Source organism: Dermacentor variabilis, chromosome 11 (assembly GCF_050947875.1).
Source record: "Dermacentor variabilis isolate Ectoservices chromosome 11, ASM5094787v1, whole genome shotgun sequence".
Taxonomy (NCBI): Eukaryota; Metazoa; Arthropoda; class Arachnida; order Ixodida; family Ixodidae; genus Dermacentor; species Dermacentor variabilis.
Window position 1 is genome coordinate 30,049,787 of NC_134578.1, and position 144,179 is coordinate 30,193,965.

The window sequence follows — 144,179 nt, forward strand, 5'->3', positions numbered from 1 at the left end:
TGCCGAAGAAAACTGAAATTTTCTCTGAATAGCCGCAGGCTGCGCTCGTTCCGAATGGAAGATGGCTGCCGCCGATCGCTCAGGCACTTGCTACTCGCACCTGCCGGAGAGCATGGGTTTATTTGCGTACAATAAAACTTTTTACGTGGCTGTGTAACGTTTTCGAGCACAAAACTGTAATATAAAGGTTTGAAATAGCTTTACGTTATAGCGCCTCAACTATCATAGTGTTTGATAGTGACTGCGTTGACATGTTTGCCTCATACCCCTGCGCGTGCCGGATATGTTCAAATTAGATGTCGGGCTATGTGGCGGCACAGCATTTGGCAGTCAGGACACTTTGAAGTTGACTGCACTTCATCATCTGCAATCGCTGTGACTTTTGAGGTGGTTGTATAGTCATTTGTGGCTGCTGTTTTTTTTTCTTTTCTTACTGGTGTAGCACCTCTATGGTTCCATATCGCCTGCCGTAAAGGCGCAGCCCGAGTGAAGACGGCAGACCAAGACTCGCCCTTGCCATCTCTTGGAAACGCGGGGGTTAATCGGAGTTCATTGTGTTTTAGTCGTGAACGCAAATGCAACTTCAGTTTTGAAGCGGGTATAATTCTGTTATAGGTATCCATCATTCACCATACTTCTATTTGTACTAGTAGCCATATTGGTGAGGCAAATTTACCTCACCTTGTTATAAGTGAGGAAAAGCGGGGATTTAAAAAGAAATCACTTTTGTTTCATGTACCGACTGACGGCGACTGACACTGACAGTGTCGGTCGTCGCCAGCCATGACTTCCTTCCCGCCTTAATCTCCCGTCTCATCCCGACTTCGTGTACTCGAGAGTTGAGAACTGTATACATGGTGGACATCACCTTGATCTTTTCGCCGCGAATGTTTTCGCCGGAAATGTTTCGCCGGAAAAACAGTCAACCACGAGGTAAATATAAAGAGCCCATATTACGTAGGCGCTGGAATGACGCTTCTGGCGGTATTAACTTCAAATCTTTCGGAACAGCGCCAACTCCAAGACAAAAAGTTTGTTCACCATCTTGTTGTCACATTTAAGGCAGGCCTTCATGGTTTGACTTCATAGTTATGCATGCTCCTTTATAAATAGCTTGTCCGTCGGCATGTGCTGTGTATCTGTACGAGGTAGCTGTACAAAAAATCTCTCTGGCGAAAAGCAGAAAGGTTGTAATGAACATTCGGTATATTTACTTCTACTGCCAGAAACTTGCCAGTTTTCAGCCGCACTTCGCCCTAGCGTGCTCCGAAAATCGCCTCCTATTGGTTGGGACCCTTGAAATCATCCAAGATACAATTTAGAGAATTTTCTTAACACGAAACCTCTTAACAAATCTTTCCTGCAAGCTCCGTTCCGATTTTTATATGAGATAGTTTCTTTGTACTGCAGTCCTAATTAATATAACCTGCATATTAGTATCTGCAGTTTCCCAGCACAAGAAGTATAGGTATAAAAATAGACTATAATAATATAATTTTGCTTCATTGTTGCTGCAAATCCTACGAGACACATAAATGGGAGAGTCCCGTTTTCAATGAGCGTCGGTACTTGCCTAGGCCTGCTCTTAGAAGGATGAAAATGTTCAGAAAATGTTCGAATGGGCTATTGTGAACACAACGCTGTCAACGATGCCATTCTGGCACTGTTCTAACTTAGGACCATGGCAAGGTTGTCGGGCGCTTAAGTCTCCCATCCGGCTTCCCAGCCGCATGGCATGTGATGCCAAACTGCTTCGCAACAGTTTTGCATCACAGCAGGGGAAATTTCGACCATGCCTGACCCGCCACCTACATCCTGCTTGAATGATTTACACCCACCCACCCACCCACACACACACACACACACACACACACACACACACACACACACACACACACACACACATATATATATATATATATATATATATATATATATATATATATATATATATATATATATATATATATACGTAGTCAACCAATTTCTCGTCGATTACTTAGTTTCTATTTATTGAGGAATCCTATTGCTTTATATGCCTCCCGTGCATTCTATGCCTCACCATTCACTCGCCAAATTTTGTGTATGACGTGTACTGGTCATACACATTCAAAACAGCAGTTGTGAAATTTCGCAAACTAAGAACTGTAAAAAGAGTATGGCCGTTTATCCTTTCAAGCCCTGTGAAAAAGGCAACACAAAATTGTCAAAGTTTATTGTTTCAATGCAATTTAACACTCCTCAACGATCCACTCGCACCGACAAGGCAGGGGAACAGCGTGTCATTCGACACCTCCCCCGACCTGGCCATGGTCGGAGCGGACGTTGAGGCTACTTGGCACAACACGAGAGAGAACCTGGGCAGTGACCACAGAATCATAGAGATCGTTGTCCAAAACGGAGTAAACATCAAACGGGAGAGAAAAATCCTAAAATCTATCAACTGGCAGTCCTTCCGAACCAATGGAGCGGATTGTGGGGCGATCACCGACATAGTTGAATGGACCAATGGCATCAAGCGGGCGTGCAAAGAGGCTGAGGAGGAAGTAGAATTAGATGAGGACCAAAACTGGGTTGATAGCCACATGAGACAGCTGTGGCAGAAGAAAAACGAAGCAGAAACCGAGCTAGCCCAAAAAAGGGGCAACCGTAACCTGAGAAGAAGAATAGCAGCTCTCAACAAGGAAATTGAGAGCCATGCCCAAACCCTAAATAGACAACACTGGAACGACATCTGCGATAGACTAGACGGTCAATTAAGCTCCGTCACCACCTGGAAACTATTGAGACACCTCTTAGACCCAGACAACACCAAAGCTGAGACCAGGAGACAAATGCAACGACTAACCCACAATTTCCAGGGGTCGGAGGAGGATATGATAAACCAGATTAAAGACAGGTACATAGGAGAAACAAACACCGAAACATTGCCCGACTACAGTGGCGAAAACAACGAAGAGCTGGACCAACCAATCACCTTAAGAGAGGTCCAAGCTGCCTTAAACAGGCTCAGCGGAAAAACCGCGGCTGGCCCAGATGGGGTCACCAATAAGATGCTTCGAAACCTCGATGACCACTCCCTCCAGCAACTGACAGCATTCTTTCAAAAGTGTTGGGAACGGGGGGAGATACCCGGGGAGTGGAAGACAGCAAATCTAGTCCTCATCCCCAAATCAGGAAAGGAACTCAAACTTGAGAACCTTAGGCCAATCTCGTTAACCTCCTGTGTAGCCAAGCTCATGGAACACGTCATACAGACTAGGCTCAACGATTACTTGGAAAGTAAGGAACTCTACCCAGACAGCATGATTGGTTTCAGACAACAACTGTCCACAACTGACGTCATGCTACAACTCAAAGAACAAGTATTGGAACGGAAGACTAGCGACTCGAGAGTCATAGTCGGACTGGACGTCAGCAAAGCATTTGACAACGTCAAACACAGCGCGATCCTGTCACACCTCAGTCACCTAAATGTTGGAAGCAAGCTATACAACTATATCAAAAGCTTCCTCACGGACCGAACGGTGAACATAGAAATCGGGGGCACAATAAGAAAAAACATTAAGCTAGGCAACAAGGGAACACCGCAGGGATCAGTGCTCTCCCCTACCCTGTTCAATATTGCAATGATCGGGCTGCCAGAACGACTCAGAAAGATAGAAGGCCTCTGCCACACACTCTATGCTGACGACCTCACCCTTTGGGTCGACAGAGGGGGGAGCGATGGCCAAATAGAAGGCACCCTACAAAGGGCAATATGGGAAACGGAATGCTATCTGAGACCCATAGGGCTAAAATGCTCGCCGGAAAAATCGGAGATGCTCATCATGGGCAAGCAGCAGGTCAATATCCAGCTCCTGGTCAACAACACCCCGGTACCAAGGGTGGACAAGATCAGGATACTGGGTATGTGGATACAACAAAATGGGAGAAACACCGAAACAATTAACCGACTAGACGCCACGACCAACCAAACATGCAGGCTTCTCAGGAGGATAGCAAACAAAAACGCGGGGATGAAAGAGGCAAACCTACTTAGGCTCGTTCATTCTTTCATCATTAGCAGAATCACCTACGCTATCCCGTACTTAAAAACAACTAAAGCAGAGAGAGACAAGGTAGACATTCTCATCAGGAAAGGTGTCAAAACAGCACTAGGTTTACCAGCATGCACATCAACCGAGATGATTCTGAACCTAGGAGTGTCGAACACCCTAGAGGAAATGTGCGAGGCGAAACTCACGGCACAATATATCAGACTAACTGGCAGCAAAACGGGCCGATCCATCCTCAGAAACCTGGGCTATCAAAACCCAGAATCACGTGATAGGATAACCGTCATCCCCAAAGAAATTGCTAACAAGTTAAGAATAACCCCTATCCCAAGAAACATGCACCCCATACACAACAAGGAACGCAGGAGAAGCAGGGTCCAAAGACTCCAAGGCTCCCTCCTCCAAACACAAGGGGTAGTGTACACCGATGCGGCAGAATACCCAGAAGGGCATTATGCTGCAGTAGTAGTGAGCGACAAAGGCGAGCTAGTCTCTAGCTGTAGCGTACGACACTCTTCACCAGATGAGGCAGAGATGGCGGCGATTGCCCTGGCAATCACACACCCATCAACTAGAATAGTCATCACCGATTCTAAAACTGCAATCAAAGCCTATGACAAAGGTAAGGTTTCCAAAGAGGCCGGCAAAATTCTGCAAGCAGGCAAGGAGAACGTACCTAACGACCTAATTAGGATAATATGGGCACCCGCTCATAGTGGACTCACAGGGAACGAGATCGCCAATGAGGTCGCCCGAGGACTCACACACCGGGCCCCAGCGCAGGCAGATTACTTCCTGTCCAAAAAGCGAGAGTTAACCACATACAGAGAAATTCTAGAACACTACAGAATGGGGAGGAGAACTCTGCCTCCCCCCCATAGATCTCTCACAAAGCAGGAAGAGGTAATATGGCGAAAACTGCAGACAGGTACCTTCCCAAACCCGTATATTCTGCACAAATGGCATCCTGAGGTGCACTCTCCAAAATGTAAAAACTGTGAAGGCACAGCAACGCTAAATCACATGCTTTGGGCTTGCCCAGCACTAAACGGCCTACATGGAAACAGAGAGTCATGGGAATCCTCCCTCCATAGCCAGGAAGAGCAAGCCCAAAAACAGGCCATCCGTCAAGCCCAGGCCGCCGCCGGAAGCCAACTGATTCCGGCCGACGTCTAGGGGGGAGGTAGACGGTGATAGGGAGAGCTGCGTCTCACCCGATCACCCATACTCTCTGACGGGTGTAAATAAAGTGCTATCTCTCTCTCTCTCTTTGCTGAGAGCGTTCAGTCAGGTTAAATTTTGACGCATCTAACGAAAACTTGTGAATTTCGTTCTGGAAAGTATATCAATTCTAGTTGGCCGCCCACATGAGATACTTGTTTAGTTTGTCATGGCGATCTCGTATAGATCACTGGTCTTAATTAACAATAGTGTTCGGAATTGCTATAGGATTTACAGATTTTCTATACCCACTACGGGATCTTCAAACGGGTTCAATAGAAACAGTGCGCCTGCGTAACTGAAGATATTAGTAGTGGGTAACCACAAACGTGATGTCCCTGAAATATTCTCTGTCAGAGAGGAAAAAAAAACTTCAAGCCGCAAAATGAACTCTACGACTTAGGCATTGATAAGATTAAAGGAGCAGAATTTATGTAATTGCAAACAAAATTCTACAAAATCTTCATTTAGCTGCCCGAAAAATAATGGGAATCTGCGAAAGTTTGCATAAAGAGATAAAACAGACATCCTTAAGGCATGGGGTACATTATGACAATAGGCATTGTTATGAACTGTGGAAACCTTAACAAGTATAACGAGGCTTGAAAGAAAGAAGCAAACTCATATCAATTTCTCGGGGCTGCTTTTTATACGTGTTTCATAACCTAATTGTGCAAACAGCTTCGAAGGAATGTAAAATATATGAAAGTATTGTAGCTGTTATCAGAGTGCTCTAACCTAAATATTGTAGCTTCAAAATCAATATCTAGCTTCCAAAACTTCGTAAAAATTTTAATGGTGTCTAGAAGAAACATTCTGAATTTAAACTATACCGACCCTTTTCAACCCGGTTTTTTACAAGTGTTAATTTGCGTGGTGCTAAGTAACCTAAAATCATTGCATTTACTTTTTCTTTTTTTTTAAATCAACAATTATTCAGCAACACTGCTGCATCATTCAGCAACATCGTAAAATGCCAGCAATACATATAGAGAACATTACAGCGCAATAGAATACAACTGCTGTCTCGCAATTGGTGCTAAGGCTGTCACATTTTATTGAATCAGGCGAACAGGCTGTAGATGGTTTCTTCGTAGCTCCAGATTACGCTGAAGCTGCTGAAGAAGGGTGAGCTGTGGCAATCTTCACAGTATATTGAAGCCTGAAATGAGAATGAAGGTTATTTAGCGGTCAGTGTCACTTTATGAAGATGTGAGGCAACTCGTCACTCGCATGACTGTGTTGGCATTTGCTTCTTTGTCCTTTTAGTGTTAGAGCTAAATAATTAATCATCGTCGTCTTATCAACTTTTTTATCTCAATAATTTTGTATGAAATCGGAAAAGCGCGTTCCGTTGAATAACTTTACTTTCTAGCCGCCAAAATACAGATGAGCCCACGATAGCACATTTCTGTCACGGACTATGTTACGTAGGCCATCGTATGGTAAGAATACACTATCCAATATTTTCGGTTGTAACACTGGCACTTTCCATCGTGCGCACACCGCTTCTTCAGGCATCCTGGGACTCGTAATCAGTAAGATACATGAACTATAGGCCAAATGATTATTTTTTTCTTGCCTCCTTATCGTACCTATTTAACACAGAGACACCAAATATGGGTCTAGAAAAAATTCATTTCATACATTTATTGTGCCTAAAACTGTAGATTTCAATGTGGGTCCCTATATTAGATTTTCAGAGCATAAAATGTCTTTCTTTCATGCTTTGCTCTAGCTTTGGTTTGTTTATAGCTTTACCAACGGCTGGGGAAGGTGAGCGAAGGCGGCCAATTATTACCACAAACTTGTGCAACAACTATTACTGACAGCTTTGCGCTAGACCAGATCATCACAGTCAGAAGAGCTCAGACTGCGCTACGCGACGATAGACTTGAAGGTGACCTGGCGTTCTTGTGTGTTCGCTTTATGTTTTTAGCCGACATAATCGGGAAACTTGAATGCTCGGCCGCAACTGTAACCCTGAATGTTTGGTGTATGTTGCACCTTTCACAAAAGAATAAACACCACCCGGAATGGAATTGTGGCTGATAGCGTTAGTGCAAGGCTTCAGTCTGTCTGGAACAAAAAATCCCGGATGTTCTGTGTTGAAAGAATTGTCAGCGGCTTCCAAACAGCGAATGTTCTGGAGTTCCAGAGTGCGTTGAGTCATCAAACGTTCTGAAGTACACATTCGTCCCGGTAACTTGAGTGGAGGTTCAGCCTTCTTTTCCTGCTTACGAACCAATACTCAATTAAAAAGGCGCAACGAGAAATCCGAAAGTGTTATAGTGGCGTTTGTCTTTTACCGATTTTACAGCTTTTCTCATGATGTCTATTTAGATAAAATTTCAGATAACTCTTGTAACGTGCGCTGCTTGCCTCCTTTCTTATGAAGAAAATACTTTGATTTTTCACAAAGCAGAGGGTTATAGGGCGATGTTCCTATAAAACACAATAAGGTAGCCACAAATGCACAGCGGAAGTTCCTATTAATTAAGCCAATACATGTCTAAATGTATGTATTTGGTGCCGAGATATGCCTTAAATGGCAGTTTTAGTGCCCCACTAAAAGCGCCTAAAACGGCATTTTCTAGTACCTAAACATCTGTTCTACTATTCAGTCACAAGCGATTCAGTTTCTGGGTGCTGTGATTACGGGAAGCTGTCAATAATTCTTTCACACGAACTGAGAGCGTCCGTCAAGTTACAAATAGCGCTGACACCGTACGACTCACTCGTCCTCAGCGGTAAGGAAACTTGTTTCCCACCTGGCGCATGTGTCGAAGTCAACGGTGCCCTGATCCATCGCGCTTTCACGCATTTCGTAAGCAACTAGCGCTGGTCAAGCGTGCATTCTGGGAAACTGCAGTCTGACAGCCTCGCTCAACCCTGAAGCCACACATCGAGTATAAGGTTACGCTGGCGTTTGCATTTCTAGCTCATGCAAACGTTAGAGAGAGAGATAATAATCTTTGATAGAGTGTATTTTAACCAGTATCATTATGGCTTGAGCTGCCGTGATATCACTAAACCTCAAAATTTTGCAGCTAAAGCAGATAATATGGACATAGTCATGAGCAGAAATGGCTGCAAGCGTGACCGACCCATACTGAAATCATCAAGTACCTGTTTTCATGAGAACTAAATGAGTTGCGGCTTGTAAACAAACAAAAATTGGCGATGTGAACTACGGGATGGCTCCGCTGGACTCGCTTGTCCCAACTGACGTTGTGCACGTGTCCCAGCCCAAGCCTTACTTTGCCGTGAGTTCACCTCCCTTATAGTTAGCGCCAAGACGGCGCTTTTACAGGCAGGGGTTATGCTACGGAGCAATCCAGAGTGGCGCCAGTCAAAAGAACACCATTTGACGTGAAGAGGCGGAATCGGTCTCGACAATCATTCTGATTACGCGTCGTTGTCTCCCTTCTAAGTATTGTAAATACATTTATATATCTGGCTTCTGCAACGTAACAATATGTACTAAAAAATTATGCGGTCTTGAGCATACAAGAAACCTCAGGTATAGCGTTCAGACAGAACCGAGAATTTCGTAGCTGGATATTGCTCGTAATGAGAACGTAAAAGGATTGCAGTTTGGCTGAGCAGATCACAAATTGTCACCCACCTCCCTTACCATTCCCGGCCGTGCCAGCACTAGGAGAGCCGAAAGCGCCACCTGCCGCCTGCTTTATGAGCCTGTCCATAAATCCGCCACCTAGGGGTCGGTAAGGAAAAGCACACAAAATAATAGCGCTTAATGATTGACAACCCAAAAACACACTTCGTTTATGACTTCGACACCACTTAAGGCAAAGAGCTTTATATAAGGTTTAGGTTGTGTGCTGAATGATTCATACCAAATATATGGTTTGAGTTACTTAGTCCGGTCCCAGAGCAAAACATTTGCTAAGGCAAAGCATTGGAAGCATGACGATTATATTCTTACACTGAAGTATTTGTGTTGCAAAGAACTAATGGCATTAGGATATTCCCTTCAAAGATGAATTCCATCAAAACTTCTTGAATTATACCTCCGTTTAGGCATTACATATTCTTAGTAAATTCACCAAATTCATCATATGGTGTTCTCTTTCGCGAATAATCTTCTTCAAACGTTTTACATAAGCTAAGAATGCCACAACTCTCTAAGTACTATAAATCAATTTTTAGGGCATGAAAATTGATTGCCTGCTTAACGCAGAGTCCCCCCCATTTCCAGACTTCATAGAACCATTCGCTATGTTTCCAGCAGTTCAACATGCATAATATTGGCATTCTTATGTGGTGTTTATATAATGAAGTTCTTGATTCGGAGGTTCATAAGTTCGCTTCGGTCACGAAACATGTTTATAGCTTTTCTATTTGAGGTCCAGTAGTTTAAGTGAAAGGTTGCCGTTTTCATTAGAAGAGAGTCGTCACCAACATTCAAGCATACTCACCTTGAGAATTAGAGCTGGAGGAGCCAAGGCCTGAACCCACACTTCGGATAATGTTGTTGAGGAATCCATTTCCTGGATCACGGTGGTCATAACAGCATCAAAATAAAATGTAATTCAGCCATTCAGGGGTGGCAGTATCAGTATGCCTTGGTGGAAGCCCCGGCTCTAACTCAGCTTGAATTTCACTGTTTAATGTTTACGAAACGTTAAAATATCTGATACTGTATCCATTATATAGAGCGCAAAGAATTCTTTTTGCAATTAAAGGAAATCCCAAAGCTGGACAGCATAGTTTTTAATAATGGTATGAGGTGCTTTAGGTATAATAATAAAAACTACATGGTAAAATAAAAAAAATTTAATTCATTCATTATTATTCTCTATTATTATTAAACACTTTTGCATGGATCCCATAAATCAAGAATTCTTTAAATAAAGCTCCAGATTAACTATGGAGCGTTAAAGCTGTCATGGCATCGCGACATAAAATTCGAGACTGAAGGAAATCACAAACCTCCAATAGTTCCACCAGTAGAACTGGAGCTGGAGGAGGTTGGCCCTGCGCTTGGACCCCTCAAGAATGGATCAATGATGCCGCCGCCTAGTGGAGGTAGTACAGATAAAAAGCACAATGTTTGCGAAAGAAGAACGCTCCACCTTTTAAAGAAACACTAATGTTTTGTGTTTTAATCAACTATCTTTTTGGCGTTAGTATCACTCTATAACATCGCTATTTTAAGCCGAATAAATGTATTGTTAGGGATTTCCTAACAAGGATTTCTAGGTGGCGGGAGGAGCGAAAAGGCAGAAGACATGGGACGATCGGAAGCATCCGATGATCGAAAACCTCGCGCCGCTCCTTTTTCCATTTCTACGCTCCTTTGGCCCCGTGTTACTATATGGAGTAGAATGCGACAGAACTGACGTTTCCGTATTCATCAAAGGCAAAAGTAATTCTCATATACCCAGCGTGTTACAACTGTTCTTACTGTTGTTAGAACAGGTTGCAGTCTTTACAAAGCAAAAGCAACCTCCCCTTCCACACACACGTGTGTGTGTGTGTGTGTATGTGTGTGTGTGTATGTGTGTGTGTGTAAAGGTACAATGGGTGCAACTTCATACACCTGTTCTTTAACAGAACCCAAACATAACATTCACAATATCTCCATGATGTGTGTCATTGTTTCGCAATAAAGTATAGAATACAAAAGTTACACTGGAAATGGTAACGCACTCATCACATTTTGCTCATCTGTTTTGTGACCACAGTGAGAAATCACTGCACGGTATCACCAAGAGTCACAAGAAATGTCAGGCTAACTAATGTGTTCACTGCATGTAAATGATTCAGGAAACATTACTTGAAACTATTCCCTTTCTTTCAAAAAACTGAACTATTTCAATAATTCCACTTTATAGTTTATCCTTTCCTTTCCATAACTGGTTCGTCGCTCTGTACTTTGAGCGAGAAAATAATAAAATTACTAGAAGAACCTCATGTGAACACTAATATTTCCCAAACACTCAGTGGTGTTTCGTGCTGTTTGCGTAGCGCCTTCGATAAAAAAAAGAGCGTTAGGAGAATTCAATGCTACTCTTACCCGAGGAACTAGAACCGGGTCTGGCAATGCTTCCACCAACTCCTCGGAGAATATTGTTGAGAACTCCTCCACCTGGCAGTTAGTGTCCATCAATGCGTAAAAAAATACATTATGGCATGCCTTCAATTATAAAGAAAGAGCATTAGGTGCCTTCAAACTGCTCTTACCCGAGGAACCGGAACCGAGTCCCGCAATGTTTCCACCACCTCCTCTGAGAATATTGTTGAGGATTCCACCACCTGGCCGTCAGCATCCATCAATGTGTAAAAAAATACGTTCAGCCATGACTAAACACTCAACGACTTATTTTGTTAATAGAAACTTTGTCCTGTGCTCGATTGCGAGGTTTCGTAACTGGTACAGAAGACCGCAATATCTGATCCTGTATAACCTCGAAAGTTATTTGCAATACATTTTCTTCATTTCAAATAACATGTTGAAACTAATATAACTGCGAAGCATGTGGACTTTAGGTGAACAAGCACTGTCTTAATAAGCAGTCTACGCCGATTTCTGTGTATTTGCGGTACAAAAACAGATATTGAAGAATGTTGGAGTACATGCTTTATTCTTAATATTACTGCAGCCTCTATGGTTTCAGCAAATAGTCAGCTTAAACTTCAAGTTACCTCCACATGAAACCAACAGACAAAGAACCTAGTGAACGTATTGGGAAAATTACCTGTTTCTCTTTAATTTGATATATAGAAATATTGAGGAAAGCGCACGTCGAATCGTATCGTTTTTATTTATTGTATACCTCTTGTTTTTCATTTTTTATGTGTGTGTCTAGTATATGCTTTCTTGACTAGTATTAACGCACCTTCAAACTCATTATGGATGATGTGATCTTGTTTTATTTACATTTATTACTCTAGCGCCTACGGTACTTGATCCATGGGGCCTCGTACTGTATCCATACACCACCTATGATATCTCCAGAAAATTTTGAGAACAATATATCTTAAAAGATACTTAGAGTTTTAGAGTATGCAATATGTGGACAAAAAAAATAGAAGACAACATCCCACGTGAAATCGAAGCCCACACTTTCCCATTACGCTTGTGGTGCTTTACTGATTATTTGCCTCAGCATGTGTCCGCCCATTAACTTTCTCGGCTTTTCGTCTATGCGTGCGATATCAGCTGTGGAAGTGTAAGGCATAGCCACAACGCATGTACAATGCGACAGATTTCGGTTATGTTCTCGCATGCAGCAAATTGCATATTCTCGCCATTTCATTCCCATTTCTGGTAATTTTCGTGGCTCTCAAATTAAGATAGACCAGTTATTTTCCGCAGTGCTTTCCATGAGAACATTGACAATTTCATTCATATTTATGAGGCTAACGAAAATTCACCACATCGGCATGCTTGCCTTATTCTAGCTTCGTAAAATTCAAGGAATCCTTGAACCTTGTACTAAAGACTGCGCTTTCTTTTTTTCCAATCTTCATAAATGCTTAACAGGTGCATTTGTCGTGCACTCTAACGGGTTCAATAATAGAGATTTGTGAGAATGGCATGTTGTCATATTTCACTCGCATCCCGTACTGTAGTCTTTTCTAGGACTGCATCAATGTTAATATTTAAAACACTTATGTGAAAAACATTGAACTTTTGGACTGCTTGAGGTAAGCATCAGCGCAATCGGCGACAACAGTCCGCTGTAATCACTCCTGGGCTGGTCTTTTGAACACGCAGTTGATCTCTGCTATGTGAACACATTTGATACTGGTATACAGACACTCCAAATACCCGCTAATTGACATTGCTTCTCCGGTACGAAGGAATATTAAAACGGCTCCTTTCAAAAATTTTGCATCATCTTCAGTAGATCTTACGCAACTAGGCAACGGTTTCTTCCAGGAAGCTTTCCTTGTGTATATGTCACCAAAAAGAAAGTCATTACTAACTTCCAGGAACTCCACCAGTAGAGCCAGTACCGGGAGCACCCAAGCTTCTGCTCACGCCACTCAACACCGTATTGAGAAATCCACCACCTGGAAAACAGCGGTCGCAATAACAGCAACAGAAAATTATTTGTGATCTTGAGGCAGGAATCGACATTTATAAAGCTTCTCCTGTCAGTCGATATAATTTCTTTAATTAGTTTACTAGACTGGAAGCCTAGCAGCTGTGCGCAGTATATTGCCCCAGATTAAGATTTTGAGACTACCTAACAACAGAGATCTCCGAGGAAATCTAGATATTGGTAACATCTGGCCTGGTCACGCGGAATATTGTCAATTGGAAAAGTGACTCCTACCATATGAAAGAAGGCAAAGAATCTTCGCGTCCTCCAATGGAGAATTGTTCCCTGTGAAACGACTAAAAATATACGCGAGTATAATCATGCATACAAGACGGCGCAAGCACCGAGCATAATTGAAATAAGAATTACTATCGTACTGGTAAATACGTAAGTGTTGCCTAGAGTACCCAATGTGTGGATGAAGGTGCACTAGGGTTGTGAATTAGGCGAGTTAGTGATACTTGACTTAGGGCCAAACAGAACTTAGAAAAGCGTACTGAGAGACGCAGTTACAATTTCTTGACGCAGCTACAGAAATAGCGCTCGCGGAACATTGCGCTTTCACATACCACAATATTAACGGGGGTGGCGTAAACGTCATAGCCACCGAGGGAAATCTAATCATTCGTCTTTGCCTTGAATATTCAATGCAAATGCTTCCAAGCTCTTACGGAACGATGTAAATCGTTTACTCTATTAACACATGGTAACAGGAACATCGCTTTAAAGTGCCACACACCATGCCACATAGCAAATTTTGGTTATACGCTAGAAGTTGTGACGTACCCCATAATGACTTTTCTAACACTATAATTTTTCAAGTTAGTTTCTTCATAGCAGAAGTTCGAAGGGTCATGTACCCATGATTTCAGGATGCGTGTGTCACCGATGATTTAGAAACTCTCTCCCCTTCCCCCTTCTAGCTTGCGCAAGCGGAATTCCTTCCTTGTGTCCAGCCTTACCGTAGCCGGAGGATCGCGTGACAAATTTTTCACGGGCCCGACCTTTCTTCTCTCTCGCGCGCGCGTTTTCGCTGAGTGACGCACTTCCGTTCACGGTCTTGTGCGTGACCGGCTGCGTTTGTCCCGTTTCGTGCAGCGGATGATTTTGTGCGCTCTGGACGAGAACACCTGATTAGAGCTATAAGTGAGTGCCACGATTAGGAGCACTTAAGCTCGAGAGGATGAGCGAGGCTCACAGCGCTGGAACACGGTAGAAAAACGACATAGTGTCGGGCTCAACCCAGGCAGCTGCCCGACGTGGGAAAAAGCAAACGAAATGGAAGTACAAACGACTGATTCTTAAACAGTGCCGTGCGAGCCTTGACTGGCCAGCCAGCCAGCGCCTTTTAACTGCGTGAAGTGACGAGATCAGCAAGCTCATGCGCACCGAGTTTACTCGAAGCGCAAGGCGCAAATAATTCGGCGCAAACTTCCCGGCTCATTGAAGAAAGCAGGAGTGTGCGCTTCTGGCTTGTGTCCGTTTTTTTTCTTTTGTTAGCGTGTGCTGCTGTTCTGCGCATGCACAGGAAAACAATTAACAAAACCTGAAAAGTTGCATTACGACTGTATCATATCTTTCTTGTGCGCTTTGTTATGTACCTACGGTACATGTTCACTACAGCGGGATATGCTATAAAAAATACGCGTGCATGTTAACGCGCACATACTGTCTCCGATAAGCAGGGAAGCTTCCACTGAGTTAATGGCAATACGGGCGGTGTCAGGCCTGTGGAAAACGCCTGCACACTCTAAAAAGAGTTTACTCCCTTTGTGGCGTGTATTCGTCCCACAACAATAATCATCTGTGTTGCCCGCATTTCCTTTCTTGAAAACGCTGCGCTCATTACTTTCCTGACAGAATGCTCTGTCACGCTGATAACGCGCATGCCGTTGGTGACATGGAAGTACTTTGCTCGCGGCGTTAAAGAAAAGAAATGCGGGCAAGACAGATGACGATTACCGTTGTGTGGCAAGATACAACCCAAAGGATGCAATTTTGCTTAAGGTGTACACTAAAAAATGTTTACACCCTTTGGGGTGTATATCTGCCGCACAACAATAATCGTTATCTGCCTTGCTTGCGTTTCCTTTCTTGAGAACACCGCGCCTGCTACTTTCCAGTCAGGAATGCTATGTCATGCTGATAATGCGCATGCCGTTCGCTACTGGGAAATTCCGGGCTCGCAGCACTAAAGAAAAGAAATGCGGACAAGACAGATGACGTTCATTGTTGTGTGGCAAGAGACGACTGAAAGGGTGTAAACTTTTATTAGAGTGTAGCAGACTAAACTTGCGGCCACGTGTGAACTTTGTGCGCATGCGCTACTCTTCCTGATCTCGTCGCTTTGCGCCATTTGAAGGCGCTAACTGGCCTTCCTGTCGACTCTCCCACGGTACAGCTAAAGAGTCGGTTGACGGTGCATCTTTGTTGGTGTGGTGCGAAGAAAAACAAAAACACGCCAACATTCAGTTTCTTTGTTTTATTATTTCTCTAAACCTTAATTCTTCAATTTAAGCAACAGATTAAGGAAATAATCGTGTTGCCTTGAATAATTATTGAAGTGACGTGTCACTGTCACTAACCTCAAAGCACTACCATGTTCGTAGGCATACTTGCGTGATCAACGTAGACTCGCCAGCTGGGAGCGTGGCGCCCACGAGGAGTAGGGCAAACAGCGATTGGTTCGAAATTTCAGCTCTTTTCACGGAGCGTAGGAATGCAATCCTTAGCAGAGACGATTGCTAACGCGTCTCAGGCACTGCATTTGTCAGCTCAACATGGCCGGACCTGGTGAGGGCCCTTTAATCACGCTCAATCCCCAGCTCATATTTGAATAGAAGCACGCAGTGCTCAGGCAAATAATCCAAAACGTCCAAGGCGCAACCCGAGTGGAGACTTGCCCATCTCTTGGAAATGCCTGGGGAGACAGGTGTTTATTGCCTGATAGCGATGAACATAAATGCGACTTCATTTTTGCCGTGGTTATAGTTATCAAGATTGGAAGCCATATTGGTCAGGCGAATTTACTGTTGTAAGGTAGGACCCGCCGGAATAAAAAAAAATCAACTTTGTTGCACGTACCGACTGGCGGCTCCTGCTACTGACAGGGTCGGTCGCCGCCGGCCACCGCCCCACTGCCCACCTTAATCCGCCCTGTTTTCCCGAATTTGTCCACTCGAGAGTTCGCAGCGCTATTTATGAATGATGTGTGCTAATATTCAACCACGAGCGAAGTATGAAGAGGCCAAATTACGTAGATGCTGAAATGACGCTTCTGACGTTATTATCTTCTTGAAAACTCTTCTTGAAAAGCGCCAACGCCAAGACAAAAACTTCCTCGCCATCTGACTGTTGCGTTTATGAAAGGCCTTAGTAATTTCCCTTTATATTGATGCGGACTCCTTTATAAGGACCTCAACCGCCGGCAGGCGCTGTACAACTGTACGAGGTAGCTGTACAAGAACTTTGCTGGCGAAAGGCAGTGAGGCTGTAGTAAACATTAGGCATATTTACCTGCAGTGCCAGATCCAGGTGGGCCGAAGTTTCCAGCCCCATTTTGTGCCGGCGTGCTGAGAAAATTGCCTCCTGTTGGTTGGGGTCCTTGAAACAGATACAGTTTAAGCAATTTACTGGAAAGCTTATAAAAGTTTCCTCCAAGCTCTGCTCCTATTTTTATGTGAGATAATTTCTTCGTACTGCAGTCCTAATTGAATAGCCTGAACATTAATACCTGTAGTTCTTTAGGACAAAAAGTATCGTCATTATGAAAACCTAGATTGTGTTAATATTATTTCGCCTAATTATTGCCGTAAAGCCTCCGACACATACAAATGGGACAGTCACGTTTTCAGTGTGCATCGGTACCTGCCTAGGCCTGCTCTTAGAAGGATTCAGAAATGTTCGAATTGGCTATACTGTAAAGAACGCTGTTGTCAGAAAGTTTAGAGCACAAAATTACGACAGGAAAGTGCCCAAGTACTTTTGAACTTCAAGGACCTGTAAAACAAATCCGCGTTATTCATCCGCCTACCGTTTGCAATTTAAGGTCACTTCGCTGTCCTAATACAACCTAGACAAATTATTCTTCACACGCACCTATCATAATTCATAAATCTTGTACCGATCGTCGTATCTTCCTGTAAAGAAACACGGAAGATGGCGATAAATTTATTGGAAGGCCATACTGGACATCCAAAGTTTTACCTCCAGTTCCAGCTTGCGACGTGCCGGAGGTTCCAGTCACTCTTCTCATGATGTTTCCAATGAGTTCAGTGCCTATATGCCGGTTTCGAAGACATAGTAGAATATTTTCACTCCATTAAGCGTATGTTGAGTGCTCGCGTCACAAAATCACAAAACGCCCAATCGCTCTATCTAAATAAGCCAAATGGGAAAAAAAACTTCAGGTGCCATCAGTTCAAAGACAAATTCATTAAGTGCATATAAGGAGCTTGCAACGAAACAGGGAACCTGCCTCGCGTTAGTACATGGTGGCAAGACAGAGCAGAAAAGTGTGAGGTAAACAATACTCGTGTTGGAAAGTTTTTTATAAAACATACAAATAAATGCTGCAGTCGCGTTGATTTACGTCGTCGATCGATAGTGTAGCCACCACACTGTTCCCCTTTCAGAGTGAGCCTGCTCTTGCGTGTACATTTAGTTAAAACTCGATCTTTCATTTGAGCGGTTAGGCCGTGATAGGCCTAATTGATAGGCCTAAGCCTTAGGCCTAAGCCGTTGAGCCTCAAGTTGTTATAGGCCTAAGCGTTAGGGCGAAGCGTAGAATAATTATCGATGTTTCAGTTTTCCCTTCCTACGTGTCTCTAGTTTTTGACACTGAGAAATAATACATGTTTGTAAGCAAAAGTTAAGTATCTCAATTGATTGGATGGGTCCACGTACTGAATATAAGAGCCTCTAAATCTTGGGCACCTATATTTACCCTTGCGTAAAAGCTACGCCCGGTTTAATGCCGACACTATGTACTGTGCGTCTCGGAAGCACTGTGGTCTATACGTCCTTTAATGGCCCGTTTCAATGTTGCCCCCATTTGTACCAACTGTTGTGCTTCCTACCTGTCGCAATTTAGCGTTCCCGTATCTTGCCTATGCCAGCACTGATGCCCCTACCGCTGAGATTCATCATGACTATATCACATGCATCTACTTCTGGCCTTAAAAACCGAATAATGTGATTTTAGGGCAATGGATGCTACGCGTATACGCAAGAAAGTCAGCGCACCAGGTTGTATATGTTGCCCAATTTTCGTGCGTGGAAACCACTTTCAGCATTTAAGGCCTCTGCTGCGTCTACATGGTGTACTCATCGATTGTAAGCTGAACAGCTGCGATCACGCGCCGGACAATGCATAGCTTCTGAAGGCAGCAAAGGCATGGCCTATGGGGTCGGCGCCCGATACCGCGCAACGTAGTGCCGCGGTTGCCGTTGGGGGACGCTGACGCGGCGCGACCCTTCTAGCGCGGCTTTTATAAAATATTGCGGTAAGTAAAAAATAATTGTAACAGGGTCTATTCGATCTTGTTTTTGTTACCACAAGGAACACCGAAAGGATAGTAGTCTACTTATTAAATACTTTAGCCGAGAAATATAAGAATTTTATCCTATATCGTGAGCAAGCGTATTGTCCACATGATCACGCCACCCCCGAATCAAACCTTTCAATAGTAATGCCCTAGATAAAGAATATGACGCCTAAAAAATGTTTAAAGGTACCTTGCAGCTTCGAAACGACAAAATACAACTGGAGATTCGCGAAAGTGTTCTAAATATAGTATTCGCAAAATTTAGGTTGTTGAAATCGCTGCAACAGTACGAAAGATTTTAAGTTTTGCTCTTTTTCAACTTGTGAGAATTGCATGCCAAACTATACATGCTACAATAACTTAAAATTCGCGCGTTTCTTTTACCACATGGCTGATCACGGAACCACGAGCTACCTACAGATTGCTGTTGGCGCTATCTCATCCAACTTGCAGACGGAGGGTAAATGCCGAGTTGTTTCCCACAGCGGAACTCGGGTAGTCAAACAAAGGGAATTTGGCCTAGAATGCTTTTTTATTTCCCGCAAGAACGACTGTCCTTCCATCAAAATGAAAATTTTTCGGGAAGTTAGCAGCCATCGAAACCAACCGCGAGCTTCAGCTTGGCAAAATTTTGGTTGTGGCGCCAAAACAAAAGAACATATCATTAAAGATATATAAGATCATACAAAAAGAAACATAAAAATACGTAACGTAAACATAATACCTAGCGAAGAAAAATCATTAGACAAGCAGACACTTTTAACATATGGCCTTTGAGATATGGCCCCTCCAGTGGCTTCAGGGTACGGTATGCCAAATCTTAGAGGTCATGTACAACCAGTACAGGCTATCGTAAGTCCTAAAGCGCTAATAATTTATAATTATTTCAGAAACAGCATCAAATGAACCTGAACACAGCGTTGTCGAAATGTCATGAAGGAAATCTAAATACAAGTGTCAATTGGGAACTGACGTGCCAAACAGTGCCACGTGGCGACTTGATAGATTCGAACCGGATGGTATTGACTTCGCCACTGCTGTCATGTCCAATATTTTTCTCGCTTTGTCATCAGCTCGCGTCCTCCCTCCTGTAGACGCTTTTCGCAGCCGGACGGGTTGTGTAATCATCAGTTGTCCGCAGAGCCATCAGTCGTGCGGGTACGCGAATACTGCGGGATTTTGGTTGCTTTGTTTTATGAGTCAGTTTGAAATTTTAGTTCTTCTTTCGATTTTCAGAAAGGCAGTTTTAAGTTCGCATTATCCTACGCGTGCAGTGTTCTGGACAATTTTTTAATATTGAGATGACACAAACGCGCTGATCAATGATGCCCGGCTTATCATTAGCACCAAAACGGCAAGTTGGGCCAGTTGGTTGGGATTCATAGTAAGGTACGTTACAGCACCACACAATGCAAGGACAAAAGCAGATATAAAACGACGACACAGCGCGACACAAGATATTTTTGCCAGGCTCAGTCCCAATCTCTAAAATGTAGAAGTGAGTTAAAAGGAGTTATTCCTCCGTCGCAGGCGCAATCATCAAGACCATTACCTGCTTGTCGTAGAGCTGCATTGCCGATTGCTTTCGTTATCTGGTCTTGGCTTGGGAGATTGAATGCTGCAAGGAATTGCAGGTGGTAAAATGAGAAACGTAAAAACTGGGGGTTGCACAGCGGACGAGGGTGGCGAGAGGTTGGGGGGGGGGTGGCAGGGAGGCGCCTGCAATGGGTGTTCCTCACGTGAAGAGTACTCTTGCAAAGCTCAAGCCCACTAATGAGCCCGCGTTTGCGACGCTCTTGTTGTACCTGCGGGCATTCTTTACTAATTCTAACTTTTGTGAGAGGTGGTTTGCGGGGTCACTATTGCAGGCAGAGCATACGGGCTCAACTAGCTATGCTTTATGGCATTGAAAATGGAGTCGGTCTGTAGTCCTGAAACCATGCCCAAGAGACAAGCCCACATGGGTGCGCAGCTATCAGTTTGCCTTCGATTTAGCTATGATCAGGGCCGTCTTAATTTGAGCAAAAGTTTCTTCTTTGCCCTAATGGTCCTCACTAATTAATTTTCATGAACTTGAATCTCATATTTAGATATTTACTTAACCTGCAATGCGCACTTTGTTGCTGAAATATGTCTTCCTAGGAATTATGTTATGACGACAATTTCTCTGAAATTAGATTTTATATACAACTTAAGCTTCCAATATAAGGAGTTCCTATTGTCTTCCAGAAAAGGGCACAGTCCAGCACACTGCATTTTATGGCACTGACTTTTACATAAGCCGTGATAACGTTACTGCAACTGTTCTGTTTGACTTCGGAATAGAATTTATATTTAAGGAGCATAAGGCTTTGGATATATATATATTTTTCCGCATACACATCATAGGATTGACATTTAGACTATATCTCTAAAAAACTTTCGAAAATAACAAGACTGCTATCAGGTGAAAACATTAGAATATGAGATATGCTTTATCGTTCCTTTTCAGCACTTTCTTGGACGTATAAAATATTGTCAAATTAATACGTGGTCCTACCATGTGTAACACTCAGAAGCAAAGTAGGCTACAAATAATAGTTATTTTGTCATTTTTGGTAAAATATTGTGCTACAGCAGCTACTTAGCCTTCTGTTACGGGTGGAGCACATACTTAACTGCCGTTGGTGCTAATCGTGGATATGGAATTCAAAAGGCAACAGAAATCAAGTCATAAAACTGAAACTTGATCGACTAGTTCAAAACCTTCGTGCAAGTTACAGCACGCGTAAAGTAGATTACGGTCAAGTAGGCGCTTATCAACCGACCGTGCCGCCGCCCTCTACCCCCCTCCCCCACGCCCCGAACAATAATTTAAATGCCGAACTGTCACCTTTTTAGAGCGTAAATGAAAAGAATACATATAATAAAGCATAAGTGCTAGAGCACTGCAGAAATTGTTTCAGGGGTTATTTCTTTAATATCGGAATCCGAAAGCTAATGTCCTAGGTGTACATATTGACACTATTTTATGTTTCTTTTTCGATGAATATGTGTATCAGAAGAATTTATATGCACCCAATTGCTCAATGCGGAGGAAATACAAGGTATTCCTTTGTCCGATGATGTTTTTTCGTCAATTATTTTTAACCACTCACATGATGTGGTCACTGAATTGAATGTTTAAAGTTCTCGCTTTAACTTTGCGAGTTTGCACAATATCTCTCACTGAGCCACAAGCTTGATCTCAAATGAAGGAGGGCACCGGCCAAGCTGTCTTTAGAACTATTCTTCTCTTTCACCTCCTTTCACGTTGACTTATCTACAGACTCATTTACTTTCCTACACACCAAAATTAATATATTTTGTTCTGAATGACGCTTTTCAAATTTATTATTGCGATAAGAATTTGTATCAACAATCAGGCGCATTTCTGCCATCGGCATCGGAGTTGCCGTGATGCTCCATAAAAAGTCCAAGTGCGGTAACACCATGCATGTGCGCAGTTTGCTATAGGTGCAAGCGAAATCTTGATAGGGTGTGCCGAGGAAGGTGGTTTGAACCCGCTTGCGCAGAGACAGAAGCACGCCGTCTTCCACCGCGCACCAAGGCACCAAGAATTGAAGGAGGGGGAGGGGCGTTCTACTGCGGTGGCGGATGCGTATGACGCGGCTGAGGGCCTATTGCGAGCTTTGAAGGCGATGTGCCATTACCACAGAGATGCGCCGAGGGCTCAGCTTTTTGTGGGCTGTGTTCTCGAAGCTTAGTTCGCGTTGAAGCGAGGGGCAACGCCAAAGTCAATTTTCCAGCTGATGCTGCCGCTCTTCCTCATGGAACCGTTTTGACAGCGAGTGTCCATGTTAATTGAGTGAGATGTGCTTCTGTTTGCCGGTGTGCGCGTGACACAGTGTTTGTTAATTCAGTTGGTAAGCGAATGTTTGCGAATTTATACGGTCGATAAAACTACTAGCCTTACTTCTATAGCTGTCTACTAATTTGTTATCACACTCGATGCTTCGCCTTTCGGTCGAAAATGTGATGTTTTGTGTCATACTTAAACATTTTGTTTACTGATGCTTTCGGGTAGCATCATGATCTACTGTGTAACTACTTATGGACGCTTTTGCTAGGTGCATTCCTCTGTACCCATGATTAATGTTATTTTTCTTGCTATGTCCCAGCTCGTCCATATAATGCTGCAAAGCCTTGATTGTATAACGAGAAGCGTATTTTCGCTTTAATGGCGAAGCGCTCATAAAGATAGCAAAGCATTAGACAACTGCATGATGTGAGGTTCGTTATTCTGTCACCTGTATTCTATCACCTGTCAGAACGCTGCAGTAATGAAGAACGCTAGCTTGAAAGGGCGAATGCGTTGTGCAGCCTCTCACTTTAACGCGTTTCCAAAACCTGAGTTAAAGAGACCTACAACACTGGGCACGCGGGCAAGTAGCGTACGTACAGTCACTATGCCAGCTCGGCTCGCCCAAACTTTGCAACTGCCGCAGATTGCCTCCAAGATAATGCGCGCGGGCCCATAGGCGCTCAGTCACGCTGACAACACTGCGCAGCCACGGCTGCGCTAGGGGATCAAAGGAGCGCTCCGTTGCCCAAACCCTTCTTCCTGCCCGCTCTAGGGCGCGCTTGATCACGTTGCCTCGCGTTTTTTAAATGACAACTAGTAGAGTAGTAGAGATAAAATAACAAATAGTATTACTACAGCAAGACGACTCCAACCTTGTAGGCCGGACAGCGTGCCAGTGCTAAATAATTTCTGCCAAAAACTTCTTAAGAACTATATTTAATATTCTCATGGACACAGCATGCAGCCAAAAACAATATTCATGTCGTTTACTCAGAAAGATAGTCCATCCGCTGGAAACTTTCTTTCAATGAAGCATTGAACCTTGCCCTCGCTGCACAATATGGAAAATCTATGTGAAAATCGGACCTTGGGGTTAATGTGTAAGGTTTAAATTGATTTCTTGGAGCAAAAAGTAATTTTATGAAAACTATTTTATTTTATTTCCAAGGTGCACCGAGCAGGAAAAACGAATTTAAAAGAAAACATTCTGATAGCGGCAGCACCACACAATGAGCACGAAGCAGATAAACAGGCAACACGTGTTTTTAATGTTAAATAATTGAAAAAAGCAAGTAAAACAAGAAATCAAGAATGGAAGTCTTTGCAACTCAGTCAATTTTTAACGTATTTTAGTGTCCGTACCAAGCAGCCAAAATTTCTGTGCTAGTCAGAATCTAGACTGAATAACCGGAAGCGCAAGAGCTCTCGAATAGGTGTCGCGTAGACATGCTGACGTTTTGGCTAAGCATAATACGTTTATTTTCCTGTGCTACCGTGGCTCACTGGAACACTTAAGCAAAACGCCGACCTGAATAACCTCATATAATGATTCTGTGATGACCTCCGCGTTCCTTCGGTACATAAAGGTGTCGTATTTTTTTCAAAAAAGAAGATTGCTTGCTATTCTTTGTAATTTCCCCACTTGCTTCCCAGTAGCCAGACTCGCTTGTCATCCCTGAAAATCAGTTGCCAGACATTCGTGCAGTGAATAGGCGAACACAATAAACTGAAATCAAACTACCTCAAAAAGGACGTTTTGACTCCTTATGTTCAGCCCTGTCCAATTTACACTGCAGCTTTTTTTTTTCTCAAGCCGCTTTCGATACACTTAATTATATCACGGGCTTACGTAAATAACGTATAGGGCAGCGTGCGTTGTTACGAGCGCATTAGGAGCTCCCCTCAAGCGAGGAAAGTGTTAAGTCCAACGTTGGGCCATTTAGCGTCACTCACGGCACAAGCGGCGATCACGACACCCGTACGCAACACTTACCGTGGTTAGCCTTCGCGAGTGCCAGAAATATTAGGAATGTTTTAAACACAACAGTCCCGTTCATCCTTCGTGGTTCTTTCCTATGAGCCGTCGAACCCGACGCTCAGCTGGTTTGCCTATCAGACAAAAAGCTTTCTTTTTTTAGAAGCTAGCTCGTCAAACTGCTTCAGAGTCCTCGGAAGCCATGTTCACGTATCTTACACAAGCCACTGCTGTGTTTTGTCATTGTCATAGCGGTAGCAGACAAGTCGAGGACACAAACAATGCCTGCACGTCAGCTACAGGGGCATAACAGGCAGTGGCCAGTTGCTACGTGGCTAGATTTTGAAAAAACTCGCAATCTTAATCACATCTAAGAAAAATAGAACGACGATGTGTGGACAGAAACGAAAAACACACTAAACTGTCATCCTTAATTACATTGCACCATGGTGTTCTTTGTTAAAGTAGCCTGCCATCTGCAAAAAAAAAAGTAATCAAAGCTCTACACCTTTATCAGCCAAACGTAGCAGGCTTAAAAACACTTTCGTCGTGCTTTCTAACAAACCGAAATTAACTCGCCGCAAATGCACAATAAACTAAAATGTAATATTCTGCACGATGCGACGCGGAGGAGCTCCTTTCTTTTAAAATCCACCCCCAAATAGAACCACAGGCAGATATAATATGAGTTCTACCATAAATTTTTTGATGGGTTATTTTACAAGGGCAGAGAAAAATTTTAAAGAAATGACAGCTCCAGTGCATTGCCCATTCGAACGTGAAAAGCTTAAATATGTTTTTTTTCTACAACGCTTAAAAGAAAAGACACCTGAGCGCTTCGCATATGCACTCGATACTGAAGCGAAACCTTGGAGATCATTCGGCCATATTGAACTTGTTCTACATTTTTGAGGGGTAGAGCAGGAAGACAAAGACAGAATGCAGGAAAGACAGAGGACAGCGCTGAACTCGCAACCAAGTTTATTGGAAAGCATACACATGCCTAAGTACTACAACCTATACCCCCGTGCTCTCCCATCGATGGCGTCATTTTCAGTGCACAGACAAACAGCGAAACATTGTTATCTAATGCTGTACTATGAAACAGTTTAAAATGTAAAATAAAGAGGATGTTTATTGTGTAACCGCTGTGACAGGACGTGAATGCCCTACTTTTATCAAAGGAAAACAGGGGGAAGGCAAGAAATGGACATTCAAGACGATGAGAAAAACGAGAACAAGGTGAAATCAGGAGTCAACGTTTCGACAAGTGGACTTGTCTTATCAAGGACTTGAAGAATAGAAGTTCACTTGTCGAAACGTTTGCTCCTGCTTTCACTTTGTTCTCGTTTTGCTCATCTAGTTTAATCAAAGAGTTTTATTGCAGTAGCACCACATGTGCAAACTAAATGCACTCTTAAGCTGAAGGAAAAAAAAAACCCGCGTGCTCGGCACGAGGAATCAAAGCGTCTTATTACTTAAATTACGGCACTGTCATGCTGTCGGTGCCAGTTATCATACGTTTGTACATACGCATATGGGCTTACTAGGCAATGTGAACAGTTGAACACACCATTCATACGAGGGGCTTGTTAGTCTAGGTGGTACACGTTTATGCTGAGAGAATTCAAGCAAACTTGAAAATGAGAAAGAAATCAAGAGGCAGACTTAGGCAAAACTACAGGAAAGTGGCTGGACTAACAACGTCCCCATATTTACACTGAATTAACATGCGCAAGGCACAGCATATCACATACACCGTAATCACCTATTCTATGCACGGCAACACTTTTCATGTATTGAAGATTTTTCTTGGTTAGAAACACCCATGGCGCGCTTACAGACTTTTCGGGGCCAAGTTTATAGATCTGATAGGCTTCAATCAACTCTTGCTCAATTGTTAGTCCAGCCATCTTCCTCTGGCTTTGTAAATGCCTACCTCTTGATATTTTTTTTTTCTATTTTCAAGTTTGTTGGCATTCCCTTAGCACAAAGAGTCTATTGTTTAGATGTTTTCGCAGATATGAGATAGGTAGAGACGCAGTGTCTGTTGAAAAGACTCTCTGCAATATTGATGTAAGGCGCACTGTGTTTGAATAGTAAGATAAAATATTTATTGTACCATCCAACGAGTGTCTAAGTACATTAATTCTTTTAAATCGAAAAGCATCAAACGTGTGCAACATGAATAGTCCCAAAAATAGCGCACATTTATCATTATTGAACGAGAACGGAAACAGACGGGCCCGGTTTGTTTTTAATCGCGACCATATAAAGTCAACAGGCAATGGAGCCAAGGAAAGAACAGGAGTAATTAACTGATTTTAAATATACATGTAGAAATTATTGAGTAAATTGGAAAATCAATGTGGACTAAAAGGTATTTTCTCGCCGTTGGGAAACAAACGAACAACCTCGGCATTACGCGTGCGTTGCACTACAGATTTCACGACTGCGATGACCATCAATTACGTCGGCTACCTTGCGTATTTATGTTCATTATATCTAGCCCTATAGGAGAGCTGGCCAGCGCCACTCAAGGCCACGCCTTTACCCAAATCGTTGTTGGACTTCTGTTGAGTTTCTGTTGAGCTTTTATTGAACTCGGTAGACTCTCTGTTGAGGTGTAATTCAATGTCGTGTAGTATTTTTGTAAAGGCGGTGGGCGCCTGTGCAACATTCTTTTTTTGCCCGGTGGCGGGACGCCAAGCGTGAACTTAGAAGAGCAGGCTCGTGGATTTGGAGTTGTAGTATTCCGCCTAATTCAACCAAGGCTGCCAGGTTCCAAACACTCACTGTGCATGAATGAGGAGAAGGGAAAGAGAGGTAGTAAGGATCAAGTCCTTCCTCTCTGTCGAAGGTAGATGTATTATTTCTCCACTTCGGCGTCAGAGACGCACCACCGGAGAGGGTCTACGCAAGTGAAGCTTACTGCCGCTAAGGATAGCGGTGACAGGTTCACTGGAGGCTTCAGATGGATAGAAGCAGATACAGATGAAGTTTGACAATTTGTATTTACAACTTTTAAAAGAAATTACACATAGAAGCAAGGTGGAACTGCAACACATAGGGGGGCCCTGTATAGGCAAAGCCAAGTGTGCATAGAACCTCAAGTTATGTCCAGAACACTTGGTCGGTACAACGGGGCCACGTTTTTTATTCCTTGGTGCTGCGTCCCAAACATTTAAAGCCCAATCCCCACCAAATTGTTCCTAGTATGGTCCACCGGCACGACAATCATCAATCCTTTGCGAGCATCGTCGTGTGTTGGGTCCGCCGGCTATTCAAGCATTGGGCTTCGTCTGTGTCCTATTTCTGTGCCTCAGTACAAAGTGTTTGCACCTCTCCCTAAAAACAACATACAAAAAGGAACGCAAGAAGGGAGAGGGTCGCAAATGTATATAGCAATGGTATTCCACCCAAAGCCGCAGATCCCAATGCAATGGACAAAACAAAATAATCTTGAACAGGCAGCATCTGCAAAATAACATGATAGGGTGATTGAGTTATGTAGTGTCGCTCCGTCCCCCGCTCGTACCTGCGTGCATCCTTTTCAAAAACCGATTGTATAGTAGCTTAGCAATTGAGCGCTATGAGTCTACGAAAGCTGTCAACACGACACATTAAGCTCGTGTACATTTACGACAAAACACATGATCAGAAAACGTTTCCACCACAGACAGTTGGCCAGGTCTTTAAAAGAGGCTCCCGCCGTGGTTACAATGGGCACGGTGCGCGCAGTGCGTGATGACAACGGTGTTTACGTGTTCTGTGCCGTCGCCGTGATAGTCACCCGCCGCTGACAACCAATTACCGCATTGTACTTCGCTCATCAAGCAAGTGTCATCGGCTAGATACCGCTAGCCATCTCTTTCCCGCTTCTTTGCAGCCGCTCCCCCTTACGGGACCAAAACGAACGATAATGCCAATTTTCCGCTTCCTGAGCTAACACTAAATAATTAACTCACACTTTTCCAGCAGCGGGCTTAAAGAAGAGTCAGTTATTTGCTATTCACAATCATATAAAGCGACCAGTTCAAAGTATCACAACTACATCTCATGCTTAAACAAGATTAAGTATGGCATCCTGTGCCTATTCTAACAGTATTCCTGCACTGGTTGAAGAACGGTGACGAAGAGGATGACATGCGCCCAAGAAGGCGAAGGCTCAGCAAAATATAATTGGTTTAGATCCAGAATGCGCAAATCATATCAACGAAAGGGGAACCCAACTTTGGGAGCCACATTGTCCTGATCTTATTGTAAAAATGTTCATTTCTCTTGGGTATATTCTTGCGTTCTCCAGAGCAGCGTATCCCACCGCTGCCGACAGTTGTTGCGACGCCTGTTTCTCGCATCTCGACCGGCGTCACTATTGGGTAGTTTGGTGTTGTGGGCGGACTGCAGGCGTCCGGTGGACCATGACGATCAAGCAGGGACGAGACGACTTCTATTGCCAAACTTGCATGGTTTATTCAATGGTTGGTGAAAGGTAAGAAGACAATGAAGTGAAAAAGTACATTGCGGGGCCTTTTAACTGGGCCCACTAAAATTATAGGTGGCATCTTGCTCACGTCAACGTCACGTGACATCCACTGAGTCCAATGGTGCTTGGCGGTAGCCCCCATTTTCCCAGGACGACGTTTTCCCGAGCTTGCCTCCGCTGGTGGCAACCCGCGGGTCCTGGGGATCGTAGGCAGCTGATCCGTTCTCTTTCGCACGGACGAAAAGCCGTTCCAACTTAAGTTTTATTCATTCATTCATTCTTTCGCGCGTCTTTCGTTCGCGGAAAAGGCGTCTGGTTTTGGATGGGTGGCTGATCTATTCTCCCAGTTGACGTCTTCATGAGCGTGCCTCTGCTGGCGGCAGCCCGCGGAACCTGGGGAACGTAGGCAGCTGATCCCTTCCCTTTCGCGAGTCATTGGTTCGCGGAAAGGACGTCATGCAAACACACAGAGGGGCCTGTGAACACTGCGGCGCGTCCGCCAAACGGGCATCCACTCGAGACAACCATAGCAAATTAGGAATACATTCTTCGTTCCGCTTAGGCAGGCACACACACGAAGGGGCCTCTAAGTACTGCGGTGAACCTGTCAGACCGGTAACCACTCGAGACAACCTCAGCAAATTAGGAATCCACCCTTCGTTTCGGTGAGGCATGGTGGTTGAGCATCCTTTTTACCTGGGGTGTTGCACGCCAACCGTAACAATATGTAATCCAGCGTGCACGTTTTGAGCAATAGCAATGGTTGCCGTCAGTAGCACGTCTTGTAGGGTCACGCCAGTCACAGGAAGGAGTTGGCAGTTATTTTTCCAAGTTGTCACACATCGTTTCATTCTATTCTTCCTTTTTTGTGCTTGACACCATCAACGGTTCAATGCGTTGATTGCACTTGTCCAGAGTGTGGTCGTTATCCTCGTTGTACGGTCATGCACTGATTGCTGTGCCAGCAGACCCGTAGATTCCTGAATTTGTCCTTGGTGCACTAAATATCCCTGTGCAGGTCGTGTGTTCCGCAGCCCTTGTTTAGCTCGGTGAACCTACGAACAGATTGCCAGCTGTCTTGTTCTCATATTGTTTTGCCTACTTAGCTTTTTGACATATATATTTCAACAGATTATTTCTGTTTCTGACACTTATGAATACGAATTTTTTGTACCCTCATGTCTTACCGAATGTTTTGACCTAGCGTATGCTCCATGCCATCTATTTAGGTGCATAAAAAGTCCGCCGCGATAGTTAGCTATAAGAAAGAAAAAAGCAGCATGAAATGCATCATGCATCTGCGCACAGCCTTCTTCAGTCTGTCGCTTTAGTGACCTGCAGCAAATCTCTTCAACGAGATACCTTCTAGTCTAACTCCAAATCGATTCAAGCAATAAAAGCGGAATACTTTCGATCTCCCATAAAGAATGGACTCACATTAGCATATACTTTATTCAAGATCAATCCGTTGCACTTTTATTACATGATGTTTCACGGCCACTGAAGCTTGCTTGAAGATTCGATGCCCTATGGCGTCACAAACTGTAGGAGGTGTTTATTTTCCTTTAGGCGAGGAGGAGGAGCTTCCAAGAAGTAGTGTTGGTGAGGCTGCAAAACAAAGTAGTTTTAATCAATAGGAATATTTCTATTTCATTTATGTAGACACGTATAACAATATCGCTGCATAATTTCCTAGTTATCCTTTGTGACAGTGGCGGCACCCCACATTTAGATGAATGGAACTATGAACTGACACTCAGAAGTTATTTTTGAACAGCTAGAAGTCGTATTCAACCGTCTAACAAGTGAACGCCTACAATATCTTCTTCAGCAGATGCCTTATTACAGTTGCACTATCAATGGTGAAACGTTAAATGCTTGTTAGGTTTGTTCCTCGTGCTTTCCTTCGAGGAAATCAGAAGTAATAATACACGAATGCGTATCATACAGCGCTGAAAAATACTTAAAAAGATGTTCTTGAATAACACTTCAATGAACAACATTTGTCTTTGCATCAGCGCTATCGTCACACAGGCTGAGGCATAATTTTCACAAGCCGTATGCTCGTGCAAGACTGTCGTATGCATGAACCTGACGCCCTGCAGTCTTTAAAGAAATTACACCAATAATAGCTCCAATCAAAAGCAGCTCTCAAAAACGCAAATTCTGAATGGTAGGAATGAAATAATGCGGAGCCTTGTGGCAAGATCCGAAATAAATGTGAGTCGATTACTCAGCCATTGCTGCTGTTTCTATAGGATGGTAATTATGGCCTACCCGCTAGCGTTAACATGATAGTAGGACGCAGCTTAGGAAGATGACTCAATGAGCTTGGATCAAGCATATGTGTGCTTTGACTATTGCGTGGGCGTCTCTAGAGATCCTTCTGTTTGGTGGCTATCTACAATGCATAACAATTCTCAGGAATGCAGAGTATTCGAACTTACAAGATAACTATTTTCATAGATGCGTAGCTGTGATATCACGCTCTGATACAGTATGCTTGAATCTGACAAATGCTAAATGCTCGGCTTGTGTTCTTGCAAACGCTCTCGAGGCCAAGATGATTGCTATTCAGGTCGGTCTAAGGTGATCCGTCAGCACGGGTCCGTTTAAGATAACCCGCAGAGCACGGGCCCATGGGAAAGCGCATTCCAATGCCGTAGTTCTGGCCGTTCGTGCGTAACCTGAAATCATGACAGGAAGTTGCGTTCACACGTTCTGTTCGTGCGGCTGGAAACGATGCCATGTAAAGACCTTCAGGTCAGAATGTATTACACTTTTGGCTCGATCCTTTCGCAACATAAACGTCAAAACAAACTTTCTTGCTTCGTAGGGTCTGAGTCTGCACGCATTTTCGTCCATGACTTCATGTCATGTCCAATACGTTTTTCTCAACGACGGTGGCCTAACGAAGCGGCAATCTGCTGCATAGGAAATGCAGGAGCATCCAGCTTTGTAGAATTGTTCATAGCAGCTGAGGTAACACTCCAGTTTCACTCGAGGTTGACTGAACCTTCTCAGGGTGTCGGCCATAGACTTCACCTATAAGTGATGATACACTTTCGCAAGTAGTACGTTCCAGTCGCCCAACGTGTCCTCTGTGTCCACTCTGCAAGGGCGGAGGCGAACAGGCTTCAGATATTGTAAAATCGATAATATTCGTGAAAGGGCCGCCGCAGTACAAGCAACCCTTAGAAAAGATAGCATCCTGTATCTTTCTCCTAAGTGGTCGTTTCTGCGGCGACTGTTCTAGAGTTCACTTAAATATTGATAAAATGCCGCAACGATGAAGTAACGCAATAGCTGAGCGGGAAGAAAAGGGCTACCTTAGTTGCTTTTTTACATCATTTCAGCATTTACATGTGCCTAAAGATTTGATAGTGTTTTTGCATAAGCGGCATCTGAGAGTGTCTTTCTATAAGCAATAATTGAAGTTGAATTCACTAAGCTCTATCCGAGGACTCAAAGTGCGCGACTGTCTCTATTAATACCTTACAAATGGTCCAGAATACGTACTAGGTTTTGAGTATGAGCGAGAAAGAGAGGCCTCAGGCAGGGAGGTATGATCTCTCCAATGCTATCCACAGCGTGTTTACAGGAGGTATTCAGAGACCTGGCTTGGGAAGAATTGGGGAAAATAGTTAATGGAGAATACCTTAGTAACTTGCGATTCGCTGATGACATTGCCTTCGTTAGTAACTCAGGGGACCAATTGCAGTGCATGCTCACTGACCTTGATAGACAAAGCAGAAGGGTGGGTCTAAAAATTAATCTGTAGAAAACTAAAGTAATGTTTAACAGTTTCGGAAGAGAACAGCAGTTTACGATAGGTTGCGAGGCACTGGAAGTGGTAAGGGAATACATCTACTTAGGGCCGATAGTGACCGCGGATCCGGATCATGAGACTGAAATAATCAGAAGAATGAGAATGGGCTGGAGTGCGTTTGGCAGGCATTCTCAGATCATAAACAGCAGGTTGCCATTATTCCTCAAGATAACAGTGTATAACAGCTGTCTCAGCAGTACTCACGTACGGGGCTGAAACCTGGAGGCTTACGAAAAGGGTTCTACTTAAATTGAGAACGACGCAACGAGCTATTGAAAGAATAACGATGCGTGTAACGTTAACGGATAAGAAAATAGCAGATTGGGTGAGGGAACAAACGCGAGTAAATGACATCTTTGTTCAAATCAAGAAAAAGAAACGGGCAGGGGCAGGACATGTAAGGAGGAGGGAAGATAACCGATGGTCATTAAGGGTTACGAAGTGGTTTCCAAGGGAAGGGAAGCGTAGCAGGGGTGGCAGAAAGATAGGTGGGCGGATGATATTAAGAAGTTTGCAGGGACAAGATGGCCATAATAAGTACATCGCCGTGGTGGTTGGAGTAGTATAGAAGAGGCCTTTGCCCTGCAGTGGGCTTAACCAGGCTAATGATGATGATGATGGTGATGATGATGTTGAGAGAGTTTTTGTGAATGCTTGACATCGATAACTTGACCATAATCGCGTAGTTCAACTTAAGCAGGAAAAATGAAGACATACGACAATACATGGGTGTTAACCGAAATTTCTTTCGAGGTGTTTTATTGCCTTCCATGATTAGATTCAGTATGTGATCAAAGGCAGATAGAGAAAAGATTCAGGTCGCCGACCCAATCTGCTTGAACAGCTTCTTTCCCTGTGGATTCGGTGAAAATAGGATCTTCCACGATGTTGGAAAGCTGACGATTCCACTTTGGTATTGTAATAACTTAAATCTATGACAAAGTCATCGGGTGGTTACTAGTATGTTTCGTGCGACCTTAGGATGAGAACATTACCAACCTGTGTTTAGATCGCAGCAGGGACAGTTTTGGAGTTGACGGGCACGGCATTTTCAAAATGCGGGCGTGTCTTGGTCTGTCTGCTATCTAGGGGCAGCAGCCAGAACATGTGGAAAAAAGAAAAAAGAAAATACATTCAGGCACTTTTTTGTCAATTACTTTGTTGTGTTCATTGAGGAATCCTTGGTACTTCAGTGCATTTTCCTGGTGTTATACGCCTAACATACATGATATGCTTGACCTTTCATTAGCCAAAATTTTTGCACGACGTGTGCTGCATATAAATATTCAAAAAATGCACTTGTGAAATTTCATATACGGACAACTGTAAAAAGAGGATGGCCATTTTTCATCAAGCCCCGAGGAAACGCAGCACAAGAAGTGTCAATCTTTATCGTTTGTGTGCTTAGAACCTTCAGCCAGGGGGAAATTTAGACACATACAACGAACTCTCGTAACTTTTTTCTGAAATTCGGACTAATATAAGTTGGGTGCCCGCATTACATGTGGGAATTTGAGCACATCATTAAAAAACGGTACTTGATGTTCTCTGTTTCAGCCATCACATATCTTTCTGCTCTTTGTAAAGCGCATTTACTACCTGCAAGCTACGCTATCTACTCTTTTGTACTTATTACGAGTGCAATGTTTGTTCCTCTTCGGTAGCCGCCGAAGAAAAACAAAGTATACTTCAGCGTCAAAGTATCCAGGACGAAATGCCCCCTTCTGCCTCAAAACTTAAACCCAGTTGTGAGTTCTGTGAAGAAAAGACAGACATCCTTGTTAGTATCATTTTCTCTCTGCTTCTCTTTCATTTTCTTTTTTTTTGTGCTTTCATAAATTTTAGATAGCCCTGAGCGTTAAAAGGAAACGTAGCCTAAAACGAAAACAAACTGAGTGAAGTGCTTATGCTCGCGAACAACTTTTTGTGGCAATGAAGGGAACGCTACGGAGGGAAAGCGCGCACAAGAGAGAGCGCTTGTGAAAAGCATCCCGTGTTTACACCCACGTTAGTTTAAGATGGGGAAGAGAAAAATTAAAACCGTATTAATATCAGTTAAATAAGACAAACACATCACTGAATGTAAATGTTTACTTATTTTGTGGCTTTTCCCTTGCGCGTCTGGGCAAACGCGAAACCGTCGCACGTGGAAGCTGCGTCGATTCAGCGTCTTTTCTGAGCAACCAAAAGCAGTGTCATACGCTGGCGGACTACTTGGCGCTGTAACACATGCGCAGAAGCTCCGCTCCCATAGCTTTCCCTTCATTTCCTCAGGAAGTTGTCCGCAAGTGTAGGTTCTATTATTTTATCAAACAGGCATCAAATAAATTCCTGCAGATGCCATCTCGACATGAGTGTCGACGTTAATGCGATTCGCATTAAATCAATATAGTGAATCAATATAGTGAATTAATTTAGTGACACACCGTATTGCTGTCGCCGAAACGCGACATGTATGAGGCATGTATGCAGCCGGGGATCCCTGTTTCGCAATCCTCTGGACACACTGCGCCATCTAGCAGCGCTGCCGCGAAGTCTCCGCGTTGCGTCGGTCTGATTGTATATTGTGACATGAGAGAGAGAGCAAAGAGAAGAAAGGCAGAGAGGTCAACCAGACGAGCGTACGGTTTGCTACGCTGCACCGGGAGAAGAAGGGAAAGAGGGAACAGAAAGAGGAACAGAGGGAACACTGTGTGCTCACGCAGCAAAGCGCCTGGAAATAAGTCCAAGCCAGTGCTCCGCCGATACTTTAGGTTGTCGTCATTCTGCGATCTGAAGCTAACCTTAGCGCTTCGCCATAGCTGGTGATGCTCGTTGAAGTCACCCGTCAACTACAAGGAGCCGGTGGTCGTCAGCAGTACGTTGCAGCGCGTGGTAGTATATTGTGACAATGTTGTCTGACTCTGTGACGTAGGTTTGATCCTTCCCAGCACCGGCGAAATCTTAAAGTAGCTCTTATGTTTTTGATCGATGCCACTAACGAATGGCGTGTACGCAGTGGCAACTACCCATTGACCCAAGTTAGCGCGTGTGAGAGAGAGAGAGAGAGAGGTAACATATTTATTTCAGCCATCGAGGTCGTAGTGAACCATCGAGGTGAAGCAAGTTCACGGAGGAGTGGCACACACTCAGTGACCCAACATGGTCCAACAGTTAGCTTCCAAGATGGATCACGCAGCCCAGCAGCCGAATCTTCCGCCCATTGGGCAATAAGCTACCCAGTTGTCCGATTTAGTCGGAAAATGGTTGAAACACAGAAAAAACCGTACAAGAAAGTGGGTGAAGTGTCCTAATCGGCATTTAAATACGGGCGTAAGAGAAACGCCGTTCCAATTCTCCTTTCTGTCTCCCTTAGGTTGGTGCTTTCCACTCTATGAAGGGTCGTATGTATTCAGTGTGAACGTGAAACAGGAAAACAGCCTGCATGACTCTCCTCTTTCGATTTTGTACAGTCATAAGTGTTGTTGATTGAACTGCGCGAGGTTCCTTCATCTGTTGTTGTGAAGATTGGGCTAACAGAAGAAGCCTCAGACACGCATGGCATTTCGGCAGGGAGACTTGTAGTCACCAGGACCCACATGTAGACATACTTTCAATGCAGTTGGCTCCAGACCGAGAATTCAATTGGTCGCTCACTGTTCGCAACTTGAGGTCTCGACCTTTCTGTGATGTCCTTGCCTTATCCTATTGTTTATTATCTCGAAATATTGAAAACAAGTTCGTTTACTAAAAATTAAATTATGGGGTTTTCCGTGCCAAAACCACTTTCTTATCATGAGGCACGCCGTAGTGGAGGACTCTGGAAATTTCGACCACCTAAGCTTCTTTAACGTGCACCTAAATCTAAGTTCACGGGTGTTTTCGCCCCCATCGAAATGCGGCCGCAGGGGCCGGGATTCGATCCCGGGACCTTGTGCTCAGGAGCCCAACACCATAGCCACTGAGCAATCACGGCGGGCAGAGTTCATTTACTGCCATAGATATTGGGCTGTACACTCTAAATACTCTACCTTGCACTTTCAGCAGTTAAGTATAGTTCATCGTTCAAGGCAGTAGAAGGAAGGCCGTTACGTACCTCTAGAAGTTTCATGCGGAGTGTGATGACGTGATTCTTCCATCTTCTTATGCATGCCTTTCATGAATGCGCTGAAGAGTCGCATTACTGCAGGTCGAAAAACAAACCAGTGAAAACAATGCAGAAAAAACATAATGTTCTGAAATTAACGCTTGAATAGATATTATTGGTATGTTCAAGGAAGCTGTATATCTGACCAACTGTTATTTCAGTACAAATGAGCAGAACGTGGAACACAGCGTTGCTTTAATTTTAGTAACAATGAAAAAGTATTCCTGAAATACGCTGGATTACCAACTGCAACAGGCGTCCATTACCAGGTTACAAAACTTAATGTGGATACATCGGAGCGAATCCTTTAGGGACAAAAGCCAGCACCAACAGAGCAGGAAAAGTTGTAAACGTGTTGCACGTTTGTTTAACGACAACCTAATATAATTCACACATACAGTTTATAAAGAAGCGCTGACTAGCAACTCGCTTTTTATCAGAAAAAGAATGTATGTGGGTGTGTGTGTGTGCGCGCGCGCGTGCGTGCGTGCGAACGACAACAAAGCGCACGGAGGGGCCCGATTTTTTATTAATGATATCATAAGAAACAAACAAACAAAGACACCAGGACAGCCGAGGGGAAATTACTTGCTCTTATCTTACTAAGTTAAAGAGAGTGATAAATTATTCGAAATTAAAGCTATTGAAGAAACAATTGGCCGCAGGTAGGATACGAACTCACGTCTTCGCATAACACGTGCGCGGGACTTACTAATTCAGCTACCGCGGCGGCATTTTCCCATCCACCTTCTAAAGTACTTGTGTGTTACTACTACAGATAACCTTGGGAGTGTTAGCCAGCGCTCACAAACCACTCACAAACCGTGAGTGGTGGCGCCCTTTCAGCCATGACGCCTGCGGCAGAAAGAGTGTTCCACATCCGCTAAAGCTTTTTTTAAAGCCTGTTTCATGTTTACAATTCTAAAGCTTATTTCTTCTACAGCGGGCTCTTTTCTATCAAGCCTCCCACCAAACGAAAACAATAAGAGTGCCTTTTCTGTCCACGTCTCCTTCTTCCACAACGCTACTGAGCTCCCCTTTGCAAAAGTAAAGTTCCGCATCCACCGCCGTGATTTGTGCGTTGTGGCGCTAGATAAAACTCTCAGGGTTAGTTCTAGTTATAACGCATAGGTATCGAAAACAGTGGATGGCAAAATGCCGCCGCGGCAGCTAAATTGATGAGAGCTTCGCACGCGTTATGCGAAGAAGTGAGATCGTTCCCCGTCGGCGCAGTTTTTTTTTTCATCCATTTTCATTGCCATTCATTTATCATTTCTTTAATACAATTATTAAGTACAAGTAATGTCCCCTATGTTGTACTTGGTGTCGTTTGCTGGCCGCTTATATTATATATATATATATATATATATATATATATATACATATATATATATATATATATATAAATATATATATATATATATATATATATATATATATATATATATATATATATATATATATATATATATATATATATATATATATATACACACGAGCTGGCTAATACATTACACAGATGGCAAAACTGGTGCTAGGGCTAGCATGTCTGTTAGGTTTATATATATATATATATATATATATATATATATATATATATATATATATATATATATATATATACGTTTAACTTCTGCAATTTTCGGCAAGTTGATAAATTAAAGAACTATTACTGCAGCTTTAAAATATCTACGTGACCATTCGAATCTGTCGTCCACGTGATTTGGAATCTTGCAAAAGTAATGTGCACATGAACAACTGCGTTATATTTACTTATAGGCGATTCGTTCCAACTGAACAAGAGAAACCTTACACCCGAGCGGCAACCCTTGCAACGAAACCCAAATATCGTGAGAAAAATATAAATGCCGTGCGATAACATACACGCGCACGCGGAGTCGGTTGTTGAGAATCCGCGTGATTGCTCTTTTGAAGGAACATTGGTTGCTGCTTTACAGACGGCGTATGACGTGAATCCGAATACATGTGATTGCTTCTCTTACACAAAAGAAAAGCGGCTCGGCGGACTCCTTCGCGAAGAGAGCAAACAATTGCCGTGCATAATATTTTATGAACATACGGCATGTGCAAAGTGATCTGCGTCTTCAGTTTGTCCAGGAGCAGTAAATTAGAAGTTGTCGTCTTTGTTTATGAGGTACTTGCAGAGATGTTGAGGAGGGTGCCAGTGTGGTGCATAAGCCAATATACGCGGAGCGCAACGTGTTCTCCCTCATACCGCGTCACCGACGCCCTCCCGGAGGATGGCGCCACAGTGTGTCCTCATTCCCAATATTTGTAATGCCGTCCGAGGAGTTTGAACGCAACGCTAAACATTTTTTTTGCTTTCAAAGCTTCGCGCGTGAAACTGCTAAATATTTTACGGTTTATTGGAAGGTAACCTACGCTCCTTTCGTGCACTTTCCAATTTCCCAAGGAAACTTTGGCGGTTACCTTGGCAGCCTTGTTTGCATCACCAAACAAAACGCTCTCTTCGTTTATAGGTGATCACTTTTCGTTGTTCTGAATGCGAGTGTGAACGTTAACATTGACATATATTTTTTTTAACGCGAAGCTTATCTTTTCAAACGTTACCGGGGTTCGTGACCGTGGCCGCAGCAGCCTGGTTGTTGCCTTGCCGAATACGCCAACAAATCACAGCGTAGCACGATCTCGGCGCACGCTGCTAAGTTCCTTCCAGTACCACCATATGGCGCTCGCTTCCACCTATCTGCGCCAGCGGCGAGCGTGCGGGGGAATTAAAAGAAAAACGGCGAAGGATATTTGCCTTTACGCATCCGCGGCTGCACGGTAATGAGGAAGTAAACGTTTCTTGCAGATAGCATAGGTTCGAATTGCACTACATACGGATGCGCATGCTGCTTCTGAAACCATGATGCGAATGAAACAAAACGCTCAGTATCATTTGTGTGAGCCCGCACTTATATTTGTGTGTGTGCGGGGCGGGGGGGGGGGATCGTGTTTCAATTCTCTATGCACTTACACAAAGCTTCACTAGATTCCTACTGTAGGATCGTAGGATTTGCGTTAAATCTAACTGACGTACAAGAGGTTAGGCGCGCTCAGAAGTGAAGAGGGTTTTGGTGGGGACGACCTACCGCAGTGAGAATGGAGAATCAGATGAGGAGCTCGGTGCCAGAGCCTGCGATTGACTCCTTCTCGTTGCTTAGCTAGCGGTGGCTGGCGAAAAATACGGCTCAAGTTTAAGAATGCGGCTAAAACGGATTCTCAGGGAAGAGGAGCTGGCTGGGTGATCTCGTATACATGTCTAAAGGGCTCTCCATTCTTATACTGCGGCGCAACAAATTTTCTTATAAGCTAAGAGATCCTTTTTCCCGTGATCTCCAAGTAGACAGTGCCAGAGCGATTGGGTGGGCAGCCATTTTCTATTCCTTTCGGCACGGGCCTGTCTACAGCTAATAATAAAAAGATTCTTCGGCCCACTACTCTTTAGTGTGTACACGTCACTTTGATGGTGAGATTTCGGTGTTTTGTGACGCCGCGTGACAGGCAGCTCTGAATATTTTGACGAAGAGCGGAGTCTAATGGTGAAAAAGGCGTAGAATTGTAAATAATATTTGTTTTTCTTGTCCGGCGTATTCATACATACATGTCATTAGGCACGTCATATCCGTTTTCGCCATTTTCGTAACGTCGTGTAACACACTGGCGAACATGAGTGGCCCCAGCCATTTTTTACCAATTGCGAAAGGCTAGTGCCAGAAATAGAATAGAAACAGATTGTAATAGCTTTACGTTATAGCTCCCTGCGCCTCTAGCTTTCCACCAAGCGCTGAAAGGGAACATGACAAAGGAGCGTGACTAAATAAATGATATCATTTTGTTTTCGTAACTTCTTCGCTATGTAAAGAAAAGAACAACAAAAAATGCACAGGCAAATGGCAATATATAATGTATGATTTTTCAGACATTGTAATTAGCGATCCTCCTTACGTGCAACAGCCAACTGATCTTCAGCTAGTGACCTGCTCCATCGGAAATATATAGGTACTCATACATAGACATCTTCAATTCTCAGTCATCATGATTACCTGTATGTCCAGCGCTTGCTGCTAGGCCTCCCGCTTTTTCCATAACATCCTCTGCTGTACTCGCTTCAGCTTCAAAATAGTATGAAAAAAAGGCAGCGTAAAAGAAGGAGAGTATTATAATAATTTATCGTAAGCCTTCAGCTTCTCTCTACGTGCTCCTAAATATATTCTAGATCAACAGCAGGAGCTTTTTTTAGTATTCCTTTGCGTAAATTCTGGAGTCCCGCACTATCATGACGTATAAGAATAAGGCGCACAGCTGACATTGGTACAAGACAAGGGCGTCAAATAGTCGGGGCCTATACAGAGAAAAAAACTGCGGACTTGTGCAACCTTGCGGATTCACAGCCAAATTTTGGAGCAGTTGCAATAAACATTTATTTCACGTGTAAAAAAATGACATACCTTAAACTGTTGCCTTATATGACTGGTTCGTGTAAAAAAAATTGCTAGCATCCAACGCTTTGGAGCACTTCATAAGCGATTTTCACAAAGCGCAGTAATTCAGTTCAACAACACGATTACACGACTTCATGATTACATTGCGCATAATGTCGTTAAATTTGTTATCGGTTGCGTTCAGAGTTCTCCCAGGGTGGCGGGATTGGAGATAGCTTACGTGCTGTTCGTTAAACACTTATATAATGCTCCATTAATTTTTGTTTACGTTAGCTAATACTAAGGCCGTAAGCAGTACACACACTTTGAAATTTAATTAAGTTTTGCCCCTTAGCCTTCATTCCCCTAATTTTAAAGAAAATGAACAGAGTTTTTGGTTTACTTCTCAGAGGAAACACGGCAAAAGTACTACAAGCCTTGCATAATGCGCAATCACAAGAATAAAAATTACCGACGATTACGTTACTTCCTAATGCGAAATTTGAGCGCAGCAAATAAGCTGTTTCACCTTTTCGATAGATTGAGGCAAAGAAATCGAGCAACACATGTATGCGCTATCACAGAATTTTTTTTTATTTTTCACACTTATTCCTTTAACAAAGACTCCACTAACAGTTCTTGACAGTCATGAAGGAAGCTTTGTGGTCGGAGAAATAGACTGATATATGTTCGACTTGGTACACCAATGCTTGATTCTCAAAGACGAGATCTATACAAGTGCCTCGCGAGGTTGTCACAGCCGTGGGACGCGTTACGAGCGAGAGGAACGGGATGTTCTCCCGCATAAGTGTTAGGAAATTGCTGTTTGTCTTTGTGTCAAGCCGCCACCGATCTGGCTCTCTGATTGCCACCGCACAGGGCGAACGGCAGCGGCAATTTCGGCTCGGGCGGTGCACATATACAGATCCGCCGCCACCGATCTGGCTCTCTGATTGCCACCGCACAGGGGTTGCATTGGAGGAGGAGCGAAGAAAGGAATTAAGTTCGAGCCGGCGCTTTGACAACCGGAGACTCGCAGGAAGAGGGGGGAGGGGGGCGGCGTGTACACCCAGCGGCAAACGATGGGGGCAGAAGCGCGCGCAGCAAGCGGACAACACGATAAAGGGAGGAGGGAAGAGATAGCAGCGACTGACTGATGCCGCTGACGCCGATAGTGAGTCAACCCCAGCTGCGGAGTTGGTTTCAGGGACAACGCCGCCGATGCCGACACAAACAATATGATACCCTCGCTTCCGCAGCGCTAAGAACCAGGTCTAGCCGTGGGAAGGTGGTCACGTATTCGTCGACGTGCCGGGGCCTACGTGAAATAACCGGCGCGTCGGCAACTGAAGAGCACCCTATCCGCCACACAAGAACAGGGGGGGGGTCCCTTTCCTCCTCTTTCTGCATGGCGGCGACGGTGTTCTATGCAGTCACGTTATCTTGACTCTCTAGCGGCGTCAGCGGCATCCAGCGGTATCAGTCGGTCGCTGCTAGCGCTGGGGGGATGAAAGGGGGGCGGAGCTGGTTACGAGGCAGACGACAACGCCGACGACGACGCGAAACCCAGGAACGGACGCCAAAGAGCTGCGCTCTAAAAAATTGACGCAGAAACCACTCTGGGAGTTGTCTAAGTATGCAGTGTTGCACTTGCTGATCTCCATGCAGCGTGTTGTCATTCTCAATGTTATGAAACTCGATTCGACCAGCATTAACCCTTCTCAACCTTCATCGGTTGTTATCAGTCTTATCGAACATTATGTGACCCTTATCAACTTTTCTCGGTCTTTATCAACCTGTATGTCCAGTCAAACTCATGAAAAACCGCCACTTGCTGATAGGGTATGCCATGATTTATTGATAGTTCGGATGCGTTTTTGAGCTTGTCCGTTATTGAAGCGCATGCTCTTCTGTATGTGGTATGGGTGACTTCAATGAATATATGCTCTATTCGCTTCACTTTCCTTTTTTTATTGCCGGAACTTTCACCTAGCAAACACAAAGGATATCATCTTAATAAGTGAAGTAAGTGATACATAAATATACACAAACACATTTTCAAGTTTTTGCGCATGCATATTGTGCCGTCACTCAAATTGTGGCTGGCCATGTCACGTTTAAAATTTCTTTAATGTAGCGAAGGGCTCAATCCTCGCCAGCCAAGCCGAAGGACATTCTTGATCTTTAATCACATCAATGAACTTGGAAATAGCTTCCCGGAAGAGCAGCCGCGCAGGCCGGCTGTCAGGCTCACACAAAAAAAAAACGGCCATTCGAGCCCGCCGGAAACAGCGGAGGCCCATTATCATAATTAAGTCCAAAGGCATCCCGTTCTCATTTTCTACCGGCAAATATCTAATACCTAATGGACTTAAAGGCAATTCTTTCTGTAGTGTTCTTTGAAGAACTTCCCCCCCAAAAAAAACCCTACCCAACAATGCAAAAAAAAACATCGTCAACTGTTTAGAGTTGTTTACATATAAGGCAGTTTGCTCCACAAGGTAAATAAAAACCCCTCTCTTGTAAACAGGCCCGTACCGGCAAAGTTCCGGTATGTAACTTAAAGAAAAAGGATTTAGCGCTTGGCTGCACCTACATTTTCTTAACACGCTTTAACACATCGTTTCCCTGTCCTCCACTGTTTATGGCTCTGTACATAGGAACCGGCATAATCATGTCAACTACACCCCTGTACAATTTCTTCCACGACAGCGAAAAGAGATAATCATTGGAAAAACGTACGGACAGAAAATGGACACTGTCAACGACTTCCCTTAGGTACCCCCGAAGAGCACCAGGCATACCTAAATTGCACACCACGCACATCGGCAGATGCTTGCTCAGTCGTAACTGGCACATTGTGCGCAGAAAGGAGTCCCGCACGTCTCGAAAGAAAGTAAACCGGTTGACTAGCTGTTTCACAAAAAGATGGGACATGCCTAGGCCCCCGTCATCGACTCTCATAAACAAGTTCGTACGGCTGCACCTCTCCCATTCTGATGCCCAAATGAAAACAGCAAAAACTCTGTGGATCCTCCGCACATTTTAACGAGAGCAAAATAAAACTTGCATGACGTACCATATTTTGCTTATTAAAAACAAGTTTTTATTTTCAAATATAGCTACATATAGTTAATATATAAGTTACATACAGTGGCTCTCGCAAACATTGAGAGATGAGCACCTTTCCAATTTGTTGTTTTTTCTTTGAGTCGTTTGGCCTCTTCGAGCCAGTAGTCCTCATTCCGTCGGTAATGTTCGAGCGGAACGGCCAAGTATTTAGCAGGCGATTTAATTCATCTAATGTTGGCGAACGTTTGTGGTGTTGATTGCCATTCACGATGCCTAAAACCGAGACACTCTAATTTGCAACGCTCCCTGTTATGTTTCGAAAATGTTTAACAAAGGTTCTTACTTCTGTAATGCTTTCTTTAGTTGTACAGCACACCGCTACATCGTCTGCATATGCTAGGACTTTCACTTCGGCTTCCATGAGTTCGAAGCCCTTTATGCTACTGTTTTGAATTATTGCCAAACAAAAGCTTTCTAGATAGATGGCAAACAAAAGCGGGTTGAGAGGACACCCCTGGCGCACGGAACGCTCTATTTTAATCGGGGCCCCCAGTGTCTTATTAATAATCGGCCGTGTTGAGCAGTTCCGGTACGCCAGACCTACCCCATCAGCGATGATTGATCCTACATTCACGTGCTCAAGAACTAATAACAAAATTTCATGTGGGACAAAATCAAAGGCTTTTTCTAAATCCACCTGCAGAATGGCAACGGCATATTGAAAATCGTCACAGCGTTCCAAGACGCCCCTCATCGTATGTACATTCGTTGCGATAGTGCGTCCCTTTTTGCCGTAAGTCTGGTGTGGTCCTGCAAGATCCTTAATGATTGACTGTAATCGGCTTGCAAGAACTTTCATTAAGACCTTGTAATCCGTGTTGGTCAGTGAAATGGGTCTGTATGCCGGAACTAGTCTCAACATTGCTTTTTGATTCGTCTTAGGAATAAGAACAGTACAGGCTTCAGAGGATCACGGTGGCAATGTGTTGGTAGCAAAAACATGGTCAAACAGCGCTTTCAACAAAAGCACCGGCTCGTTCTTGAACGCTTTATAAAAGGCCGCGCCAAGACCATCCAGACCGGGCGACTTATAAGGGCTCAGGTTATCTATAGCACTTTCTATTTCAGCATGCGTAATGGGTGCTTCTAGAAGTATCTTCCTTTCACCTGATAGTTGCGGCATACGAGAAAGATAGTTTGCTCTGTACGCTTCGATATCGACCAGCTGGTATGCAAAGAGCCGTTCGTAATGCCGGCGAAAAGCACGTGCGATTCTCTCCCAGTCATTCAGTTCTTGACCATTTTCTTCAATCGCTTCTATTCCGTTTCGCTCACCCGCCGTGGTTGCTCAGTGGCTATGGTGTTGGGCTGCTGAGCACGAGGTCGCGGGATCGAATCCCGGCCGCGGCGGCCGCGTTTCGATGGGGGCGAAATGCGAAAACACCCGTGTGCTTAGATTTAGGTGCACGTTAAAGAACCCCAGGTGGTCAAAATTTCCGGAGTCCTCCACTACGGCGTGCCTCATAATCAGAGAGTGGTTTTGGCACGTAAAACCCCAAATATTATTATTCCGTTTCGCCGAGCATGCGTCTTCTCGATACCTAGCGCCCATTTCATGGGCGTTTCCCCCCCGGCCCATGCTTCTGCTCTGGCTCGAACGAGCGCCCCGCAATAGCGGTTCTCCTCGAATTGCTCTAGCTGTTGCTTTATCTTAAGTAGGTCTTCTTTAAAAAGACCTGGCGTTTTGCTTACCAGCGCAGTTACTTTCAGCAATGTTTCTTTCAGTCTGTTCTCTCTCATCTTTTCTCGGTATTTTAAGACTCTGCTTCTTTCGATTGCCTTTATTTTAAACCTTTGTTTTAGCAGTTACCAATCTACACCTATCTGCTTATTACCGTCCAGTTTAATATCGTTTATTGCTTCTGACACAAATTGGATAAAGTGCTCGTCACGTCTTAGCGTTGTGTTAAGTTTCCACAGGTCCCAGTTAAAACTATTACATTTTTTTCACCCACATTGCATTTCACTAAGCAATGGTCCGAGAAAGAAACGGGTAGTACAGTGTAAATGTTACATGCAAGTATGATTTGAAGGGACACATAAATCCTGTCTAGCCGAACGTGGCTAGAGCCCTGAAAATGCGTGTACTGCACCTCGCGTTCCCCTTGTAGACATCCGGCAACGTCGTCAATATAACGCTCGTCTATCAGTTTTTTCAACAATTCGGTGCTGTTGTCGTTCGCTTCACTTTGCTGATCACTTGTACCTTCGGCCTTGCTTACGGGTGTATGAGCATTCGTTTGGGATGGTATGAGCGATTGTATTCGTCTTACGTGACGGACGGACAAATTTCTCGTAGGGTAGACAAAAAATTTTACGCATTTAAATTTACGGTTCGATATATTTCTAACATTTCTAATTAAGCCAGGAACGGCAAGGTTTAGCCGCATATTGCAGTTTAGATTATTCCGATGTCCACAAATTATAAACTTGAAGAGAATCACGGTTACTGACCAAGTCTGATGAAATATCCGACGCTTCGGAACTGCGTACGGGTTCCATGTTGCTGGGTTCCGTGTAGTTGTACAGGAAATTGTCGTCACTTATCTAGCCAGAATGTGGCGTAATGAGCATCCGTAAATGGCAGATGTAGTCAGTCCCTGCTGTCCTGTTCATCGCAGCTGCCGTCGACTGAATGATTAGTAATTCTAGCAAGCACCGGGATGGAATGTTCATTCCCTTGGCGACAATAGTAGCGTTATCTCACTCAATCTTTTGATTACGTTGCTGCGCGTGCTCAGCAATGGAGCTCGTGGTGTGACTTATTTCGTACGTCACATTTGTGGTCCTTGAGCCGTCTGGAGAACTTACCAGTTTCGCCAATATATACTTGGGGGAAACAGCGCATGGTATCTGATACAGGATTCCTGGGAATGATTCATAAGGCAGCTTGTCTTTCCCATTCATTACCTGGTTCCAGGGCTTCCTCATAGGGATGTGGGCAGTGCGCAAGTCGTATTTCGAAAATGTGCGCGACAATGCGTCGCCAATATCTTGAACGTAATGGATGCCTGCACCTTCATACACTGTCGTGTTGCCCGTTTCTCAGTTTTGCATATGAAACGACTAGGGTAGCGGTTGCAGGTTTGCAGAGCGTAGACCGCCCGTAATTCCTTTTTGAATGCATTGCCACCTCAGCACACAAGTTCCGCGCGTATTATCAAGCACAATAATACGGACGTTCTACGTATTACACCGCATTACACCTACAATGGCCGCTATTTTTACTGTATATAAAATAGGCGTAACTGGGAGGTCTTTCGGGTCATTGAATAATCTAGCCAGTGACCGCATCGTGACACCTCCGAAATTTTTAGCAAAACCTGTATTTTATGCACACTTCCTTATGTTCGCAGAATGATTTTATTTAGCTTCCATCCACATTCTCACAAAATTCAATCTTGGTTAAATTTCTAGTCGTGCCGGGGCTACAGGCTAAATTTTGTGCGCCGTAGCACTTGATTACATAAATCATCGCAAAATCCGCAATTGCTTTAAACGCTTCAGAGCTTGGTTAATGAGAATCCATATTGTTCCCCTTGTTTTCACGAAAAATAAAAATGATGCAAGGTAAACTTCTCTCGGGACCACGTGAAACAGTCCGTGAAATGGCCATATTAATGCTATCAAACACTATCTCAAGAAAATTGTCCCAAAAGCTGCATCTGAATCACATGCGTATAACTTCACAAATAAATTTTATAAAGCATTCTGCCTATGTTCCTTAAAATTGATTTTGACGGCATTTGTACCTTTGCTGGGACAGCCAGCTAAACCTTGAAAAACACCCAAAATGCTCCGAAGCCCCTGCATAGGTAATTTATTGCAGATGCCGCAATTAGCACGTGCATTTTGACCTTCATGTATACATTATTCATCAAATGCCTCTCACATTTGCCAAATGTTTAGTTCACCGAGAACACTCGAAAAAAAATAAGCCGAACTAAATATAAAGAAAAAGCAAGGGCTGAGTAACTATTTCACGGGAACCTAATTAAGCGAGGAACGTGAGCGCTTTCCCACGCATTGCACGCAACAGCCTCCACCCCCCCCCCCCCTCATTTTACCTAATTCTAACTTAGTGCCGCTTGCTGTTGCATTAGGACTCTCCTAAACATAAACAGAATGCACCACTTGAATAATTATTTCCTACAAAGGATGTAACTAACGTACACCGATTCTATACTTGTTGTTCGTCACTCACAACAAGTTCCCTTCTGGGACGAAATATAGAAAAAGTGCCAGAAATTTTTCACCGATTATACTGGAAAAACAGACCAAACGCCTCTTTTATCGCATAAAAATTGGGAATAGACAAGTATTCAATCATGCGTTTTACTAAATATGTAGCAAATAATTACGCACATGCTTATATATTCCTGTGCCCGTCACGAAAGTTTTGTAATTTATAATAATTAAATATGTTACTAGGCGAAAGAGAAAAATAGTCTCACTTCCTCGAAGCGACAGAAAGTAATATCACCTTGGGTTGGTCCAACTACATGGTTCTCGGATATCTTGTTATGGCAAAATTACGTGTGACATGGTATATGGGCGAAGCCAGTTTATGTAATAAAAATTACTCATAAAACGCTAATTGTATGACCCCGATTAAATAATAACAAAATATAGTTATGCGCAACCCAATGGCCTACTTAGATGGGAGGCCGAAATAAATTAATAGCATCCACACTGCCTATACTTCAAGGCAATGTTGCTCGAGACAACAGCAAAAAAAAAAAGGAAAATCTGCGCGGCACATGCATATTACCCGCCTGGTAATGTCCAGCGCAGGACTTGTCGTTGACCTAATTTCCACGAACAATTCTTGCCTGTGCAGGGCTTATAGCAGATAAGTCGATATCACATGTGAGGTGTGAGATGACATTGATTCAGCACATCCTATATTATCTAAAAACATCGGGGAGCCTAAAGCTATTGTAATCATTGAAAGTACGCCCTACTTCCGTAGGAAAGCTATTACCGTGTTCCAGGCAAGGTCTCACGGTTTCGCTAGTGTTAGAGTCAGTACACCAAATAATCAGCCCTCAAGCACTCCCAACAAATGGTCAGCCAGCAAAGTTGAAACGTGTGGCCCCGGTGTTTACGAATGGGTTAACTCCGACGGTTCCTTAAACGATGACTTGGTAGGCTGCCCTACAATCGGTACGCAGTTGTTGCTTGCGCTCGGCTGCACGAGCCTGTTCTTGTGCCCGGGTTACAGCATCGGCACGGCGTAGGCAAGCTCGTGCCCGGTTCTGCTCGCGGCGTTGCTCATCGAAAGCTGCCTGCTCCTAAGGAGTACCCTTGATGCGTGGCCTAACCATTTCTGAAGCGGAAAGAAACTGCTGCGCGCGCGCTCGGATGCGACGGAGAGCAACGACTTCATTACTGGCGCAGCTAATCCAACGCCGCTTAGATAACTCAAGGCCTTTTCACTCCGATCTATGAGGTCATGCTATCTCACCCGACTGCCATAGAATATAATGGGGACGCTCCCGAGTAGGCAACAGTGACTTTCACATCACCACTTTCATCACGTCGGCTTTCTCAATAGAAATTTCGGGCCACCGAGCATGTCGTCATGAAGCGGAGTAAACAGGCCTTGTGCTATCTTAATGGTGTTGGCTAATCGCGTGCCTCTATAGCTCTCTTCTTTTTTTCGAGCATGCGGATGGGGTTGTGCCGGAGCAATTATCAGCGTACAGGCGACCGATGGAGAAACGAACGAGTCGGCTATCCATATACAGCTTCGCTCTAAGAGATTTCTCTGACTCAGCCACGGTGCAATGCGCTGTGTGAGCGAATGACATTGCTTACGTTCTCGCAGGCTATGCGGATGATGACGCACAAGAACGCATCGAGCAAACACTTCTCACTGTGCACTCTGTGTACTACGCATACAAATGTAAGTGATGCATGCAAAGTAAAATTTAACACTACATCATGGGTTTCGTATGCCGTCGGGATCATCGCCAAATATCCTCAATGAACTTACATAAACAGCAAAGCAGGAATTCTTTACACACATTTCCACAGTGCGTGGGATCTGCATAATTTTTTTCATCTTCACCTACAGTTAGGCTATATGCATTTAATAGTACTCATTTTGCTTAGTAGTTTTGCCTTCGAAATTTGTTACGCTCTCATTGCAATGACCTTGAAACCTATAATAAATTTAGGAACTCTTTGGACTGTCCTCTCAATATCTTTAAGTGAGTAGCGTGTTAGAATGTTAAAGGAATGAGCACTTGAACTGTTCCAGAAGTTTCCTCATAAAAACCTAGCTTTATCGTAGCAGTGATTCGTTAAGCTCTTGGTAGAATTTAGACAGAGCGCAATCAAACGGTACTGAAGATCCTTATGAAGCAAATTTTGTGTAATCGGTCTGCAAGAATTTGATCTGACCTTATTTTCCCTCCGTCACATTCATACACACAGCTTCTAAAGCTTAACATAATGCTTATATTCAACGCCTCAGTTTTATTTCTAATTTCCCTTCGTGGTAGTCAGAGAAGGTAACCGGACAAGTACGTCGTACTCTCGAGGCCTCGCATGTGAATATCTACTGTAAAGCACAGTGTGCTTTTTCACAAAATGTAAGAAATGATGGTACCTGAACGCAGCCTCAAAATGAACGTTCGTGAATATCAACTTTAGGAATTCTTCTTAAAAAACTATGGGGTTTTACGTGCCAAAATCACTTTCTCATTATGAGGCACGCCGTAGTGCAGGACTCCAGAAATTTCGACCACCCGGGGTTCTTTAACGTGCACCTAAATCTAAGTACACGGGCGTTTTCGCATTTCGCCCCCATCGAAATGCGGCCGTCGGGGCCGGGATTCGATCCCGCGACCTCGTGCTCAGCAGGCTAATACCATAGCCTATGAGCAACCACGGCGGGTAGGAATTCATTTCTTATTGCTTTTAACCCTTCTCTAGATTAGTGGGAGCTAACGAAGGCTAACACATTTCTCTGCTTCCAATTCAAAAGCCTGAACCTTCGTGTGGAGACTACTCTTTGTACAACTTACAGATTTCAACGAAGCACATGGTGCAACAAAATACCTGCTACTGGAGTAATGTTCGAGAACATGCTATCTTTTAACAGTACATTCGTTGGTCTTATTTAAAAGAGACCACTTGACATTTGCATGAACACCGATGGTTTTACAGGCCGAGTCACACTTTCCTACAGTGCTTGAGCGTGGGACACAGAACAACAGCTGCATATTGTCATGGGTTGGCACCACCCAGAAGATAAAGTGTACACGCACACAATACACACAACATCTGGCAGCCGCTGCCACGCTCTATATCGATCGATAAACAGTGCAAATGCTTGCTTGCACAGCGTTTTGGGGTGGTATGTTGCTTATCTCTTTGTGAGAAGATATGCTACTGAATGGGGTTAATAACTGAGACATCACTGTCCTCTGTAAGCAGTGCAGAACGTGCACGACAAGTTACCCGGTTCCACAAAGGGTTCTAGAAAACATTTAGGCATAATATATGCATATATATAATGTATATGCTAGCACATATTGCCAAGCACACACATTATTTGTTTCGTCATGATTCTCTGGGCCAACAAAACCGCTACCGTCAAACGATGCCTGTGTTTCCTTGAGCCCACTACTGAGCAACTACCGATAGTGAGATTCGTCCTAGTGCTAGTGAAGTGCGTAATGTAGTATTGTTTTCTATACATCCTAATTCCACGTCCAGTACCAATTGTATAGGTGAACAAAGTTTAGATCGCTGTCGCCGTGAATTCTCTGCACTCGATGGCTCGGAGAGATGGCTGTCAGCAACACGGCACACGCTTCAAATGGCAATAACTAAGATAATTTCTTCTGCTATCAGCGGGGCCCTATGGCTCCAAGACACTGATTTGCGAAGCCGCGATGTGCCGTAAATACTGTATTGAACATCTTCCGTGACATGAAAACATGACACTTAGCGCACTGTTCGGGTTTGCTTTGTGACAGCTTATTGCACAGTAACAACCGAAATTGCGGACTACCACTGGCTTCGCATGTCGCCGCCATAAGTCTCACTGCACTTATCCACTACATGGCTTTGCATATGCATGCAAAAGAATACCCCGGCATCATAAGCTTTTACGAAAATTGTTTGATCCTAAGCAATGTAATGAAACCTCAGACAGGCAGACTCTTGCACGTCGTTATTTGTCGTCGCCTTTTTAAATATAAACTGCATTTCGATTTTTCTAAACTAATTCCTATAAACAACGTTTGTGTGCACAAAGCTTTTAAGGAGCAGTGCATCATTTTCGGAACATCTCTGTACTCCTGTAAAACGTAGAAGCCTCCAGTGTGACCTGAATAATTACTTGGAACGGCTGGAAACTTGACAATGGTGACCTGCAATGGCGAAGATGGTAGCTACGATGACGTCATGAAGGCGACAATGGAATAATAACATTTCGCTGACTTAAATGAAATCTGCTTTGGGACAAGAGTGCTGACAACATAACAATGTTCTCTGCGCAGAAAGCTATGCTGGGTCGTGTTTGGGCCTTGAAATATTCAAAATATCATTTCCCGTTAATCGACACTGCCTCTTCTAGATGATACCTTAGTATATCTTTTAGCTAGCCCTCGAGAACACTTTAAAAAGTGCGCTTTCAGTGCTAGATCGAGCGTTACACTCGATGTATCAGACAAATTGGGTGACAATTGTGGCTTCACTCGTCAGACACAATTTTGACATTTCGTGTCTTCCCAGCTTACTGTTTTCGTAGTTCGCGAACTGATATTACCATAGCTCTCTAAACGGCTCCTCATAGAGATTTTAGAGCTGCATTGAGCACGGCATCTCATTCGTCTGAGTTCCCTAAGTTATTGCGCTTTTCGCAGCGGAAACGTATCACGGGTAGAAGAAAACTCAATCAAAGCGACATCTCGGAGACTTCACGAAGCGGATACGTTTTAAATGCCCGGCTTACCAGTGAGCGTCGCTTCGCGCGCAGATATCTGCTGCGTCTGGAAGTCCTTGAAGTTCCTGTGAAACCTCTAAACGTTACCCGGAACTCTAATATTGTTTAGGATGTTTGTAGAGCTAGTTGTCGTTGCATATCGAAAATTGCGGTGAGTCGGAAAAAATTGCAGAAAAAAAGGAGTGTTCCGTCTACCTTGCCACTCTACTTTCTCGTATAATGTTTTTCTCGGTGCAGTCTGCAATGTCTAATTATTTTTAGGTGGCACTGTGCCTGTCTAAAATTTTTCGAATGTACGAAGCCTTCATTATGAAGTGCTCGAATCTAAACATTTAGAGGAGTCGGGAGCTTAGGGCCGGTTCTCGCAGTCATTGAGGCATTACCTAACTGAAAGTTTCTGAGCGGTTACGCCTTTCCTTATCTTCTTGTGACAGATTCAAACCATTCCTGATCCAATCCAGATATCCAGAATCAGATTCTTGTTTTTGAGTTTTATGAAGCCACGGGCTCTCTTCCTCCAAAGCAATTCAACAACGCACTGAAAGAGCGGCTACATGCAGTGATAGTCGTAAGACAACTCAACACTTACCATTGTTGATTTTCGTTACAACCACCAAAATCAAAAACACATACAGGAGAACCAACCACTTCATCTCTTCCGATTTTCTTCTTTCAGATGCGCAGAAATAGTTCGGTACATAAAGCAAGAAATTTCATTCCGGAGGACCCATGTCAAGTTTTGCAAAGTGATGTCGCAAAGCCAAGCACCGACGGACTCCACAATAGTCGAAAGCTGACTTTGCAGGTCACGTGCAAGCTCCTTTGGTACCTTGTTCTCATTGTCATGACCAACGTAGCGAAACAGAAAGTTGATGCAATGCCTGCGTGCTGCAGAATGGTGTCCAGCTTGCGCGTCGCTAAACTAAACAAAAGCTCGGCGGTCTTTCCGCAGGAGCTATGAACCTAATGGAAGACCGGGTATGATAGCGGTCAGCAGAGAAAACAATGCTGCAATACAGGCAGCTGCGCATGCCTTCGTTTAAGCAATGGCTGGCAGCTTCGTAGTCATATAAAACGGCAGGTGCAGCGTATATCTACGCTTCCTGATGGTTTTGTACTCACTTAGAGTTTTTGAAAGTTCCCAAATTATTTCACTGAGGGAGGCATTCCAAATTAAGGGGTCAAACAGAACAAAATTAATGGTTTCGCTCAGTATTTCCGTCCATGAAGTGCGATTTAATTTCGTTTCGAGGCCCGTATTCACAACAATGTTTGTTCGCTAATCCGTCCATGAGGGCGTATTCAAGCAAATCGCGATTTTCGACCGATTATTTCTGAGAGCGGGTGGCCAGTGGCGAAGTACACTTACCAACAAAAAGCTTTGCGGATTCGGCCTCAGTTTCCGGTCGAGGGAATTGTTAGACTCCGAACTACGTCTCCAGTAGCTGATGACGTCTCTGCAGGCGATTGATTGGCGCCGCAAGAATAAAAAAAAATTTCAACACACATCAATGATTCATTGTGCTCTGAAACTAATTACTGCGACAAAAGGAAGCCTTCGTTGAATCTCACCGTCGATACCAAAATCATAAGGCTTAGCTTTCTTGTCTTCCTCGTGACATCGCGGCGTCGACATCTCACAAAGTCCATCCGCTTGATTTGGTGTTTCCGTTTCAGCAATGCTTGTGACCAGTGGGCAGTGAAATAACAAAACTATAGGAGCTTAACTTTCTGACCCACGCAGTGCATCAACATAAACATTTAAGGTGAATAACGTCATAACTTGTGCGGTTCGTAAATATCAACAGAGCGTGAGATTCATATTGCGACCGGTGCGTTGCATAAATATAAACGTTGCATATATTTACGCGTTCCACATGTTCAAACTGAAGGAGCTTGTATACATCACATTTATTTGCTTGGAATATAATTTACTACTTCATTAAACCTTATTTTTGCAGAAAGTTTGTTGGATCTGCGTTTTTTTTTCACAGCTTCAGTGGCGGCGCAGTTGCGTCTGCGCGCTCGCTCAGGCTACCAACTACACATCGTCTAGGGGCAGGAATCTCCTCCCCAGTGGCAGCGGTAAGCGTTTTGCAGTTCTTAGTTATTCTGGTTAACCTCCCTGCCTTCTACTTTTCTCTTTCCTCCTCCTCCTCCCCTTGTAGTTCTTAGCCTTATTTTATCAGGAGGAATCTATCTATGTATGAAAGTTAAGACGTCAACACTGTGATTACCAAAGTGATATGGTGAAGATGGCTAGACAAGCAAGCTGGCTTGGCGGAAAAACGGTAACAACAAAACCACTTTCGAGTCTTTACTGCGTTCTAGTAAACTGCAGGTGATTTTGCCGGTTATCCTTGCGCGTTGAATCATTTTTTGTGCGGAAATTAAGACGTCGAATTCACTGCACTTAGGCTCAATTGTACATGAATATGGGGGTTATGCAATATTGAAGGGAGCAGCACGAATACAAAGGGTCTAATTGCACAATGAATCACTTTGAAGGAGAATACATGGCCAAATAATTTGACACGCACCTGATGAACGGAACCAGTATTATACCTTATGAGAAATGCACCGAGTTTTTCAAGAAATCCGGACGAAATTACATAAATTTAGTGAATCTGAAATAATAGATTATTTGCTCTGGATAAATTTCACCAATTTCAAACGTTTGAGTATGACTCGAGGTATCCCATGGGACCACCAACGTCCTACAGAAGTCCAACAGAGATCCGAAGCGGGAGATTCGAACGACCCAACGGACATATGCAAGGAGCCTAGGGATCATTATCGTATTCCCATGCATGGATGCGAATGGACGTTCATAGAAACGTCCCACGAACGTCATAATGAGATATTGGGACGCCCGAGAGATGTCTATATATGGATAATTCTTATTGCATATTTCCAAGTACGTCCTAAGAACATTTTTTCAGGATGTAGGACGCTTCTGGGACATCTTGTGTTGCCTATCGTGCAAAGGACCTTTGAGGGACATTTACTGATGACGTGCCCTATCAGGGCAGCAGGCTTGCTCCATTTTACATACCCTTAAGTAAGCTTGGCCTCGTTCACTGTTGGCCTGTGGGCCAAGCATGAAAAGGAATTGCATGGCTTTTGAAGATACATCCCAGCGGTTCAATACGACGACCAAGTATTTTTGTCGGGTAAAAGCTTAAATACCAGAAGACAGGGCGCGAATACAGCCCACCGCATCTCAAAGCAGGCTAAAGAACGCTGCAGTGCAGCTAAAGGATCTGCTCATAATTCCCTGCTATGGTAGGCTTATACATTACACAAAACTTGATAGAACTGCGTTAAATAAAAAACGTAGGCATGCAAGTTATACTTTCTCCTAAAAGGAACGAAGCTAAAGACAAAGTTCCGCAGGCTGCTGAATCATTTGGCAATCTTATTAAAATACAGCATTTATTTCATTAAAACAGTCGCAGGAAGATCACAAGTTCAACTCGCAAATGCACTCAGCAGTTTCCAGTAAAGCGCATGAATGCGAACAAATAAAATTCCATAATTTCATCATAAGAACTCAGCCATTAGTGGTAATATAGGATGCACCATGGTTAGTGAAAGTGTGCATAAATTAAACTGCTTGCAAATGCACTTGGGGTAGCAAGAAAACATAACGATTCGCAGTGGCGCCACTACGGATGTTACCATGAGCCTTGCTGTGGGCTTACTTTCGTGGTCGCAGACACATCAATGCAAAATTGGCTGAAAAGTTCGGATACATTACCCTCTTTAAGCTGCTAGATCCTTTCATTAGGCCACATTTAGTAGTGACGCATGCTAACACGAGTTATACTAAAGACGTCACAACTGCATTAGGCATCAACGAGCTCACTTGAGACTACTTCAGTGATCATATAAAGAAGAACATGTGCTTTATGGCCATCCATTTATATAGCAAATGCACTCTATATTCATAACACATTCCGTGAACGGTCACCAGAGAAAACATTGACGCTTTTGTGTAGTGACCAGACCACTACAGTTGAGCTAATACTTTGCAGATGTACCTCGGCCAATAAAAGAACTTTACAAGCCCACTGCAAGAATGGGGGGTACAAAGGAAGTTAGTAGGAGGCCAGCTGCAGGCTGACTCAACCCATCGGTCGCAGGCACATAAATGCAATATATGCTGGAATGTTCAGAGGTGTCTTATTCATGAAGGAAGCGTGCTCCAGCTCCAGTGGTGGCACATAGTAACGTTACTAAATATTTGATAGATACACTGGGCAATAATAGCGTTACTAAAGGATTGCTTAAGCAGTTGCAGATATGAACATTGCTGGAGAGTTCAAAGGTACAAAAGCTGGTACAGGACACTAGCTTGAGCGTAAAACTAAACTGATTTCTGAGGTACTAGAAGGTACAAGAAAATTCCTGTACTTAAGTTGTCCCAGATACAAATCAACCCTAAGTGTTCAAAGGCTCCAAGGCAGCTAGGCCAGTAAACAGAAGCTGAAGGCAACCTTTCCGTAGTAGCAGCCAAATATTGCTGAAGCCGTCACAGGTACCTTGGGGACAGCACAATTAACTAATGACTTGCAGCATGCTCGCTTCAGCAGTCATATACAGAAAAAGGCATTTTACGAGCTCACCTGTACCAGAAGTTAACAGATGATTTGCGTGGGCTTGCTTCAGCGATCACACACAAACACAAGTTCATCCTATAAATTCACGGGTATTGGACAGCCTCGATGGAAGTTACCAGAGGCAGAGCATGGCTGTTCTATCATGGCAGCAGATACAAATACTTCTAAATAGAACACAGGTATCTTGGCGACTAAAGATTTCACTAAGGCTTGCTGCAGACTGGCTTCAGCGGTCGCAGACAATTACATTGCAATTCATATGTACTAAGATAATAAGAAATTTAGTGGGGAATTTCTGTTGACTTCCTTCAGCAGTCGCAGAGAGAAAACTCAGACTTTCCAGGTTCTTCGGCCCATAATGAAGTTACCACTCGCTGGGTGCAGCCTTTCATCCATGGTAGCAGATGCAGAAGAGAACAGATCACGGGCAGGCTACATAATTTACTAGTCATCCTGCAAGATCAGTTCCAGTGGTCGCAAACACGAAAATGTACTTTTAAGATCAGAGGTACTAAGGAAGGTAGCAGATTTGTTTTTGTGCTGATCATCAAAAAACGGTGATGTGGACCCAAAGTGACACCAGGCTGACGGCAGTAACCCAACATGGCTATAAAGTATGCTAGAAAAACGTGTTATAAATATGTACGACAATTACTATCCACCATGTACAGGTTAACAACCTTCACAATTAAGAGCAATCTGCTGGTTCTGACAGCACCTTCGCTTCCGTGTGGCTTTACAAAAACTTGCTGAGCTACAGTCATAAGAAAATAAGCCATTATTTCAACTCTCTGCTACGAAAAATTGAATTCTCCTACTCCCTACGTCAGCATATCTTTGTTAAACAAGCTGATAACAGTAAAATATGGCGCGATGCTGCCCGAAAAGCGAAGCAGCGATTGCGACAGCAAATAGCCAGGCAGCGATAATCAAGCAGCTTAACAATAACGAAGGCATACTGTAATTAAACTTTACAGTAAGCCTTCGCTTCGATGTTAAATTAACAAACTTGGTGTCGTGCGCAAAGCCCGACGGTAAACTCGCTGCAGGAACGCTGGCGTCATGAAGTAAAGCAGCAGCGACAAGCGATCGCTTCTTGTTGCTTCCAGCCACAATGCATTTTCAGAGCCAAATGTGCGAGACCTTCGACATGACAGCTGCGCGTAAACAGCTGTTCACAGCTTCACTAAGAATACAATGAGAATATGGGGATGCAACAGTCTCGGAATTTTGTTCAGCACGTTGCGCACACATGTCAGCATATACGCTGGTCCATATGATAGAAGATGCGAGAGGAAAGAAAACTGAAGCAGCATGGCTGGTCAGCCACCCTGTGTGAGAGATGCTGCCCATGAAATACAAAATGCCTACAATACTTCAAATATTTGGCCCTTCCGTGGTTTTTGCGGTTGCTCTTGCAATCATGGTTATGCAAAGAAAAGTCAAACGGAAGACAAAACTTAAGTGACACGGTTCTCCATTAGTTGTCCATTACTCGAATAATTTAATGTTGGGTTTTACGTGCGAAAAACACGATCTCATTATGAGACACTCCATAATAGGAGTCTGCAGATTAATTTGTACCACTTAGGCTTCTTAACGTTCACCTCAATCTTAGTACACGGGAGTTTTCGCATTTTCCCTCATCGAAATGCAGGCGCCGTGGCCGGGACTCCATTACTAAAGATACGACAACTGCGAAGGAGCAATTGTCTAGTGAACGTAAACGTTTCGATCGTTACAGACAGCTGAGACGTAAGCTTGACCTCACCATCATACTAGCAAGCACCCGAGTAGTGCAAACAAGCAGCATTTTCAGAATAGCCGAAGCGTTTCGTTATCTTCAGAAACGTAAGTGCACAGCACTCTTTGACAAAAGTTATATACTAGCCTAAAAGTAACGTGAGAATTCTGCAGTTCGGCCGCCCAACCATCACTTGCAGAAAGCGCACGGATCGTGATACAAGTTCTTGCAAAAGTTTAGTTATACCAACCTCCGTCTTTTTTACAACTTCTCTCGCAATCGCGCAGTCACGCGAAGGAAACTCAAACAGCAGACGAAGCTTAAGCGACACGCTTAACTAGCGAACTAGTGAAGTCAACAGAGACAAACATTTCCCATTAACAAACATTCAACAGAGACAAACGTTTCCCATTAACAAATATATGACAGTGTGACAACGAGCAATAGTTTAATAAGTAGCGTAAACGGTTCGATCGTAACAATCAGCTGTGACGTAAAAGCTTGACCTCACAATCATACTTTCATGCACCCGACAACGTGTAAATAAGCAGCAGTTCACAAGTAGCCGATCAATTTCGTTATTCGAAGAAACGAACGTGTATGGCGTTGTTTCAGAGAAAGGCGTGGAAAAATTCAGTAGCGCTGCCGGCCAACCATAACGTGCAACAAGTGCTGCGATCGCGTTAAACGTGCTCACAAATATTTAGTTATTTTAACGGTACGCCGTTTTAGAATAGCTCTCGCAATCGCGGTTACGCAATGAAATCTCAAACGGCAGACGAAGCTCAAGAGACACGGTTAACGATTGAGGGCGGTCGCGTGACACAAATTTAGCAGTCAACAGAGATCGACAAACGTTCCCTTCTCCATTACTAATACTAAGCAATAGCACCACGTGCGAACGAGCTAAAATAATGTAGCGTAAATATTTCAATCGTTACAGGATGCTGATACCTAAGCTTCATCTCATTACCATGATAATAGCATGCATTCGAACACATTCAAATAAGAAACCGCCCAACAACTCGCCCAAAAGCTTTTCGAAAAATGTGCATGACACTGTCTGGCACGAATATACCAGCCATAAAGTGAAGTGTGGTAAGTTCAGCAGTGCGGCCAGCCAAATAACCATGACGTGCAACAAGTTCTCCGATCGTGATAGGGATGCCTGCATCTGTATTCCACATCCCAAGTTCACGTACAGACGTGCCCACTTATTCCTTCATTCATAGCACAGACACAAGCTGTTCCATCATGCTTCAAAACCACGATTTCTACTTATTGTATAGAGTCCCCCTCCTCTTTCTAACGCTCCAAGTGACATTCAGAGTATCGAAATAAATAAATAAATAAATAAATAAATAAATAAATAAATAAATAAGGAAATTTCAGGTAATGCATCCTTATGCAGCTATTGCGATTGCTATTGCGATCGTTAGGCAAAGAAAACGGTAATTGCAAACGAAGCTTAAGCGACAAGGTTAATAACTACGAACGCGCGAATAGTCAACTCTGACAAACTATCATAACACAACAAGAAAAATGCGACCACGAGCGAACGAGCTAACCAGCGCACATGTTTCAGCGTTACCGAATTGAGACGTGAAGGTGACCTTAGCAACATACTAGCATACATCCGTTCTCGTGTAAATTAGCAGAAGTCCAACAAGTCCCCCAAAGTTTTCATCATTACGACAAGGTGCACGGCACTGTTAACCGAAAGCAATGCCAGCCTAAAATACATGCCTGGTGAAATTCACCAGCACAGCCGGCCATCACGGACAGCAACTTCTCAGATCGCAATAGAAACTCCAACAAAAATTACGTTGTTCCAAACGTATGCAGTTTTACAATCACTTTGGCAATCGCCGTTACACAAACAAAACGCCAACAGCACACGTACCGCAGTTCAAGCGACACGGTTATCACTACGGGCGCGCGAAAACAACATCCAACTAAGAAAAGGTTTCACTGTTACGTACTAAAAAATATAACCGAATGCTAACGAGCAATTAAGTCGCCGCAAATGCTTCGTTTGTCACATACAGCTGAGGAGTAAACTTCTCACCACCATCCAATTACGTGTAAGCAAGCAGCAGTCTAGCAAGTCGCCCAAAAGTTTCGTCATTCTAAAAAACTTGCATGGCACTGCTTTGCAAGAATAATATAACAGCCCTAAAGACGGGTGTGTTAAAATTCAGTGGCGCGGCGGCCCATAATGTGCAGCAAGTGCCCCGACCGCGATACAAATGTGTGCAATATTTCAGCTATTCCAAACTTACACAGTTTTACGGTTCCTCTCGCAATCACGGGTACATAAACAAAAAAAATGAAGGTCAAGAAAAACTATTCCGGACAGTACCTGTCGAGAATAGTTCTTATTATTAGTAGTAATAATTTGTTATTATTAGCTACGGTTCAGGAAAGACACAACGATAACTCTCGCGGGCCCATCCTGGGGGCTAAATGGGAGTTAACGGTTCTCAAGTTTCCAATTCAGAAATTACTTTCTGGCAGACCTCAGCGCTATGTAGAAATAATATAGGACAGAGTAAACTCGGAAGTTTGCAGAAAATCAGCACGATGCTACCGAACGGAGCCTAACGTATGGTGAATTACTGATCGATGTTATCGTCGCCGCAAACCATGGGGATGTACAATGCCCGTCATTCGATTACACGCAGGTACAACGACATTTTAGTCGAAAAGGATTGCAGGAATGTAAATACAAGAACACTGACTTCATGAACTGTACTTACCTTTTGATAAGCGTAAGATAAGGCGACGCAGAAATGGAGCTTCAAAGCGCACGACGAAAACGTTAACCTGGAATCGGCATACGGTCACACTGGAAGTCATGAGCACATGGCATGACCACCACGTTCAGAGAAAACACGCAGATTGACCACGGGGAGCACCAAATTTCAGGCATTCCGTCCCTACAGAAAAGGGCGAATAGATCTAATAAAACAGCGGCATTAAGTCATGTGACTGACTACGCGCAAATCAGCGCAAAACGTGCAGGCAACGGACAGTGGCGATTCGACTGCGTAAACGCAGTCACTGCTCTGTTGTACAGCAATGGTTGCAGCTGTTGCAGAGGTTGCAGTATTCGGCTTTCTCGACATGTTCGGAGGGTGTAGGAGCGTAGGGCACGATTGATTCGGCTACGCCTTGCAGTAGGTGGCAATGCGTGGTTGTGCGCAGCTTTTCGGGCGATCTGCCTACCGCTTCGTGACGTTTCCTCCCGATATGCTTCTGCAGTTTCCGTTGTTCATTGCAGCTTCTCCATTTGTCGTCTGCATTGGAAGTTTGGTCCTGAGTGCAGACGCTTCACATTGCTGGCTGACATGTCTTTTCGGAAGAGCGTGCGCTGAAGGCAGCCGCGAGAGAGGCTTAACGTTCCGCGATATCATCAAGTAGTACGCTTTAGATTGTATGTGTTGGTCCCACATATGTCCGGTATGGGATATATCGTTTAAACATCCTTCAGACATCCATAGGATGAAAGTTTTGGGGTTTTTTTATATCCCAGAAGTTCAATTGTGTGGATGTCCAATGGATTTCTTAAATAGGACACCCCGAAGTTAATGTCCTCATGTTACCCACTAGAGGTCCCAACCAGGACTTGAACGTTCGGATATAATGGGGATTTCCAGAGGATATTCGGGGTCCAATGGGTAGTAATTCGATAAGTAAAAATGGAAATTTGATTAGTTAAATTTCGAAACAAAAGAGCCATTTGATTGGTCTCAATGTTAGACTTGAACGGCACCATCCGGAGAGCGTATAACAGTTTCCAAAACCGAAGAAAGTGGACGCTGCTAAATTTGACAGCGTAATTATCCCCGCAGGGCCTAACGAAGAAAATCAAAACTGAACAGCCTAAGACCGCAATAAACTTTGCAAAAAATGCACACGCACCCTCAACGGCGTCCGCAAGGCACGGCGGGAAATCGGAGCACCGGCAATGCTGCCACCGGAGGAGCAACACATTGTAGAGAGAAAGGAAACACAGCATGTCACACTCCTCTAACACGTGAAGGCGAAAGCGTGCTGCACAGATGGCAATGCGTCACCTAGCATCGTCGCGTTGCTGCTTTCGCTTTTCGCCTTCTTCAGCTCGTTTTCAACGCTTAGCTGCGGCTTCACGCGCTCGTATAGCGGGGTATGACTCGCTCCAACGACGTTTCTGTTCGACTTTACGTTGCATCCTTTCAGCAGGGAATTGAAACCTATGCGCTTATGTGTGTTGTATGGGTGACTACAATGAATGTATGTACTATCCACGTCACTTTGCAGAGGACTTGCAGCCTCAGCCTTACGGTGGTATGAGCCGTTACATCTTTTGCTTGCTTACGGGAGTACGAGCAATTGAGAAGGTCACGTGGTTTTTATTTTACCACTCGAATAGACATCACGTTTCTTTAAGTTCTATGCGTGATTCCTATGAATTTATGCACTCTGCGCTTCACTTTGATGAGTGCTTGTAGCCTCTGCATTACGAGAAGGATGAGCCATTGTATTTCTTGCTAGCTTAGGGAAGTATGACCCATTGGTGATGATGAGAGTTTTTCTACCATTGAACCGGACGACGCCTTCTTTTTGAAGGCCGTCAGGTGTATGAGCCACGTCAGGCTTTCGCCTTAATGTTTGCATTCTCATGGGATTTTATGTAGTTTGCGACTCTGCCAATCGTGAAGGAAGCGTAACACAACAGCACAACATGCCTCTCTGCAATAACAAATATTAGCAAACCACTAAACTTCCCCAAGCGGATATCTCGCGAACTCTACCGTGAAGCTGTCACTTGCCCTTGATAGTGATCCTCAGATGGATTTGACATATTTTATCTAATTTCATAATATGTTTATTTTGAGGTTAGTTTTAACCAAGGACTTCCTCCGAGGCAGTTGAACAACGCGTCCGCCAAAGAGGTCATATAGCACACTATGAAAATCTAAGCATTTTGCTTTGATGCCCGTACCTTTTTTCTGGTTTGCTGCGTATGTGGTGTGTCTGGTTCGACTTGTACCTATATAGTCCTTGCAGGAAGGAAACGGCTGCTACTAGTTCGCACCGGCTGCGACAAGAAGGCCGGAAAGCTATTTTCTGGAAATTATTTTCCCTTCAAATTATCATTTCCGCTTCCTTATTAGTTCGCACTGCATCACGACACACTTAGTTGCGGTATCACCAAATCTGCGCGACCGATGAAGACTAAATAAATAATATACAAAACTACCGCTCAAATTTTGTAACTGTTTTCTTTTTACCCTGTGCATTTCTCCAATTTTCTCCAGTGTGATGAATATATGGCGAAGTGTCTAGCCACAATACGTCACGAATATTTTTATATTACGTAGGGCTTCACGCGTGAGAAAAAGATACTGTTTGTTGAGGCGGGTGTCTATGCAAGCGCTTTTCACCAGCACCTAAATAGTGTAGGGCTGATGACCCCATTATTACCCATGTGTATTCCCTGATTAAATTACGTCACGATATGACGTTACCAACGCGGTTTCTCGCGTCTAATTTTTGGGTAACGCCCTATTCCGTAAACAATAATACGTCTAATGGCCAAATAATGTTGCCAGTCGGTGAGTTTCGCGACGAGCAGGTATCTGGTCTCAGCACAAGGGCGAGTGGCGGTAAAGGTTTCTGGATGCAACATTCATCCCTTTGGGCTGCCAGCTTTTGAAATAACCTGAAAGGCATCGTAGGTAGGTTTTGATTATCATCGAAGTTTGACGTCATCAACTACACTCGAAGTGTTGAAGTTGCGGCTTTTTTATTGATTGATGTGTTGAGCTTTCACGGGAGAATACGCAGGTCGTCCGTCTCCTCCTTCTCTGATGAGCTCCAGTAGAATGTCAAGCTGCCGTTGAAGTCCATGACAGCCATTCAGGAGCCCGTATTGAACTCTGCGACCGAAAGCATACATATGATACCTGAGAAAATACGCCATGCCTGATTCTGTGACGACATTTCTAGACCTCGGTTCATCATCAGCCCTACAGAGACATTTCACTAAACAATCCATTATCGTGCAATAGTTTCAGCAGGATAACTCGACTGAACCACTTATAAGGAATTATTTTAAATATGTTTGAGTGGATATCGTTCAAGAATTACACTAAATATTTAATCTCCTAGACGTTACAAAAATAAACTTAGATATCCTTTCCGCAGTGTCTAAACGTCTTCTAGACAGCATTGACTTCCTAAGGGTTGACTTTTCCGGCTCTCTAACGTTTTCATGCTTCCAAGAAAAGTAGTCTTATGCAACTCCATTTTTTACATTCAGTGGTACGAAGCTTTCCCAGTTGGTTGTTCGTAGAGACTTTGCTGATAGTACTCAACAACTGTGACATCAACACACAAAGTGGTTCTGTTTGACAAGTCCGGCGACGTGCCTAGACTCATGTAGCTATCGGCGCACCTCTCTTGCGTCTGTTCCATGTGAAAGATCATTTTTCAATTATTTAACGAGCTTCCTCGGTTCAGGTAATTTCTGGTATCTCAGTCTTCTTGGTTTTCCGAAAAACGGATTACGCGAGTCCCAATTCGTTGAATTTACTCTAATGACTTGCATGCATTCATTTCTTCCAGGTTTCTACTGGACTGCATATTTTTCGGCTTCTACAATGCTTTCAAAAAAGTTAACCATAATCGAATAATACATAAAGGAGAGCTGAAACAGCAATCTTGAGGATTTATTTTTAGCGCATCCTAAGTAGCTATATACATGAAGAAACATGTTAAAGACACCCATTTTCCACAGCACGTGACGATTGTTTAGTTATATACTCGTATTTGACGACCAGTCACCGCATCTCTTTCGAGGAGCAGTAGGGGCCCCATGACGTAAGAGGTATGCTTAGAAACCACAATGATCACGTGAGAGCGCAGACCTGTAACGCACGCTGGTTTACTGTCTACTATACCGTCTGTTATTTCTTCTCCTATTGGGTGCGAAACCTGTGCACCACTAAACCATCGTAATGCTTCGTTACGCAGAAGTCCACTGCGGAGTATGCTTCCGGCGTTAATGAGTTTTAGCGTCTCCGTAAGCTTCTCACCATGTGTGGTTCATCCGGTGAACGAAGGCGATTCCGGCAGGGGCAACGCCACTAATGTCATCTAATAACGCAGTGTCTAACAAGAGAGCACACAAAAGTTATACTGCAACTAACATATTGTGTTCAATGCAGGTTTAAAGGGTCTAGAGCGACATAAACGTTAAGGCGCCGCACTTGTGTGCTAATCCTCTTCGACAGCATGACTGGCGTCACTCCACACAAAAAGAATTTGGGAACGCATGACATTTAAGCAAATCGTCACAAGAAGTTTCCACCAGCTTTGCTACTGCCGGCCAAGGATCAGTAACTTGGTGTGCAAACGATGAGAAGCTTGAACGTATGTTTCCTGTGTGGTCAGTGCAGCACACGCAATGCAAACAGTGCTGAAGCGTCTTCCGAACAGGGACACAAGCCAGTGACGTCGCACGTTACCGAAACTCATTACGTGACATTAAAGGGAGAATTGTCATCCACGTGAACTGTAGCACAAAGATACAGAAAAAAAGCCTCTCAGTTCAAGAAAACTTCGCCTGGAACCGGGATTCGAACTCGAGACCGGCGCCTTTCGAGGACAGTCACTCTACAATCTGAGCAACCAGGAGGGTAGCAGATAGTAGAGCGAAGGCGAATTATGCGGCAACTCGACGCACTCGGACGCTGAATATTCAAATCAGTTCTGCGGAAGCCCGCATGGTGGAGGAAAGTATGTGAAACGCAAAATTTTCATCCACCTGAATTGTAGCACGAAGCTACAAAACGCGACCGTCCCTAAAACGCATAGGTCCCTGGTTCGAATCCCAGATCAGGAATATCTTTTATTCAGCTGAGAAGCTTTCTTTCTGGAAAACCCGTAAGTGTTTTCTATAGCTTCTTCCTACAACTCAGGTAAATGACGTTTTGACCATAGAAGAAGATTAAGAGCTGTTCCTTTATTGATATACTAGTTGGCGGTAGGCAGGTAGGGGAGCACCAGGATCTAAGCCATGATCACAATGTTCTTCTGTTGTGATATCACTTAAATATAATCTGGACGACCGCACATCTCCATTAGCAACCAGCACAAGTGTGTGCTAAGACAGTGGCTGCCCTCATACCATTGCCTACCTGACATTCACTTGTTCGATCAAGAAACACCCCATATTTTTGTGAAGCTAAGTGTCATTTGGCGTGGTTTAAATAGTTAGTTTTTTTATGACAGTTACAATCCTCTTTCTTTTCTTACAGGGGAGTGGATGGCTACTGGCACTGTCTTGCTTGCATTCTATCAACACACTGAACCCATTTTCTTTGTTTGGCCTAATTGGGGCTGCGACACAAATTACATGATTTAATAAAAATTAGCCGACGCATGAGTAATCTGTAGATACATATAAACTGCTTATAAAATTTTTGTCGGTAAGTTTCAGAATACCCTCCCCCCCCATCCAACAACAATAGCCTACTTTTTGCCTTTTTTATACCGCAGACCCAAGCTGCACGGAAGTTAGGCAATACAGAGAAATACAACTCAGCGATACCCAACAAAACCACCAACTATGGTGTTATCAAATTAAATTTATCTCGCAGTCTGACCTTCTGTTGCAGTAAACGAATTCCACTGGGAAAAAATATTGCTTGAGCAGGCCAATGCATGCAAAATATGGTATTAGTGCGTTTTGTCGATAGTGTTTTCTGGGCCTCCTAAGGGGAAGGGCTGTATGGTGTGGATCTAAAGCAAATTATTATCGTAAATTCTAGAGAGAGGTTCTCGCCCTATTTCTTGCATTTGCACTTGTGATGACAGTGTGGCGTTGGTGCTTATTATGCCATAGGGGGACCCTAGATTAATAACTTATCCGGCTTAATGTAGACCATGGATGGCGCTTTCAAAGTTGGAGCATTCGAACGTTTGGTATACTTCATACAGGTATACTCATAAAGGTTAGGTATGCGCTAAAATAATAGGTATACTTTTTGTTCATAGTTATAGTGAGTGTTTCAAGGGTAAGGGCTCCAAGCATGGATGGTTGTTCCACCTAAACCATTGGTTAGATCGCACTCAAGTTTTACAGTGAGGTAGCATTGCCCATGGAGCTGGCTTTATATTATTTCTGAGTCCATTACTCGCACGCCTAACCTACGATAAATAGTCAGTGCGTATCGCCTGCGATATGTCCTACTCTGCAAACGCACTTCTCGCTCAGCAGCGGTAGTTCCACGTCTCACCACTACAATAACTCAAGGCATTCGTTGTAGCCGTGACAGAGAACCCCTGTCGTTCCACTGCAGCACATGGATATTCAAATGCGGATAATTATTGTCTGCAATCCACGTATTTATTCCTATCTCGATCCAAGCGAGGTGTGGTCCATATTTTTCCGTCTTCCTTGTGTTGCGCTGTTTCTTCTTCTAAAATGCTCTACCAACTAGCCGGCAAGTCCATCCTGTGCATATATAATGAATACACGCGTGAGTGTAGACAGTCTTCGAAGCTTTTAGAACCAGCACTGCCACAGGACACGAGCAGTGCACGCGTAACAAGTGGACACATTAGTAATATAAACATGCGTGCCGTTGCATGTGACGCGGCTATCGGCATACGCAGTCTCCAAATGCTGGAATGTATGCGCTCCAAAACGCTAACAATCCGCTGCTAATGCAGGGCAACAGCTTAGAGCGGAGGGAACCAAACACTAAACTAATGCACTTGAAAAAAACGCCTACACGGCAATGTGAGGCACGCCGAAATACCTGGTATTGGCGTCGCAGTTGACCATATACGAATGGAACTGGCGGAAAAAATAAACAGAAATGCTCACCAGTATACGCGCGAATTAAATTCACATACGTGGATGGTTGGCGCGATACTTTGTATCCACGTATTTTCGCAGAACATATAATGCATGGACTGGAGAAGCACTGGATCGTGAGTTGAACGGCACATTTTTTTTTATTTTCCTGCGGTGACGACAAGCCGTGAATAGTTCTCACGTTGTCGTCTACGTTGTCTTCCTTCGTTAGTCGTACCAAGGAATGGAAATGATGCAAACGCAAACGTATTCCAGTACTCAACAGCACTGCACACTGCAGAGAAACTCCACCCACCACCGCCAATTCCTCAAATACATTTGGTGTATATATAACCTCTAAAATAACAGAACTGGGCGTGGTGGTGCTGTGGTGTAATCGTTAGGACTTGTGCATTGAATTGTATAAATGCGAGTGTACGCGGATTCGAATCCACGTGATGTATAGAGCATTGTGATTCTTCATAAGTATCTGTTCTGAAGGAGTACAAGCACTCTGTTTCGGGGAGTAGAAGTACTCGGTTTGGAGGAGTAGAAGCACTCGGTCTGGGGGAATACTATTACCGCTGCGGGGAGAGTATTAGCACTCTCCGTCAGAGTACTAGCACTCCCTGGGGGAAGAGTATTAGCACTCTGCGGAAGAGTACTAGCAATCCCTTGCGGTGGAGTAACAAAGCTCTGTCAGGAGGAGTTGACCTACTCTCCCTCAAAGAGGGTCGATCTACTCTCGAAAAGAGAGTGAAATATGGGGCAAGCAGATACTCCCTCGAAGAGAATGCCCGGAACTGTCTTTGTTTTTAGAGTGTAGTGTCACTGAGGGCAGCTGCGTTCTGCGCAATCAAACAATCAATCTCGGCATGAAACTTGGACATACAATACCGGCTCACACGTATCTCGAAAGTACATAGGCTTCTCATTTGAATAGTGCACGGTAGGAATTGCCTCTTTTATTTGATTATGTTTCTTACATTTGGAGTACAGCATTTTGGGGGGGAACTGGACATACCTCACCGCGTACTCCGACTAAAATAGTAGCACAATACATTCACCGACAAGCGACGCAAGTGTGTGGTCTGTTTCCCGCAATAAAGATTACGCCAGAGCGCAACACTTTCACATATAGTCTTGGCTTCATCATCATCAGCCTTGCTACGCCTACTGCAGGGCAAAGGGCCCTCCCATACTTCTACAACTACCCCGGTTGTCTGCTAATTGTGGCCAGGTTGTCCCTGAAATTTCTTAATCTCGTCCGTACACATAACTTTCTGGCGCCCCCTGCTACACTTCTATTCTCTTGGAATCCAGTCCGTAACCTGCCTCGCATATGCCTGGGAATGGAAGGGAGCATAGTAATAAGCGGCTTTTTATTGCTGGTTTTTTTCCTACTGGTTCCTGCTGCCTCTGTAACTGTCTAAAATGGCCAAGTACTCTTACGGCACAGGTGTGGTTCCACGACAAATCTCCATGATGCAATGAGAAACCCACATTTCAGCACATAATATGGCCATGCCAACAAATTCAAGTCCTAATCATGTCGCACCCAAGTGCGTCCCAATCATGTCACACTAAATCATGTCACACCCAAGGAACTGCTGTCCAGCAACTGCTGCGCAAGTTCAGCTGGGTCTAGTGTCGCGTGCACGACAGAAAGCAGAACCCAGCGTGGCCCTGGACATAGGGCAGCCGATCATTGCGATAGAGGATGGACGCAGCAGCGGGTGAAGGCCTCCGCGGAGAACAAAAGGAGGAAAACTCCCCTGAAGAGTCCGCCCCAGCCGAAGAACATAATTACTACAGCCCAACAACGATTTCACTCATTCACTCACGCACTCTGACTTTTATAGTGGTAAAACTAAAATTTACAAAGAAAGGTTCTCTAAAAAAGAACATACGTCTCAAGACGTAATGATCATGTGATAAAAAATAACTCGTGTAGGTGTAGGACAGATCTCTTGTCAAATTCCTTTTTTGTGACGAATATTGCTGAGTGGAACCTCCTATAACGCCTCTTGGCATTGCGGAGCGATTTTGTAATGATAAACAAGAAAAGAAGCCTGAAGCAATGTTGTGGTAATGCCATACATAAGCACCACTTTCAGCATATCCTCTATAATGTCAGCATACGAGAGGCTGCGTTTCACAAGCAAGTCAGTTTATATTAGAAAAAAACGAAACCGAAGGTTGCACAGCATTGCGACATTTGTGTCGCCTGTAAATGAGGGCTCATTTGTCAATGGTTCTTGGCACTTCGGCAATATTTTTTACGCCATAAGCACACATTGAAGGGCCGTATGTATCCAGCGCGAAGTTGAAACAGGAATGCAGCACGGAAAGTTTTAACGTCTCAGTCTGGTACACAACCATAACCATTGCTGGCTCAACTGCGTGATATTCCTTTGTCTTTTCGCATGAACAGTTGGCAAACAAGAGAAGCCTGACACTCGAGCGGTCTTTCAACAGCGAGACGCGTCCTTGTCAGGGCTCTCATGTAGACAAATCATTCCGCTGAAATTGGCTCCAGATTGAGAATTCAATTGTTTGGTCATTGTTGGAAACTTGAAGTCTTGGTCTTCCGGTGTGCCCCTTATTTTATCGTCTTATCGGTTTCTACGTAAAAACGTAGGAGTCGGCCTAATTTACTTTCAGGGGTCTTGTGTTGTATAGTCTATTCTGACTGGCCCTTTCAACATTAAGCATATTTCGTCATTCGTGGGAGTTGAACGAAAGCCTTTACTTACCTCCAGAAGCTCCATCCGTAGAATGATGATTTGATTGATTCTGCTTCCCACGCACACCGTTATAGAATGCTTGTGCCAGTCGCTTTACTGTTGGTCAAAAAACATGCATGTCATAACTATGGCGAGAAAGATAATGTTCTGAAATTAACGCTCGAATGCACATCATTCATATGTTCAAGGAAGCTTTATTTTTCACCTACTCTCATTTCAGCACAAATTTGTAGAGCATTGAACACAGCGTTGCTTTCTTTAGTACCACTCAAAGGGGCACCCCTGCAATTCTCTGCATTGTTAACTACAGCAGGCGTCTATTAGCCGGTAACAAAAATAATTGCCAATACGTCGAAGCGCATTTTCTAGACACAAGAACGAGCACCAGTGGAGCAAGGAAATTTGTCAGCTTTCCGCGTTTAACGACGACCTAACCTAATCCATGGTTAAACTGAGACGGAAGGACAGGGGTAGTGTACAAATGAGTGCTGACTCGCAGCTCACATATATATATATATATACCTGAACACCGCACCTGAACAACTGCGGTGTCTTTCACGTGAGGCGATTGGTTGTACGTTCAAAAAGAAACACACAGGCGGTACCACTCGGAGCGAACTAAAAATACTGCGGCATAAATAGAGATGTCATGCGATAAGATACACACATCAAATAACGTACACGCGCACGTGTAACACCTTGTAGAGTATTATTATGATGGCTTCCTTGAGAGAAAATTTCATCTGTTTTGCAAGACAGCGTCTAACACGAATTGAAAAGAAAAATCTGTTTTCATGGGCATACTATTCTTTATTGCGTACACGTGTGTTTGACGGCATAAGTTCTTGTGGTATTGCGACGTCACGGGATAGGTAAGCGAAACGGGCACAGCCCGAAACATTTTGACGAATAACAGAGTCTAATGTTCAAAAGGGCATAGAATGGGAAGTAACTATTATTCTCTGGTTCGGCCTAGTTATGCATACACGTAATAGGGCATGTCACATCAGATGGGAATTTTCGCTGTTTTCGTGACGTCGTGTGACATGCCGGCTAACGATAGCGCCCTCAAACATTTTTGACCAACCGTGAAAGGCTAATGGCAGTAAGGGAATTGAAACAGATTGTAATAGCTTTACATTAAAGCTCCCTACACATGCAGCTTTCCAGGAAGCTGTGAAAGTGAATATTACAAGGAAACGTGACTAAATGAAGGAAATAATTTTGTTTTCGTAACTTCTTCGCTGTGCAAAAAAAAGAGCCAGAATTCACAGGGATATGGCAAATCTAATGTATGATTTTTCAGACATTGTAATTGGCGATCCTCCTAACGTGCAACAGCCTACTGACCTTCAGTGACCTGCTCTACCAGAAATCTATAGGTAATAACAAATAAATACATATATTCAATTCTCAGTCAGCACCATGATTACCTCTACGTCCAGCTTTTGCTGCTAGGCCTCCGGCTTTTTCCATAACAGCCTCCGCTGTGCTCGCTTCAGCTTCAAGATGACATGAAAAAAAGGGAACGTAAATCACAAGACAGAATTATAATAATTTATCGCAAGCCTTCAGCTTCTACCTACGTGCTTTTACATATATTCTAGATCACCAGCTAGTGCATTTTTTAGTGTCCTTTTGGGTAAATTCTGGTGTGCCGTGCTATTAGGACATATAAGAATAAGGCCCACAGCAAACGTTGGTAAAAGGCAAAGACATCAAATAATCGAAGCGCATAAAGAGCGCATAAACCTCACAGAATCACAGGCACATTTGCGAGCTCTTGGAATGAAAATTTATATTACATGTAAAAAAAAACACATACTTTAAAATGTTGCCTTATATGACTGGTTCGTCGAAAAAAAATTGCCAGCATACAGCGCTTTCGAGCACTTCATAAGTAACTTTTACAAAAGGCAGTAATTTCTTTCAACACATTTTACTTCATCATTACATTGCACATAGTGTCGTTGAATTTGATATCGCTTGCATTCAGAGTTCCCCCAAGGTGGCGGGATTAAGGATAACTTATGCCTTGTTCGTTAATCACCTATATATGCTCCGTAATTTTTGTATACGTAAGCTAATACTAAGGTCGTAAGCAGTAGACACACTTTGAACTTTATTCATGTTTTACCCGTAGCCTTCCTTCCCCGAATTTTAAAGAAATCGAACAAGGTTTCAGGTTTAGTTCACAAAGGAAACGGGAAACATTGTACAATCCTCGCATAATCTGTAAACGATACAATAAAAACGATTACGCAGAAATTCCTCTGGGAGATGTCTAAGTATGCATTGTTGCACTGCTGATCTCCATGCAGCGTGTTGTCATTCTCAATGTTATGAAACTGGATTCGACTAGCATAAAACCTCATCAAACCTCATAGGTCGTTATAAACCTTCTCGAACACGATGTGCCCATTGTCAATGTTTATCTGTCTTTATCAACCAGGATGTCCAGCGAATCTGCTGAAAAACCGCCGCTACACTTGCTGAGGGGTATATGCACTGCTTTAATGATGGTTCGGATGCTTGTTTCGAGCTTGTTCTTTATTGAAATGTATGCTCTTCTGTGTGTGTTATGGGGGGTTTAAATGAATGTACGCACTATTTTCTGCAATTTGCAGAGCGCTTGTAGCCTCTGTCTTACGTGGGTATCAGCCATGTCACTTTTTGCTTGCTTATGGGAGTAGGAGCCATTGCTTACGGGGGTATGAGCTATTGTTATGGGAGCGGGGTGGCATGGTATGGTATGGTAAAACTTTAATGAAGGTCCTGCAGATCGTGAGTCTTCACGAAGCGGGCCGCTCCCACATGGGAACCGGAAGGCCGAGCCTCTCGGCTGCATCGTGGGCCTGCTGAACAGCCCAGAGTTGGTCAGCCAGAAGAGGGCTGCGGAGAACCGCCTCCCATCTGGCCGAGCTGTTAGCGATGATAGAGCATGACCGGGCACACCGCCAGAGCATATGGTCTAACGTGGCTGTATCTCCACAATCGTGGCAGGTAGCATTGGTGTAAGTATCCGGATAGATTTTATGTAAGAGCGACGGATTCGGATAGGTATTCGTTTATAGTAGACGGAGCGTTAATGCTTGAGCTCTATTTAGGCGCGGATGAGGAACAAAGTAGGTTCTACGGCTGAGGTAGTAGTGTTAAGTAATCTTGTTGTAGGTGGAGGGCGTGTCCCTGTTCTCTGGTCGATTGGTCGAGGGTAGCGCGGTGGGCAAGTTCACGCGCAGCCCCGTGAGCCGATGAGGTTGAGCCATTGCATTCGTTTTACATGACGTACGGACAAATTTTTTGTTGTGCAGGCATAGAAATGTTTGCGCATTTCGGTTCGGTATATTTCTAACACTTCTGAATAGGTCAGGAACGACTATGTTTCGCCACATATTGCAGTTGAGATAACCCCCATTTCAACGAATTATAAACTTGAAACGAATCACGGGTCACTAACAAAGTCTGATGAGATATACGACGTTTCGAAACCGTGTACGGGTTCCTTTCTCACTGAGTTGGGAAGAAAATTGTCGTCACTTTTGTAGCCAGCACGTGACTTACAAAGCGTGCGTAAATGGCAGGTATAATTACTGCTGTCCGCTTCATCGTAGCTGGCGTCGACTGAATGATTAGCGATTCGAGCAGCCACCCCGATCGCATGTTCTTTTCATTGGCGACAACAGTGGCATTGTGCCAGCCGATCTTCTAATTCTGTTTTTGCGCATGCAAAACTTAGGTCTGGAGAACTTCCCTGTTTCGGCAATATATACATGGTGGAATCCCCGCATGGTATATTATGCACGATTCCTGCGATTGATTCAATAGGTAACTTTTCTTTCCCATTCATTAGCGGGTTCAGGGGTTCCTGGTCGAGATACGCGCAAAGCCCAAGTCACATTTCAAAAATACGAGTGACAATTCCTCGCTGACACCTTGGACGTAAGGGTTGGCTGCAGGTGCACAGATTGTCGTGTTGCTCTGTGAGCTCGGCCGTAATATACGCTTCTCAGGTCTGCATATGAAAAGACTAGGGTAGATGTTGCAGGTTAGCTGAGCGTAGACCGTCCGTAATTCGTTTTTCAATGCATCTCCACCTCAGCAGACAAGTACAGCGCGTGTTATCAAGGACGATACTACGGACTTTCTACGTATTACACCACATTGCGCCTACAATTACTCCTATTAGTACTGTATATAAGCTTTTTGTAACTGAGAGGCCTTTCTGGTAATTGAGAAATGTAGCCGGTCAATGCATTGTGATCCTTTCGATCGCCTTCTTCGCAAATTTTTTGCAAAGCCTGTATTTTGAGCAAACTTACTTTCGCAGAACAATTTTCTTTAGCTTTCATCCATATTTTCACAAACTTCATCTTAGTTAATTTTGTAGGTCTACCATGGTAACAGGCAAAATTTTGTGCGCCCGAGCGCTCTATTACATAAATGATTGAAAAATCCGCAATTACTTTGAACACTTCAAAGCCTGCATAACCATAATTCATGTTGTTCCCCTTGTTTTCACAGAAGATAAAACTGATGTGACGTAATGTTCTCTCGGTACCGCGCGAAACACTCCGCCAAATGGCCTTATAACGCTCTCAAGCACGTGCTAAAAATAATTTGCCCAAAAGCTGTATTTGAAACACATGCATTAAACTTCACAAATAAGTTTTTTACAGCGTTATCCCTACATTCCTTAAAGTTTATCAAGACGGCATATGTAGTTATGCTGGGGCAGCCGGCTAAACCTTGTAAAAACAGATCGAAAACGCTCCGTAGCCTGCATGGGTAATTTATTGCACAGGCGGAAATTCTCATGCACATTTCGACCTGCACCTACACATTATTCATTATATGCCTCTTACATTTGCCAAATCTTTATTTATATTTCGTTCAACTAGGGAACTTGTCGTGATTAAGGAACAATAAATATATAATCGGTGTACGTTAGTTATATCCTTTGTATAAAATATTTATTCAAGTGGGACATTCTGGCGCTATCCGTCCTAATGCAACTGCAAACTGCACTAAGTTAAAATTAGGTAAAAGAAGGGGGGGGCGGAGGTTGTTGCGTGTAATGCCTCGAGAAGCGCTCGCGTTCGTCGCCTAATTAGATTCCTGTGATATATTTACTCAACCCTAGTTCTTTCCCTATTTTTAGTTTGGTTTATTTCGTTTTTTCTAGTGTTCTCGGTGAACTAAAGATTGGCAAATGTGAGAGGCACCCTACGAAGTGCCGGAACTGTTCACCGAGGAGACTACGAAAACCGATATGATGCCTCATATATCCCATAAAAATTGGGAAAAGACAAGTATTCAATCGAGAGTTTTAATAAATATGTAGCACACAATTATTCAACGCAATTAAACCTTTCGGTAGCCTTCCGGAAACTTTTCTAATTAATAATAACTAAATATGTAATTAGGCAAAATACAAAAATATTCTGACTTACTCCAAGCGAGAGCAAGTAACATTACCTAGGTTTGTCTAGCTACATGGTTCTCGCATATCATTAAATTATGGCAAAATTGCTTGGGGCGCATGCTATATGGGCGAAGCCAGTTTAGTTGACGAAAACTTCTCGTAAAACGCTCAGTCTATAACCCCGAATAAACAAGAAAAAAGAAATTAATTCTGTGCCACCCCCAATGGAGGCTGAAAAAAAATTAATGGCACGCACACTGTCAATACTTACACGCAAGGTCGCACAAGACAACAAAAAAGGAAAATCTGCGCAGCACAAATTTATTAACCCTCCTGGTAATGTCCAGCGCAGGACTTGTTTTTCTAAACTTCACGAACAATTCTTGCTTCTGCAGGGCTTATAGCAGATAAATCAATAGCACATGTGAGGTGTCTTCATCTGCTTCGCCACGCGCACATGACATTGTTTCAGCACACCCTACTTCATGTAAAAAGATGGGGGAGTCTAAAGCTATTGCATTATCCTAAAGTAGCCGTTTTTTTTTCATCGGAATGTAATTACTGAGTTTCAGACAAAACCTCATGCTGTTGCTAGTGTTACCACCAGTCAGCCAACAAATTACCCCCCTCCCCCGAGCACTCCGTGCAAATGGTCGAGCAGCGAAGCTGAAACGTGCGGCCCAAGTTTTTATCACTGGTTTAATCACGGCGGTTCATTAAACGGCGGCTTGGTAGGCTACCAGATTTTAGGTACGCAGTCGCTGCTTGCGAACGGCTGCACCAACCTGTTCTTCTGCCCGGGCTGCTACATCGGCACGGCGTAGACGAGCTCGTTGCCCGTTCTGCTCGTGGCGTTGCTTATCGAAAGCTGCCTGCTCCTAAGGAGTACCCATGATGCCTGGCCAAACCATTTCGGAGCCAGAGAGAAACTGCTGCGCGCGCTCGTAGCAACGAAGAGCAACGACGTCATTACTGGTACAGCTAATCAGACACAACCTAGATAACACAGGGCCTTTTCTCTCTGATCCGTGAGGTCATGCTATCTGGCCCGACTGCCATAGAATATAAGGAGGACGCTCCCAAGAAGGCCACAGTGACTTTGACGTAACCACTTTCATCACGCCGGCCTTCTCAATGGAAATTTCGGGCCACGTACCATGACGTCATGGATCGGAGTAAAGAGGCCTTGTGCTATCTTATTGGTGTTGGCTAATCGCGCTCCTCTTTATCTCTTCTTTATCTCTCCTTTTTTTTTCTAGCATGCGCATGGGGTTGCGCCGGAGCACTTATCGGCGTACAGGCGACAGATGGAGGGACAGACGAGTAGGCGAGCTATATACAGCTTCGCTCTAAGAGATTTCTCTCACTCCACCGCGATGCTATGCGCTATGTGAAGAAATGGCAGTGCTTACGTTCTCGCAGGCTGTGCGGATGATGATGCACTAGAACGCATCGAGCAAACACTTCTCACTGTGCAATCTGTGTACTACGCATACAAACGCAAGTGATGCATGCAAAGTAAAATTTAACACTACATCATGGCTGTTGTATGCCGTCAGAATTGTCGCCAAATACCGTCAATGAACCTAAACAGCAAACAAGGCATCGCTTACACGGATTCCCACAGTTTTTGGGGTCTGCATAATATTTCATCTTTACTTTCAGTTGACTGTATACAGCAAATAGTGGTCTTTTTTCTTAATATCTTACATTACCTGCCCACTGAATGTCTTATGCGTTCATTGCCATGACCTTGGAAACTGATAGATATAGGAACTGCTTGCACTCGCCTGTCAATATTTATATGTGTGTGGCGTGTGAAAATGTTAGAGTAATTGGCATTTGAACAGTTCTAGAATGTTGCTGATAAAAATCTGGATTTATAACAGCAGTCATTCGTTATGCTTTTGGTAGAATGTAGACAGAGAGCGTAAACAAATGGCACTGAAGACCCTTATGAAGCAAGGGTTGTGTAATCGATTAGCGAGAGTTTGATCTGAAATGATTTTCCCTCTGCCACATTTATGCACACAGTTTCAAAAGCATAAAAAATGCTGATATTTAATTCCTAAATTTTATTTCTAATTGCCCTGCGGGGATTGAGCGAAAGTACACGGACAAGCACGTCGCACTACCGAGGCCTCGCATGTGAATTTATACAGTGAAGCACAGCGTCCTATTTTACACATTGTACTAAAATATGGTGTCTAAACACAGTCTCAGAGCACGTGAGCGTTCATGAATATCAACTTTGACAATTTTTTAATGTTGCAGTTAACCCTTCTCTAGATTAGTCAGAGGTAGCGAAGGCTCGCTGACACATTCCTCTGCTTCCAATTTCAAAAGCCTGAACCTTTGTGCGGCGATTACCATTTGTACAACTGGCAGATTTCACCGAACCCCGTGTGGCAACTAAGTTACCGCCACTGGATTTCTAATAGAGAACATCATATTTTTTTAACAATATCTTCGTTGGTCTTGCATAAAAGGGACCGTTTGACATTTGCATAAACATCTGTTTTACAGGCTGACTCAAACTTTCCTGGAGTGGTTGAGCGCGGAATAGAGAACTTCAGCTGCATGCTGTCATACTTGGCACCACCCAGGTGCTGAAATGTGCAGGCACACAATACACACGACGTCTCGTGGTCGCTTCTCGGTTGATAAAGAGTGCAAAAGCTTGCTTTCACATCGCTTTGGGGTGATATTATTTTTGGGGGAGAAGAAAGGCTGCTGAGTCAGGTTATTAGCGGAGATATCACTGTTGTCTGCAAGCAGTGCAGAAGGTGCACGACAACTTACCAATTTCTACAGAGTGTTCCAGCAATCATTTAGACATAATATTATCTCTCTATCTGTCTGCTAATATATGTCATTGAACGCTCACATTATTTGCTTTACCGTCAAATGATGAATGTGTTTCCTGGAGCACACTGTTCAGCAACTGCCGACTCGTACGATTCGCGCTAATGCTAGCGAAGTGCATAATGTTCCATTATTTTGCAAGCAACCTAATTACATGTCCAATACGCATTGGATAGGTGAACCAAGTTTAGATCGCTGTCTAGGCAAGTTCTCTGCACTCGATGGCTCACAGAGGTGGCTGTCAGCAACACAGCACACGCCTTTGAGACAAGAGCGCTGACAACATGACAATGATCTCTGCGCAGAAAGCTACGCTGGGTTGGGTTTCTGCCTTGATATCTTCATAATCGCATTTCCCATTCATCGACATTGCCTGCGCTAAATCTTACCTAGTACCTATTTTACCTCGAGAACACTTAACAAAGTACGTTTTGAGTGTTAGATCGAGCGTTACATTCGATTTAACGCTCAAATTGGGCAACAATTGTGGTTTCATTCCTTGCACACAATATTGACATTTCTTGTAATCACAGCTTATTGTTTTCGTAGTTCGCGAACTCCTATTACCGCATCTCTCTAAACGGCTCCTCATAAAGAAGTTAGTGGTGCACTCAGCACAGCGTCTCATTCGTCTAAGTTCGCTAAGTTATTGCGCTTTTCGCAGTGTAAACGTGTCACGCGTACAAGCAAACTCAATAGAAGCCACCTCTCGGGGACTTCGCAAACCGGGTGTGTTTTAAATGCCCTGCTTGCCAGTGGGCGGCGCTTCGCGCACACACGTCTGCTGCGTCTGGAAGCCCTTGAAATTGGTATGCAGCCTCTAAGCGTTGCCCAGATTATTGTTTAGGATGTTTGTAGGGCTAGTTGTCATTGCATATGGAACATTGCCCTCAGCCGAAAAAAAAATGTAGAAAATAGTAGAGACCCATCTGTCTTACCGGTCTACTTTATGGGATTCTTTTTCTAAGTGCGATCTTCAATCTCTTAATATATTTTATGTGGCACTGTGCCTGTCTAAAATTTTTCGAATGTACGGAGTCTTCATTATCAAGTGCTTGCCTCTAAACATTTTGAGGATTTAGTGGCTTATGACAGGTTCTCATAGTGACTGAGGCATTACCTTACTCAAGGATTCCGAGCGCTTACGCATTTTCTTATTTTTTCATGATATATTCAAACTATTTATGACCCTCTCTACATTTCCAGGAGCAGATTGTTGTTCATGAGTTTTATGAAGACCCGGACTCTCTTCCTCCGAAGCGATTCAACATTGTACTGAAAGTACTGCTGCATGCAGAGAAAGTCAAAGGACAACTCAACACTTACCATTGTTGATTTCCGTCACAAGCACCAAAATCACAAGCGCACTCAGGAGAACCAGTCTCTTCATCTCTTCTGATTTCCTTCTTTCAGGTGCGCGCATATGGTTCAGCACTTAAAGCAAAAAATTTTCCGGATCAACCACGTCAACTTTTGCACAGTGATGTCGCGAAGCCAAGCACCGACCTACTCCACAATAGTCGAAAGCTGACTTAGCACGTCACGCTCAAGCTCCCTTGGTAGCTTGCTCTCATTGTCATCATCAACGCAGCGATATTGAAAGTTGATACAATGCCTGCGTTCTACAGTATGGTGTCCAGCTTGCACATCGCTAAACAAAAGCTGGACGTTCTTTCCGCAGGAGCGATGAAGCTAAAGAAAGACCAGGTATGATAGCGGTGAGCCGAGAAAAAATATGCTCCAATACATGCAGCTGCGTATGGCTTCATTTAAGCAAACGCTGGCAACTTCGTAGTCATATAAAACGGCGAGTGCACAGAATATCTACTCTCCGTGATGGTTTTGTCCTCACCCTGTTATTATAATGTTTCAATGTTGCCAAATTAGTTTACTGCGAGAGACATTATGCCACATTAGGAGGTAAAAAAATGAAGGCTTTCCTTGAGGATTTCCGTCCGCGAAGTTCGATTTTATTCCGTTTCGAGGCCGGCATTCACAACCACCTTTGTTCGCTAAATCTGTCCTAAAAGCACATTTAAACCAATCGCGATATTGGACCAATTATTTGTGATAACGGGTGACCAATGGCGAAGAGCACTTACGAGCAAATAGCTTCGAGATTTTGGCCTGTTTCCGTTCGGAGAAATGGTTAGGCTCCCAACTACGTCTGCTATGGTTGATGACGCCTCTGCTGACGATTGATTGGTGTCGCAATAAATATAATCAGCAGACATCACCGACTCATTTCGCTCTGAACCTAATTACTGAGACAGAAGCAAGCCTTCGTTGAATCTCACAGTGGATACCAAAATCATTAAGCTTAGCTTTCTTTTCTTCCGAGTGAGGTCCATGCGTCGACATCTCACAAAGTGCATCCGCTTGATATCGTGTTTGCGTTTATGCGATGCTTCTGACCGGTATGCATTAAAGTAACATAAAAACTCTATGAGGCTTACTTTGTGACCCAGGCAGCGCATCAACATGAACATTTAAGGTGAATAACGTTGCAACTAGTGTGGTTGATAAACATAAACAGAGCGTAAGATTCAAGTAGCGAACAGTGCGTTGCATAAATATGAACGTTGCGTAAAATTACACGTTGCATATGTTCAAACTGAAGGAGCTTGTATTCATGCCATTTATTTGCATAAGATATAATTAGCTACCACATTAAATGTTATTTTGACAGAATGTTCGTTAGATCTGCGTTTTTTTTTTCAAAAGCTTGAGTGACAGCGCAGTCGTTGCGTCTGCGTGCTGGCTCACGCTACCAACTACACATTGTGTACGGGCAGGAATTTGACCCCCATGCCAGTGTTAAACGTTTTGTAGTTCTTATCCTGATTTGGTCAGGCGGAATCTATGGATCAAAGTGAAGACGTCAACGACGCGATTAACAAAGTGATGTGCTGAAGACGGCGCTACAAGAAAGCTGGCTGGGCGGATGAACCGTAACAGCAAAACCACTTTCGAGTTTTTAACTGCGGTCTAGTAAACAGTGATTTTGGCCATTCTCTTAGCGCGTTGAATCCAATTTCGTGGTGAAGTTAAAACGTCGAATTCACCTCACTGACACTCAATTGTACATGAAAGTGGAGGTTATGCAATGTTGAAGGGAGCAGCACCAACAAACATGGAGGCTTCATCCGCACTAAGAATCACTTTGAATGAGAATACATGGCTAATTAATTTGACACGTAATGAAGGTGATCAGTGTTATACCTTATGCGGAATATATATCAAGTTCTTCAGGAAATGCGGTCGAAAGTACTTAAATTTAGGGAATCTGAAATAATAAATTATTTGCTCTGGATAAATTTCACCAAATTCACACGTTTGAATATGATTCGATGTATACCATTGGACCACCTACGTTGTACAGATGTCCAGCAGAGATCCGAAGCGGGACATTCGAACGTCCCTAGGACATATGTAAGGAGCCTGGGGATTATTCTTGGATGTCCATGGGATCGTCCCATGGACGAGAATTGACGTTCATAGAAACGTCCCACGAACGTCATAATGGGATATTGCGACGTCCAACACATGTCTAATTATAGATTATTCTTATTTCATAATGCCAAGTACGCCCTAATGGCTTTTTTGTCAGATGTAGGATGCTTCTGGGTCATTTCGTGTTGCCTATCACCCAAAGGACGTTTGTGGTACATTTTGTTGTGGAATAAAGATATCCACAAGACGTGCATGCTAACTATAAGTTAACAAAATAGGGACGTTCCTCATAATGTGTCCTAGCAGTCCTGCAGGCATGCTGCATTTTGCATACCATAAAGAAAGCTTGGACTGGTATTGTGTTGGCATTTGGGCCAATGAAGACAAGTAATTGCATGGCTCTTGAAGATCCGTCCCAGTGGTCCCATAAGGTGACCTAATATTTTTGGCGGGTAAAAGCTTAAGTACCAGGAGACAGGCCAGGAACACAGCCCACCCTATCTGAAACCAGGCTAAAGAAGGCTGCAGTGCAGCTAAGCTTTGTGCACATAATTCCGTGCTGCGGTAAGCTAATACATTGCATACAACTAGATAAAACTGCATTAAATAAATAAAATATTGACATGCAGCGATACTTGTTTCTCCTAAACGGAACGAAGCTAAGGACAAGGGTCTGCAGGTTGCTGAATCATTCGACAAACTCATTAAAATACATAATTTATTTGAATAAAACAGTTGCAGGAAGATCACAAGTTACGCTCTCAAATGCAGAAAGCAGTTTTCAATAAAGCGCATCATTGCAAACAAATGAAATTCAATAATTTCCCTATGCCAGCTCAGCCATTAGGAGGTATTTATGATGCACCATGGTTAGTAAAAGTGCACATGAATTAAACTGTTTACAAATGTGCTTCGGGGTGGCAAGAAATTTTAAGGATTCGCAGGGGAGCCACAAGGGATGTTACCCTGTGACTTGCTGTTGGCTCACTTTCGAGGTCGCAGGCCATTCAATGCAATACTTGCTGAAAAATTCAGGTTACAAAGTACTTTCGCTATGCCATATTTAGCAGTTACACACGCCAACACGAGTTATACTAAAGACTTCACAACTACATTAGGCATTAACAAAATTACTTGAGACTAGTATATTGGTCACATATAGACACAAACAGCTGCTGTACGATCACCCATTTATATAACAAATACACTATGTATCCATAACATATTCCTGGAAAGTTCGTTAGAGCAAACATTGACACTTTCCTGTTGTTACGTGACCACTACAGTTGACTTAATATTTTGCTGATGCACCTCGGCCAGTAAAATATCTTTAAAAGCCTGCTGGAAGGATAGGCGGTACAAAGGAAGTTAATAGGAGGCCTGCTGCAGGCTGGCTCAATTCAGCGGTCGCAGGCACATTAATGTAATACATGCTGGAAAGTTCACAAGTATCTTAGCCATGAAGGAAGCCTGCTCCAGCTCCAGTGGTGACACACAGTAACATTACTAAAATTTGATATATACGCTTGGCATTATTAAAATTACTGAAGGATTACTTAAGCAGTTTCAGACACGAACATTACTGGAGAGTTAACAGGTACAAAAGCAGTTGCAAGACACTTGCTTCAGCACAAGCCGAATTGATTTCACAGGTACTAGAAGTTACAAGGTACTTGCTGTACTTGAGGGGTTACAAATACAAATTCACCCAAAGTGTTGAAATGCTCGAAGGCCCCCATGCTAGTAAACAGAAGCTGAAAGCGACTTTTCCGTGGTCGTAGACAAATATTGCTGAAGCCTTCACAAATTCCCTGGCGACTACTGGCGACTAAAGGCTTGCAGCATGCTCGTTTCAGCAGTCATAGACACAAAAATGCATTGTACGACTCCACCTGTACCAAAAGTTAACGGATGATTTGTGTGGGCAGGCTTCAGCGGTCACACACAAACACAATTTCATCCTAAAGATTCACTGGTATTCCAGAGCCTTAATTGAAATTACCAGATTCAGAGCATAGCTGTTCCTTCATGGCAGAAGGTACAAATGCTTCTAAATAGATCACAGGTATTTTTGTGAGAAAAAATTTCATTAAGGTTTGCTGCAGGCTGGCTTCAGCGGTCGCAGACAATTACATTGCAGATGTAGCGGGACATTTCTGTGGGCTTACTTTAACAGTCACAGAGGCAAAACTTAACCCAGCGTTTACAGGTACATCGGTCCATAAGGAAGTTACCACTTGCTGGGCAACTTTCATCCATGGTTGCAGATGCAGAACAGAAGAGGTCACGGGTACACTACAAAATTTACTAGTCATCCTGCAGTATCAGTTCCAGCGGTCAAAAACACGGAAATGTACTGTTATGATCAGAGGTACTAAGCAAGATAGCAGTTTATTGCTTGTTTTTGTGCTGATCTTCAACGAAGAACGATGTCGACCCAAAGTGACACCAGGCTGATGGCAGGAGCACAGCATGGCTGTAAAGTTTTCGAGAAAACGCGTTGGATATATGTACAAAAATTATTATCCACTATGTGCATGTCGACAACCATCACATTTAACAGCAATCTGCTCGTTCTGACAGCAACTTTGCTTTCTTGTGGCTTTATATAAACTTGCTGAACTACAGTCATCAGAAAAGAAGTAATGATTTCAATTCTCTGCTAAGGTAAAAGGAGTTCTCCTACTCTCTACGTCAGCATATGTTTGTCAAACTACCTGATAACAGTAAAATATGTCGCAATATCACCCAAAAAGCGAAGCAGTGATTGCGACAGCAAATTGCCAGACAGCTATAATTAAACAGCTGTACGTGTAATTGCCAGTGCACATTACAGAAAACGTTCCCTTCCTCTTTAAATTAACAAACTTGATTTCGTGCGCCAAGCCAAACATGGAACCGAAAGCTAGGTAAACACTGACGGTAAACTCGCTGTACGAACGCTGGCGTCATGAAGCGAAGCAGCAGCGACAAGCGATCGCTTCTTGCTGCTTCCAGCCACAACGCGTTTCCACAGCCAAGTTTACGCAACCTTCGACACTGCAGCTGCACGGCAGCAGCTGCTCACAAAGTCACATCCCACCGCCGCGCACGTTTGCATCAGCGAAATGTCGTCAGGAGTGTCCCTGCAATTTCAATCGCAATAATAAAGAAATCAGGCGAATGTCGACATACAGCGTCACTAAGAATACAATGACAATATGGGGATGTAACAGACTCGTAATCTTGTCCAGCGTGTTGCGCTCACATGTCAGCACAATCGCTGGCCCAAATGATAGAAAATGCGAGAGGAAAGAAAACTAAAGTACCACGGTTTGTCAGCCGCCCCGCGTGAGCTGTGCTGCCAATGAAATGCAAATGCCTACAAGAGTTCGGTTAGGCGGCCATTCAATGGTTTTAAGCTTGTTCTGGCAATTTCGGCTACGCAATGAACACTCAAACAGTAGACGAAGCTTAAGCGACACGGTAAATCACCTGACAGAAATTTAATAAACAGTCAACAGCGACAAATGTTCTCCATAACTAAAAGAATTATTGGGTTTTACATGCCAAAAACATGATCTGATTATGAGACACGCCGTAATAGGGGACTCCGGAATCATTTGGACAACCTAGGGCCTTAACCTGCACCTAAATGTAAGTACACGGGCGTTTTCGCATTTCGCCCCCCTTGAAATTTGGGCGCCGTGGCCGGGTCTACATTACTAAAAATACGATAACTGCGAAGGAGCAACAGTCTAATAAGCGTAAACGTTTCGATCGTTACAGACAGCTGAGACGTAAGCTTGACCTCACCATCATACTAGCATGCGCTCGAGTACGTGCAAATAAACAGCATTCTCGCAATCGCCCAAGCGTTTCGTTATCTCCAGAAACGTAACTGTACAGCAGTCTTTGAGAAAAGAACTATACCATCCTAGAACTGACGTGAGAATTCTGCAGCTTGGCCGCCCAACCATCATATGCAGAAAACGCTCGGATCGTGATGCAAGTAGTTACAAAAGTTTAGTTGTACCAACCTTCTTCTTGTTTACGACTGCTATCGCAATCGCGCGGTCACGCAAAAGAAAACTCAAACACCTGACGAAGCTTAAGCGACACGCTTAACTAGCGAACTAGTGAAGTCGTGTGACATAAATTTAACTAACAATGAACAGAGACAAACGCTTCCCATTACACATATGTGACAGCGTACACACGAGCGATAGTCGGATAAGTAGCGTAAACGTTACGATCGTAACAGACAGCTCAGACGTAGAAGCTTGACCCCACAATCATACTAGCATGCACCTGACAACGTGTAAATAACCAGCAGTTCAGAAATAGCCTAACAATTTCGTTATTCCTAGAAATGAACGTGTACGGCATTATTTGACATAAACGCGTTGGAAAATTCTGTAGCGCTATCGGCCAACCATCACGTGCAACAAGTGCTGCGATCAGGATACAATTTCCCATCACTGTTTATTATTTCAACCGTACGCCGTTTTACAATCGCTCTCGCAATCGCGGTTACGCAATCAAAACTGTAGCAGTAGACGAAGCTCAAGAGACACGGTTAACCAGTGACACAAACTCCGCAGTTAACAAAAATCGACAAACATTCTCCATTACTAAAACTAAACAATACATCCCACGTACGAACGAGCTATAGTATAACTAGCGTAAATATTTCGATCGTCACAGGAAGCTGAGACCTAAGCTTGATCTTATTACCATCATAACACCATGAACCCGACCATATTCAAATAGGCAGCGGCCCAACAACTCGCCGAAAAGTTTCGTTTTTTCGAAAAATTTGCATGGCAGTGTTTGGCGCGAATAACCAGCCTTAAAGACAAGAGTTGTAAGTTCAGCAGTGCGGTCAGCCAATTTACCATCACGTGCAACAAGTGCTCCGATCGCGATACAGATGCCTACATCAGTATACCACGTCCCATGTTCTCGTACAAACGCGTGCACTTATTCCTTCATTCCAAGCACAGGGACAAGCTGTTCCATCATGCTTCAAAACCACGATTTCTACTTATTGTATAGAGTCCACCTCTTTTTCGCTACGCCTCACGTGACATTCAGAATATTGAAACAAATACATAAAGAAATCTCAGCTAATCCGTCCTTACGCCGTTTCTACGATTGCTATCGTGATCGTTCCCCAAACAGAACCCCAATGACAGATGAAGCCTAAGCGACATTGTTAATCACTACGAGCGCGCGACAGAGTCAACTCCGACAAATTTTGATAATACAATAAAAAATGCGACCATATGCAAACGAGCTAATCAGCGCACACGTTTCGTTGTTACAGGACTGAGACATGAAGGTGACCTTAACACCATACTAGCGTGCATCGGTTCACGTGTAAATAAGCAGAAGTCGCAAGTCGCCGAATATTTTCGTCATTAGGACAAGGTGCACGACACTGTTAGCCAGGAACAAAGCCAGCCCTAAATCTAACAAGTCGCCCAAAACTTTCGTTGTTTCAAAAAACGTGCATGGCACCGCTCGGCAAGAACAATATAGCAGCCCTAATGACAGGTGTGCTAGAGTTCAGCTGCGCGGTGGGCCACTTTGACACGTGTACTTGTCTTTATCGGGCGATCACGTTTCGCCGCCTAACAAATGTTATCGCACAACGCGGGACGCGCCTGCATGTATCCAGAGTTTCTGGAAAGTTCTATCCGCTGTCTGTTGTCGCCGAACCTTGTGTTATCTGATTTCATCGCGTGACTCGAATGGTGTAGAACTTTGTGGAAGGCATGCGGGTCCCAACGATTAGTCTGGAACATTCGACGACTGCTGCATAAAAGACGACGCGCTCAACCCACTGATCAGATTTTCGACGATCGCCGACCATGTTCGCCGCTATCGTTGTGCCATAAGTGTAGCCTGTTTTGTGGGTACAGGTTCGCCCAATAAAAGTTAGTTTTCTCGTTCACAGTATTGTGTTCTTCAACGTCACCACCACGTGACAATATTGTGCAGCAAGTGCCCCGACCACAATACAAATGTGTACAAAATTTCAGCTATTCCAACCCTGCACAATTATAGGATTTCTTTGGCAATAGCGTTTACGCAAACAAAAAGCAAACGAAGCTGAAGCAAGGCTACTCCGGACAGTGAGTGTCGGAATCCTGTGGGCTACATGGGACTTAACGGTTCTGAAGTTTCGCATTCAGAAATTCATTTCTGGCAGACCTCAGCATGGTGCAGAAATATAGAACAGAGTAAGCTCGGAAGTTTGCAAAAAGTAGTACGATGCGACGAAACGCAGCACCACGGATGGTCCGTCGCCGATCGATGTTATCGTCGCCGCAAACCATGGGGATCTACAATGCCCGTCATTCGATTACGCGCAAACACGACACTTGTCGCGGGATCGAATCCCGGCCACGGCGGCCGCATTTCGATGGGGGCGAAATGCGAAAACACCCGTGTACTTAGATTTAGGTGCACGTTAAAGAACTCCAGGTGGTCGAAATTTCCGGAGTCCTCCACTACGGCGTGCCTCATAATCAGAAAGTGGTTTTGGTACGTAAAACCCCATAATTTAATTTTTTTAAACACGACACTTTAGCAAAAAAAAAACAACATCGCAGGGCTGTTAATAGAATAACACTGACTTCATGAACTATGCTTACATTTTTACACGCGTAAAACGTACAGGCTCCGCGGAGATGTAGCTCCGAAGCGCATGACAAAAACGTTCACCTGGAATCGGCAAACGTTCACGCTGGAACTCATGAGCACATGACATGACCCCCACGTTCAGAGACAGCGCGCGTACTTAAAGCGGAGCGCACCAACCTTCAAACATTTTAGGCCTACAGAAAAGGGCGAATTGATCGATGGATACAACTTTAGTGTACGTCCGGCAAGGTTTAACGCGACCCGGGCTCGGGTCTGCCACGGGAGCCGTCAAGGCCCTGCCTCAACGCTGCCTCACGGGCTTACTGGACATCCCACGTATGGATTCCGAGGTCTGAGCTGCGCAGAGTGGCGGACCACCTGGACGACAGGGTCTCCGGAGCAATTGCCGTCCCTCCGATAGCTACACGGAACTCCCACAGCATGTGCTTGAGTGTTGCTGATCCTTCCTGGCACAATTCGCACGTCTCTTCCTGATGCTTATTGGCGAAGATACGTTTCAGACGGAATGGATTAGGGACGGTGTTGGTCTAGAGCTGTCTTCAGGTGACGGCCTGCCTCCTGTTCAATTTACGATTCGGCGGTGGGTGTATCCTTCTGGTGTTTAGATATGCACTTGTTACGTCATTGTATCTGGTGAGCCTGTCCCGTTCTGCGTAAAGAGTTTTCGCTATCGTGCGAGAGCCGCTGCCCTGTTCGGCGCGGCGGGTGATGTCTCGCGGCGTCAGGTGTGCCGTCTCGTTTACGATCGGCAGCGCGTCGCCTTCCGTGGTGACGTGCGCGGGGAACAACAATATGACCCTCGAGCTCGCTGTTTGGGATCGGCCTGATTTGGTCTGAATGGACAGTGCTTCCTTGGAAATTCTACCTTTGGCATTATTCTTTACTGCCGTTTGCGAATCGCTCAATGTGACTTCGCATTCCTATTCTATGAGGGCGAACGCGATCGCTACATCCTCCGCTATTTTCGGGTGTTTGGTATATACACTGCATGCGATTTCGATTTTGGAGTTTGCGTCTATGACTACGGCGGTGTATCTTTGGCCGTTCGGATATTCGGCTACGTCGGCAAAGTGCGCGTTTCTCTCCCTACCGAATGAACGGAGCAGAGCCTCGGCTCTTGCCTTGCTTCTGCCTCGGTTGTAGTTGGGGTGCACGTTTCGTGGGATGGTTGCCACCGTAACGGTGTCTCTGATTTTGTTGAGTATTTGCGTTTTCTGGCCGTGCTGGTTGTGGTACGTTATGCCGAGCTTGTTCATACTGTGCCTTCCCGTCGTGGTGGTCGACAGGTGTTCGAGCAGCGAGAGGCGTTGTGTTTGGGCCATTTCTTCCAGGGTGTTGTGTATGCCCAGCTGGACCAGAAGCTCGGTGCTCGCCAATTCCGGGAGGCCCAGGGCTATCTTGTACGTTTTCCTTATGAGCGTGTTATCTTGTTCTTTTCCGCGAGGTACCAGTTGTGGTAGGCGCCTACGTAGGCGATGTGGCTGACAACGAAGGAGTGGATCATTACAATGATGTTTTCTTCCTTCATGCCCGCGTGTCTGTTGGTTATCGTCCTTATGGGTCTCGTGGCGCGGGTGACCTTGCCTTCGATCTTCCTCACGGTTTCGCCGTTATCTCCGTTGGCCTCAATGATCATACCGAGGATTTTGATCTGGTTTACTTAGGGTATTGCGTTACCGTCTTTGGTGTACAGGCCGATTTTCTCGTACTTCCGGCGTGCCGTGTAGCTATTTGGTGACATGCCTCTGCGCGTGGGCCGGTGAAGGAGTAGTTCGGACTTCCTCAGGTAGCATTTCAGGCCCGTTCCTTGGAGATACTCTTCGACTTTGTGAATGGTCGTTTGTAGTGCGTTCTTAATTTGGCCGTCACGGGTGCGATCCGCCCGAATCGTTGTAACGTCTGCGTATATAGCGTTGTGGATACCTTCGATTTTCCGTAGTTTGCTGGGGAAACCCAGCATGACCAAATAGAAAAGAAGCGGAGATATAAGTGAGCCCTGGGGGTACCTGTACTTCCCTGACTCCGTTTTTCGGACTCGAGGTCGCCAACCATAAGGGTGGCTTTGCGATCATTCAGAAAGTCCCTCACGTAGTTGTAGGTCCTGTCCCCCGGTTTCAGATTAGATACTTGTTTCAGGATCGACTCGTGAGTGACGGTGTAGAATGCTTTCTCCAGGTCTAGCCCTAGGATGGCTCTGATGTTTCTTGTCTTGTCGTCAGAGATCTGGTTCTTCAGTTGTAACATGACGTCCTGCGTGGACAGGCGGGATCGGAAGCCTATTATGGTGTGGGGTTAGGCTTCCGTCTATTCTATATGGCTATTCATACGGTTCAGGAAGGCGTGTTCCAAGACCTTATTCACGCACGACGTGAGAGAGATTGCGCGTAGGTTCTCCAAGCTCGACGGCTTTCCGGGCTTCGATAAGAGGACAGCCTTGGACCTCTTCCGCTGCACCGGGTTGCGGCCTTCTTTCCAGCCCTTGTTCATATAGCCCGTGAGTTTGGTGACAGATCTGTCATCCAGGTTTCTCAGCGTTTTGTTGTTAAACCTGTCCGGTCTTGGGCTGACTTGCCGTTGAGTTCTTGGAGTGCCGTTATGATTTCCGCCTCACTAAAGTCTTCATCTAATTTGGGACTGGGACTACCAGTGTACCGGCCGCGCTCGAACGTCGGTCATTGCAAAAGGTACTTATCGCAGAGTTCCACGACGATTTCCTTCTCGCTCACCGCTCCTTTCTCTTTGTGCAGAAGTCTCTGCAAGTCCGCTCTTTGCTTGGATTTGCTTTGGGTTTCGCCCAGCAGGTGCCTCAGCAGTCGCCACATATTTCGGTTGTGGAGTTTGCCATCCACGGCGTTGAAGACATCGTCCTAGTGTTGCTTGCTGAAGGTTTTGCAGTGCTGCTCGATTTGTTTGTTTAGTTTGGTTTTTCCTTAGCTTTCGATTGAGCCATTGGCCTTGCCATAGGGTTTGTATTGATTTCTTGGCTTCCCAGAGGTGGGCGAGGCGACTGTCCATCTTCTCCGTCAGGATTTCGGGAGTTATGGTTTGCGTGGCCTCCCCGACATCTCTGGTCAGGTCCGCGATCCATGTTTCAATGTCACCGATCAGCTCGTCGTATAGCCTGATAACCCAGTGCTTGCGGAACTTATCCCAGCCACTCCATTTGAAGCTGTTGACCGGGGGATGGGGAGGGTCCCGCTCGAGGGATCGTGATCTCAATGATAATGTGGTCGCTACCTAGATCTTCTAGGGTGTTTCTCCGGGTAGCCCTTTCGATGTTTTTGATCATTGTTAAGTCAGGTGTGGTATCTCTTGCAACCGAATTGCCCATTCGCGCTGGGGCGCTCGGATCCATGATGAGCGTGTATTCCAAGTCGTGCGAGTCCTGCCATAACTGTTTTCCCTTGGTTTTGGTGTGGCCGTATCCCCAGGTATGGCCCGGAGCGTTGAAGTCCCCACCCACTATTAATGGGTCTAGGCGGGCGAGCTCGGCCGCCTTTTTGAGCAGGGAGAGAGAGCGCTGCCGTTTTTTTTTGATGGGTTACTGTATATGTTCAGTAGAAAGATGCTATTCTTTTGCGTTCTGTTAGGAATAATCTCTATCATTATATGCTCGGCCTGCCGGACTTTAATCTCATGTTCTATGGGAACTAGGCCCTTTCTGATTCGTGTGCCGATGCACCTATCGTTTTGTAATTTAGCGACGACGGCGCGGTATCCCAGGATGTTGGCCAACGCACCCGCCGTTTCTTGTAGCATTATCGCATCGGGTTTGTGTTGGATGTTTCTTATGTGTTGTTGTGGTACCGGTTTTTTTCCGGCTAGACCTCTGCAGTTTCACAGCCAGACCAATAGCTCCTTATCGTGTCTGGCCATCGTGGAGTCTTAAATAGGGAGCTGTTGAAAAACTGGAGCAGTGCGGGGGGCGCGGTTTTACCGTGGCAACGTCTGGGATTATGACGGGATTTATATTATGAGTTCCCGCGTTCTCCTGCGGTGATTGCGACAAGGAAGGTGCCCACATCGCACATTCCTCGAGCTGACGACCCTCGATGTGAGACCGGATATGGCGGAAGACAGATTCCTCATTGCCCTTTGCAGTTCGGTAAGCGTGGCTTTAATTTCCTGTCTCGCCTGCTCGGCGCGATTGGTGTCTTGGGTTTGCACGGCTCGCTTTTTCACCGGCGCAGTTGCTTTGTCCTGTTCCTCGTACAGGACAAAAGGGCGACCAGATCGAATAAAAAAGCGGTGTTATGTCATGCAACGGACTACGCGCAAATCAGCGTAAAACGTTCATGCAACAGACCATAGTGACTAGACTGCGTAAACGCAGTCACTGCTCTGTTCTACGGTAGTGGTTGCGGCTGTGGGAGACGCTGCAGTGCTCGGCTTCCTCGACATGTTCGGAGAGCGTAGGAGCGTATGGCATGGTTGATTCAGTTATGCCTTGCGGTAGGTGGTAATGCGTGATGATGGGCAGCTTTTCCAGCGATCTGGTTGCCGCTTTGTGACGTTTCCTCCAGATATGCTTGAACAGTTTCCATCGTTCATTGCAACTTCTGCATTTATCGTCTACAATGAAAGTTTGGTCTTGAGTGCAGCAGCTTCATGATGCTGACTGACATGTCCTTCCGGAAGAGCGTGCCCTGAAGGCAACCGTGGAAGAGACATAATATTTCGCGATATGATCACGTAGTGCGCGTTGGGCTGTGTGTGTTAGTCCCACGTATGTCCTGTATGGGAGAACCCGTTGAAAACATCCTTCGGATATCCATAGGATTAATGTTTTGGAATTCCATTATGCCCCAGAAGTTCAATCGTATAGGCGTATGGAGGATTTCTTAAATAGGACACACCAAAATTGATGTCCTCGTGTTATCCACTAGACGTCCCAGCCGGGACTTGGACGTTGAGATCTAATCAAGGTTTCCAAAAGATATTCGTGGGCCACTGGGCAGTAATTCCATAAGTAAAGATGCAAATTAGATTAGTTAGCCTTCTAAACAAAATAGCAATTTGACTGGTCCCAATGGGAGACTTGAACTGTACCATCCAAAGAGCGTATTACCGTTTCCAAAACTGAAGAAAGTGGATGCTGCTAAATTTGACAGCGTAATTATTCCCGCAGGGTTTATTGAACAAAAGCGAAATTGAAGATCGCAAGATCGCAATGAATTTGCAAAAAATGCACACGCATCGTCAGCAGTGTCCACAAAGTACTATGGGAAATCGGAGCACCGGCAACGCTGCCACCGGATGCGCAACGCATTGTGGAGAGAAAGGAAACACAGCATGTTGCACACATCTAACACGTGAAGGCGAAAGCCGGCTGCACAGATGAAAATGCACCGCCTACCATCACCGCGTTGCTAATTTCACTGTTCGGGTTCTTCGGCTCGTTTTCGACGCTTAGTTGCGGCTTCGCGCGGTGGTATAGCAAGGTCTAAGTAACGCCAACGACGTTTCTCTTCGACTTTACGTTGCTTCCTGTCAGCACGAAATTGAAACGTATGCGCATATGCGTGTTGTATGGGTCACTTCAATGAATGTATGCACTGTCCGCTTCACTACGCAGAGCGCTTGCAGCCTCAGCCTTACGGGGGTATGAGCCATTGCGTCCTCCGCTTGCTTACAGGAGTATGACCAATTGAGAAGGTCCCATGTTTTTATGCGTTGCATATTGCAATCACTCAGTTCAGCCCTTGGGCGCGGTCGGGCAGCCACCATTGACCTTTAGCGCAACCACGTGACGTGACGTCACGACAGCCGGAGGAAAAGCTGGGCCCCAACTCGCGCGGTCGCGCGCGGCCGCAGCCACCACCTGACTCCCCCTCCCTTCGCTAGGGGCGCTGCGCTGGCGCGTGACGTCACGGAGGAAAAGCTGGGCCCTAACTGAAGCGGTCGCGCGCGGCCGCAGCCACCACCTGACCGCGCAATATGCAACGCATTCTTGGCTTAACCAAGCTAAGCCTGGCCATTTTTTTCACCACTCCAATAGACGCCGCGATTCTGTGCGTTGTATGCGTGACTCCAATGCATTAAGCACTGTACACTTCACTTTGATGAGTGCTTGTAGCCTCTGCATTACGAGAGGGAGGAGCCATTGCATTTTATGCTTGCTGAGGGGGTATGAGCCATTGCTGATGATGATAGTTTTTTTACCATTGGACCAGAAGACGCTTCTTTTCAAGGCTATCGGGGGTATGAGCCACTTAAGGCTTTCACCTTAATATGTACCTTCTCAAGGGTTTTTATGTAGTTTGTCAATCGGCCAATCGTGGAGGAAACGTAACGCAACCGCACCGCACACCAGTCTGCAATAACCAATATAAGCAAACCACTACGCTTCCCCAACAGGATATCTCACGAAACTTACCATGAAGCTTTCACTTACCCTTGACAATGATCCTCCGACGGCTTCGACATATTTTATCGAAGTTCATATTATGTTTATCTTGCGGTTAGTTTACGTTGTTCAACTTCCTCCGAGGCAGTTGAACAACGCGTCCGCCAAAGAGACCAGATAGCATAGTCTCGAAATTTAAGCATTGTGGTTCGATGCTCATACTTTTTTTTCTAGTTTGCTGCGTATGTCACTAGTCTGGCTTGACGTGTGCCTATGAAGTCCTTGCGGGAAGGAAACGGCTGCTGCTAGTTCTCACCGGCTGCGACAAGCAGGACGAAAGGCTATTTTCTTGAGATTCTTTTCCCTTCGAATTACATTTCCCCTTCCTGATTAGTTCGCACTGCGTCACAATACACTTATTTGCGGCATCACCAAAACTGCGTGACCGGTGATGACAAAATAGATAATATACAAAACTTCCGTTCAAATTTTAGGCACTGTTTTATTTTTACCCTGTTCATCCGTCGACCTTTCTCCAGAGTGATAAATATATTGCGAAGCGCTGTCAAGCCAAAATGCGTTAGAAATGATTTTATGTTACATAGCCCTTCACGTGCGAGAAAAACAAAGACAGTTTGGGGCAGCGTGCGTCTATGCAAGCGCTTTTCACCAGCACCTAGGTAGAGTAGTGTTGATGACTCCAATAATACCCATGTCCAATTCTTGCTTAAAAGCCCCCACAATATGACACTGCCAACACCATTGTTTGCGTCCAATAAAATTGCCAGATTGTGACTTCCGCGACGAACGGGCATCTGGTCTCGGCACAACGGCGAGCGGCGGCAAAGGTTTCTGCATGCAACATTCATAGCAGCGCGCTGATGAGACAAGTGTCAGCTTTTAAAACAACCTGAAGAGCGTCGCAGGTAGGTTTTGATTATCATCGAAGTTTGAAGTCATCAACTATACTAGAAATGTTGAAGTTGCGGCTTTTTTAATGAAGGATGTGTTGAACTTTCTCGCCAGAATGCACAGGTCATCTGTCCCCTCCTGGTGCGATGAGCTCCAGTAGAAAGTCAAGCTGCCGTTGAAGTCTTTGGCAGCCATTCAGGAGCCCACATTGAACTCTGCGACCGAAAGGATACTTATGATACATGAGAAAATAGGTCATGCGTGATTCTGTGTCGACATCTCTAGTCCTCGTTTGATCATCAACCTTACAGAGAAATTTCACTAACCAATCCATTATCGTGCAGTAGTTTCAGCAGCATACATCGACTGAGCCGCTTACGAGGTATTAATGTAAATTCCTTCGAGTGGACATCGTTCAATAATTAGGCAAATTCTCTCAACTCTTAGACGTTACAAAAATAAACCTAGATCTCCTTTCAGCAGTCTCTCAACGTCTTCTAGACAGCATTGCCTTCCTAAAGGTTGACTTTTCCGCCTCTGTAACGTTCTCATGCTTTAAAGAAAAGTAGTGCAACTCCATTTTTTTACTCTTATTGGTAACCAGCTTTCTCAATTGGTTGTTCGTAGAAACTTGGCTGATATTACTCAACAACTAAGTTCATAAACATTCAATGTGGTTCTGTTTGAGAAATCCGGCGACATGCATAGCCCCATGTAGCTATCAGCGCACCTCTCTTGCGTCTGTTCCATGTGAAAGGTCATTTTTCACACATACAAGCACGAGGCTTACAGACATCTAACCCACCCTGAATATTACCGTAAGCTAGATAACGATCCAACATTATCCTACACAATGACAGTTACCAACAGGCTGAAATCACTTTTGGCTGATGAATTGATAACACCATGAAATACAAATTTTTTAAACCAATCAACAATACTGCCATTCACTGAGCTATACACAACTGTTAATCCAGGCCGCCCGATATTATCAAACAACCACACCCGGACAGAGAGCATCTCCACATTCCTTAACCACTTCCTTGGTGACTTGCAAAAAGCAGTTTCATCATTTGTAAAGGATATGCCCAACCTGCTGAGAATTATGGAGGACATTAATACTAAAGGCACACTACTCCACAACATAATTCTCGCAAGACTTGACGTCACGGCCCTGTACACCAACATTCCCATCCCCGATGGTTTATCTTCAATAAAACGAACGCTCTCTAAGCACAATGCACAACACTCTACTGAAGTGTAATTTTCTCTCCTCGAATTAGTTCTAACACATAACAACTTCGTATTTCAGGAGAGTTACTACCTACAGATATATGGGACAAGCATGGGTACGCCTTTTGCACTAACGTACGCGAACATATTTATGGGGATTCTAGAATCAGATTTACTATCACGCTGCGCTGACAAGCCCCTCACATACCTACGATACATAGACGACATATTCATAATATGGACACATGGTCAAGACAGTCTAGATAAATATGTAGCATTTCTAAACTCTTTTCATCCGACAATAAATGGACATCACTATCTTCAACAGAGAGCATCAAATTCTGGACACAACAATATACATTGACAATGGGGAACTAAAGACAACCCTGTATAGGAAACCTTTCAACAAACAGCAGTACCTAGAATATGCGAGCCACCAACCCAGACATTGCAAACAAGGCACCTTTAAAGGACAAGCCACACGACTACGTCGCACTTGCGTTGAAAACCAAGACTACATAGACAGACTCGATCACCTTAAGAAAATCGTATCAAATAGGAACCACCCAAACAGTGACCTTCAAAATGACTACACCGCTGCAACAAAACTTGATCGAGCCGAGGTCCTCTAGCCCCTCCCGAGGATCACAAAAACAACTCCTCTTCTTTCTACTAAATACTCAAACGCTCTCCCAAACGTGAACAACATCCTCAGTAAATACTACCCAATTCTCATCAGCAACCAGAAACTTCATAAGACTTTTGCCGACCCGCCCATAGTAGCCTACAGACGCAACCCTAATTTTAAAGAAATTCTTGTGCACGCCAAATTAAGGACGAAGACGAAGTTGGGAATCGGTCCCTGTCGCCGCCCCAGGTGCTCTACATGCAAACATATTCAATCTACTACTACAGTAAAAAGTACGGCGCCGAATTACTCCCACAAGGTAGCTTCGGGTTTCACCTGCACATCAAGTAACCTAGTCTGCTGTCTAGAGTTTGCCGCTTGTAGCAAACAAGACATAGGTGAGCTTGGACAACCAATTCATACAAGACCACGTGGACACAAAACAGAATTTACCTAAAGCAGTAGCCAGCCACTTCAATGAACCTGGTCATATATTCGACAAAGCAAGGCTCTATACACTAGAAACAAATTTCCGTTCACCTCGCAAAGGGAAATACACGGTATCACACCTCATACACACGTTTAATTACCTACACCTCATGGGAATTGCTTTGGCTCGTAGCAACTTAGAATCTTTAAAAGCGGCAAGGTAAATCTAAAATTCTCATATGATCAACCAAGGCACGAAACACATTAAGCAACCAGCTGACCTTAATTTCCCTTACCCTCATTTATTCCTCCATTTCGAATTTTTTTTTTTTTTTTTTTTTTTTTTTTTTTTTGCTGCCTACTACTCTATTTAACATACTCTTTCATGATTTTACGTTTATATCAACTGTACGACACCCCTTTGCTCAAGGACACCTTCCCCCGCCCGCTTCTACGAACGTCACCCTCCTCTTTGTTGATCCCGTTTCGGTTCCGCCCCTTTTTTCTGTTTTTTATTGTGTATATATATTTTTTGAAACACCATGCCTTTTTCGGAGCCGCACCAGGGTATCGCCATTCCTGTAAACCGCCGTAACGACACCTACGTTGAGCGACTGGGTCTAACGTCCCTTGAAAGACCATGCCGCTACTTTCCAGTTACCCCATGCATTGCACCCCATACTCCTTGTCGCACTCTTAACGTCTTCAAGATTACTCGATGCATTGTTGCTATGCCACTAAAGTCACTCTTTCAACTGTCTTTCTGGGTCTTTTTGTTACTCGCGCACTGACCGCATGACCGGCTCTTCTAAAGCGGCAAAAACATGCCGCCAACGACACCCCTGAATGCTCCCTAACCTCTCGATTCCCCAACACCCTCCCATGCACCACTTTTTCTGTTCTTGTTCTTTTTTTTTTTTTTTTTTTTTTTTTTTTTTTTTTCCTCTTGATGTCCCCTCTTTTTCTCTTCTTTTCTTTCTTTTCGTTTCTCCCCGGCTTCCCGCAATCCCGCTCTTGTTCCCTCTTCTTGGGAACCACGTCACAGACGTCAGGCGACAGCACTCATTCTATTTGAAGTCTCTCCCTTTACAACCAGCCGCCACCGCCAATAACCGCACATGACGTCACTGTACTAGCCCTTTAAAACTAATATGCCGAGGATGACGAGGCCGGCTTTGACGAAGGTAGGTCCTCCTATCGCAAAGTTGGCCAGCTTTTCTGAGGCACATTATCCCTGTCTATCACCTTTATGCCGCGCTTTATTCAACTGAGAGGCTTTCTTTTTGAGAAACCCGTATGGGTTTTCTGTAGATTCTTGGTACAATTCAGGTAGATGACGTTTTGATCATACAAGAAGTTTAAAAGCTGTACATTTATTGATATACCAGTTGGAGGGAGGCAGGTAGGTTAGTACGTGGGTCTAAGCCATGATCACAATGTCCTTCTGTTGTGGTAACATCACTTAAAGATAATCAGGACGACCGCACAACCCCATAGCTCCATTAACAACCAGCACAAGTGTGCGCTAAGACAGTGGCTGCCCTCACTCCATTGCCCACGTAACATACACTTGTTCGATCAAGAAAAATCCCATTTCTATTTTGTGAAGCTAAATTTTATTTAGCAAGGTTTAAATATTTAGTTTTGTATGAGAGTTACAGTCATTTTTCTTTACTTACAGGGGAGTGGATCGCTGCCTGCATAGTCTTGCTTGCATTCTATCAACACACTCAACCCATTTTGTTTAGCTGGATGCGTTGTTGGGCAAGTTGGTTCATTGTAATACGAAACATTGGTTGCGCTTTCTAGACAATCACATGTAAGAAGACTGGACAGGCGCAAACCGCTGATACTTGGCATTATGAAGGGAGAACACAAAAGGAAGAGCCCGATGTAGAAGAAATGAAGTTTAGCAGGATGCGTTGTTGGGCAAGTTGGTTCATTGTAATAGGAAACATTGGTTGCGCTTTCTAGACAATCACATGTACCCCGCAGGGGCGTCTGCGTCACCAGGCGTTTGGTGTGTTGCGACACCACGTACCCGAGCACACGAGGGTTGGACCCTCCCGCGTGTAGCCGTGCGCGGCTCAGCCGTGTCCGGGGAAAAGGGGATCCTGGGGGTTGAGCCGATGCTAGGTGTTCGGACCTTTAAGGCCCCCCGGCGGAGGCAACACACCCCTTTGGCCTCTGCTTCACGTAGACGGCACCCCCGGACTGACCCACCCGGGGGAAATCGGTAGTTGCCTTTTCCTGTCTCTCTCTCCCTCCAGCCTTCGTCTTTTTCGCACTTTCCATCTTTCCTGTCTTCTCCTAGCTTCCGCTTACTTCCAATTTTTCCAGGCAGCAAGGGTTAACCTTGTGTGAATAGCCAACCTAGGTTATTTCATATTTGGTTATAGTGATGACGTACAGCTGGCGTTTACGGGACCTGTTCATACAGTCCCCGTAGCGTCCCCTCGTAGGGCTCCATGGTGGGTGGCTGGCGTTATTGCCGAAAACTACATTTTTCTATGGCAAGTTCCTTCCCTTCAATTCCTGATCGCCCTCAAAAAAGAGGGCGCACCGAAGATGTATTTCAGTTCTTTGGTCGTCAAAGACCGAACTTCCCACGGTACCATGTCATCCACTCTGAAAAATCCGATAAACAAGTCCGAAATATCTCCCCTTTTCTAGTTTCCAAGTCCTTAACTGATGCCCTTGGTCCAGGCTACAAGGTATCAAGGCTGGCAAGTGGTGATCTCCTGTTAGAACTGCATGATAAGAAACAATACGAAAAGTTGCCCAGTCTAGTGTCATTTGGGGATGTTCCACTGTCAATAACTCCACACCGCACTCTGAACACCACCCGCGGCGTTGTCTCTGATGACGATTTGCTCCAGCTGACAGAGGCTGAGCTCTTGGAGGGCTTAAGTGAGCAGAACGTAGTCAATGTCAGAAGAATTAAGATGAGAAGGGATGGCAAAGAAATTCAAACGAAGCACCTAATACTCACATTCGGTTCAAGTATTCTGCCCGAGTCTGTGGAGGCCGGGTACATCAAGCTCCGTGTCAGGCCGTACGTGCCAAACCCACTCCGCTGTTTCAAGTGCCAGCGCTTCGGTCACAGTTCGCAGAGTTGCCGAGGCCGCCAAACTTGTGCTAAATGTAGTGCCCAAGAACACACCACTGAAACGTGTGAGAACGCTCCCCACTGTGTAAACTGTGATGGGGAGCACGCCGCGTACTCGCGGTCGTGCCCCTCCTGGAAGAAGGAAAAAGAAATAGTAACCATCAAAGTGAAAGAGAATATATCGTTCAAAGAGGCACGAAGGCGGGTAGCATACCTGCCAAAGAAAACCTTTGCCGAAGTGGCGCGTCAGGGGGCAGCGTCACAACGGCCTCCGGCGGCTGTCCGACCCTCAATCAGTGAGTCGGCAGCTAAGCCATCTGCCCCCGCGGCGGTTGCAGCTAGCGCTGCTCCGTCAACCGAGGAGAGGGGACCACCGACCCCGAAGGTGGGCGCAGCCGAGGCTGCCTCAACCTCCCAGCTCCCTTCCAGCGCTGGCAACGGCCAGCGCAGCCAAATCCCCCAGGGAGCCCCATCGACCTCCGGGCTGGTGGGCGCAGGGGTCTTGCCCTCGAAGGCGGGACCCTCGCTGGTAACTTCCCGCTCGAAAGAGCAAGTGTCCGGCGCCTCACAAGAGGCAATGGACACTACACCCATCGTAAAGGCGCACCAAGCGCCTAAGGAGCGACGAGGCTCGCTCGAACGCTCCAGAAAGGGCAGAACCCCCGTTACAGGGCCTCGAAAGGGCTCTGTAATCTAATCTGTTTTTTCCATAATCACTACTTCTGTTTCTGTACACACAGCACCTATTTACTACCAACATGGATACACAGATAATTCAATGGAACGTCAGAGGTCTCCTCAGAAACCTTGATGATGTTCAAGAACTAATCCACAAACACAATCCCAAGGTGCTGTGTTTACAAGAAACCAACTTAAAATCCAAACACGCGAACTTTCTCCGACAGCATATTACTTTTCGCAAAGATCGCGATGATGCTGTCGCATCATCGGGCGGTGTTGCCATTGCTATCCATAAGAGCATTGCATGTCAACTTTTACAGCTACAAACGCCTCTCGAAGCAGTGGCGGTTCGAGCTGTACTCCTAAACAAACTCATCACGATTAGCTCTCTATACATACCCCCACATTACAAATTAACGAAGCATGAATTCCAATCCTTTATTGATCAATTGCCAGAACCTTACATTGTTCTTGGCGATTTCAATGCGCACAGCTCCCTGTGGGGCGACTCTCGTATAGATGCGCGAGGTCGTCTTGTTGAACAGTTCCTTTTCTCTTCTGGTGCGTGCCTTCTGAATAAGAAGAAACCCACATATTACTGTGTTGCAAACAATACCTTTTCTTCAATTGATCTGAGCATAGTTTCTCCGTCCATACTGCCTGAACTAGAATGGGAAGTTACGAACGATCCTTACGGAAGCGACCACTTCCCCGTACTATTAAGAACACTTAAAGAAGACGAATATCCACCACAGGCTCCTAGGTGGAAGACTGAGACAGCGGACTGGGAGAAATTCCGAAACTTAACTACTATATCATGGGATGACATGTCCTCGTTAGGAATTGAGGCTGCCGTGGAATATTTTACAGCCTTTATAATAGACGCCGCAACTAAATGTATATCACAAGTAAATGGATTGGCATGCAAACGGCGTGTCCCGTGGTGGAATGACGATTGTAGGATCGCTCGTAAGAAACAAAACAAAGCGTGGGGGATGCTACGCGCCTCCCCCACTGCGGAGAATCTTATCAATTTTAAAAAAGTAAAATCCCAAGGCAGGCGAACACGCCGACAAGCCAGAAGAGAGAGTTGGCAGAAGTTTTTATCTAGTATCAACTCCTATACAGATCAGGCCAAAGTCTGGAACAGGGTTAATAGGATAAAAGGGCGACAAACATATTCACTTCCTTTGGTGAACACACAAGGTGAAACACTGAAAGATCAGGCAGACACACTTGGAGAACACTTTGAGAGCGTGTCGAGTTCAAACCATTATTCGCAATCCTTTTTGAAATACAAACAAATAGAAGAATGTAAGCCAATAATACGAAAATCCAGACAGAATGAACCTTATAACCGGCCGTTCAGTATTGCAGAGTTGAGAGCTGCTTTGACCACATGCAAAAGCTCTGCACCGGGACCTGATAGAGTCATGTACGAAATGATCAGAAACTTACACACTGACACCCAACTTACACTACTCACGCTTTTCAACGCTATTTGGGCTACGGGATACCTCCCATCCACATGGAAAGAAGCGATTGTGGTCCCTGTTCTTAAGCAGGGTAAAGACCCTTCCTTGGCGGCAAGTTACCGTCCGATAGCTCTGACAAATTGTCTTTGTAAGCTTTTTGAAAAAATGATTAACCGTAGACTTGTACATTTCCTGGAACTCAACAATATGCTCGATCCCTTTCAGTGTGGCTTCAGAAAAGGGCGGTCCACAACCGATCACCTTGTGCGCATTGAGGGAAACATTCGCGACGCCTTTCTACATAAACAATATTTCTTATCCGTATTCCTCGATATGGAGAAGGCGTACGACACTACGTGGCGCTATGGAATCTTGAGGGACTTGTCGGGAAGTGGCATCCGTGGCAATATGCTCGTCCTAATAGAAAGCTATTTGTCCAACCGTACATTCCGCGTGAAAGTCGGCAATGTATTGTCGCGACCTTTTATACAGGAAACTGGTGTACCTCAAGGAGGTGTACTTAGCTGCACGCTCTTCATCGTGAAAATGAACACCCTTCGTGCTTCATTACCGCCAGCCATTTTTTATTCTGTTTATGTAGACGACATACAGATAGGGTTCAAATCCTGCAACCTTACTGTATGTGAGAGGCAAGTTCAACAGGGCTTGAACAAAGTGTCCAAATGGGCAGAAGAAAACGGATTTAAAGTTAACCCCAACAAAAGTTCTTGTGTGCTTTTCACAAGAAAGAGAGGGCTCATTGCAGAACCCAGTATCGAAATGTATGGTCAACGAATTCCTGTGAACAAAGAACACAAGTTTTTAGGCATCATACTTGATTCGAAATTAACGTTTATTCCACACATAAAGTACCTCAAGGTTAAATGCTTAAAAACAATGAACTTACTCAAAGTATTATCCCACACAACATGGGGCAGCGACAGGAAATGTTTAATGAATCTTTACAAGAGCCTCATCCGATCACGGTTGGATTACGGTGCCGTGATCTATCATTCTGCAGCCCCGAGCGCGCTAAAGATGCTAGATCCGGTCCACCATCTAGGAATCCGACTGGCCACTGGAGCTTTCAGAACAAGTCCTATTGAAAGCTTATATGCAGAATCAAATGAGTGGTCACTTCATCTGCAGAGAACATACATCAACCAAACATATTTCCTGAAAGTCCACTCTAACCCTCAACATCCATGTTTCAATACCGTTAACGATATGACATATGCTACACTCTTTCATAATCGTCCCTCCGTAAGACAGCCTTTCTCGCTGCGTGTGAGGGAGCTTAGTGACGAAATGCGTGTCCCAATCCTCGAGCTCCGCCCAATGCATCCAGCCAAGCTGCTACCTCCTTGGGAGTGGCAGCTGATACAATGCGATATATCCTTCATGCAAGTTACAAAACACGCTCCAGAGATTGAAATCCAAATGCATTTCCGGGAACTCCAGCACAAATACTCCTGCACGGAGTTCTACACAGACGCATCGAAGTCACACGACGGGGTGTCCTATGCAGCCGTCGGTCCATCCTTCTCGGAAACCGATGTACTGCATCCGGAAACTAGTATCTTTACGGCTGAGGCTTACGCACTGCTGTCGGTCGCAAAGCATATAAATAAATCAAAACTCCAGAAATCAGTTATATATACGGACTCCCTTAGTGTTGTGAAGGCCTTGATGTCTTTCTGTAGCCACAAAAACCCTGTAATTAATGAACTCTACTCCGTACTGTGTAAAGCATATATAGCTAACCAACATGTGATTATATGCTGGGTGCCTGGACATAGGGGCATTGAGGGAAACGTACTAGCGGACCAGATGGCCACATCCATTTCATTGCATGCAGTTTGTCCTACTGCTTCGGTCCCTGTCACAGACCTGAAGCCTTTCTTAAGAAGAAAACTGCGAAACCACTGGCAACGTATGTGGGACGCAGAAGTAAATAATAAACTACATGTAATAAAGCCACAGTTAGGTTCTTGGCCCTCCGTAACAAAATCACGGCGAACAGATGTCCTATTCTGTCGCCTCAGAATAGGACACACGTTTGGCACGCATAACTTTCTACTCACTGGAAATGATCCTCCAACCTGTGGCAGATGCGGGGAGAGGCTGACCGTCCTCCACGTTCTCCTGGAGTGTCGGGCAGCCGAATCTGAAAGAAGGAAACATTTTTCCCTAGCATATCGGCAGCACATCCCCCTACATCCCGTAATGCTACTCGGCCCAGAACCTTTATTTGACGCCAACGCAGTCCTAAGTTTTCTGAGAGATGTTGTCCTGCATATCTTTAGCCCCACATGTTCGTAGCGGGTCCTCTCTTCAGAGGATGCCGCTGTGATAGGTCTTTCGTATAGCACGCGCCTCTAGGCCCTTGTCGTTCAAGGGCTCTGTCGAGGCAGCAGTGCTGCAAGTAATTTTACGATCTTATATATTTTATAATTTGCATCATTCTTCTACGATGGATTTTAATCTATAGTATTTGTCATAAGTCATCGCCATAATTTTATAGCACGAACATTTTACGCACTTTACAGCGAATATTTTTAGGCCACTTTACAGCCAAGTCACATCTTCCATAATACATCTTCAACATTACCACGTGTCATGGCGCTCTTTGGCCAAACCTGGCCCTTGCGCCACAAAACACAACACATCATCATCACAATCACATGTAAGAAGACAGGACAGGCGCAAACCGCTGATACTTGGCATGAGGAAGGGAGCACACAAAAGGAAGAGCCCGATGTAGAAGAAATGAAGTTTAGCAGGATGCGTTGTTGGGCAAGTTGGTTCATTGTAATAGGAAACATTAGTTGCGCTTTCAAGACAATCACATGTAAGAAGACAGGACAGGCGCAAACCGCTGATACTTGGCATGATGAAGGGAGAACACAAAAGGAAGAGCCCGATGTAAAAGAAATGAAGTTTAGCAGGATTCTAAACTTCATTTCATTTAGCAGGATGCTAAACTTCATGCATCCTGCTAAACTTCATTTCTTCTACATCGGGCTCTTCCTTTTGTGTTCTCCCTTCATCATGCCAAGTATCAGCGGTTTGCGCCTGTCCTGTCTTCTTACATGTGATTGTCTAGAAAGCGCAACCAATGTTTCCTATTACGATGAACCAACTTGCCCAACAACGCATCCTGCTAAACTTCATTTCTTCTACATCGGGCTCTTCCTTTTGTGTTCTCCCTTCAACATGCCAAGTATCTGCGGTTTGCGCCTGTCCTGTCTTCTTACATGTGATTGTCTAGAAAGCGCAACCAATGTTTCCTATTACAATGAACCAACTTGCCCAACAACGCATCCTGCTAAACTTCATTTCTTCTACATCGGGCTCTTCCTTTTGTGTTCTCCCTTCATCATGCCAAGTATCAGCGATTTGCGCCTGTCCTGTCTTCTTACATGTGATTGTCTAGAAAGCGCAACCAATGTTTCCTATTACCATTTTGTTTGTTTGGCCTAATTGCGGTGCCGACACAACCTTCATGATTTAATAAAAATGAGCGGACGCATGCAAAATCTATTGATACATATATACTGCTTAGAAAATTTTTGTCGGTAAGTTTCAGAATAGCATCCAACTACAATAGTCTTCTTGTCGTTTACTTTATTTATTCCATACTGTAGACTCAAGCTGCAGGGAAGTTAGGCAATACAGAGGAATACAACTCAGCGATTCGCTACCAAACCGACAACAGCGGTGCAAATAAAGAAACTGTATCTCACAGTCTGATCTTCTCTTGCAGTAAAATAATTCCACTGGCCTTGGAAGCAAAGATTGCCTGAGCAATGCATGCAAAATATGGTATTAGTGCGTTTTCTCGATAGTGTTTTCTGGCCTACTAAAGCAAAGGGCTGTATGGTATGGATCTAGAACAAATATGTTATCGCAGATTTCGGAGAAAAGGTATCACCTCATCTTTTGCATTAGGACTTGTATTGGCTGTGTGGCGTTGGTGTTTATTGTGTCATAGGGGGATGCTAAATAATAACTTATTCGGTTTAATGTAGACTACGGATGGCGCTTTAAAGGTTAGTGCATTCGAAGATTAGGTATACTCCATATAGGGTATACTCATAAAACTTACGTATACGCCAAAATAATGGGTGTGCTTTCTTTCATGGTTCTAGTGAGTGTTGCAAGGGTAAGAGTTCCAAGCACGGATGGTTGTTCCGCCTAAACCACTGGTTAGTTCGCACTGAAGTTTTGCAGTGAGGTAGCATTGTGCGGTGGGCTCGCTTTAGTATTATTTCTGAGTCCATTACTCGCACGCCTAAACGGCGATAAATAGTCGGTGTGCATCGCCTGTGATTGTCCGACTCAACAAACGCGCTCCTCGCTCGGCAGCAGTAGCGCCACGTGTGACCAATACAATAACTCAAAGCATTCGTTGTGGCAGTGACAGAGGACCCCCGTCGTTCCACTGCAGCGAGACTGATATTCAAATGCAGATCATTATTGTCAGCAATCCTCGTATTTATTCCTACCTGGGTCCAACCAAATGTGGCCGACCAAGTAGTGTCACTGAGGGCAGCTGCGTTCTGCGCTATCAAACAATCAATCTCGGCATGGAACTTGGACGTACAATGCCGGCTATCACGTATCTCGAAAGCACATAGCCATCTCATTGGAACAGTGCATGGTTGCAATCGCTGGTTCAATTTGATTATATTTCTTACATTTGGAGTACAGCAGTTTTGGAGGGAACTGGGCAGACGCCACTGCGTACTCCGACTAAAATAGTAGCACAATACATTCACCGACAACCTATGGGTGGTCTGTTTTGCGCAATAAAGTTTGGTCACAGCGTAATACCTTGATGTGTAGTGTTCGCTTATAGCTATATATAAGAGCACATACCTGGCAGCAAAATGGAGAATAATAATAAGCGGCTTTGTTTTACTTTCGTGACTTTCTGTGTATTTCGGTTACCCATTCTTTGAAGATGCGCTAGCTATGCGTTACTGCGTCTAACCCCATTGTTGGTCGATCTTCTACTGATGGTAGGTGTAACTGCAGAAGAAGGTTGTATACAACGATTTAACTTGGTGAGATACGCGTTGTAATTGTTTAAGCCTCCCCCCTCCCCCCCCCCCTATATAGGTGTCATAACCACTCTTCTGTCGACAAGCATCATACATATTCTTCGTTCTCGTGACAATGCCCCATCGATATCTCGCGATATGAAACTGCGAGATTTGTTTGCATTTCTGCATAGTTTTTGACCTTGGTACAAACTGTACGTGAGATCACTGTTGTCACCAGTTGCGCAAAGCGCTCTAGCGTTTCTTCGCTACAAATAAGACGTCTTGTCATCACCATCATATTGTCACACTACTGTAGGTTAAGCGTGTTGGTGTACGAACTCGGATGACATGTTAGCTCTAACGAAGAAGCATAGCAAAGGGACCAGGAAGCAAAGGAAGCATAGAAAAGAGACATAAAATTCGCTAACTACGACAATTTATTTAGCGAAAAAAGTTTATGCTTTTGTTTACCGTGCCTGATAGCGCCACTCCCAGTAAACACGTAAAACTGCTCTTTCCAAACATGCCATCTCTTTATCGAGAAATTTGACAGATGCAGTGGTTAAGCAACGTTCTCCACCCCACTCCACCCGATAGTATGTGCCTTTCTAATTTCACACCCATTCTTTTCTTTGTGGCCTGACGAGAATCGCGCAATCAGTAAACAAGGGATTCCTGCTGCGCGGCATAGCGCATCGGGCTGTCTACGTCTCGCTTCCCTCTTTGTTTGCTAGTGCTAGAAAATTACATAATCCTTGCTTCCTTCTCATCGTCGTCCTCGCCTTGCTTGTATTCTAACACACACACGCCCACGTCACACACACAATCGCTCGCCTTACACGAACACCTTTGTCCTAAAATTAAAGCTTTACAGAAACTAAGGTGATGGTGGCTAGCCAGGTACCTACAAAAAGCTCTGGATAGCATGATGACGAAGTGTGGTACTTAGTACCGCAAGGGCCCTGAATAACGTATAATGCAGTAGTGAGTAGGACCCTCGTAATGTTTGGCGGTCATGCCGAGCGCAACGCGCGAAAGAATTCATCGCGGAGTAAACAGGCAATTAATAGAATCAAACAAGTAATTAACCGAGTTCATTGCTAAATGCTCGCCCTGTGCGAAGCTTGAACCCGATTAGCCAGTGCTTTAGCTTGAAAGGCGATGTGACCGGGTGCTCCTATTGAAACATGGTTCAGAATAGTAGTGTCCTGGTGGTGCTTATTAGGTTTGGCAGCGCGACAGCGTGAGATGTTCAATTCTTCGCAAACTTCTTTAAAATGCCGCGAACCAAAGATTATCCTTTAGCCAATGGTTTTGCGTTGATAACTAGAGTGCATTTGAGTAGTTCTTCTTACCTTTTGTAAACTCGAAATTGCACGTCGTTCATCTGCTGCCAGCAAGCATGCTGCCGCGAATTCCTCCTGCATTGTTTCGTGCGAATATGAAGCAAATAACAAAGAAAAAGTGCTGGGCTGCAGTAATAGTTTATTCGGTCTCCAAAGAACTGCCCGGAATGCCTTTCCCTACCATTTCTTACTTAGATTTTATTTCTGTAATCCGGCATTAGTACTTTCGCATTTTTATCAGTGGGACTTAGAGCTTGGAATTCAGCAATACTGTGCTATATTGAAGCAAAGCTTTTTTTGGGAACCCTCCCAGACTTTCCTGTCTGTGGATGCTGTCTTGAGGAATATATTTGTTATATATACAAAAGCTTATATGAAGGTGCCCACAAAGTGGTCCATGTGAGCCTTGTATGCGGGCCACATATGTCTAGCTCTACTTTGTGTAACAGAAAAATAACTTTCTACATGGAATCTGAACATATAATGTGGGCTCAAATGCATCTCAATAGCCCACCTATTTCTTTTATTTCTTAATGAAATTGTGAACTATATTTAACGTTTTGTTTTACATAGCCTTCGGGTATGGTCTACTGGGTGTAGACCCGTTCTTGCCTGATCCTCTTGAACGGGCTTATACCAGAACAATTTCTACATAAAGCCGTAACATGTGACATCGGCTCACGGATAACTCTAGAGCAAACTGATATGTTAATAGAATGGTGATTTATATTCCACACATCAATACGTTCCATACTGACGACGCACTAGCGTGACCCACTGTGTGACCCACAATATGACCCACAAGGGTGTTCTTGGCCGGTCCTCCAAAAGGGTATATCCTACACAGACACAGGAGGTACAGTATCTGTAAATCCAGGAAAGCACGTGGAAGGCGGAAGACCGAAATTCAAGCGGGGGCCAACGTTTCGACAATTGGACTTGTCTTTTTCAAGGCGTTGAAAAAGACAAGTCCACTTGTCGAAACGTTGGCTCTAGCTATTACCTTGTTCTCGTTTTCATAGCATCTGTAAATGTATCTTCATGCGTGTCATAGCTTTCTGCACGTACACCAAATTTCGTGCGCCAAATTCACCAAATTTTACCAACTTTCACCAAATTTCACCAAATTTCACCAAATTTTGTGCATCTCCATTGGTTAAACATCAACCGCTTCATTTCAAACGTGTGCTTTTGATCTCCGTAGTTTATACTCGATGGGGCGTTCTTACATTTGGGCCTTGCCAAATTCGTGTTTTCTTCTAATAATACAACCCATTACTTTCATTCGTTCTACCATCAGAACAGACCATGACCGTCATGCTCAGTAAATGTCTATTAGAACACTTAGAAATGGAATATATATGTAATGCTTGAATTTTACCAACTTCTACTAGGACTGAGACATGGTGAAGATAAGTGCGGATAAGTTTTTTACCTGATGTACATTAAATCCCGCCCAAATCGCACTGCTCACTTCATTACATCATATAGCTCCGGAAATGAAGTCTAGTTGTACGCAGTTATTGGTATGCATTGGTATGAAAAAAAAAACCTGACTGGACATATGCAAACGTCGCTGCCTAACCAGAGCGTGCGATTACTCTCCCTGCAAATACTCGGCAAAGCAGTTCATTGGAGGCTAATTGCCCGCCCTGTTGCCTCTTCTTGCAATGAGCGGCCTGTGGCGCGAAGTCATCCACTATGTATGGAACTTATCGCACAAACAAAGGCACCTAGACAACTATACATTCATTGTCAATGAAGTAATCGTCATTTTAAGCTTACTTTTTTGTTATATTTATTGTGGTACAAGGATCACTTCTCCAAGCTAGTCAGATTGTTTTGTAGAGGTCATGCACGGATCTACTGCTTGCTTGAGCTCAAGGAACAGATGGCGCCACAGTGAATGCAACTATATACTTAAACATTATTTTAGACCACACCTCTTTATTTGTCGAGAGTTTCGCGTGTTCAATTTTCTTGGCACACAGAGCCACACCAAATGTTTTGACAACAGCGTCTTACACCTTCACCAAGAACGAAATTGGAATTTGAGAGCTAGAGTATTGTGGTGTCTGTGCCACGGAAAATTAAGGCTTTGACATTTGGGCAGTCACGAGCATTTTGTTAAAACATACATATAGTTAAATATTGCAGTTTACCATCCAGAAACGAGGGCGGAGGCCACATAGAGTTATGAGGAATACCATAGTATGGGGATCCAAAAAATTTTCTTCAACTTGGATTTTAGAACGTGCTCCCAACGCATGGCAAACGAGCGCTTTTGAATTCGGCGCACACCGGATTCCGGCTAACTTTGCGGGATTTAAATCCGCGATAATATCCTCAGCAGGGAAATTCTCAGCAGCCGTTAAAAATGTTACTATGTGAAGCTGCATGGAAATAACGAAAAGCCAATGTTCTTTAGCACAATTACTCACATAAAATACATTCAATTTGTGCCCACGTACTCCTAAAACTCAATTGATCTCTTACGCCTTTAGGCAAATCGGTATTGATTTATCCTTATATATATTAGTTTGTTAAGCTAAACGAATATAGCCTGACAGGTATTAGTTTTCTAGGCTTATGCACACAGTTAAACGGAATTATTTATTTCGTCCGGTTTCCGAATTGCGCAATGTGTGTATGGTTGTGTCATTCCCATAACCAAGTGCCGGGTAAGGAGTAAAGAAGACAGCTGCTTCATATCCTCTTTTAATAAGAATCGACACAGATGGAAGCAGTCCGCGTTTGCTTCAGTACAAATAGCACATTTCGCTTTATTCACGTTGTGGGAGCTTCGATATTTTCGAATGGAGCTAAAACTTTGGTCCGTACCTGCATTCAAAATTTTGTTTCATTGGTAGGAGCCCAAGTTCTTCAGAGCACCTCCACCCACAAAATTTCCGCCATACGTTCTGGCACCTATAGTCGGTTTCCATGAAACGCATACAAATAAATATTGCCCGAACACATCGGCATCAATGGACGTCATTTGGTCGTGTGTGGCATGTTTCAGCTGAAGGTCAACTCAAGTGATTAGAGTACGGTGAAACTCGATAAATAGGACAAAGTAAGGCGAGGCAGACGAGGGAAAAGCACTGATCCCGTCTGTCACGCCTTACTTTGAGCCGCCTATCGTACTTCACCGTACTCAAATATTCATCACCAACTGGCCCGAAATTCTACTTTTCTAATTTATTAGGAAAATATAGAGATATGGACAGAGAGAAAGAAAAAAATACTACTGCCAGCAAATCACGGCAGCACCATACAATAAATGTATTGCACGTCAAAGAAATTGCCGCGATACTAAAACATAACATCGTAGTTGCTGCCGCAAAAACTGTCAAAAATATGGAATCATTTGTGACTTTATAGCGGCACACTTTGGCAGAAAAAGGTAATAATAAAGATGCAAATCGTACTAATTAGGGCACAGGGCGAAATACGAATGCTTGCTCTATATCGATGTTGGATAAAACATCTTTAGATTTCAAGAACAATTTAGAAATGAGGTTACGTAAAGATAAAATAAGTTATTCTTTCGATCAAGCATCGTAGCAACTAGAGCTAGCAAATTTGTTGCTAAAATGTTACGCTGCAATCGCGCGTTACGAAGTATTGTGTGTTGTCCTGTTTATTGTTCTCATTCAAATGTTCGGACCCCAAATCACACTTTCTTGAGCAACTACGTCATTTCCGTTGAAGCGCAAGCGTTTGTCCACTGCGAATGTACCGTCGTGCAACTAATTTTTCTACTTGTGCATTTAACGTTGTCCTTAATAGCGCACGCTGCATTTAGATTTCCAAATTTGTATAGCACTTTCACCTTCCAAATACTATTTTCTTTCGGCCGAAATCATGGTCGACCCTACAATCGGACTTTTTCAGTTCTCTTTAATTTACTGATGAACTTTTACGGCTGTCGCCGGTGTTACAATCCAAGTTTAATTAATCCTGTTTAATGAGTGGCGACTGACATCGTAGGTACTAATCAAACGTTACTATAAGTTTGATGGCAAAGTATTGTCAACGGTTACGCTTCTTGGCAATGCGATCTTTGAGCGCAGCTGCTGCATTGTTTCAACAGGCCACCGCATACACAACACGCAGTGCCGAACGGAGGCAGTTCTGTGTTTCGAATTAGACAGCACACACCGCGATCCGCCACTATGGAGCCGGCGCTCCGGCGACGCGCCATCGCGCCATTTTATAGTGGGTCACCACCACGGAGAGGGAGGTGAGACCACCAATCATTATTTAACGTGTCTTCTAAGGTGGGATGGGGAAACGGGTAGAGACCCGAGGTATTCAGCAGAGGTCACACTCATTATCTCACAGACAGGCCTCAATGTGGCCGCAAAAAGTTGGAGTGGTAAGTAGAAGTAAGGGGACGAAACGCTATAACTATTTCGAATCACCACAACGGCACTGCGCCAGGTAAGGAGACGTATAGGGCAAGAGTGGAAGCGGGAGAAGGACAGCGAGGCGCAAGCACTGTCAGAGACGGCAAATTCCGCAAGGCGGCACGTGGAAGGCGTGCAAGGCGGTAGAAGCGCAAGCCGCCGGCACCGCGGTGGTGCCGCGACAGCAGGAGAAGGGACGGCGAGGTCGGAGTAGACGGCAGCGGTGAGAGCCAACGCAACAGCTCCGCGGAGGAAGGGGGCGAGGATAGACGAGAACACGTGATCCGGCCTTGGAGGAGAAGGGGCATGCAGTTTCCTACTACATACTAGAGGGAACTCCGGTGCTGCAGCCGTTGTCCTACTATGGCTGTGATGGGAAGTTCATGGATTTGTCTGATCTTCGTGCTGGTGCTGGTTTGTATATTACGCTGTACAAATCTTACTGTCATAAATTTCAGATAAATCTATCCTCTACGAAGTGGAGAAGACGCCGCGAACACGCACAATCGCTACTAAGTCCAAAGATTGAGCCTGTCGAGGTGGCCAAATCGAAACGCGCCAAGTGTCTCAAGGCGTCTCATGCTCGCGACTAATTCATGAGGCCGTTTCACATAGCCTGTCAAAACATGCGTCCGTGGCTTAACGGTTTATACGTCCGGCTTCTGTGCTAGTGGCCCTGTGATCAGATCCTGCCGTCGGGCAATTTCAATAATGTTTGTCTATTTACTTATTACACACTACATTGTTGAAAATAACGAGTTTACAGTAACAAAGCCGTCTGAACCGAGAAGGACGAAATTTAGGCAAATCAGTGTACCTACCATAATTCCCATGCTGCTACAATCGCTCTCATTGCAGCTCCCATACGCTAGTCCCGGAGTTCCCTCCAGTCTTTATTGTATGAAACTCTGTGGCAATAGGAGAGCAAGACTCGCGCCGCGCACGAGACATGGCAGCAGGAGCGCGCGCAGCCAGAACAGCGTGCGGTTGATGACCTTGGTTCCGACAAGGCACGACGGCGAGGCCGATGATGACGCGAAACGCGGGAATTGGCGCAAAGAGCTGCGCTCTATAAAGCAAGCTTATCCGAGGCATATTATGTTTTTCCTATCTCTAGAACGGCGTTTTTCGCGGAAAACAACAAATAAAGAATTTCTTCTATTGTCTACTAGTTGGCACATTATTTAAAATGTACTAAATGCTTACAAGCCAGGTGTTCACAAACAGCTCGATATGTGGAAATGGTCAACCACTTTCTGAATCAGGCCAACCACTTTAATCGCAGCAAAGTTCCTCACTCTCTCTCTCTCTCTCTCTCGAACTGTGTCAAACCTCCTTGTACTGACTAAACTATCAGACTTGTTGACGGAAATAGTTATTCGCTAGCTTCAAAAATTCACAAGCAAAACCCAAATCGCACCCACGTGCCATATTTTGTTACTTCAGAGACGTCCAATAGACACTTCACGCCACTAAAGCAACTTTGATGCTGGTGATACCAACGTAAGATTTTTACCAACCTCCGCCTGGTCGAATGCCGTGGTCGACACCGGGAGTGCCGTAGCCTGCCCCTTTACCTGGCCTCATTTGGTCGACGGAACCGGCACCTGGTGGCAGGCGTAAGAACGAGAGCACAAATAAAAAGGCAATTGGCGTTATTCTCACATGATTTTACGCATTTTGGTAACCTCGAGCAAGTTTCAGTTTGTTCCTTACTTCATTTTCTTGACTCTGATACGTGCAGATTAAGGCGGTGTTCTTACTAGACATTGGCTCTGATGTTGCTTTTTGGACCATTTCCTCGTTAGTGTTTGCGATGTACTTATTCCATCAGGCTATTTCTCCATGCTCTACGTAGCTGACTTACAAAACTTTTGAAAATAACCCACCAGTTGGTGCAACTTTATCGAAGCACCCCCCCTTCCCTTGCAGTTTTTGGAAAGCAATTTGAAGTGCCTTCAGTGATCTAGAAACTGCTGGGCGGGCTAAAATTACGTAGAAATTACTATTAGGAAACATCCAGTAATTAGCCCTGCTATGACGAAAGTGTCAATTGGCTGCAACACGTTTGATAGCTCGAAACAGCTATCACCACGTTTGATAGCTCAAATATAAGCATGGAAACCAAATGCATAGCCTAATGGGGATTTTTGTATGCTGTATTTAGTATTAAGTAGTGTGCACTTCAGCAAACTTATTACATACTGCAATCATCCTGAAGCTATACTCTCAGTTGTCACGTGGTAGTGACGGTGAGTACCACTTCATAATTGCTTTTCCCCAAATGGTCAGAAAATAGGGGAACCTGTTGTTGCAACTTTCGTTCATCTTGTATTATGTTTGCGCTTCATACCGTTAAAGTTGGTAGGTGCTGCTACAATACGACTTCACCTGTGTCAGTGTACTGTGACGTCGTGTTAGTTATGACGCTTGGTGTGAACGAAAGTCGAGAAAAATACAAGTGCATGTAATTCACCTTGCGCCCCTATTTCTGAGAATTTGGTATTTATTTGGAGGTTACATTGATGCGCTGCTATTCTAAAATTATTTACGTGTTCAGCTATTGTTTTATTGGGACAAAAATTGGGACAAAGCCTGAACAGGGTCATCTTCATTTCAGAATATTTTTATACCTTCACAGCAAGACTTTTGCGGCACTTGTATAAACCAATGGGCACTCATAAAATATACACGGGGGCGCCACACAAGACATGAATTATTTTGTGGCCCACAGTTATCGAAGCTTCAAGCTGTACGGCAGAGCAAATTTTTCTGAAAAGCAGGAAAAAGCCCAGGTGAAATAATTCAGCACAAATTGTAATTACGTTTCATAATCATATGACCTTACTAACGCCCACGAAAGTGAGCTGATTAACCGGAATATCGTAGCACAGTTTACATACTTGTTTCAACATTGGCACAATGTATGAGCATTACCTTGGCCACCAGCATCAAGCAGACCTCCCGTCAATCCTTCATTGAGCACGTCCGGTTGGGTTTTCTGTGCTGCAAGGAGATCAAGCGGCAAAAAAAACGTAATGACGACCTGCACCATCTTTGATGGACTGTATGATTACTGGCTGAAGCAAAAACAAGAAAGAGACCAGTAATGCAAAAAAAAAACAATTTTTTTCAGTCATGTCTCCATTTCATTCCTGTAGCAGGATTTATAGACCTCTTCGAATACACGTGACGTTAAGACATTTATTGCTCTTCCCGCCTCAAACTATCAAGATTCCTTATTTCTTGAAATCACTAATAATGAACGAATAAATTCCAACATTGCTACTCTTCATGTGAAAAGAACCGAGATACCGTGCTTGTTTACAATTGTATTTCACGAAAATGTGAATGTCAGCTCTACGCAACCAACTCGAATACGCAAGGTCCATCCGACGTGCAATGCATTTAATGACCCGACCAACAAGCAAACTGAAATAGTTCGAACAAAATAACGTATTATTTCATTACTCTTTTACCCATTCAAGCTAGAATAGCCAGTGTCCGCGTCTCGTAGGTCGCTACGAGCGCCATTTATGGAAGAGGCAGTGCGGAGAACGAGCGTATACGGTCGTATTAGCCTGTGATGCTGGGTTGCAAAACATTCTAGCTCGTAAAGCAATTCGTTTATAAAGCGTGCGCGGGTTCCGCGTTTACGAAACTAACGCTGGCAGATTAGAAATCGAATGTGCCGTCAAGGAAACATTGAGAGAGAAAAATTGTAAACCCTATACCATAATTCGCGCGCACAAAATAGGACGTTTATATTTTGATGGTACTCTTAGTGCGTTAGTTTTTGTGTTAGTGGTTCTCACGTAACATGCGATGTTGCTGCCGCAAGGCTTGGGCCCAAGTCTCCCCTGAACTCATTCCTATCTCCAATTTCTTAGCATATATTTTGCTCTCACGTTGACGACAGGGTTCAACCTGCCTACGCTAAGCTACAATGGCTGGTCAGAGCAGCAACGCAACACACATTCCTTTAGATTACGGATTAAAGCAAACGCACAATAACTACTGTTCCCCGCAATCCACCGAAAGAACACGGGTTATCAGCAGCTGTCAAAGAAAAGACTTCTGAAGGTCGACCCTGGGAGTCAGTGTTTGGACGAAGGGGCTCGCTCTCGCCTGAGAGCCGCACACAAATGTCATTGTCTCAGCGCTGTACTCTAGTCCGGTACGTTCTGTGTTATACCTCTATTGACTACGTCAATTCGTAATTTCACGTGAACTTTTCTCCTATTGAATCATAGATCCCTTAACATGGTCTGGAAAATCAAAAGTGCAACTCAGCTGTCACTGGCTTTCCGTTCCTCCTTAGGGAAGCTCCGCCGAAGGAGAAACTTGTTATATAAAGACGCACCGTACGCTTTCGCCATATCGGAGGAATAAGGAAAGGCTATGGTTCTACAATTTCCACCGAGTGACGGCAGCTGCCAGACTATGAGAATTCCAGTTCGCAAAGGCGCGACAAAAATCAGTGACACTGTGTGCTATGAGTTTCTTCTTGTGTATGTGCATCCGCCCGTTCATCTCGTGCCAGAAACTTGTTCATACGTCGAACCGATGACACAAGCTCAAAGCCAGAAACAACAGTCTAAATCTGACAGCGACTCTGTAAGGCTGCGATGTGCATAGTGTGGTGAGATTTTCACATATTTCTTTCTCCGATGCCGCGAGATTGGACACTGCGAATGGGAGTTGTACACATATTTCGAGTTAGCTGGGACTTCGTTTTCCCTATGACACTGTACAGAATTCCCCTTTGTGCCCTCCATCTAGTCAGCAGTCAATCATTCCCGCAAACGCTACACGAATATCCTTACCGTATATCCTCCTAAGAACATGAAGTTAGTTCCCTAAGAAAAAAAAATGCCACACTTGTTTCAAAGGAATTGGTCCTAAGACTAGCTATATTTGCCCACTTCAGGCGTTCTAAGCCTTCCTATCTTTGTAGCCTCTTACGCCATCAAAGCGGCCCAAGCTGCTTCTAAAAAGCGCGACTGGGTATGGGAGTGTGACTGGGATGTCGTCTTGCTCATTACGCCGTCGTCATTCCAACATCGTCATCTCACTCTGGTCATGCTGTTGTCGTCCCGCCTACCATGCCGATCAAGTGGCCTATGATAGAGAAAAAAAATTCAACAAGAGGGGACGCTCGCCGAAAACTGGCAACAGGAAATGCGTCACGCTAGTATTAATGTCATTCGTCAGCTGCGGCGAGCAACGAGAAAAATAAGGAATGTGAAATGAAGTCAACAGGCGTTGTGTTATTTTTTATTCTTTCCTGCTAGAACTAAAGGGCTGTGCGCACAAATGAATTTATACTTTGCGACTTATTTTTTGTCACCTAGCAACAAGCTAACAGCGGAAGCCAGACGAGCCAGATGCACGCGCCATGCGCCAGACACACCACCGAGGCGAGCGAGGCCGCCTGCGCATGCGAACGTCACCTGTTGGGCGACCTGTCTCTTTTTACAGCGGACGCGTTACGTTTTTCGTAAATCTGTTTCGTGCCCACAGAAAACTCGGCCCAGCTGTGCGTAGCCGTGCTATACACCACCTCCTGGCATCACGCACGTGTAATGTGTAATAATGCGTAAAAAATACGAGAAAAACGTTTACGCAGAAACTCCTCTGGGAGTTGTCCAAGTATGCAGTGTTCCACTTGCCCATCTCAACGCAGCGCTGTGTCATTATCCTAGTTACGAAACTCGACTCGACTAGCCTAAACCCTCTTCAAACCTCATCGGCCGTTATCAACCTTATCGAACATGATCTGACCGTTATCGACTCTTATCGGTTTTTATCAACCTGGATGTCCAGCGAAGCTGTTGAAAATCGTCACTACACTTGCTGAGGTGCTATTCCATGCTTTATTGATGATTCGGATGCTTGTTTTGAGCTTGTTCTTTATTGAAACGTATGCTCTTCCGTGTGTGTTATAGGCGATTTCGATGAATGTGAGCACAATTCGTTTCACTTTGCAGAGCGCTTGTAGCCTCTTCCTTATGTGGGTATAAGCCATTGCATTTTTGCTTGCTTACGGGAGCATCAGCCATTGCTTATAGGGCTATGAACAATAGTTTCGGGGGGGGGGGGGGGGATTGAGCCATTGCATCTGTCATACTAGGAGGATGGACAAATTTTTGGTCGTGCAGGCATAGAAATGTTTCCAACCCCATTTCCACAAATTATAAATTCGAAACCGATAAAGAGTCACAGACCTAGTCTGATGAAATATCCGACGTTTCGGAACCGCGTACGGGTTCATTGTTCACTGAGTTGGGAAGAAAATTCACGTCACTTTTGTAGCCAGCCCGTGACATAACGAGCTTGCGTAAATGGAACGTATAATCCCTGCTGTCCACTTCATCGCAGCTGGCGTCGACTGAATGATTAGCGATTCTAGCAGCCACCGGGATGGCATGTTCTTTTCCTTGGCGACAACAGTGTCATTGTGCTAGCCATCTTTTTATTATGTTTTTGCGCATGCACGGCAAAGGCGTTCGTCTTGTGATCTATTTCTTACGTCGCGTTTCTGGTCTTTGAGCTGCCAGGAGAACTTGCCTGTTCCGCCAATATATACATGGTGACAATCAGCTTGGTACCTTATACACGATTCCTGGAAATGATTCAATTGGGCAACTTGTCTTCCTCATTAATAAGCTGGTTCCGCGCCTTCCTGGTCGGGATGTGGGAAATGCGCAAGTCGAATTTTAAAAACACGCGTGACGATGCCTCGCTGACACCTTGTACGCAAGAGATGGGTGCACGTGCGCAGATTGTCGTGTTCTTCTGTAAGCTTGGCTGTAATTAAGGATGTAATTACAAAGGATGTAATTAACGCACATCGATTGCATATTTATTGTTCGTCACTCACAAATTCCCTACTTGGACGAAATATACATAAAGTACCCAGAATTGTTCGCCGAGGAGACCAGTAAAACCGACCACACGCCTCGTATATGGGATAAAAATTGAGAAAATACAAGTATTCAATCGCAAGTTTTAATAGTTATGAAACATATGATTAGCCAACGCCCTTAGACCTTTCTGTACCATTCATGGAAGTTTTCAAATTAATAATAGCTAAACATATAATTAGGCAAACTACAAAAATATTCTAATTTACTCCAAGTAACAACAAGTAGCATTACCTTGGTTGGGTCAAGCTACATGGTTCTCGAATACTTTTAAATTATGGCAAAATTACTTGCGACACATGGTATATACGCGAAGCGGGCTTAAGTGACGAAAATTTATCTTAAGAAGCTCATTGTATAACCCCGAATAATTAAGGAAAAAAAAACAAATTCTGTGCTACCCAATTCCCTGCTTAGATGGGAGGCTGAAAAAAATTATAGCATCCACATTGCCAATACTTCGAGGCAAGGCTGTAAAAGACAACAGCAACAAAAAAGGTAAATCTACGTAGCACATGTATGTTACCCTCCTGATAATGTCCAGCGCAGGACTCGTTGTTCTAAACTTCACGAACAATTCTTGCCTCTGCAGGCCTTATAGCAGGTAAGTCAATTGCACATGTTGGGTGTCTTTATCTGCTGCGCCACGCGCCCATGACTTTCATTCAGCACGCCCTATTTTATCTAGAAACATGGGGGAGCCTAAAGCTATTGTAATCGCTGAAAGTAGGTATTTCTTCCAGTGGAAAGTTATTATAGTGTTCCAGGCAAGGCCTGACGCTTTTGCTAGTGTTAGAGCCAGTCAGCCGAAAAATCAGCCCCCAAGCCATCCCTACAGATGGCTAACCAGCGAAGTTGAAACTTGCGGTCGCGGCGTTTATCAATGGGCTAACCCCGACGGTTCATTAAACAATGTCTTGGTAGGCTGCCGGACCCTGGGCACGCAGTTGCTGCTTGCGCTCGGCTGCACGTGCCTGTTCTTGTGCCCCGGCTGCGGCATGGACACCGCGTAGAAAGGCGTGTTCCCTGTTCTGCTCGCGGCGTTGCTGATCGAAAGCTGCCTGCTCCTCGGGAGTACGTATGACGTGTGGCGTAACCATTTCGCAGCCGGAGAGAAACTGCTGCGCGCGTGCTTGGATGCGACGGAGAGCAACGACATCACTACTGGCGCAGCTAATCCAACACCACACAGATAGCACAAGGCCTTTTCACTTCGATCCATAACGTCATGTTACCAGGCCCGAATGCAATGGAATCCCATGGAGGCACTCTAGGGTAGGTAGCAGGGATTTTGACGTCACCACTTTCATCACGCCGGCCTTCTCAATGGAAATTTCGGGCCACGTAGCATGACGTCATGGATCGTAGTAAACAGGCCTTGTGCTATCTTAGTGGTGTTGGCTAGCAGCACTGCTTTCTATCTCTCTTTTTTTTCGAGCATGCGCATGGGGTTGCACCGGAGCAGTTGTCGGCGTACAGGCGACAGAAAGGCGGACGGACGAGTCGGCTAGCCGTATACAGTTTCCCTCTACAACATTTCTCTCACTGAGCCGCGATGCAATGTGCTGTGTGAAGGAATGACAGTGCTAAGGTTCTCGCAGGCTATACGGACAATGACGCACAAGAACGCATCGAGCAAACTCTTCTCGCTGTGTACTCTGTGTACTACGCATACAAACACAAGTGATGCATGTAAATTAATATTTAGTACTAATTATGGCTGTTGTATGCCGTCACAGTCGTCGTCAAATACCGTGAATGAACCTAAACAGCAAAGAAGCCATTCCTTACACGGATTCCCACAGTGCTTGTGATCTGCAAAAATGTTTCATCTTCACCTGCAGTTGACTGTATACACCTAATAGTGGTCATTTTCTTTAATATTATAGATCACCTGCCCGCTAAATTTGTTGTGCCTTCATTGCCATGATCTTGGAAATTGATAAATATAGGAACTCCTTGGGCACTGTCCTTTCAATATTTGCATCAGTGGTGTGTAGGAATGTTAGAGGAGTTGGCATTCGAACGGTTCTAGAAGGTTGCTGACAAAAATCTGGATTGATCACAGAAGCCGTTCGTTAAGCTTTTGCTAGAGTTGAGACAGAGAGCGTAATCAAACGGTACTGAAGACCCTTATGACGTAAACTTTTTCTAATCAGTCAGCGAGAGTTTGATCTGACATGATTTTCCCTCAGCCATATTGATACACGCAGTTTCTAAAGCTTAAGATAAATCTTATAATCAACGCCTCAATTTTCTTTCTAATTGCTCAGTGTGGAGTGACAGAAGTTAAACGGACAAGCACATCGCACTACCGAGGCCTTGCATGTGAATCTCTGTCATGCAGCACAGCATCCTACTTTATAAAATGTAAAAAATGATGGCGTCTGAACTCAGTCTCAGAGCGTGTGAGCGTTCACGAATATCAACATTGAGAATTTTTTCGTTATTGCACTTAGCCCTTCTCTAGATTAGTCAGAGCTAGCGAAGGCTGGCTGACGCATTCATCTGCTTCCAATTTCAAAAGCCTGAACCTTCGTGCGGAGATTACTCTTTCTACAACATGCCGATTTTAGCGAACATAGAGAACATGCTATTTTTGTAACAATATTCTCCTTGGTCTTCCAGGAAAAGGACCGCTTGACGTTTTCATAAACAACATCTGTTTTACAAGCTGACTCGCACTTTCCTGGAGCGCTGAATAGAGAACTACAGCTGCATACGGTCATGTCTTGGCACCACCCAGGCGCAAAAATGTCCACGCACACAATACACACGGCGTCTCGCGGTCGCTGCTGCGCTCTATATCGATCGAGAAAGAGTGTCAAAGCTTGTTTGCGCAGCGTTTCGGGGAGCTATGTTTCTTTTTTTGTGAGATGAAATGCTACTGAGTCAGGTTAATAGCTGAGACATCACTCTTGCCTGCAAGCAATGTAGAAGGTGCGCGAAAAGTTACCCGTTTCTACAAAGTGTTCGAACAATCGTTTAAACATAATAGTATCTCGCTCTCTCTATCTGCTAATACATATTCTCGAACACTCATATTATTTGCTTCGTCCTAATTTTGGGGGGCAACACAACTGCTACCGCAAATGATGAAGGTGTTTCCTGTAACCCATTGCTAAGCAACTGCCGACCCGTGGGATTCGTGCTAGCGCTGAGTGCGTAATGTTGCATTATTTTGCATGCAACCTATTTCCATATCCAACACCCACTATATAGGTTAACAAAGTTTATATCGCTGTCTCGATAAGTTCTCTGAGCTCGATGGCTCACAGAGATAGTTGTCAGCAACACCGCACGCACATCAAATGCCAAATAACTGAGATAATTTCTTAAGCTATCAACGGGGCCATTTCGGCTCTAAGACACTGATTTCCGAAACCGGGATGTGCATTATGATACTGTATTGAACATCTTCCTTCTGAAAACGTGACAATGAGCGCACTGTTCAGGTTTTCCTTGCGCCAACTCATTACACAGTAACACAGAAATATTGCGGAATATCACTGGCTTCGCATGTCCCTGTCATGGTGCCATTTAATGCCCTACCCATGTCGTCTGTCTTTGGCATGCTGCCTAAGACACAGTTAAGAACCGTCGACTGGGTAGCTTCCTTTTGTCGCCGACCTTAAGCATGTCTATCCTATACCTACTAGCGCTGCTTTAAGAACTTTTCACATTCCTTGCTATCAATCTTTCTGTTACTGACTTGAAAAATATTCGGCAAACAGCAAAAGAGCTGTATAGTACTGGATCCTTTGTGGGTCTAGGCAATGACTCAAATTGCGAGGTCTGTGAAATCTGCTTCTGCTGCAACATATTGAAGGGTTTTCGTTTCATCTAAAACTTGACCACTCCACACAATTCCAAAATACGGGTGCATCATTTGAATTCCTGTACCTGCATGCAGGGCCAGGCAGGATTTTGTAAAGGCTACTCAACAATAGACCATATTCACACTATCAATAAGATGGTATAGAAATGTGCGGAATATAAACAACCTTATATATAGCTTTCGTTGATTACTAGAAAGCGTTGGATTCAGTCGAAACCTCAGCAGTCATGCAGGCATTACGGAATCAAGGTGTAGACAAGCCATATGTAAAAATACTGAAAAATATCTATAGCAGCTCCGCAGCCACCGTAGTCCTCCATAAAGAAACCAACAAAATCCCAACAATGAAGGGCATTAGGCAAGGAGATACGATCTCTCTAATGCTATTGACAGCGTGTTTACAGGAGGTGTTCAGATACCTGGATTAGGAAGAATTCGGTATAAGCGTTAATGGAGAATACCTCAGTAACTTGCGATTCGCGGATATTGCCTTGCTTAGTAACTCAGGGGACCAATTGCAATGCATGTTCACTGACCTGGACAGGCAAAGGAGAAAGGTGGGTGTAAAATTAATCTGCACAAAACTAAAGTAATGTTTAACAGTAGAACAGCAATTTACGATAGGCAGCGAGGCATTGGAAGTAGTAAGAGAATACATCTACTTAGGCCAGATAGTGACCGCGGATCTGGATCATGAGACTGAAATAATCTGAAGAATAAGAATGGACTGGGGCTCGTTTGGCAGGGATTCTCAGATCATGAACAGCAGGTTGCCTTTATCTCTCAAGAGAAAAGTGTACAACAGCTGTGTCTTACCAGTACTTACCTACGGGGCAGTAACCTGGAAGCTTACGGAAAGGGTTCTACTAAAATTGAGGTCGACGCGTCGAGCTACGGAAAGAATAATGATGGGTGTAATGTTAAGGGGGGGGGGTTAAGGAGAGAGCAGATTGGGTGAGGGAAGAAACGCGAGTTAATGCCATTTTAGTTGAAATCAAGTAATATAAAATGGACATGGGCAACGCATGTAATGGGCAAGGCATGGTCATCAAGGGCGGGCTACGGTCTGGATTCCAAGAGAAGGGAAGCGTAGCAGGGGGCGGCCGAAAGTTAGGTGGGCGGATGAGATTAAGAGGTTTGCAGGGACAACATGGCCACAATTAGCACATGACCAGGGTTGTTGGAGAAGTATGGTAAAGGCCTTTGCCCTGCAGTGGGCGTAGCCAGGGTGCTGTTGCTGATGATAATGATTACCTGCGTGCTGATCGCCTCCCACGACCTTATTTATAGCGCCGTTTGCCTTTGTAAAAACACTTGCTCTCATGTTCATGGTCCCCATAATCGTCGTGCATGGGTTCCTTTAAGACTGTTGAAATCTACTGAGGCGGGCAGCACGTGTCGGCCAGGAAGTCGCGCTCCCCTCGTCTGCTACCTGGCTTTGCACAAGGATGCCAAAGATCCCGGCATAACAAGCTTTTACGCAGATTGCGTGATCCTAAGCAATGTAAGGAAACCCGAGACAGGCAGACTCTAGCACGTCGTTATTTTTTGTCATCTTTTTAAATATAAACTTAATTTTGATTTTTCTAAATTAATTCCTGCGAACTACTTTCCTGTGCACAACGCGTTTATGAAGCAATGCATCATCTTAGGTACACCTCTGTACTCCTGTAAAACATAGTAACCTCCAGTATGACCTGAATAAATTACGGCGAACGCCTGGACACTGGCCAATGATGACCAGCAATGAATCAAGAGGGCAGCTACGATGACGCCGTGATGACGAAAATGGGATAACGTCAATTCGCTAAATGAAATAAATAAAGTCTGCATTTGAGACAAGAGCGCTGACGACAGGACAATGATCTGTGCGCAGAAAGCTACGTTGGTTGGGTTGCGGCTTTAAAATTTTGTAAATCTCATTCCCCATTCATCGACATTGCCTATGCTTATTCTTACTTTAGTGCATCTTTTATCTAGCCCTCGAGAGCACTAGCTACCTCTCGAGAGCACTTAACAACGTGGGCTTTGAGTGTTAAATCGAGCGTTACACTCGATGTAACCCGCAAATTGGGCAAGAATTGTGGCTTCACTCGTTACTCAAAAGTTTGACATTTCGTGTCATCCCAGCTTATTGTTTTCGTAATTTGCGAACTCCTAAACGGCTCCTCATAAAAATTTTTGTGGTGCACTGAGCACGGCGTCTCGTTCCTGTAAGTTCCCTAGGTCATTGCGCTTTTCGTTATGGAAATGTGTCACCAGTAAAAGCAAACTCAATAAAAGTCATCTCTCGGGGTTTTTGCGAACCGGGACTGTTTTAAACACCCTGCTTGCCATTGGGCGGCGCTTCGCGCACACACATCTGCTGCGTCTCGAAGTCCTTGGAATTCCTATGCAGCATCTGGGTGTTGCCCAGACGTCTATTATTATTTAGGATTTTTATAGGGTTAGTTGTCGTTGCATATAAAACATTGCGCTGAGTCAGAAAAAATTGTAGAAAAGAAGTAGTGTTCCGTCTACCTTGCCCCCTCTACTTTATCGTATATTTTTATTCTCGGTGCAATCTTCAATCTCTGTATATTTTTTTTAGGTGTCACTGTGCCTGTCTTCATTATCACTATGTCACGGGGTCTTCATTATCAAATGCTTGCCTCTAAACATCTTGAGGATTTGGTGGCCCATGACAGGTTCTAGCTGTGATTGAGGCATTACCTAACTCAAGGATTCTGAATGGTTACGTCTTTCCTGATTTTTTAGCGATATATTCAACCTATTTCTGACCCGCTCCAGATTTCCAGGAGCAGATTCTTGTTTCTGAGCTTTATGAAGACAGGGACTCTCTTACTCTGAAGCAATTAAACAACGTACTGAAAGTGTTGCTGCATGCAGTGAACGTTGTAAGACAACTCAACACTTACCATTATTGATTTTGGTTGCAGCCACCAAAATCGCAAGCGCACTCAGGAGAACCTGTATCTTCATCTCTTCTGATTCCCTTCTTTGAGATGCGCCCATATGGTACAGCATTTAAACAAGAAATTTCTTTCCAGATGTACCACGTCAACTTCTGCAGAATGATGTCGCAAAGCCAAGCTCCGATCGACTCCACAATAGTCGAAAGCTGACTTATCACGTATCGTGCAAGCTTTCTTGGTACCTTCCTCGCATTTCCAGGACCAATGACGGAAATAGAAAGTTGATACAATGCTTGTGCGCTCCAGAATGTTGTCCAGCTTGCGCATCGCAAAACGAAACAAAAGCTCGACGGTTTTTCCGCAGGAGCTATGAACCTAATGGAAGACCGGGTATGATAGCGGTGAGCAGAGAAAAACAATGATGCAATAGATGCAGCTGCGTATGCCTTCGTTTATGAAACGGTGGCAACTTCATAGTCATGTAAAACACCGAGTGCTCCGTATACCTACCCTCGGTGATGGCCTTTTCCTCACTTTGTAATTAAAGTTTTGCAAACTTTACAAATTAGTTTACGGAGATAGAGATTCCATATCAAGAGGCCAAACAGAAAAAAAAAATTAATGCTTTCGTTGAGGATTTCCGTTTCGAGGCCCGCATTCACAACCACCTTCGTTCGCTAAATCTGTCCTAAAGCCACATTCGGACCAATCGCGATATTGGACCAATTATTTGTGAAAGCGGGTGGCCAATGGCGAAGAGCAGTTACTAACAAAAAGCTTCGCGAATTCGGCCTCAGTTTCCAGTCGGGGAAAATGGTGTACTCCCAAATACGCCTCCAGTAGCCGATGACGTCTCTGCTGGCGATTTATTGGCGCCGCAAGAATAAAAGAAAATTCAGCACACATCACCGACTCATTTCACTCTGAACCTAATTACTGCGGCAGGAGCAAGCCCTCGTTGAATCTCACAGTCGATACCAACATTATTAAGCTTAGCTTTCTTCCTCGTAACGTAGCTGCGTCGACATGTCACAAATTGTACCCGCTTGATTTGGTGTTTGCGTTTATGCAATGCTTCTGGCCGGTATGCATTAAAGTAACATAAAAACTGTATGAGGCTAACTTTGTGACCCACGCAGCGCATCAACCTTGACGTTTCAGGTGAATAGCGGTGTAACTTGTGCGGTTCATAAACACAAACAGAGCATGAGATTCAAGTAGTGACCGGTGCATTGCATAAATATAAATGTTGCATGAAATCACATGTTTCATATGTTCAAACTGAAGGACCTTGTATTCATCAGATTTATTTGCATGGGGATATAATTAGCTACCTCATTCAAACTTATTTTGACAGAATGTTCGTTGTATGTGCGATTTTTTTCAACAACTTGAATGACAGCACAGTCCTTGCGCCCGCGCGCTGGCTGAGGCTACCAACTACACATTTTCTAGGGGCAGGAATCTGACCCCCTTACCAGTGGTAAGCGTTTTGTAGTTCTGAGCCGTATTTGGTCAGGCGGAATCTATGGATCAAAGTGAAGTCGTCAATAACGCGATCACCAAGGGGATATTGTGAAGACGGCGCGACAAGAAAGTTGGCTAGGTGGACAAGCCGTAACCGCAAAACCAGTTTCGAGTTTTTAACTGCGGTCTAGTAAACTAGGTGATTTTGACCGTTATCTTTGCGCGTTGAATCTTATTTCGTGGGGAAGTTATAACGTCGAATTCACCACGCTCAGACTCAATTCTACATGAAAATGGGGGTTATGCAATATTGAAGGGAGCAGCACCGACAAGCACAGAGAGTCCATCCACACTAGGAATCAGTTTGAAGGAGAATACATGGATAATTAATTTTACACGCACCTAATGAAAGGATGAAATGGATTAGTATTAATGAAAGAGATTGGTACTATACCTTATGCGGAATACACCGAGTTTTTCAGGAAGTGCGGTCGAAATTACTTGAATTTAGGGAATCTGAAATAATAAATAATTTGCTGTGGATAAATTTCAACAAATTTTCACGATTGAATATGATTCGATGTATCCCACTGGCCCACCAACGTCCTACAGATGCCCAACAGAGATCCGGAGCCAGACATTCGAACGTCCCTAGGACATGCTTAAGGAGCTTGTGGTTCATTCTTGGATGTCCGTTGGACAGTCCCACGGACGCGAATCGATGTTCATAAAAACGTCCCACAAACGTCATAATGGGATATTGCGACGTCCAAGAGATGTCTAAATATGGATTATTTTATTGCATAATCCCAGGTACGTCCTAAGGACATTTTTGTCAGGATGTAGGACGCTTTTGAGAAATTTTGTGTTGCCTATGGTCCAAAGGACGTTTGTCCGACATTTGGTGGTGGATTTAGGATACCCACAGGACGTGATGATGATGATGTATGGCGTTTTATGGCGCAAAGGGCCAGGTATGGCCTAAGAGCGCCATGTCTGTGGTAATGAGTTTGCAGTGTAGTTATGATTACTATGAAGTTGGTGTGACGTGGCTGTAAAGGGGCCTTAATATATACGCTCTAAAGTGCGTAAAATCTGTATCATAAAATTATGGCCATGACGTATAACTTGTACTATGAACATTTATATGCATTTAAAAAGAATGATAAGATAAGCAAAATATATCAGATTATAAGAAGTGCTAGAGCACTACTGCCTCCTTAGAGCCCTTGAAACACAAGGGTCTGGAGGCATGTGCTATACAGTACAGCTATCCCAGCGGCATCCTCTAAAGAGAGGAAGCGCTACGAATGCATGGGGCTAATAACATGTAAGTCCACATCTCTTAGGAAACGTAGGACTGTGTCTGTATTAAAAAGTGGTTCTGGGCCGAGGAACATTACTGGATGAAGAGGAATGTGCTGTCTGTATGCTAAGGAAAAATGTCTCGTTCTCTCAGATTCGGCTTCCCGACACTCCAGGAGGACGTGGAGCACGGTCAGCCTCTCCCCGCATCTACCACAGGTTGGAGGCTCACTTCCGGTGAGTAGAAAATTATGGGTGGCAAACGTGTGTCCTATTCTGAGACGACAGAATAGGACATTTGTTCGGCGCGATTTTGTAGTAGAGGGCCAGAATCCTAACTGTGGTTTTATCAGGTGGAGCTTATCATCCGTTTCCGCGTCCCACATGCGTTGCCGGTGGTCTCGCAATCTCCTTCGCAAGAAAGGCCTCAGATCTCTGACAGGCACCGCAGCGGTAGGGTTAACAGCTTGTGATGCGATTGACGTGACCATCTCGTCCGCCAGAACGTTACCCTCGATGCTCCTATGACCAGGCGCCCAGCATATAATGATAAGCTGGTTAGATCTGTACGCTATACACAAGACGGAATACAGTTCATTAAGTACTGGATTTTTGTGTGTATAGAGTGACATCAGGGCCTTCACGACACTTATGGAGTCTGTATATATCGCTGTCTTTTGGAGTTTTGGTTTTCTTATATGCTTCACAGCAGACAGTAATGCGTAGGCCTCGGCCGTAAGTATACTTGTTTCGGGATGTAGTACATCGGATTCTGAGAAGGATGGGCCGACGGCAGCATACGACACCCCGGCATTGGACTTCGAAGCGTCTGTGTAGAACTCTGCGCAGGAGTGCTTGTGCTAGAGTTCTAGGAAATGAGTTCGTATTTCGATCTCTGGCGCGTGTTTTGTTACTTCTATAAAGGATATGTCACATTCTATGACCTGCCACTCCCAAGGCGGTAACAACTTGGTTGGATGCATTAGGCGAAGCTCGAGGAGTGGGACACGCATTTCATCAATAAGCTCCCTCACTCGAAGCGAGAAAGGCTTTCTTACAGAGGGGCGATTATGGAAAAGTGTAGTGCAGGTCATATCGTTAACAGTGTTGAAACATGCATGTTGATGATTGGAGTGTATTTTAGGAAATATGTAAGGCTGATGTAAGATCTCTGTAGATGGAAGGACCATTCATTTGATTCCGCGTATAAGCTTTCAATCGGGCTTGTTCTGAAAGCGCCAGTGGCTAAGCGGATACCTAGATGGTGGACAGTATCTAGGATTTTTAGTGCGCTCGGAGGGGCAGAGTCCAATCGTGATCGAATTAGGCTCTTATAAATATTCATCAGACACTTCCTGTCGCTACACCATGTTGAGTGGGATAGAATTTTAAGTAATTTCATTGTCCTTAGACATTTTTGTTTAAGATATTTAATGTGCTGTATAAAAGTAAGCTTAGAGTCCAGAATAATACCTAAAAATTTGCGTTCTTTGTTGATAGGTATTTGATGTCCACACAGTTGAACACTAGGATCTAGAACCAGGCCTCTCTTTCTTGTAAAAAGAACAGAAGAGCTTTTGTGGGGGTCCATTTTGAATCCGTTTTCGTCTGCCCACTTCGAAACCTTGTTCAAGCCCTGCTGTACCTGTATCTCACATACTGTGAGGTTGCAGGACTTGAAGCCTATGTGTATATCGTCTACGTATACAGAATAGAAAATGGCCGGTGGCAGCCCACAGGACGTGCGTACTGGTTATAAATAAACATAATAGGGACGTTCCTCATAACGTGCCCTAGCGGTGCAGCGGGCTTGCTGCATATTACATACCATTGAGAAAGCTTGGCCTGGTTTTGTGTTGGCCAGTGGGACAATGATGAAAAAGAATTCCATGGCTCTCGAAGGTCCATCCCCGTGGCCCAATAAGGCGGCCAAACATTTTTGTCAGGTAAAAGCTTAAGTACCAGGAGACAGGCAAGGAATACAAACCACCGCATCTTAAAGCAGGCTAAAAAGGCTGTAGTGCAGCTAAGCATTGTGCACATAAGTCCCTGCTACGGTAAGCTAATACATTTTATACAACTTGATAAAGCAGTAATAAGTAAAAAAAATATAGACATGCAAGAAATACGTCTTTCTGCAAGAAGGAACGAAGCTAAAGACAAGATTCTACATGCCGCTGAATCATTTGACGATCTCATTATAATGAGCATTTATTTCAATAAAACTGTTGCAGGGAGATCGCAAGTTCAGCCCTCAAATGCACTCAACAGTTTTCAATAAAGTGCATCAATTCAAAAGAATAAAATTAATTATTTCTTCATACCAGCTCAGCCATTAGTGGTTATTTATGATGCACCATGGCTAGTAAAAGTGTCCATGAATTAAACTGTTTGCAAATGCACTTCGGGTAGCAAGAAAACTTAAGGATTCGCAGTGGCGCCACTACGGATGTTACCATAAGGCTTGTTGTGGGCTCACTTTCGTGGTAGTAGGCACTTCAATGCAAAATTTGCTGAAAAGTTCAGATATGTTAGCCAGTTAAGTTACCAGAGCCTTTCTCTAGGCCATACTTAGTAGGTACACACGCTAACACGAGTTATGCTAAAGACTTCACAACTACGTTAGGCATTAACGAAATTACTTGAGACTAGTTCAGTGGTTTTATATAGACACAAACAGGTGCTGCAAGATCATCCATTAATATAGCAAATGTACTCTGTATCCGTAACAAATTACGGGACAGGTCACCAGAGCAAACATTGACACTTTCATGTAGTGGCGAGACCACTTCAGTTGAGCTAATATTTTGCTGATGCACCTCGGCCAGTAAAAGAACTTTAAAAGGCCGCTACGAGGATGGGGGTACAAAGGAAGTTAATAGGAGGCCTACTACAGACTGGCTCGCTTAAGCGGTCGCAGGCACATAAATGCAGTATATGCTGCAAAGTTCAAAGGTGTCTTAGCCGCGAAGGAAGCCTACTCTAGCCCCAGTGGTGGCACACAGTAATATTACTAATGATTTGTAGATACACTGGTCATTAATAAAATTGCCGAAGGATTACTTCATCAGTTGAAGGCACGTACATTGCCGGAAAGTTCACAGGTACAAAATCAGTTACAAGACACTTGCTTCAGCACAAAACGAAACTGATTTCACAGGTATTAAAGTTGCAAGATACTTGCTGCACTTGAGTGGTCACAGATACGAATCCACTCTAAGTGTTCAAATGCTCGAAGCACACTAGAAAGTAAACAGAAGCTGAATGCGACCTTCCGTGGTCACAGCCAAATATTGCTGAAGCCGTTGCAGGTACCTAGGCAACTACACTATTAACTAAAAGCTTGCAGCGTGCTCGCTTCAGCAGTCGTAGACACAAAAATGCATTGTACGAATTCACTTGTACCCAACGTTAACGGATGATTTGTGTGGGCTTTCTTCTGGGGTCACTCACAAACACAAGTTCATCCTAAGAATTCACGGGTGTTCACGGGTAACCAATATTAGCGAACCACTAAGCTTCCCCAACAGGATATCTCACGAACTCTACCGTGAAGCTGTCACTTGCCCATGACAATGATCCCCCGATGGCTTCGACATATCTTATCTAATTTCATATTATGTTTATCTTGCGGTTAGTTTTTACCGTGAACTTCATCTAAGGCGGTTGAACAACGCGTTTGCCAAAGAGATCAAATAGCATAATATGGAAATTTAAGCATTTTGCTTTGGTGCTCATACTTGTTTTTTCTAGTTTTCTGCGTATGTGAAATGTCTGGTTCACCTTGTGCCTATATAGACCTTCCGGGAAGGAAATGGCTGCTACCAGTTCGCAACGGCTCTTACAAGAATACTTTCCCTTCGAATTACATTTCCCCTTCCTGATTAGTTCTTACTGCATCACGACATACTTATTTCTGGCATCTCCAACACTGCGTGACCGATGACAACAAAAAAAAAATACAAAACTTCCGATGAAATTTCAGACCCTGTTTTATTTTTACCCTGTACATTTCTCGACTTTTCTCCCGTGTGATCAATAAATTGCGAAGTGTTGTCGAGCCACAATAGGTTAGAAATCGTGTTACGATACGTAGGCCTTCACGTGGGAGAAAAAAAATCATTTTTTTTTGGCGCGGAGGTCTGTGCAAGCGCTTTTCACCAGCACCTAAATAGCGTAGGTTTGGTGACTCCAACAATATCCATGTGCATTCCTTTGTTGAACTGCGCCACAGTAAGACGCCACAAACACGGTTGTTTGCGTCTAAGTCGACGGTAACGCCGTATTCCGTAAATAATAATACGCCTAATGACGAACTAAAATTGTCAGCCGGTGACTTCCGCAACGAGAGGGCATCTGGTCTCAGCACAAGGGGGAGCGGAAGTGAAGGTTTCTGCATGCAACATTCATCCCTATGGTCTGGTGAGGCAAGCTCCGGCTTATAATATAACCTGAAAAGCGTCGTAGGCAGGTTTTGATTGTCATCGAGGAGGAGGAGGGCAAGGACGAGGAAAAACATTTATTGAAAAACGAAAGGACAAGCAGGTGTCTTTCTGCTTGTGCGGAAGGCGCCCTTAGTCCAGGGCTCCTGCGGCTCTTGCTGTCTCCCGTGCCCGCCGCACCAGGTGCTGCTGGTTACGAGGGTCCGAAATAGTCAGCACGGCTTCCCACTGCTGGGGTGTGGGGTTGCGTATTTGTGGGGCTTCCTTCACCTTGGGGCACGCCCATGTAGTGTGATATAGGCAGGCGTAGTCGTTACGAAGGGTACATTTGTATGAGTATAGTGCAGGGTCATTGCATGTAGTCTGCTTAGAGGGGGTATGTATTGGTTTGTAATCGTCGTCATATTACAGCGTCTTCACGTGACAGGGTCTTGTGCGGATGTGGGTATTGCCGTCTGTTCACTCTGTGGTGTTGTAGTATGGCGTTGTTTTGTAAAGGTACGGGCTTCATAAATGCGGCCGTATCCCTCTCTTGTGGCGCCCGGGAGGCATGAGCTCGGGCTACAGCGTGCGGACGCTGATTTCCACGGAGGGACTCGTGTCCTGGAGTTCATACTATTTCAACGTCCGGCAATTGGGAGGCTTCTTTGAGAAGTCGGTGGGCGATTGGAGGTATTCTGCCTCTCGCGTAGCTACGGCAAGCTGCCTGGGAGTCAGTAATAATTGTGACGTACTCACTGGTCAGACTAGAGGTGATGGCCAAGGCGGTGGCTGTCCCCTTCGCTACGAAGGCGCTGGCAGTGCGGACCATCATCGAGACCACCTCTTGAAGGTTATAGTCGGCAACGCTGGCCGCAACGGCTGCTTTTTGGGGGTACTGCGTGGCATCTGTGTAAGTGTGGTCGGGACACTGCCATATTTTGTCTGTAGAGTCTTTGCGCGAGCTTGGCGACGACCGGCATGATGTTCCGGGTGCATGCGTCTGGGCATAAGGGCTACCTTGATGTGCTCTCGGGAGCTGGGGCCCAGATGGATTGCTTGTTCGTGGCCTTTGCCGTGTGTGGGGTAGCCTAGGCGCGCTAGGACTGTTCCTGTTGGTGTGAGGGCTGGGCGTTCTCGTTGGCTTGTGAGGTGGGCGTCTATAATTTCTGTTATTGTATTCTGGACTCCTAGCGCTTCAAGCTTGGCTGTCACTGTTCCCGGTGGTAGGCCGAACGCTTGTTTGTATGCTTTCCGAAGAAGTACGTCTAATTTATCTATCTCCTTGGGAGTGAAAGCTAAGTAGGAGCAGCGTAGACAATGCGGCTGATAAGGAGGGCCTGGACTAGCTATGTTATGTCGTCTGCTTTCAGTCCGTATTGTTTGGTGAGGATGCGGCTTACCATTCGCGTGATTTGGAAGATGGTCTGCTTGAGGCGCTGGATGGTGTACTCGCCTCCACCTTCCTGTTGTATGTGGAGGCCGAGAATCCAGAGGCGGTTTACTGTGGGTATTTCTTTGTCGTCGAGGGTTAGTGTGATGTGGGGTATTTCATTGAGTTTTCTTCGTGATTTCTGTGATTCCTGATTTCTTACTTCACGGAAGAGCACCGGAGACCACTTGTTTTGGCACATTGCTGGGCGACCTCGGTCGCTTGTTTCTCTCCTTCGGAACCAGTGGTGATCGAGCGCTTTTGAATTCGGTGCACACCGGATTCCGGCTAACTTTGCCGGATTTAAATCCGCGATAATATCCTCAGCAGGGAAATTCCCAGCAGCAGTTAAAAATGTTACTATGTGAAGCTGCATGGAAAAACGAAAAGCCAATGTTCTTTACCACAATTACTCACATAAAATACACACAATTTGTGCCCACGTACTCCTAAAACTCAATTGATCTCTTACGCCTTTAGGTAAATCGGTGTTGATTTATCCTTATAGGTATTAGTTTGTTAAGGTAAACGAATATAGCCTGACAGGTACTAGTTTTCTAGGGTTTATGCACACAGTTAAAGGGAATGATTTATTTCGTCCGGTTTCCGCATTGCGCAATGTGTGTATGATTGTGTCATTTCCATAACCAAGTGCCGGGTAAGGAGTAAAGAAGACAGCTCCTTCATATCCTCTTTTAATAAGAATCGACACAGATGGAAGCAGTCCGCGTTTGCTTCAGTACAAATAGCACATTTCGCTTTATTCACGTTGTGGGAGCTTCGATGTCTTCAAATGGAGGTAAAACTTGGGTCCGTACCTGCGTTCAAAATATTGTTTCATTGGTGGGAGCCCAAGTTCTTCAGAGCACCTCCACCCACGAAATTTCCGCCATAGGTTCTGGCACCTATAGTCGGTTTCCAGGAAACGCGTACAAATAAAAATTGCGCGGTCACATCGGCCTCAATGGACGTCATTTGGTCGTGTGTGGCATGTTTCAGATGAAGGTCAACTGATGTGATTAGAGTACGGTGAAACTCTACAAATAGAACAAAGTAAGGCGAGACAGACGAGGGAAAAGCGCTGATCCCGTCTGTCACGCCTTACTTTGAGCCGCCTATCGCACTTCACCGTACTCAAATATTCATCACCAACTGGCCCGAAATTCTACTTTTCTAATTTATTAGGACAATTTAGAGATAGGGACAGAGAGAAAGAAAAAAATACTACTGCCAGCAAATTACGGCAGCACCATACAATGAATGTATTGCACGTCAAAAAAACTCCAGCGATACTCAACTATAACATCGTAGTTGCTGCCACAAAAACTGTCAAAAATATGGAATCATTTGTGACTTTATAGCGGCCTCACTTTCGCAGGAAAAGGTAATAATAAGGATTCAAATCATACTAATTAGGGCACAGGGCGAAATACGAATGCTTGCTCTATATCGATGTCGGATAAAAGAGCTTTACCTTTCAAGAACACTTTATAAATGAGGTTACGTAAAGATAAAATAAGTTATTCTTTCGATCAAGCATCATAGCAACTAGAGCTAGCAAATTTGTTGCTAAAATGTGACGCAGCAATCGCGCGTTACGAAGTATTGTGTCTTGTACTGTTTATTGTTCTCATTCAAATGTTCGGACCGCAAATCACACTTTCTAGAGCAACTACGTCATTTCCGTTGAAGCGCAAGCGTTTGTCGACTGCGAATGTACCGTCGGGCAACTAATTTTCCTACTTGTGCATTTAACGTTGTCTTTGAAAGTGCACGCTGCATTTAGATTTCAAATTTGTATAGCACTTTCATCTTCCAAACACTAATTTCTTTCGGCCGAAATCATGTTCGACCCTACAATCGGACTTTTTCAGTTCTCTTTAATTTACTGATGAGTTTTTACGGCTGTCGCCGGTGTTACAATCAAAGTTTAATTATTCCTGTTTAATGAATGGCGACTGACGTCGTAGGTACTAATCAAACGTTACTGTAAGCTTGATGGCAAAGTATTTTCAATGGTTACGCTTCTTGGCAATGCGATCTTTGAGCGCAGCTGCTGCATTATTTCAACAGGCCACCGCATACACAACACGCAGTGCCGAACGGAGGCAGTTCTGTGTTTCGGATTAGACAGCACACACCGCGATCCACCACTATGGAGCCGGCGCTCCGTCGATGCGCCATCGCGCCATTTTACAGTGGGTCACCACCACGGAGAGGGAGGTGAGATTAGCAATCATTATTTAATGTGTCTTCTAAGGTGGGATGAGGAAACGGGTAGAGAACCGGGGTATTCAGCAGAGGTCACACACTCATTATCTCACAAACAGGCCTCAGTGTGGCCGCAAAACGTTGGAGTGGGAAGTAGAAGTAAGGGGACGAAACGCTATAACTATTTCGAATCACCACAACGGCACTGCGCCAGCTAAGGAGAAGTATAGGGCAGGAGTGGAAGCGGGAGAAGGACAGCGAGGCGCAAGCACTGCCAGAGACGACAAATTCCGCAAGGCGGCACGTGGAACGCGTGCAAGGCGGCAAAAGCGCACGCCGCCGGCACCGCGGTGTTGCCGCGACAGCAGGAGAAGGGACGGCGAGGTCGGAGTGGACGGCAGCGGTGAGAGTCAACGCAACAGCTCCGCGGAGGAAGGGGGCGAGAAGATAGACGAGAACACGTGATCCGGCCTTGGAGGAGAAGGGGCATGCAGTTTCCTACTACATACTAGAGGGAACTCCGGCGCTGCAGCCGTTGTCTTACTATGGCTGTGATGGGAAGTTCATGGATTTGTCTGATCTTCGTGCTGGTGCTGGTTTGCATATTACGCTATACAAATCTTGCTGTCATAAATTTCGGATAATCTATCCTCTACGAAGCGGAGAAGACGCCGCGAACACGCACAATCGCTACTAATTCCAAAGATTGAGCCTGTCGAGGTGGCCAAATCGAAATGCGACAAGTGTCTCAAGGCGTCTCATGCTCGCGACTAATTCATAAGGCCGTTTCACATAGTCTGTCAATACATGCGTCCGTGGCTTAACGGTTTATACGTCCGGCTTCTGTGCTAGTGGCCCTGTGATCAGATCCTGCCGTCGGACAATTTTAATAATGTTTGTTTATTTACTTATTAGACAATGTTGAAAATAACGAGTTTACAGTAACAAAGCCGTCTGAACCGAGAAGGACGAAATTTAGGCAAATCAGTGTACCTACCATAATTCCCATGCTGGTACAATCGCTCTCATTGCAGCTCCCATACGGTAGTGCCGGAGTTCCCTCCAGCCTTTATTCTATGAAACCCCGTGACCGAGAAGGACGAAATTTAGGCAAATCAATGTACCTACCATAATTCCCATGCTGGTACAATCGCTCTCATTGCAGCTCCCATACGCTAGTGCCGGAGTTCCCTCCAGCCTTTATTCTATGAAACTCCGTGACAATAGGAGAGCAAGACTCGCGCCGCGTACGAGAGATGGCAGCAGGAGCGAGCGCAGCCAGAACAGCGTGCGGTTGATGACCTTGGTTCCGACTAGGCACGACGGCGAGGCCGATGATGACGCCAAACGCGGGAATTGGCGCAATGAGCTGCGCTCTAAAAGGAAGCTTATCCGAGGCATATTATGCTTTTCCTATCTTTAGAACGGCGTTTTTCGCGGAAAACAACAAATAAAGAATTTCTTCTATTGTCTACTAGTTGGCACATTATTTAAAACGTACTAGATGTTTACAAGCCAGGTGTTCACAAACAGCTCGATATGTGGAAATGGGATGCCTGTACTTCTCTCTGCGACCCAAAGCTCCACGCCGACACAAGTGTGGTGATTAGTACAATATTAGTGTAAGCCTCTAGAAAATTCAGAATGTATAGAACACTGCATTAGGCTTCAGATTCTCCCAGAACCAAATTGTTAGGTTCCGAGTTTCTCCGTTATGAAAGTCGGCAATTATTGCTGCATTACTGAAATTATGCCTATTAGTTTTCTGAGCAATTCATTTATTACTTTATGACAAAAACGCAATCGCATTCACAGATTTCTGCCAAGTCAATGATCCTGAGCCATATTTGGGAATATTTACACATTTTTCGCGTCGCAAGGTGGGAATTTACAAAATTTTTCAACGAAGAAAATAAACTCATTTTTATCTTGACTTTCTAGGATGCCATAATTTACATGCGTAGCCTTAACGGCTTAGATATGAACATGCTGCAAGCTCTTGAACACATAAGTGCGCCATTTTTAGTCCAGCAAGCACGTCGAGTATCGCCGAAAGGGCAAGATCATTACTAGAGGACGAAAAGGCTGCTGGTCTTCAGGTAACGCTATTAGAATATGCCAAAATTGATATAAAGCACCAATGGACTGCCTGTTCTGCCACCTGCTTTTAATCAAAATAAGTGCTCGCTTTCTCTGAAGTGCCTGGGCGAATATGCTTTACCTGAAGAAAGCTCCACACAGTTCTTCCTATCAATACAGTATTGCAGAACGTGCAATGAAGGTATTAAACGTTTACAGGAGGCATTCTCATACCTCTTCTTTATAAATAAAAGAAACATGTGGTGTGCTACCAAAATTGGGAAACAACAAAGAAGCCCTAGAGCGAAGCATTGTCTACATTTCTATTCTATGGAGGTCCGCAAGCTGTGAAGTTTACTCTGCAGGAACCGTTTACCCTGCAGTAGTCATTATCAATTTCCTAATACCGCCCTCATTCTTCTACATACCCTGGCTCTATCGGTGGCAAAAACACTTTCATCGGCTTGAAGAACAAATACGTAGTCGCATGAATCAGGCCAACCACTTTAATCGCAGCAAAGTTCCTCCCCCTCTCTCTCTCTCTCTCTCTCTCTCTCGAACTGTGTCAAACCTCCTTGTACTGACTAAACTATCAGACTTCTTGACGGAAATAGTTATTCGCTAGCTTCAAAAATCCACAAGCAAAACCCAAATCGCACTCACGTGCCATATTTTGTTACTTCAGAGACGTCCAATAGACACTTCACGCCACTGAAGCAACTTTGATGTTGGTGATACCAACGTAACATTTTTACCAACCTCCGCCTGGTCGAATGCCGTGGTCGACATTGGGAGTGCCGTGGACTGCCCCTTTATCTGGCGTCATTTGGTCGCTGGAGCCGGCAACTGGTAGCAGGCGTAAGAACGAGAGCACAAATAAAAAGACAATTGGAGTTATTCTCACATG

At 44.4% G+C, this 144,179-nt stretch overlaps 2 protein-coding genes across 12 annotated transcripts; both read right to left on the reverse strand.

Moving 5' to 3' along the window:
* Positions 1–6,305: 6,305 nt before the first annotated feature.
* Positions 6,306–24,922, reverse strand: LOC142563641 (uncharacterized). Of its 3 annotated transcripts, none has more exons than XM_075674220.1 (11): positions 24,741–24,920; positions 20,456–20,521; positions 17,564–17,635; positions 16,874–16,960; positions 13,239–13,325; positions 11,490–11,561; positions 11,323–11,394; positions 10,236–10,322; positions 9,722–9,793; positions 8,908–8,997; positions 6,306–6,441 (listed from the first exon to the last, which is right to left on the reverse strand). In XM_075674220.1, exons 1-11 carry the CDS (start codon positions 24,802–24,804, stop codon positions 6,425–6,427), a joined length of 786 nt encoding a protein of 261 aa, XP_075530335.1. In that variant the 5' UTR covers positions 24,805–24,920; the 3' UTR covers positions 6,306–6,424. The 3 variants fall into 3 exon arrangements, with proteins under 3 accessions (XP_075530335.1, XP_075530337.1, XP_075530336.1); XM_075674221.1 differs by having other exon boundaries at positions 6,315–6,441; positions 8,917–8,997; positions 24,741–24,922; XM_075674222.1 differs by lacking the exons at positions 17,564–17,635; positions 20,456–20,521; positions 24,741–24,920 and adding an exon at positions 17,456–17,498.
* Positions 24,923–30,657: 5,735 nt separating this feature from the next.
* LOC142564553 (uncharacterized) lies at positions 30,658–82,625 on the reverse strand. Of its 9 annotated transcripts, none has more exons than XM_075675584.1 (6): positions 63,996–64,130; positions 62,831–62,897; positions 41,234–41,302; positions 37,113–37,199; positions 34,037–34,118; positions 30,658–30,816 (listed from the first exon to the last, which is right to left on the reverse strand). In XM_075675584.1, the coding sequence occupies exons 1-6, from the start codon at positions 64,065–64,067 to the stop codon at positions 30,774–30,776; spliced, it is 420 nt and encodes a 139-aa protein (XP_075531699.1). In that variant the 5' UTR covers positions 64,068–64,130; the 3' UTR covers positions 30,658–30,773. The 9 variants fall into 9 exon arrangements, with proteins under 9 accessions (XP_075531699.1, XP_075531703.1, XP_075531700.1 ...); XM_075675588.1 differs by having other exon boundaries at positions 34,037–34,122; positions 63,996–64,119; XM_075675585.1 differs by having other exon boundaries at positions 62,831–63,010; positions 63,996–64,085.
* Positions 82,626–144,179: the final 61,554 nt, after the last annotated feature.

Excerpts from the sequence above, each read along its gene's own strand:
- LOC142564553 (XM_075675584.1), bottom strand. The coding sequence starts at position 64,067 with ATGTGTTGCTCCTCCGGTGGCAGCATTGCCGGTGCTCCGATTTCCCGC. Across the intron at positions 62,898-63,995 it reads CCTTGCGGACGCCGTTGAGG|GTTAACGTTTTCGTCGTGCG; the intron begins GTGCGTGTGCAT and ends TGCCGATTCCAG. Across the intron at positions 30,817-34,036 it reads CTGCTGCGATCTAAACACAG|CCTCACCAACACTACTTCTT; the intron begins GTTGGTAATGTT and ends TTTGTTTTGCAG.
- LOC142563641 (XM_075674220.1), bottom strand. The coding sequence starts at position 24,804 with ATGAACGGGACTGTTGTGTTTAAAACATTCCTAATATTTCTGGCACTC. Across the intron at positions 16,961-17,563 it reads GTCGCAAGCTGGAACTGGAG|GACCCCAACCAACAGGAGGC; the intron begins GTAAAACTTTGG and ends ATCTGTTTCAAG. Across the intron at positions 13,326-16,873 it reads ACCTGGATCTGGCACTGCAG|GTGGTGGATTTCTCAATACG; the intron begins GTAAATATGCCT and ends GCTGTTTTCCAG.